The 121,896-nt window shown below is 41.0% G+C and overlaps 7 protein-coding genes across 10 annotated transcripts in view; 5 read left to right on the top strand and 2 right to left on the bottom strand.

Moving 5' to 3' along the window:
- Positions 1–3,023: 3,023 nt before the first annotated feature.
- On the top strand, positions 3,024–32,252 carry LOC106926596 (genetic suppressor element 1-like). The gene is made up of 16 exons (XM_015001622.2): positions 3,024–6,159; positions 16,561–16,740; positions 17,542–17,741; positions 20,944–21,110; positions 21,190–21,393; positions 22,500–22,658; positions 23,501–23,775; positions 24,602–24,914; positions 25,341–25,918; positions 26,011–26,123; positions 26,817–27,096; positions 28,085–28,198; positions 28,291–28,647; positions 29,594–29,875; positions 30,596–30,699; positions 30,811–32,252. Exons 2-16 carry the CDS (start codon positions 16,563–16,565, stop codon positions 30,946–30,948), a joined length of 3,462 nt encoding a protein of 1,153 aa, XP_014857108.2. The 5' UTR covers positions 3,024–6,159; positions 16,561–16,562; the 3' UTR covers positions 30,949–32,252.
- Positions 32,253–32,337: 85 nt separating this feature from the next.
- On the bottom strand, positions 32,338–33,531 carry LOC106926599 (dynein light chain roadblock-type 2). Its single transcript, XM_015001628.2, has 4 exons — positions 33,467–33,531; positions 33,192–33,267; positions 32,937–33,104; positions 32,338–32,842 (listed from the first exon to the last, which is right to left on the bottom strand). The coding sequence occupies exons 1-4, from the start codon at positions 33,467–33,469 to the stop codon at positions 32,799–32,801; spliced, it is 291 nt and encodes a 96-aa protein (XP_014857114.1). The 5' UTR covers positions 33,470–33,531; the 3' UTR covers positions 32,338–32,798.
- Positions 33,532–33,538: 7 nt separating this feature from the next.
- Positions 33,539–37,970, top strand: psmd7 (proteasome 26S subunit, non-ATPase 7). Its single transcript, XM_015001625.2, has 8 exons — positions 33,539–33,677; positions 34,999–35,090; positions 35,503–35,595; positions 35,690–35,787; positions 35,872–35,952; positions 36,044–36,135; positions 36,302–36,500; positions 37,309–37,970. The coding sequence occupies exons 1-8, from the start codon at positions 33,604–33,606 to the stop codon at positions 37,570–37,572; spliced, it is 993 nt and encodes a 330-aa protein (XP_014857111.1). The 5' UTR covers positions 33,539–33,603; the 3' UTR covers positions 37,573–37,970.
- Positions 37,971–38,114: 144 nt separating this feature from the next.
- On the top strand, positions 38,115–45,566 carry hprt1l (hypoxanthine phosphoribosyltransferase 1, like). Of its 2 annotated transcripts, none has more exons than XM_015001627.2 (9): positions 38,115–39,650; positions 39,977–40,033; positions 41,103–41,286; positions 41,504–41,569; positions 41,661–41,678; positions 41,979–42,061; positions 42,621–42,667; positions 43,143–43,219; positions 44,944–45,566. In XM_015001627.2, exons 2-9 carry the CDS (start codon positions 40,026–40,028, stop codon positions 44,989–44,991), a joined length of 531 nt encoding a protein of 176 aa, XP_014857113.1. In that variant the 5' UTR covers positions 38,115–39,650; positions 39,977–40,025; the 3' UTR covers positions 44,992–45,566. The 2 variants fall into 2 exon arrangements, with proteins under 2 accessions (XP_014857113.1, XP_014857112.1); XM_015001626.2 differs by having other exon boundaries at positions 39,927–40,033.
- A 1,504-nt stretch (positions 45,567–47,070) lies between these two features.
- nudt7 (nudix (nucleoside diphosphate linked moiety X)-type motif 7) lies at positions 47,071–48,407 on the top strand. Of its 3 annotated transcripts, none has more exons than XM_015001590.2 (4): positions 47,071–47,268; positions 47,350–47,556; positions 47,640–47,798; positions 47,883–48,407. In XM_015001590.2, the coding sequence occupies exons 2-4, from the start codon at positions 47,386–47,388 to the stop codon at positions 48,234–48,236; spliced, it is 684 nt and encodes a 227-aa protein (XP_014857076.2). In that variant the 5' UTR covers positions 47,071–47,268; positions 47,350–47,385; the 3' UTR covers positions 48,237–48,407. The 3 variants fall into 3 exon arrangements, with proteins under 3 accessions (XP_014857076.2, XP_087862441.1, XP_014857075.2); XM_088006315.1 differs by having other exon boundaries at positions 47,330–47,556; XM_015001589.2 differs by having other exon boundaries at positions 47,071–47,556.
- Positions 48,408–50,078: 1,671 nt separating this feature from the next.
- On the bottom strand, positions 50,079–77,526 carry nfat5a (nuclear factor of activated T cells 5a). Its single transcript, XM_015001629.2, has 12 exons — positions 77,143–77,526; positions 67,890–68,018; positions 63,039–63,657; positions 62,717–62,900; positions 62,027–62,217; positions 61,761–61,933; positions 61,507–61,641; positions 61,341–61,393; positions 61,012–61,144; positions 58,935–59,119; positions 56,758–58,849; positions 50,079–55,794 (listed from the first exon to the last, which is right to left on the bottom strand). Exons 1-12 carry the CDS (start codon positions 77,213–77,215, stop codon positions 55,472–55,474), a joined length of 4,290 nt encoding a protein of 1,429 aa, XP_014857115.2. The 5' UTR covers positions 77,216–77,526; the 3' UTR covers positions 50,079–55,471.
- A 1,576-nt stretch (positions 77,527–79,102) lies between these two features.
- wwox (WW domain containing oxidoreductase) overlaps positions 79,103–121,896 on the top strand; it is a 153,000-nt gene continuing 110,206 nt past the window's right edge. Inside the window, exons 1-6 of the mRNA XM_015010830.2 lie at positions 79,103–79,414; positions 80,631–80,695; positions 81,111–81,168; positions 81,373–81,542; positions 93,718–93,824; positions 120,361–120,449. Of these exons, the coding sequence (XP_014866316.2) occupies positions 79,308–79,414; positions 80,631–80,695; positions 81,111–81,168; positions 81,373–81,542; positions 93,718–93,824; positions 120,361–120,449 (596 nt within the window). The 5' untranslated portion in view covers positions 79,103–79,307. The remainder of the gene's footprint in view (positions 79,415–80,630; positions 80,696–81,110; positions 81,169–81,372; positions 81,543–93,717; positions 93,825–120,360; positions 120,450–121,896) is intronic.

Raw genomic sequence — 121,896 nt, 5'->3', positions numbered from 1 at the left:
CAAGTGTTGTCAAAATATTTGCTCTCTTACAGATTTCTGCTGTTTCACCATTTTGTCACACTTAAATGTTTCAGATAACGACACATGCTGTTATTAGGACATATTACCTGGATAAATACAAAAGGTAGAATATGACGACTGGATTTATTAAATAAAAAGTTACCCAAACCAACTTTGCATCTATGTGGATAAGAATATTTGAGAGACAAAGTCTCTGACTTCTCTCAGTCTGGAACGAGTTACAAACTTATTTCTGTGGGTTTTGGACTCCTGTGACCCTCAGTTGGAATCAATATCTAGAGAAAAGATGGACGAGTAGAAAACCATTCCAAGAGCGACTGTCCAACCAAGATTACTCTGAGATTCAGAATCCAGACCAAGCAATGGAGACCTCACTGGTCCAAAGTCTGTGTTTATGATTCAACAATAAGAAACAGACAAAAAGGCAAAAATGGCCTCCATGGGACAGATCTAAAGAAAAAAATACGACTTACTGAAAAAGAACAACATTGGCCAAAAAGTTAACCATCTGAATGATCTGTAATCCTTTTGGGAGGATTTTCTGTGGACTGAAGAGACTCCTGCTGCATCTAGTGATGAAATAACACAGCATGTCATTCCAACAGTAAAGCACGGTGGTGACAGTACGATGCAAGGGGCCTCCTTAATCGAAGGGAGAAAGTTCAGTCAACAGGTGTTACCTTAATGTCAAATTAAGTTGTTTTCTCAGCAGATCAGTGAAAGTTCACCTCTGAATTTCTCCCAAAAAATGAAAGAACAAATGAATAATAAAGTCTTGAAGTGACCTAGTTAAAGTCTGAACATAAACAAGTAACCAAACAGGTCTTTCATTATTAAAACCATCTAATGTGGCCGAATTAAAAAGTTCTGCAGTGAAGAATGTATCAAAAAAATCCCTGCACATTGATGTAAAAAAACTAATGGCCATTTTAATCAAACTTTACGTCAGCTGACGCCAGCAGGGGTGACACACCAAGATGGCTTCCGCCCCCTCACACCCCCCCCCCCCCCAAGAATCACAACTTGTGTGTCTTCAGGATATTGAAATTTGTCCAGTGGTCCAAAACATGGCACTGTAACAAAAAAATCCAAAAGATTTCTGTAAGGGCACAAAATATTTTTTCCACACTGCTTTGTCTTTCATGGGTAAGATACTGACTGCTCGTAAACATTTACCAGAACCTGGCTGTAAAACTCCTGAGCCATCCGTTTAAATCACAGCACAGACGAGGTGTGTCTGCAGACTGGGACTGGAAGCTCAGAGGATGGATTTGGTTTCTCTTACGTTACTTGTCCGGCCACGCAGCAGCAGCAGCAGCAGCAGCAGCAGCAGCAGCAGCAGCAGCAATGTATGTGACAGCGTCTCTGTTTGTGATCTCCTACCTGACCACAGCTAACAGGCGGCTTCAGCGTCTCCCCGGCTCGACACCGGGGGTGGGGGGAGGAGGAATATATTTAAATAATCAGGGGTTTGGGTTCATGGCTGATATTTTGCTTCACTGCTTTTGTAAATGAGCATCTGTGTCTGTGAGAGTGCGTGTGTGTGTGTGTGTGTGTGTGTGTGTGTGTGTGTGTGTGTGTGTGTGTGTGTGTGCGTGCGTGCGTGTGTGTGCGTGTGTGTGTTTACGTGCATCCCCTTTTTCCAAAGACATCTGTGGATGTCTTGGTGGATTGTTCTTATATCTGCTGCATTATTCCCTCCTTCGGCAGAGATGAATAAGAAGTGGATGTGCTTTGCTTGTGTGTTTGGTGTGTCTGGCTGCGTCTGCATACAAATGTATGTGTGTGTGTGTGTGTGTGTGTGTGTGTGTGTGTGTGTGTGTGCGTGTGTGTGTGTGTGTGTGTGTGTGTGCGTGTGTGTGTGTGTGCGCGTGTGTGTGTGTGTGTGATAGATAGAGGGCTTTATGAGAGAGGAGCAGGCTAATGACCGGGTCTCCAGAGGCGGTGAGATTCCTGAAGCTATTACTGCTGGAGTTCATAACGGCCTCTGTGCTTGGCCTCTTTTACGCGCTGCTTAATGGGGGATCCTACAGTCACCTCGCCGAGCATAACCCACACCTCTGCGAGCTTTGACCCTTCTCTCCACCCGCCACCCTCCCACAGCCTCTCACCTCCAACTCTGCATACAAACAGAGAGGCACATTTTCAGTCGAGAGGTTCCTGCACCTGCACTCGCACATATTACACTTTATCTTCCTCTCCTCCCCCCCCCTGGCAAACACACTTACTCAGAGAGATGTACAACCTGTATGGGTCACAAAGGATGGAGGTGAGACACCCACCTCAGAGAAAACCGAGAGTGTCTGCCTGCAGTGCACAGCCGAACCATAAATCATGTCAGACTGCACAAGTCTCTGCAGACACAAACACACGCGCTCACTCCCCCTCTTCTCTCCTGTGTGGGTCCGGGCACAAGACACACACAGAGAGAGAGAGAGAGAGATTTGAGGATTATAGAGGTGCCTTGCTTATTTCTTTTCTTCGCCAGCGCTTCCTCCTGAACCTGCTGCTTCCAAAGCGAGGGCTGTTAATCCGTGTGAATTATTGACTAATTTGAGGCTTGTAGTCATGCTAGCGTGGGATTTCTTCATTAGTGTTGAGCAAGTCTGCGTGGAAGGTCTGGAAGAAGAACATCAAGGCTGTTTATTTCAGGAAAGCAAGTGGGGAAACAGGAGGGAACGAGAGAGTGAGGGAAATCGAAAACTAGAAGGATGGACAAGGTAGAAATCTACACTCGGAAGCGCAAATTGATGCAAAACAGCTGTTAAGTAGCTGCAAAGTGAAGCAGCAGCTGCTTGGGAGACGTGAAGAGAGGGATGAGGAGATGAAGGGATGAACAATCAGGAAAGAAACAGGCAGAGAAGACCCGGGGGAGATGTTGAAATATTAGAGTAAATGAAGCGGGCTGAGAGAACTTACTGCACACAATGACAGGGAGACGCTCCTGAACATGTCCATTTCTTTATCCTTCTGATAGTTTGTTTGTATTTTCACCAGCTATCCAGGGACAGTCTTGTATAATGAAGCCAAACTTATTCAAATGTGATTATTTTCCCTTAACGGAGTGAAAACATTTTAATAGTCATGATTATATTTAACATCAGCAGTTTAATTTTACCATGTGGGATGAGTATCGTATTAGTTTGGGGCTTTCGACATTTTTCCACTTATGCACATTTTGATGTATCGCAGAAGAAAAGGTTGATGGAAACATCAATATTCAAAATAACTTCTTCAATTCTGCAAGTACATGTTTATGCTTGCTTGAAGTGGTATTTAGCTTTTCCAAAATAGACTTAATAATTTCAAATTTACTCAACCGTCCTCCACTGCGAAGAGAGAAGTGCCCGGTTGAAGTTGTGCCAGAGAAATCGAGTTCAATGGGAGAAAGCCCCGATGGTGCACTGAAGGGAGATGAGAACTGAACAGAATTGTGAAGGACTGTATCTTCAGATTCTTCGCCTTATTTCAACAGCTGTCCCAACAGGACAACGACCCAAAATAAAAACTAGAACAGATTTTAGCTTCTATAAAGCAAAGTTACTTTGAGCAACAGAAATGGCACTGACAAAACAATGTGTGCTGCTATTTTGGTTGTTTTGGTTGTTTTGGTTTCTCTGCTCCAGCTCCAAGAACCAGGTATTATTTTTCCCAGTTTTTTTTTTTTTTTTTGGCTTTAATTGGCAGTTGGTGTTGAGATACAGATAATGAACACAACAAAGAGTGCAAATGTTGCAGTTATACAGCATTTAACCAACAATGTGCCTAGGAAACCCTGCAAGCAGCTGGCTTGAGACCTGAAGCTCAGATGTGATAGCTGCATGCCAGCTGCACCACACAGACAGCAATTTTACTGTTTTTGAAACTCATAAGTCTATTTAAGGTGAATCATTTGGTAGGAATAAATTATAAAATCTCTTATTTAGTAACCATGTAGCTCAAAGCTGTGTCCCTTAAAGGTGACGTTGTGATATTGTGCCTGCAAACTTTAATGATTCCAATGCATGCTTCAGTAGCAGAATTTAGTTTTTCAAGATTATTTTGCCAACACTCGCAACATACAACAAAATATCAACCACCGTTGGATTATTTTTATGCTTTTTCTTTGTGATTAGGCTACATTTTTACTGGCAGCTCATGTTTCTTTCTGACCATATATAGCTCAGTCTTTATGTAGTAACCTGCAGCCTTCCTCCTATCTGCTGCTTTTTAACCACTTCTTTGTCTTTTTGTTTAGTTTTTTTTATGTGTTCTTTACATCATGCTCAAGATAAAGTTTGGACTGGATAATATATAATAATAACATATATAATATATAATAATTGTTTTTTCACATCTCTTGGATCAGAGTATGCTGTTTCTGATAACTGCACAGTATTTTTATGTTGTAATCTTGTTCTTACTGTACAGTATACTATTATTAATCTAGTTTCTCTTTATATACTTCACAATTCTTACAATACTTTTTGAACTTTTTAATGTGAACCTACATACTTGATGCTGCTGTTACACCTGAATTTCCCCAATCAAGGATATTTCTATTCTATTCTATTGTATTCTGTCTAAATATTCTCTTTTTCTCCTTTCTTTTTAGCGCGTGTATTTGTTGTGTTGTACCAAAAGCACTAAGTAGTCCAACGTGATATGAAACTCTAAAAAGGACAGAAAGAGGGAGTAATTGATGTACTAAAGTTGTGTGGTTTGGGGTTGGGAACCCTGGTGATTTTATTGAGACCAACAGCCTCTGCTATGCCACATGTTGCCCCTGACTACCATGGACATAAAATGTGGACAAGCTGACAGTTTTAATTTTCAAAAAGCTGTTTCGGTTTCAGCCGTAATGATGGATGGTCAGTACTTATGAAGCACCTTTTTTATTACTTTTTTTTTTTTTAAATACACAAACTGCTTTACTAGGTGTTTTACCCAAACGTCTTTCCCAGCGGCTCTTCTGTAAACGGGTGTGCACAGAAACTGCCAACCTTGCAATTAATGGACAACCTGCTCCATTACCTGAACCATACTCACATTACTCTTTTTTTTTTTTTGCACTGTTCCTTTAATTGTGCAATCCTCCTTGATTTAGTATCTACTTTTAGAAAAGGGTAAAATCCCCTCTGCAGATCAGTCTTGATCAGCCAGAGGCTTTTTAGGTTTTCTTATTCTTATAATCATCATCATCAAAATTCATCAGTTGTTTTGAATGTATGTATTATTTACAGTATGTAGTAAAAGATTAGTATTGTTGTTTCTAAATGAATATGAACTTGTTTTTTTTTGTTTTTGTATCATTTGAGGTCTAAAAGCACAGCATCTTTGATCATTTCTCATTTTCTGCAAACAAAAACTAAATTTTTGCTCGGAATTTCAGAGATATGTTGTCAGTAGTTCATAGAATAAAAGAACAATGTTCATTTTACTCAAACACCTATAAAAAGTAAAATCAGAGAATTGATCATTTTGCAGTGGTTTATTTTTTTTTCCAGAGCTGTAATCCAGGCATATGCGAATATCCGAAGACGTTACTTTCACATATAGTTAGGTCAATATGCCAAGATGCCCACGGGACGAGGATCTTGCCACCTAGTGGAGAAAGAAAAATCTATAGCCATAGATTTTTAACATTTCAGCAGAATCCAATAATTAATAGTTCTACTGTTGGTAAGGACGGTTATTAGCAGCTGCAGCGGCCTGTTACTGGTATTATTGCTAATTAGTTAAATATGGCTGTTAGTAGCTCTCTGAAGCAGCGGTAACAGCAGGAGGAGCTGCCTGGAACAGACCTGATTGTCTCCAGTGGACAGTAAACATGTCCAGGCTGTGAGGGATCTGCAGTCTGGGCTCACATCTTCCTTCCCCACATCCCTCCATCTCTCCAGGGAGCATCAGTGGAGCAGGTGCTCACTCCCCTCCTCCTCCTTACTCCCATCTCTCTCTCTCTCTCTCTCTCTCTCTCTCTCTCTCTCTCTCTCTCAGAGAGGACAGTTAATGAGTTCTCCTCTCCTCCCCACATCTCCACACCGTGTGTGCTGCACAGTATTTCGTCCCCGGGATCAAATTGTACATCGCAGCGCACAGAGCCGTCATTTGTTTAAGCGATATGCGCAAAAAATTGCGTGCTATCCTTCCGGTGAGGTGGTGAGTTTTGTGTTTTCTGTTGTTTCAACACAAATGTTTGTTAATTATCAGTGTCTGAGAAGGTGCTTCATCGACATGCGGCTTTTTCCTGACATCCTACTGATTAATTAAGCTGGTCAAACTTTCTCACTCCTTTTGCTGTTTCTTTCGTTTATACTTTTGATGATTCTGCGGTGTTATCTTCAGTTCATAATCTCTTTTCGCTAGCGTTGGACGGACTGTTTGAAGTGAAGCTTGTTTTCAGTCCATGAAGTCTGAAAGTGAGTGTGATTGAATCAGTCAGCAGTATGTCATCAAACTGGTTCGTCTTGATGGAAAGAGTGAAGGCAGCAGGAATAAAGCAGCTTCTGGTGTCTGCTTTTTTCAAATAAAACTACGTTGGGCTGCTCAAGCATAGGCTGGGGATAGTAGACGTTGCACGAGCGCTCCGATCATACGTCAACGGCGGCGCCATGTTGTGCGTGGCTTTTTTGTTGAAAGAAAACAGTAATGGGCTCAATTTCACAATAGATAATTAATAAGTAACTTGTATATATTTTTTAAAGTTAACGACTATAGTTAGAATTGTAATTCCGCCGTTTTCTATTATATTTTAAACTAGTTTGAGACTAAGGTGGATTAAAGTGCATTTTAAGCTAATTTTGTCACATACATTTTTCAGTTTTGATGTTCAGATGTTTAATATTATATCTCACACAATAACTTTTATTGTAGTGAAATGAACACATAGTTTTATACTCCAACCCAACTCATCCAATATTAATTGAGCGTAAACTTAGAATGTCTCTTTATGAGGAAATCCCAGTTAGCAGCTGCACATCAACCTCGTTTTAAGGCGATCTTGCCACTCACAAAATGGCGACCATTCTGAGGCATTATTTTCTACTAAACAAGCAAGACAACTGCAATCTTTTAAATCTATGTGAAAGTACACAGAGAGCACTCATGCTCTTATTTTTAAGTCTGATTGATCCACTTCCTGTAAGGGACAGTTAATTGTGTGTCTTGGCACAGCAGCGAGATTTGGGATCATAAAGGTGTTTGAGCTCCTTCCTTGTTGTGTGGCTTCTTGTTCTAGTCAAACTTGTCAGTGATTAAACACCGCACCTGTTTGCTCATATAACTCAGGAGTATACAAATACATGCTATGTGTGTGTGTGGGGGTGTGTGTGTGTGTGTGTGTGTGTGTGTGTGGGTACGTGTGCATGTGTGTGTCAGCCTGCAGTTTCCTCCTGATGGTTGTCTCCCAGCACCCCTGGGAGACAGAGGAGTTGCTCTTTAATCCGGGACCTTTAACAGCAACTGTATTGTTTGGCTGAGATAGATGCCGGCGGGCGCATCAGCAGCAGTCAAGCGGATCCCGTCGCTTTTGTGTGTGTACACAGCCTGCAGGTGGAGCTCAACACACGCACACACACACACACACACACGCACGCACTCACACGCAGACACACACCATGCACCATGTGCTGCTCCTGACCTACCATAGACCAGCTGCTCAGCAGGGGTTACTGTGTAAACCTCCAATCTCTTTAATTACCTCCTTCTCATATAGTGGCTGTAAACTGATGGCTTCAGATTCACCTCACCATCTTTATTTCCTCACCTTACAAAATATGAGCTAAATATTGAAATATGTTTTTTTTTTCTTAATTCATGTCAGTCCTTTTCACTGTAGAAGTTATGAACATATGCTTGATCACTGCTTTTTGTTGTGATCAGTGGACATGCAGCAATTTCATTTTAAAGAATATTTAAGCACATTCAAAATGACACACAGAAAAACGTGACCGAACCAGGACTTTTAAACATTCTACTTATCCTCATGAAAATCTATCATGTTTTTATGTGACCAAGAGTTTTACGTGTTTTTACTCCTTTTTTTAGAGGAGTAAAATAATAGTTAATTATATATATTATTTATTTTACCTTTTCCACTGAATTTCTTAAACTTCACCCCACAATAGAAAATGAAAATCCATTTTGAAGCGGCCAGCAGAGTCATTTGAGTGTTTTACAAAAATATTCTTTACCAAATAATTTTTTTCATGTCTTGTCTGAAACTTCAGTGTATTTTTCTGGATTTTTTAAAAATATAATAAAGCAACAAAAATGTGCATAATTATGAAGTGGGGAAAAAATAATACTTTTTTTTTAAGTCTTGCCGTAAATTAACTGATTTTAGATTTGGACTTTAACTATTCCATTTACACACATAATTATTCTACGTTCTGAATCATTCCTTTATATCTCTGGTTGTCTGTTTGGGGTTATTGTCCTACTGGAAGCCTCTAACATGTTTTCTTCCGGGATTGACGTTTTTACCGTCAACCGTTTTCTCCTCAGACTTCACTAGCTTCACTGTCCTTTACTGTCCCCATGTTGTCACAGCATGATGCTGCCAACATCGTGCTGCAGAGTTAGTTTTCTGTTAAAAAAAAGCAGCTTATTTAAAGTTTCATCTATCTTCCGGTTTTGTTTGTTGCTCCTTCGTTGCTTGTGGCAAACTACAAACAGGACTTCTTTGAAGGATTTTTTTAACAGTAATTTTCTTTTTGTCACTTTTCCACAAAGGCCAAATTTGTGGAGCGTGTTAATAATCATTGTCCTCTCCTACCTGAGCACAAATTTGTGCAGCTTCTCCGTGAACCTTTCGGCTTCTTTTCTGACTTATGGATCTCGTTGTCCGGCCTTTCAGTTTTGTTTTTCAGCGATGTCTTGGTAAATTTTCGGTTTTGCCACACCTTTTCTGTTTCAGGATTACAAATTAAACTCGTATAATTTTCCTCCCTCTTATGTTGGACTATCCCCAAAAACCCCAGAATAACAAACATAAAAGTTTTTGAGTGTAGCAGAACGAAATGTGGAAAAACAAAATTTGCAAAACTTTCTTATTAGTCTTTCATTATATTCCGATGATTAATCAAGAAGATAGATTCTTAATCCTGGAAGCTATCTGAGTACTTAATCTGATTTAAAGGCCATCTGGGATTGTTCTGCAGCTTATACAACAAGCAGTCAGAGTCAAGTATAAAAGAGAGGTGGTGAATGGAACAGCTGCTAAAACCGCACTTCTTTGGCCTAATCTGTAGTCTGATACAGATTAGGTAATCCTTTAATCTCTGAACTATCCCTCCAGTTATTCTTTTTTCTTTATTGTAGCACACATCTCAGTTACACACTGTACTTCACACTTACCCAGCACCTGCTACGATGGTAAAGGTTGCGTGCATCTGCTATCTGTGTGTCAGCACACATCGCTCGTGTTTGTTCAGATGGTCGGGGTCTAGCCGCAGCGATGTCAACACCTGGTGAGCCGAGGCTGTTTAACTGTCTGACATCACCCCACCACCACCACTACCCACCCCTCCCGTAAACACTCCTCCAGTTTCAAATTCAAAAAAATAAAAAGAAAAACCTCCATAGGCTGAAGTCAGAGCGACAGAGAGAGGCTGGCTTGCCTCAGACTCTTATCTTTTTGCATCACCTTCGTATCAGAGAGTCGAGACTGAGTCACAGATTGCACAGGAGATTGATGACAGAAAAAAAAAAAAAGAAAAGAAGAAGGGGGCAAATGCCTGCTAGAGACTGAGTGGTTTCACAGGCGGGAGGGGAGGAAATGACGAGGCACAAGAAACGATGACACTGACAGATACAGAAAAATGTGTGCCGTCCCAGAGCTGCTGCTATTTATGTCCTGGTTCTACATCTGATGTCCAGTGACAAGATGCTTGAAGACAAGTACACTGATTAGAGAAACCAAGATGGAGAAGGGAGAGGGGGGTCACTGAAAGAGGAACAATGCCCTGCAGCCAGGAGGAGGTGAAAGGGAGGGGAAAAAAGAAGAGAAGAGAAAAAAATAAGGAGGCTTTTTTTGTTTACTGATAGCCTGCATTTATTCCCTACTGAGAGATCCTTCGGTTACAGTTTGATTCCTCTGCTGCTGCTCCTGCTGCCTCTTTCTTACTGGGAGTGTTGGTTATTACAGTATGTGGTTTTTCTGCTCCATTTATCCCAGAACTATAAATGCACGCTGGCTGTTTGGTCCCGAGGGGTCACATGCATACGTTTTCTGACGCACAAAAAAAAAAAAAAAAAAAAAGAAAAGAAAAGAAAAGCCTGAATCCTGAGTCAGCTAATTGTTTCTGTGCAGACAGCGCATGCATTAATATATGTGTGTGTGTGTGTGTGTGTGTGTGTGTGTGTGTGTGTGTGTGTGTGTGTGTGTGCGTCTTCAGCTGCGTTGTTTTTTTTGTTTTGTTTTTTTTCCCCTGAATTTCTAAGTAGACTCGATCCTTCGGGTGTGTGAGAATCTCAGTGTGTGTGTGTCGGTTGTTTATGGGTTGTAAGGATGTGTTAAGTGTTTCTGTGCGAGCTGCAGAGTGACTGCAGCTACTAAAGCCATTTAGCAGCCCCCGGAGGAACCCCAGAGACCGCTGTGTTGACGCCACTCTGACTGCTATTACAGACAAGTTTAAGAGGCCGTAAAACATTTGGCTATTTTTCCTTACTCTCTTTCTCTCCCCCGTGTGTGTGTGTGTGTTGGGGAATTTGAAAAAGTCTGCCAGCTATTGTAGCAGTAGCCATTATTGTGATTAGCATTAACTCCAGAAACACATGTTTTAAAGTTTAAATGGAGCATATTTTCACTGTGTGTGTGTGTGTGTGTGTGTGTGTGTGTGTGTGTGTGTGTGTGTGTGTGTGTGTGTGTGCGTGCGTGTGTGTGTGTGTGTGTGTGTTTGCAGGCTCATTACTGGTCTTTACACCAGGTAACTGTTCATAAACACAACTGAGGATAATCAATTTAATGTCAAAGTGTTGACATAGACAGAAACACACACACACACATTCAGGCATGGCAGTAAGGTCAATTTGGTGTTACAACCTCTTCTTCCACACTAATGCCCCCTACTTTCCTCCACGCACACACACACGCACACCTACACGCGTACACACACGCGCGCACACACACACACACACACACACACACACGCACACACACACACACACACACACACACACACACTCTCTCTCTTTTTCTTTAATGAGCTGACGAGGCAGAGCAGGTCTTCCCCCTGCTGTCCGTGCCGTACCCTGGAGTCCAGCCTGTTTTTTGTGAGGTAGCAGGAGTAGGAGAAGAGAAAGTGAGCGATGCGGAAAGAGAGGCGCTAAACACACAGGCCCTGACATGTCCTGCATCGCTTACGTCAAGCTGAGCTGAATTTGATTGCGTAGGCGGGTGTGTGTCTGTGTTTGGATGCGTTGTGGCCCACCCTGATGTGATTTCCATTTTGCCAAAGGTGAGGGACGTTTTACTGGGTTGCAGCGGAGGGATAATTTTAGCAACACCAGTGGCTTTATTGTCTCTTGGAAGACAGATAAACATCCCAAAGGTAAATATTGAGAAGACGGTTGTGACATCGTGCCACCAACAGTTGGTATATTTGCTGGCGCTCACACCCACAGAGCTTTTCTACATTCACTAATTAGGTGACTTCTGAAGATAATTAGATGCACTGCATTTTATTTATGGGTGTGCGAGTAAAGAGGGGGAATACAAATGCATGCCACGCTTTTCCAATTTTCATTTGTAGTCAAACTAGAAAACCATCTATCATTTTATCCCACACACGATTATCTGTCACATAGAAGCTCAGCGAAATGCATAGCAATTTGTGAGATAAAGTGAATTGATTTAAAGAATTTGAATACTTTTGCACGGCACTGAAGTTTACAGGGGGAATTAAAAATAACAACTAAAACCAAACCACCGATGCTTCACTTCTGCGTGGCAGCTGTGTATCATGAAACCCAGTGACACAGATACTGTAACTGTGCAAAAAGTCGTTTTCATTTTCAGATTCAGCCAAACACCTGGAGTCAAGAAAAACTGCAGCAGACAAATACACTGTGGGAATAATTCAGTCTAACCTTGCTGAAAAGCTTTGTTTTTTTTTCTTTGCAAACGTCAAAGCAATTTTACTTCCTTCAATTGCCAGTGATTTAATGTTGTGGCTGATCGAAGTGCACGGACGCCTGAGCTTTGGTGCCTCTCTAGATGATAGGACACAGAAAGGCATGGCTCATGTCTTCTTTCCTGTTTTGATTAATGATTTTTGACTCAGAAGTTGAAACTCGTGTTTCAGATTCACTTTATGCCAAAGTAACTGTGTTCCAGTTGGAAAACCAGTGGGATTTCATCGCTGTTGTGCTCACGGTGACCAGGCTAACGTCTGATAGCAACATGAGCAAGTATCATTAAGTATGCTTTTGCATTTTATACACATAAGCAGAAGTTGCGAGGTTCTTTCTGAACAAGTGATTTAGCGAGATCCAATTATTCAGTAGGTCAACTAAACAGTTTGTCACTGCAGCTACCAGTTGGCTGACATTTTCCAGTTAATATTTGTACTTTTCTAACCTTGAAAAGTCTTTGAAGTCCTAAAATGCATCCCAATCAGGCTCCTGTCTAGAGCAACCCTTATGTATTTTGCTGAACGCGTTCTTTTCCTCCTAATTTTGAGGTTTTCAGCAATGTTTTCCAAAGTAGACTTTTCTTATATGTTCACATGGGCAGGTTATTCAGAGTAATTAAAATTATTACAGAGGGTTAGGGTAGGGAGGCCTACTTTATTCATGTACATGTTGGTTCCTGTGCAGCAAAATACAATAATAGAACTTGTTTATGGCATTTCCACCTCCTCCTGATGTCTGTCTTGCTTGGTACTGAGTCTACCAAACTTTGACTATAACATGAGGAAAACATATATGGTGTCAAAATAAAACATGAGCTAAATCTGTTTTTGAGAAACCAGTCAAGTCTTTGCATGAACTGCTTTAAAGTGCATGTTCTTTCTAGTCGGGAAGTCATTTTTTTCCCAAGGTTCCAAACCTTATAAGAACAACAACGCTTAATGAAGCTGGAACTTCTCAGAGGCCGACAAGCAACCCTGGGTTCAGAACCCACATAATTGTAAAATGTTAAATTCATAGATATAAATGATTTATTAACACTTCTGATGGCTTGCATCTCATTAAACTGTCATCACACGCAGCAGCTTACATCCTCTGTATGTGAACGTGTTCCTTCGGTGTTTGGATACATAAAAAGAGACTCACATATTGTTGTTTGTCTTGTATCAGTATTAGTAGCTGATACCAAGATAATTAACCTATTCCTGGATTTCTGACCTGCAACCAGACTGTTTACAACTTAGCATCGTCATTTCCAACCCAGTTCTTCAACTTCCCAGTCAAATCAAATTTTGTTTCACTTTTCACTCTCCAGAAAGATGAATTTGGCAGAAATATCCCTGGAAACAGAGAAAAAAAATCTAAGTTTAGCATTTGTAAAGTTATAGATCATTATAATAGGAATCAATATTTTATATAACTTTAGCAAGTAGGAACAGTTGTTGCTTTTCTATGTTAAATTAAAAAATAAGGGTTGAAATCTCTAACTTCTATAAAGAAAAAGTTTTTGACATATTTGTTAAAATTATCACTATGCCGTGACAATATAATCTAAGACAGATAATCTACGTTTTTCTGTACAAACTGCAGAAATATGTCAATCAATCAGAAACAACCAATCAGAGGCAGTAGGAGGGTTTCAGCGCCGTCAATCACTTTCATGCTCATCCCTCCCCTTGCTATCTGCTAGGCTACAGCTTTTAGCCCGCCTTGAATGCTAGGGCTAGTTAGCATAGCCACCGATGACACCACTGATAAAAGCTTTTCCTGGAATGGTAAGATGTTTCTCTGCCATCAGCACATTGAGCAGCGTTGATTGACAGCAGACGCTCCTCCTGGTTCTGATTGGCTGGCTTTGGTCGGGAGCTGTGAACATCTTCAGGTGGCGGCAGGAAGGAGATGGAGCAGCTTGATGATTTTTGTCAGAGTTTCTGTCTCGTACGGTCACAACGTGGTGACAGTTTTAACAACTATGGAAAAACACTTTAGTACTGGGGAAACTCTTAATAGTTTTACTGAGATACGTAGCGATTCATTTGATGATGCAACCACGTCTGTTTACAACAACAACAACAACAACAACAACAACAAACTAATTTAGGTAGAAAACCCAGGTCAAAATTTCTAAGGAGATTCCAGTAAACATCTTAATTTCCACTCGGGTTTTTGCACCTCCTCCTCTTCCTCTCTCTCTCCTGCTGAGGGGTCAGTGGTCAGAGGTGAGGGGTGAAAGGTTTCTGTAAACCCCTTCTATTTACTCACCCCAGATCCCCACATAACTCCCCCCCACCCCGGAGTCCCAAAGCAGATAGCTGACTAAAACAGAGAGACAGAGTGATGGATGGAGGGTTAGCACTACCACACACACTCACACACACACACGCACACACACACAGAGCTCAAATCACACACCCTCCCTCTCCGTCATCACCCTCCACCCTCCACCTCCTCCTTCTACTCATCCTCTCTCCGCCCCCCAAGCCACCACCAACGCCGCCGCCGCCACTCTACCCCCCTTGGAGTGGGAGCCAAAAGGGAAGAAGGCAAAAGACGGAAGAAGAGAAAGCGTAAACATCAGCTTGAGTGGAGAAAATGGAAAGATAGGTGAACTGTCAGAAAAGCGAGGAGTTAGAGGCTGGATGGAGTGGATGGGGTGAGAGATTGAGAGGGAAGCAGGGAGGGCAGAAGGAGGAGGAGGAGAGGTTAGATAGAAAAGGGATCACGTGACCACGTAGCAGCTGCAAGGCTGAGAGGGGGGGAGAGTGAAAGAGTCTCACACAGGAGCAGAAAGACGACGAGCAGGAGGAGATCAGTGAGCGGCAGGCAGGGGTGAGTGTTTGCATGTCTGAATTACGTGCATGTGGACACTTTTAGCGCGAGCGCTGGTGAAAAACGGCTGGAACGTCAGAGGGAGCAGCCTCTGAGGAAAAAGATTGTTTTAAAAGGGGAGCAGGACAGGGAGAGGAGATCTTGTGCACTGGCTTTTGTTGAACAAGCTCAAGTATGCTGAGATAAACACGAAAGAGGAGGAGAGGAGACAAAGGAGGAAAAGAGTGAGAGTGTGGAGAGGAGAGGAGGGAGGGAGGAAGAGAAGGAGTCGATAGAAAGTGTCTTATCATCTCTCCCTTGACTGCTGGGCTCAGCAGAGACAGAGATGCACACACACACACACACGCACGCACGCACACGCGCGCACACGCAACCACACACACTCAGCTTATCAGGATCTGAGCTTTTACTCTCTTTGCCTCTTCCTCTTTTCTTTTTAACATATTATTACCAGAGAAGAAACACATAGATTACAGAGAGTGATCCTTTCTGTTTGGGCAACATGAAAGAATGCATCAATACCAAAATATATCCTGATTAGTTTTGCTGAAATCTCAGGTTTCTTCCCCACTTCATGCCCACTTTATTCAAGACTCCATCCTCTTCCTCCGTCTATTAGTTTCCTGTGAGTGATTTGCTCACGCGTGTCACACGGTGGAGTCCAGGATCCGTCCAGGCGCCTGTAAATATGAAAGTCTCTGCTACTTTGAGGCCCTGACACCTGCCTGTCCTCCATGCTCACCAGCATTGTCAGTGGGATTGAGCAGAGCACTCAATAATCATGTTCAGTGTGCACATATGAATATTTCATGAGCGTGTTTGCTGCTTTTGGTCTTCGTTTGTTCTTCTTGTGGTTTTCTGTGTGTGTGTATGTGTGTGTGTGCGTGCTTTAAAGGTGTGTGTGTGTGTGTGTGTGTGTGTTAGTAATGAGGTCATGGTTGAAGCCGGCAGAGGGACAGGATGGGGTGGGGGGGGTGCTGAGGGGAGGTGGGGGGCAAGGGAGGGGTTGTGAGGGAGTAATTCCAGCTGTAATTAACATTAGTGGGTCAGTGTGGGGATAGATGAAGAAAACAAGGGAAGCTCCAACCATGCTGGCCCCTCGCTGCGCCCACTGTCCGGCGTATCGATGTGGGGTTGTGTGTGTGTGTGTGCGTGCGTGTGTGTGTGTGTGTCTGTGGAGGTTTGTGTGTTGTGTCAGGGTGTAAAAATGCAGTCGTACTTAATAAGACTCTTGTGTGTGTGTGGATGCTCCCGGGTCTTAAGATGTGTCGGCTGGCTCCCTTGAGGAAACGGACATGTGTGCGCTCATGTGTGTGATTTGCTATTAGGGTCAGCGCTCTATTTGACACAGCTCTACTCCCTCCACTCTATCTATGCTGAAGCTGCACTCTCTATCATGATCACAGACAGTAAAACACACACACACACACACACTTCTACACACTTGTCAGCCGCAGCTAAAGTCATTCAGTTTGAATAAGACACCAGCTTGGATCAGGAAAACAATCATTTTTTCCAATAAAGAGAAATCTCGCTTCGTCACGTTTTTCAGTGATTTTCAACATTTTAAAGCTTCTTGTCTCTCTTTCTTTCCCTCAGGTATGAACCATGAGTCCAATAAATCGGCATCATTAGGAATGATCTCCACAGCAACTCGCACCACGGCCACAGTCAGTCCCCTCAGCCCACTAACCAATGGGAACGCAGCTGCCCAGTCTGCAAACTCCGGATTTGCTGCCGCCCTGCGTAAACTGGCCAAGCAGGCCGAAGATCCCCGAGGTGAGAGGTGGTCCGGTCCCCCAACAAGCCAGAACCGGCCCCAAACCGGATGGGGCCCTAAGCAGAATTTTATACAGGACTTGCCCCTTTTTGGCTGATTATAGTTTCCTTTAAAGAGCCGTAATATAAGAAGGAACAGCAATCACAATACTTCTTTCTGAGTCAGTGTGTATATTAGGAGTTGCAGAGACAAAATAATTAGCATCCTTTAAACACTTGTTTCTATGTTTCCCTATTATGTCAGCATTTCCAAATCTAGTATGTTGCACGGAGAGACACTTTGATAAAATACACTCAGCCTTCCTGTTTTCTGCCAAAAGTCTTGATCTCTCTCCAACTCTGTCAGCCGGAATGATTTTCTAAAGCTGCACAGTGTATCCCAGAGTTTTCAGAACGTCGTCCTAATGAAGGTGTTGAATTAGAGCTGACCTACTCTGACCTCTTCCTCTCTGTCTCCTCCTTCATTTGTTTCCATTCATCTCCTAATTATGACAATCTAATTACAGCCAATTATAGGAAGTCAGTGCTCAACTTCCTCTCCATCCTCTGTCTCCCTCCGCCTCAGAACGTGTGTGTGTGTGTGTGTGTGTGTGTGGTGCTTCATGAACAGAGTAATACCAGTGACTGTTACACTCTCTCTTTATCACATTTAACACCTCCCTTCGCAGCGTCACACCCCAGCCTTTTCAACAAGCTTCTTCTTCCTTCATATTAGACACACGTGTGTCGAATACAAACACAAAATTATTTAGTTTCATTGTGCAATGATTTGATTTTGATCCCTCCCTCTCTGTCTCCCAGTCTCTGCCCTCAGCGGCGAATCGTCTCCGGTGTCTTCACCAGGCACCAGCCACCCCTCGCCGGTCGCCACCCCGAAGCGGGGCTCTTTAGGGCCCTTCCTGGGCCAGAGCAGGGGCCACAGTGTGCCGAGTAACCCACCCGTGGTCACCATCGCTCCCACCAAGACCAGCAACGGCCAGTGGAGGGCTGACGGCCGGCAGGTGAGCTGTTCGCCAAACGCCTGCTGGCGTTGTAGCCGAGTCTGAGATGAGACATCTGTTTTTATCTGCTGTTCGTTTTGTTTCTTCTCACTTTATCCTTCATTGAAAAAAAAACAAAAAAAACAGACCAAGCGCTTGTCAACATCCAGCTGTCGAAAACAGCCGTCCCACCGCTCCCTTCTTCGTTTTTCCCGTTGTGTATCACTTCGTTTTTGTCTCACTGCTTCGTTTTGATGCTTTCCTACCTCACTGCCTCTTCAAACCACCTTCTCCTCTCGCTAATCAGCCCATGTCTTCTTCAGGAACACAAGAGCTTTGTAAAGAAACAGAGAAATGCTGCAGAGCCCAGCACCTATTGTGCTCTGCTTCCTGCAAGGTGTGTGTGTGTATGCGTGGGTGTGCGTGTGTGTGTGTACTTGACCCTTCACCACAAAAGACTCAGGGCATGAAGAGAGGTCTGTGTGTGTGTGAGTGTATTTAAGCTGGGGCAGGGAACCAGGCCCCCTCACACAATGCCGAGGTTAGCCCCCACAGTAGCCACTTCCCCCTGGATCAGAGCGTTCTTTTTTTCCCCCCTCCACAAAGAGCACTCTGTGGCTCTGCCTGCCTGGGGCTCCCTTTCAGAATTTCGGAGAGCAAAGGAAGGAGGGAGGCAGCAAAACAGAGAGCTGAGAAAGACGGGGAGGGGAGGAAGCGCGAGTTACTTTGCTGCGCGCATGCAAAACAATCTAAAGAAACAGATTGTGTTTGTTGCGCTGCTGCATTTACGAAGCCCGCCGACCGTCTCTGAGATCAGAGGTCAAGGAGCGCTCAGGATGCTGTCCAGGCCAGCTCGTCTCCGTTTGTCCCGGAGCGAACTCGACCCTCTCAAGATGTGACATTTACCCATTTTGTTTTCCAGGGTCATGCGCAGAACGTTACCTCCAGTATTCCAGTTTGTAGGGAATAATTTCACTCAGTGCACGACGTAAACCTGCAGACATTGGAAGTCTAGATAAGCCTCCTGCACACAGAATTAGTTTTTCCTGATATAGCTTGACAGCTTAAATCATTTTATGATTAGTTCTAGTCATAATTGGTCATGTGAATCTGTCGCTTGAATCTGCATGACCAGTGACATCGTCATGACCAGAAGCTCCTGAGAGAGCGAGACACCTTTTCTGGCTGGGAAATTAGTGACTCATCAACAGAGACAGAGACCCAACCAAGGTAATCATCCCACCTTTGAACCTCGGATTGGTCGCCTGGGCAGAAATGACCGTTTGCTTTGTTTCTGTCAACATCAGCTGCTTGTCTGCCTGCATATTTATTTATTTATTTCTTGCTCTTCTTATGGCTGAGTACTCTAACAATCGACAAAGAGTGATCTGAGCACCCTTTGGTTCCTGGACGCCTGCTATGAAAGCAAGCGAAGCAGAAGAGACGCGTCTGATTGGACGCTAGGAGGGTAATGCCCACAGTGTTGCCTGCTGTGCCAGCAGGCATTAACAAGTGTTGGAACAGAGACCCTAAAAACAGCGTCCCCCTCTTCCTTAGAATCAGATTACTGCAAAGATCTTTTCACACAAGGATTTTCAAAATCTGATAGTCTGAATAACCAGCAGAGCTTAAGTCGTTGAGTAATGACTTCAGATCATTTATCTTTTGCATTTCCATTCGATTTGATTCTATTAGTATCTCACGGTGATTTTCTTATGATGCTTAGCTGACGTCCACGTTGTGTCTGATTTGAAAATAAGTTGTTGCATGAAGAAATTAAAAAATATAAAGTGTGTGGTAGGAATTGTTCAATGGGAATGTTAAAAAAAAATCACTCAGATTACAAGCCATGCTTATTGATTGATTAACATTTGAGCCTGACTGATTCAATTGTACAGTAGTATAATTTCATAATTATACTTTTTTCAGTGGCCCCCTCTTTAACTTGGTCCAGTGGAGATTTCAAGAAAGATGTTTTGCAAGAGATGGTTTGAATCTGCTTTCCATGAATGACATATCCAAAACGATTCAAAAATATTCAAAGTGGAGGTATTTCACTCCAAATCATGTGTTGTAGAAAACGCAGGTAGCAGACCAGGCGCTATGCACAGAGGTCATTTGTTTGTGGTTTGGCCACGGTCAGCCCCACACCTGTGTGGCAGGGTGCTGCCGTGGAAACGAGATATGACACGTCAGAGGATGTGTTTGCCTTGCACTCATTCATGTGCTTAAAGTTCCCGGGCCAGTTTATCGTTTAGCGCGCCCAAAACCTAATTGTCCGAGAAAATCTCTGTTGTTTTGATCAAATAAATTAAGATAACGGACCCTTAATTGAGACCATCTCTTGGACAGCCTCTACAAAGCAGAGGGTCACAATTAGGCAGAACAGCGAGCCTAAACATACAGCAAGAACTACAGGGGTTATAATTTATGTTAAAGTATGGAATAGCCTAGTCAAAGTCCAGACCTACATTTAGCTGAGAATTTTTAGCAAGACTTGATTGCAAGTCAGAAACTCTTTCCATCCAAAGTGACTGACAGGGTCTTATTTCTCTGTAAGCATGATGATGGGAAACATTTGGACTGTCATGGTGGCTGAACTTTACAAGCACAAACTGAGCCTCAGGAAAAGGCAATTAAAGAAATCAAATGCAATTTATAAAACAAGGAAAAAGTACATCAATGCCAGAGAGCTTTGCTCAACATAAAAAAAATTTTACTAACTGAGGTATCGGGACGTACACAACAGGGATAAACACTGGATATAGTAAAGAACAATGGGAATTGTAGTGAAGAAGATGACTGAAGTGATGCAGAGTCTAGGAATTGACCAAGAAAAAAAACAGTAACTCAATCAATTATTAACAAACAAAGAGCATACATTACAAAATCCCAACACAGCTCTGGGCGGCTGGGCAAATATTAGGATCACTTTTCTGCTTTGATTTTGATTCATCCTGACTTATCAGACCCAGCTCTGGGCTGTGCTGAGGCCTCTGGCTGCAGCTCTGAGCTTTTTCCTCAGCATCTCCAACTCAGTTCTTGTCCCCCTTTTCTGCTCACTTTAGACACATCACACACACACACACACACACACACACACACACACACACACACACACACACACACACACACACACACGCACACACACACACACACACGCACTCATCTCCTGGACACCCACAGTAATTCCCGCTCGCACACTCCTCTGTCTCCTTGTCAGGTTGAGTCGAGCGTTCAGGGACTAAGCAGGGAGCGGGTGGGAGCCGAGAGCGCCCCGCTGCAGCAGGACAAGAGGACGCCGCCCGTCCCCCAACCTCATTCGCTGGCTCAGTCCTTTGGCCGCACACACAGCAGTATCATGCAAGACCCCCGCTTGCAGAGCATAAGGTAAGAGTGGCTCATGCACGTAAGTGAACTGAAGGTTTGTTAATTTCCCTACAGCACGCTTTAAAAGCTTATTCTGCAGTTTACCGGGGCAGATGCACGCCGTGGTTCCCTCGGGGGCTGTTCCAGAGGAATACCTGCGAGCTCTCCGGCCCTTCGCCACCTCGGATGACCTCAGACTGACCTCTCTGCCCCTCAGTCTTGACCCCGCCGCAGCGGCCCATGCGGCGGCGGCAGCTGCTTACTATCACCCTGCCTACCTGCACCACCCTCTATCTTTACAAAGGTATCTATGCACTTTAATTTGTGGAAGACGTGCAATGACGGCACATGGAGCGTAAAGTTAGCAATCACAGCAGTAAGAGAGCCTGTCCATTTTGCATCACATTTGCAGTTTAGCACAAGCCGAGACGGCAAACATGTGGAGGAGGGCGCAGAATACTGAGAGGTGATAAAACCGATGCCACGCGTCGCTCCAAGCACACCGCTGTCAAATGGTGGTGGCAGCATCATTCTGTAGGAGACTATTTTCTACAACAGTGAAAAGGAAGCTGCCAGAAACAAATAATAGATTGAATAATAGAAGGCGAGGCTGTGAGATCCACACATTCAAATCGAGAAATCTTTCATCATCGCACAGGTTTTTACATCAGCGAGGCATAAATATAGTCTAATCAGTCAAACTGTAAGCAAACATCCATATACCCGTCTAATCAGTCTTTCAAGATGTTCTGAATGGTTAATAATCTATTAAAATATATTAGAAAAACAGGCAACAAAACAGTGATTTAAGACTATTGTTTTAATTGTTTTGAGGACTGACTAAATTTGATAGATTTTTGCTAAAACTCAAACTCTAGCTGGTGGACTTATTGCTCTCAGTAACTGGTTTGTTCTTAATAACAAACCCTAATACAATTCACATTTGCAATTTGGATGATTTGGTCAAAAGAAGATTTTAACTAGTAATCTCTGCTTGCTGAAAACCAGTATTAAAACGCAGAGGTTTCCAGAGCCTCCTGCAGCGATGCATTACACACAGACCTGGTGCTGTGGGGGAAATAACCACACAAGCGTGCTAACGCTTCTAAAAGGGTTCGCTTAAAAACATGGTTTTATCAGTGTGCACGTAATGTTTAAAACTCTCAATGCAATGGAACAATGAAAAAGACAATCAGAAAATCAGCCGAAATTGTGAACGCGTCCTAATTTAATAACTGTTCTATGCTCCAGAAGAAAATCTAAATGTTAAACTGCATTTTGCATAAGGAGGGATGTCAGCCATGTTGAAAGTCAATGTCTGAGATGCTAAACAGCGCATTAATGTTTTTGTGTGTGTGTTTGTGTGTGTGTGTTTGTGTGTGTGTGTGTGTGTGTGTGTGTGTATCTTAGCAGGATGGAGGAGTCCCTTTGTCTTTCTGCACTGCGATCGCAGTTCTACTCTATGCCTGCAGGTGGCGCCTTCCCTCCCCTTCACCCCTCGGCCCTGCAGCTGCACCTACCTGGAGGCCGCTACCCAGGAGAAATTAACCACACAGCTTTCTCTGAGAGGTAACTTCTTTCTTTCTTTTTTCTCTCTCTCTTTCTTTGTTTCTCTTTCCCCTTCTTTCTCTCTCTCTGTCTCTCTCTTTTTCTCTCTCTCCCTCTCCCTCTCTCCCTGTCTGCAGGGCTTTGTAATCTCTCTCTGCAGGGTAAGCACAGGTTGCTGAGTGTGTGATATTTTTAGCACACACCCCACGGTGCCTCCTATACACTCATCACACACACACACACTGCCCTTCAAACACACACTCTGTACTCCTATATAAATGCATATGTACGCCCGTGCATGCATAAAATCCCATGCTTACACACGCAGAAGTACATTTTACTCCCTCTGTACCATTTTTACTTGTGAGCTCTGAGCTCCTTTTCCAGGATGACATTGCTTCCCTGCAGCATCATCCATCGGGGGGCCAGGGGGGGATGTTTGTGTTTGAAATGGATGGTATTTATCGTCTGGCTGTGTAATAGCTCCTGCATTCCTCGCAGGTTTCTTTGCCTGCTATTGATTGTTGCTGAATGTGTTCTCTTGTGTGTTTGTGTGTGTTTTTTGTCATATTCCTGTGGATACCTATTAAGCGTTCATCTGCTCCTGCTCAGTCATGCTGTGCATGGATTATTTTCCTTGTGGTAAATGGAAAGCGCGCGCTCACATCCGTGTGGGTTTCTGTGGATGCTTTGTCACAAATGTTTGTGCGAGGTTCAGCAGTGTGTGGTTAATATCTGCCTCATGTTGGGTGTTGCATCTCTCACCTTCTACTCGTGTGCGTGTGTGTGTGTGTGTGTGTGTGTGTGTGTGTGTGTGTGTGCGTGTGTGTGTATGTGTGTGTCATTGTCAACCTCCCTCTCAGGCTACAGATGGAGAACGAGCTCCGCCAGCGTGAAAGAGAGCAGGAGCGAGAACGAGAGAAAGAGAGGGAGCGCGAGGCCGGGCTGGAGCGAGAGCGAGAGCGGGAAGAGGAGCGGGAGAGAGAGCTGGACAGACAGAAGGAGAGACAGAGGGACAGACAGCACCAGATGGTCCGGACGGCCGAGAGTCAGTACCTGGCTGAGATGCAGGCTCGAAGGGCAGCACCGCCGGAGGACAGGGCCCGACCCGGAGAGAGACTCACTCCTACCAGGCTGGGTACACACACACCAACACACACCCCATAATGTGACCGTACATGATTAATTGCTCAGACGTTTCCGTTGTGCATAAGATTTTGCTAATTTTTTTTTTCTCCTCTTCAACAACAAACTTCATTAGAGAAAATCAAAACGTGTGCAGCCATTACCAGAGGGGATTATAAGAGCCGATACAGAAGAAAAACAAACTTTTGAGCGTGTGCACATCCCTTGTTGGACTGCTAATTGTCACTGAAGTGATAATAAAGCAGTTCATTCATTAAATATACAAATCAGTGGCTGATAATTGGCTCACAAAGATGTTAAGTAGTAGTGGTTTTTCTTGCCAAATATTTGGGGTTGCTTCCAGAAAAGCAGGTGTTGTTGTAGTCTGTTCTTCTAATAAGGGTCAATTGTGGTGGCTGTGGCTCAGTGGGTAAATTGGTTGTCTTACAATTGGAAGGTTGAAGATTCGATTCTAGCATCTTTAACCCCAAGTTGCCCATCAATCTTCGCATCAGTGTATAAATGTGTGTGTTTCAGAGTGTGATTGAAAAAGCGCTTTGGGTAGTAAAATTGACTGGAAAAGCGCTATATAAGTTCAGTCCATTTACCGTTGGAAACCTATTCCATGAAATTCTTGAGAAAATCCGCATAATGTTTGGAGGTCTGAAGGTTTTTACTGTGTATTTATTTATTTTTTTATTTTTTTATTTTTATTTTTTACATCTGAGGGCAGGGAAGTAGTTAAAACACCTACATTCTGAGATGTGGGTGAGTGAATTAATGCTTTTGGCAAAACGGTGCATACAATCTAAAGATCCGTCTCTCCTTTATTTGTCCAGATAAAACCAAAGACCCAGACCAGCTGAATTTCCCAGGAACAAAAGCTGTGCCCCTGCAACCTGGACTGTCGTCCTCCAGGGCGTCCGTCCCGCTCCCGGTGCCCAGCCTGCTGCCGGCTCACCTGGGGAAGCATCGTGCCGTTGCCTCTGGGGGGATCCATGAAGCTCTGGCAGCCGCCATGATGACTCAGAGGGCGAGTGAAGAGGTGTGGTTGGCACGGCAACGGGCACAGGGACAGGAGAGGGAGGGCCCACTGGAGGTGGGCCTCAGGTCACCTGGGAAAGGCGCGGAGACGAGAAGAGACAGCCACAGGTGAAAATCTCACAGGAATTTTGCAGCACTCTAAATGTGCTGTTGTCACAACACTTTGTGTAGACAGACAGTCAGGGGACGACTCATAAAAAGGTCTCCATACAAGGCTTGCTTCTCTTAACTCAAGATCTTTCATAAATGGATTTTTGTAACCAAAATACATCAGAAGGGAAAAATATATTACTACTACATTACACTCGGTCATCTTTCTGCAAATGCAATATGACAAAGATTATTTGTAACACAGATGTCAAACTTCAAACCCAGAAATGTTTACTCATCATGAGCCATGATTCAATTTAGTCACACAATTTGCTAACTAGGAACTCAACTAGTGATGTAACTTATTTCCACTATAAGCTAATTTACAGTATTTGACCAAATGGGATGACACTAAACGTCTTTCCTCTTCTTGATAACAAACAGAACCAGTTCAGTCTATCAGAACCCAGGCAGCAAAGACATACCCCTTGGCGCTCCACCGCCGCTCATCTCCCCTAAAGGTCCACACCATCCCGCTGCTCCTCCGACAAGCCTGTGGAACCCAGCCTCCCTCGTCGACACGCCCGCAGACTCCCGCAGAAAATTCAACGCCCCTACACCGCCGACCCGACCGCCGCCGGGACTGACCCGGACCGACAGGCCTCCAACGAGCTGGGGAGACGATGCAAAAAGCAGGAGGACTTCTAAAAGCCCAGAGAGGTGTCCCCCTCTGAGGGGAGCGGCTTCACAAGAGCCGTGGAGCAGGACCGAGCCGGACCGAGCCCCGTACGGCTCGTACCCGCGGCATCACATCAACAATCACCACAGACCGACCGCGCCTCCGTCTGCCCCGACCGAACAGGGGCTTCAGTACCAGGCAGGCCCTCCGTCCCTGATCCGGGAGCGGCAGACGCAAGCGGTGGACAGCATGCTGATTTATGACGAGGTTCTGCAGCAGCACCGGCGGCTGCTCAGTAAGCTGGACCTGGAGGAGAAGAGGAGGAAGGAGGCCAGAGAAGGAGGTGAGAGAGGCAGGGACTCTGGGTTGTGTCTATACAACGGCTCTTCTGCCCACTAATGAATAACAACACCTTCCCTGTTCTGCTTCTGTCAGGTTATTACTACGACCTGGATGAGTCGTATGACGAGAGCGATGAAGAGGAGGTGAAGGCTCATCTGAGGAGGGTGACAGAACAGCCGCCTCTCAAACTGGACACATCCTCTGAGGTGCGTAAACATCTGGATTTTACGCTCCCATTTTTTGTTTTCACAGTTCTTTTGAAATCTACAACCCTTCATCTTTTTCGCATTTGTCACGTCGCAACAACAAACTTCAGTGTATTTTACTTTTATTCTTTTACAATAAAGGATGTGATGGAAAACAATGATAGGGAAGCTGCAAACCGTTTCACAAATAAAAGTGGGGTTTGGAGTTTTAGCCACATTTATATTTCCATCAACTCTGTTCATCTTCCATATCCCTGCTGAAGATAAGCAGCCCACAGCATGATGCTTCCACCGCCATGGTTTATGATCATTTCATGATGATGTGCAATCACACAGCATTCTGCATGTTGGTGAAGAAGTAAAATCTTGGTCTTATCTCACAAGAGGTCACGTACAACTTAATGCTGTTTATTCTCTAATGTTCTCTGTGGCCTTCAGATTAAATTACAGACGGACTTCATTTACTACTCAACTTGTCACGCAGAAATCATACTTTTTTTTAAACCCTATGTTTCTGATTTTTATTTGTTAGCTATTTTGAAACGATGTCGCTTATAACATGGTCTAAAATCCATGTTATGCTCTAAGCTTAGAGGTTTGTCATGTGACAAAATGTGAAACGGTTCAAGACGTGTGAATGCTTTTCTAAGGAGCAGCGCAAATATTCACCTGTTCACATTTCTCTCTTCAAAGAAAGTGGACTTTTTGCGTTTGTGCGGCCTCACCACGCTGACCCACCGGGATGAACTGCTGGCTGAGAAGAGGAGGAAGAGGAGGAGGAGGATGAGAGAGCGTAGTCTCTCCCCACCAGCAGTGCAGAGCAAAAGAAAGATTTGTTCACTTTCAACGCCCACAGCTTCCCTAACCACCCAGTACTCTGCTGAGCAGATGGACAGCACTCCTGAGCTGGAGGAGAAAAAAGACTTCCTCCTTATGTTCAACCTCAGCCATGTCAGCCCTCAGCAGAGGAGAGGTAATAACCTGTTTAGTAGCTGCACACGTCCTACGTGATACTCCGCCGTTTGTTCTGATGAGTCCTCTCTGGGAAAAAAAAAAAAGAAAAAAGACACATTTACTTTTTCTCGGTTTTTGTGTTTGCTCTGAAGATGTAGGCGGGGTGAGAAGAAAATAAAGTTGGGAGGAATCAGAACATGAGTTTGTAACGAGATTTTCCTCCTCTGCCAACAAAAGTCGGCTTTAATCCACATCTTGATAACATATGGTGTCCTGTAAACAGGTCATACTGGGGCCTGGGGAAAAACATGAGCCCGGTGCCCTCCACTTCTCTCCCTTTGTCATTATTTTTCTCACTACTACTTGAAACAAATTGTTCTGCAAAATGATATACAGAGGAACCTTTCCTATATTTACTTCTAGCTTGTATCAAGAATAACAAGACCCTGTGTTTATTGATTTTTCTTTTTCCTGGGAGTCTGGTGATTGATGCTGATGGTTTGACTTTCCTATTTAAAGACAGCTGTCCTTAAAGCTATTTTATTTACTGCCTGTTTTGATTTTAAATCAGTTTACTGAGGAACTCAGCTGCTTTACATGAAATGTTAGCTGTAAGCCCATGCAGGAATCTTACGTAGAGACACATAAAAGCAGGGACTATGTTGACGGTCACAAAGCCAGATGTAGATTACTTATTTAGCCAATCAAATTCTGGATATCAAAGCATATCTCAAAGACGATAAGGTAATTGCATTTAAACGATGTTTTACTAGTGGAAACATATATACACTGAACAGTTATCCTGGGAACTGTAATTTGGACACAGCTAGCAATTTTTTTTAAAAAGCCTGAGTTAAATTTGACTTTTAATGGGGACTCTGCTGCACTGACTCAGATAATCCATTCAGTGACATTTTTCCATCACTTTGGGCCAGTCTGTCCTTTAAGTCTCGTACTTTTTGAACGAATGAATGATGGGTGTTCTCATTCTGTCTCTTTCTCTGTAGATAAGGAGAAGACAGAGGAGCTGCTGAGGGCTATTCAGAGGAAGACTGTGACATTAGACACACTCAGATATAATCCTCTGCCGCTGTGTAGAAGTCCTGCTTCTCTTTTAACTGGTGAGTCACAGACGGATACACCAAAAGTCTGGTCGAAACAGAACTTTAAGCTCGGAAAACATTCAACAAACCCTTCGTCTTGTTGCTTTTAGGGAACTCCTCCGCAGCTCCTCAGTCAAATGGACACCAGTACCCAGAGTCTCCCAGTCCCTCTCCTCCCGACTCACACAAACACAGGCAGAATGACACTCCCAAAGCCTCCATGGACTCCCAGGTTCCCCGCATCCCTCCGCCGTTAGCCCCCCATCATGACAAATGTGAAACAGCAGAGGCTCAGTCAAACAGGAAGCTCCAGGTGCTTCAGAACGGCACCGCCCTTCAGAAAAAGGAGCCCGGTCCTCTAGCGAACGGCCGGAGCCGGCCCTGGGAGAGGTTCACACCTGAGGCTTTCGCCCAGCGCTTCCACCAGGCGGTGCTGCAGTCCACACACAGCACGCTGAACAGCAAAGGTGAGCTCTCGTTCATGCTTAATTTTAAACTTGCAGCGTTTTGCCATCTAGTGGTCGCTATGTGAATAACCTAATATTCAAAATTAAATTGTGGTGCGTCTGTTGTAAACATGATTCAAGCCCTTGGGGAAAAAAATAGAAAAGAAAATACTTCTGAAAGTGTTTTTTTTTTTTCTTAGAAAATTTGTGTTGCTTGGAAACATTTCAAGGCTCTCATAAATTCAGAGCTGTCAACGGCTCTTAATTTACGTTGGCCATTGACTTTAAGTTTTAGCGCCCCCAGGTGTTCAAGCAGCTCTGATATCAACTCAAAAGGATATAAAGCCTTGTAAGCAAGTCCTGACACTGTAACATCTTGTGATGGTTCTTTTCGTCATTTTATTCTTTTATCATTTTACATTTTTCATATATTCTTGTACAGCACTTTGGTGCAGTTCTAAGCTGTTTTCAAAAGTGCTTTATAAATGCACTTGACATTGACTAAGGAGCAGGATCAATAGTAAACCAGCACCAGTTTGAATGAAGGTGTGTCTAAGAAGTCTGGAAAAATAGTGATCAAAAGAGATTCATATATTCAAGCGCTTTCAAAACTTATGAACTTCTAAAAAAATTTAGTGAAGGTCTGTGAATGAAAGCAAGAGTTAGAATATCACTTTATCTTGAAATTTTTGGATCATTGAGACAAACTGGTGGTTTTTGTCGTTGTTTGTTAATGGTCAAATGTAAAATCATGGTTTTCTTCAATAATTCTTAAAAGCGACAATATAATCTTTACCCAATCTATCCCCTCCCTAATTTTTTTTGATGATTTTGTTCTGGAAAATGTACGTTATGGTGTCTGAGATGTGTGCAGTTAATGTTTCAGACAGTCTGCAATGAAACGTTACAAATAAATAAATAAAGTCGTTCTGAAGCCGACGACTGACGCTCGCTCTTCGCTCCTCAGGCGTCTCAAACTGTGCCGCAGACGTCGGTGGAAAACCTGAACGCTCGCTGCCTCCACATAACCGTCATCTGAAAACGATGCACATCAACCACGGCGCTCAGCACGCACACGTCAACGGCCACCATTTCCACTTGCCAGCAGCAAGCCAAGACGCTCCGGCTCTGCGGGAGCACCTGTCCAACGAGGAAGAGGAAGAGTCGGATGATGAGGAAGAGGAGGAAGCGCCGAGGAAGTGGCAGGGCATTGAAGCCGTTTTTGAGGCCTACCAGGAGTATGTGGACGGTGAGTACGAATGAGATGTAGTTATTAGTCTAGCGATAAACAGATTTCATCATATGGATGCCTTTTAGATTTGAAGAAATATTTTCTGAGATAATACAAGAACACATTTAAAACAAGTGTTTTAAAAGAAAGATCTTAAGGGAAAAAGCAGTTAAGTACCAAATTATGGTGTCTTTTAACTCTTTATCACCAGATGGATACTGTAAAATCAAATTTACAATTATTGTCTTGTTAAGATGTTTGCAAAGTAAAATTAGATTTTCATTATGCTCTGATCCCAGCAAGGTCCAGCTTCCCTTTTCTGAAATATAACAGACTCCATCCTTAGACAACTCCATGGATGTATTACTTTTTGATGACTCCAGATTTGCTCATTCTCAGTGACTTTGGTTATTGGCTAGTCTAAGAAGAGCAAAAACTACACTGGACTTTTCTTGTCCTAAAAGAACAGAGAGAACTCAGAAATGAGTTTGCCTATGAAATAGTGATTTTTCTCTATAAAATACCTGCTCATTTCAAATGTGATGATACGGTATAGGTCTCTTTGGCCTTTCGGTTCCTCTCCAAGTATCTGTTCGCTTCAGCTAATCTGGATTTTTGCTAAATGAAGATTTAGCATAAAATGTCACTGCTGATCGACCTTCTAACGCAACTTCATGAACATTTTAAAGCCTTTAAAGTCGAGGTTCTACAGATGACGCTTTGCTTTTCTCTGTGCAGAGTGGAGCATAGAGCGGCAGGTTCTCCACAGTCAGTGTAAAAGACTTGAAGCTCAGAATTACAATCTGACCAGAACTGCTGAGCAGCTTTCTCTCACTATGGGGGTAAGAACGTGCAGCTCACCATGCATTCATGCACCTTTGTGTGGTATTATGAGTCTGCTCAGAGAGTTGCTTCTCTGTAACGAGATCCGTGTTTTGTCCTTCGTTTGCTAGGAGCTGGTGAGTCAGAGGCAGAAAGTGAGGGAGGAGCGGGACAGGCTACAGGCCCAGCTCGAGCACTTCAGGAGATGTTTGACACTGCCGAATGTCCACTGGGGCAGGAGCCAAAGCAGCGGGCAAGCACAGAGGTGACCTTCGAAAGAGGCCGCGTCACACTGAAGGACTGCCGGGCTGCTCGCCTCACTTCAGGAGCTGGACATCTTGTTTCCTCTCTGACCTGTCCAGTTGTTACCTGACCCCTCCCTGGGTTTCCTTTTTATTTGCCTGCCGTGTTGCAAAGCCAGTGGAATCCAGAGAGTCTGATCATGGATAGTGAAAACAGTTGGCCCACAGTTGCCACCCATAATTGAGCTCGTATCTTCATTGTGTTAGTCAACGCACACTAGGAGTCTCTCTGGGCGGCGTCAAGAAGAGTCGAGTTCTTCAGTGAGGTTTAGGTCAAGGAATCAAAGCTCACCTCAGGCCTTAAAATTGACAGGATGCACTTGAAATGGAATTAGAGTAAATACTTGACAGTCTTCTGTGTTGTTAAATGTAATGTATTCTGAATTCAGAGCAGTTTGCATGCTCACAAAATGACCTACAGGACAAATGAAGCTTCTAAAGTATATTTAATAGCAAAAGGGTTTCAGTTGAGGGTGTGTTTTTTTTTGTTTGTTTGTTTTTTATGGTTCTTGTGATAGACGAGGGGTTTTGTAAGTTTTACTGCTTTAACTTGTGAGAAAGCCATATGCTTTGGGGCAACTGCTGCTGGTCAGAATAAAAGTGTTTAGTAAATTATGGAGAGTAGAACAGTTGTGTTTTGACGAAAAGAAATGCTATGTGATGTCAAAACGTTTGGGATTCAAGAGAAGCACTGCTGTCAGAACGTGATAAATGTTGGTCTCTGATATTGTCCATATGATTTTATCTGAGGATCAATGTCCACAGTAACTATCGCATGTCCATAAAAGTAGTTTTCTGATGGGCCTTTTGAGTTTTTTATGTGGCACTGAAGTACTTTTGGACAGATCCCGGTTTAATTATGTTGAGAGAGTATTTCCAACACAGTGTCTCTTGAGACTTGATGGGCTATGTGTGACATGAACATAAAAGTCGTACATTTTTTTTATGACAAAGTAATGCCTCTGTTCTCTTTTTATAAGATTTATTTTTGCTCAAGCCACACAAATTAATGTCACAAAGGGAAATTATTTTATTTTATTTTTTTCATCTCCTAGAATCTCTTTGAGCACAAGACACAGTAGCATTTCATCCCAGTTCACCTGACAGCTTGGCTCAGTCACCTCTTCAAACCTGCTGAGAAATCTTGAATAGTTGCTTCAATCAGTTTTTATGTGATGTATTATTTGGGCTGTATAATTGCAATGAACTATTTATTACCACATATTGGTGTACATTCCGATGGAAATTTACATTAAAATATTTGAAAAATGTTTTTGACTGATTATTGTGTTTCTCTGTGAGTTTTCAGTTCCTATTTATTGCTACCACAAATTCAAGACATATTTCCACAATCTGCTTTAAATTTCTTCACAACTTTATTGCTGACTTATCTGTTGTGGTACTTGAAAACAACTATGTAAAACTATACCCTCTTATTTGTACCAAAATTTAAAAGCCATGTATAATTTTCCTTCCACCTCATGACTACATGCTGATTTATCACATATAGTCTCAGTAAAATACATCGATTTGTATTTGGAACTTCTAAAATACAAAAATAGTTGAAGGTGTGTAAAAAATTTTGCAGTTTGCTCTAAAATACAACTTTAAGAAAACCGCAATCTTAGATGAAATTACTTTTATTCCGCATCCATTTTCTGTCAATAAGAATAAAATGAAAGAGAATAATTTCAGGAGGCAAAACACATGACATGTTTTAAAAAGCAACAGACGCAGAACAAAAAAGAGGGATCATGTGACGTAAAATATCTCCTTGAAAATAACCCATCATGTGACGAAAGCTTGATATCTGGCAGCTATTCAGATGGGTTTTGGATAACTATCAATAGAAAGTTGTTCTCTGTAAAGACAGAAAAAAAAACATATACAACTGTGGTAAGAACTGTAGAACAATTTAGCTAGGAAGAGCAATAGAATAAACACTGATATCTCACCAGGAGCAACCAAGATCTCTTGTTTCTTGGAGCGGATGCGCACAAAGGTGAGGTCATTTTGGGGGTCAACATCTCTGACTGCACTCCTAGCCAAAGTAGTGAAGCTGCGAAGAAGTCTTGCATAAAGAGACGTTGTGGAGTTATCCAAAGTTGTTCTGATGGGAAGACCTTCAAAAAAGATGGTAGAGTCACATTCAGATCCGTTCAGATTGTAAGAGAGTAAGACTTATTTATTTCATTCTTGACTTTATCTACCTTCTGAGTTTACAATAATTGTTCCAATTACACCTTTATGGCCTTCAATTCTCTTCAGAGTCTCTTCAGCATCAGCCTGTAAAAACACAAAGAAACATCAAAAACAGAGAAATAACGTTTAATCACTTGAATTTAAGCATTTATATCAGTTAAATACAAAGGAGATAATTTTTTTTACAACATATTGAGACCTTTCTGCTAATTCAAAATAGAAGACATATCATTTTTATCAGAAAGTAACGACATTAATAAAGTTAACCGTGTTTCTTTCTTACCATTTTCTCTGAGAGCTGTCCTAACGGCTTGAGTTTCTCTGTTGCCTAGGGAAACGGAAGAAACGTCACACGCAGTCGGAAGTGAAAGCGAGTGAGCGTTCTGTTTAGCTGGTGTGTGGTTCGGCTTCGTAGCAAAAATGCCAGAATTAGCAGTAGAAAATGTGGTGGTTCATCCGCTTGTGTTACTCAGCGTGGTCGATCATTTTAACAGGTGAGTGAGATTTGTATTTATGTTCGTCTTAACACTAATATTTGTTGCGAAATTGTCCATTTAACCGCTCACTGTAGCATAGCTAAGCTAAGGTTAGCCTTGCTGAGTCAGAGCCCCATTGAAAATGAATGGAGAGACATGACAAGGCTAAATAGCTTAGCTAGCTAGTTGGAAGTGTTTGATAAATAATTATATACATTAAATTGATCAACAACTTAACTCTTTTTAGTTATGATTCATGATTTCAATTATTGATACTTATACAGTAGTGACAATTCATGTTTTGTTAAGGCCTCTCAAAGTGAAAACTTTGTTTAGCTCACGGCCGCGTTTATATACATTTGGTTACATTTTGACTTCGTACATATATATTTACATACGTAATCTAATGCAGAATGCACCAGATTTTACACTTTACAGTTATATTCACATGCCCATATTCCAAGATGCTAGTTATTCTCTATCTTTGAAATTAAGTAGGAAGCAAAATACTTAGCATTTCCTATCCCGTAAGCTAAATTCTGTCTTCATAAACATAAGCGCACACTCTACATATCTATTTATACATGCTATAATTACCCATGCATCCTACAACAAATGTAAAGAGTATCCATACAGACGCATACCCATGGTCACGTCTGTAATATTAAATAAATTGTTTGGATGTTGTTTGTCAGATTAAAGATTAAACCTTTTAAAAATAACATTTAAGTAGGTATTAAACAGGCCTTCTTTTCTGAATGTCAGTGTTTTTTATTATGTAATTTTGAAACCTTAGATATTATATTTTCATTCGCTGCAGATGGAGCAGCATCACAATGAACAGAAATAAAAACTTATAATCATCAGTCTGTGTAGTTAATCTGTGCTTTATTTTGTAAGTTGAGTTACTGAAATAAATAAACTTTTCAATAAACAAAACTATTGAATGGGTCTGTATGTAGACTTACATTCATGCCAATACATAGAAGAAAACCTATATACACAAATATCAAGTATGCAAACCACACTCTGAGCTAGCTTTGTTTAGCTGCTGGTAAATTTGTCTATGAAATAATACCATTTTTTAATATTCTTTTGGATTCTTTTTTTTTTGTCCTCGCGCTAAAGATTTGAAAAACATAATTCTCCTTTATTCGCTTTTTCTGTTCAGGAATAAATTTTGCATGTTAAGGGGCAGCATGTTGTGTCTGGATTTGCAAACTATTTGTGTAGTTTTGTATTGGATCAGATGACATCTAAAGCAGCATGTTGGTATATTACAAAAGTTAATCAAGTTTAATTTACCCACACTTAACTCTGGTTTATTTTTTAACTGTAGGATAGGAAAAATTGGAAATCAGAAGCGAGTGGTGGGTGTTCTCCTCGGATCATGGCACAAAAAGGTTCTTGATGTCTCCAATAGTTTTGCAGGTAAGTATTAGCATAAAATGATACAGTGAAAAATAAAGGATTGTCATTGGTAAATTATATTTACAAACCATCTCAAAATCAAGAAGACTGACTAAAGTACTGTACAGTAAAGGCTTCCAAGTCTCTCCTGATAACTACATGCATAAAATTGTTGCCAATTAGTGAACGGAACTAATTTGTGCTTTGGTTATCTGTAAAAATGACAACTGATATCCCTAAACATTAGGAGGTGGGCCAAAGTAAAACAAACCCAAGAATCCTTTTTGCAATATTTCAAAAGAAAATGGTTTTACATGTCATGCAAGTTTTGTCATGAACTTAAAAAAGGTCTTAAGACTCCAGAAAGCAACATAATTCAATGCTTAAATTTAAACATGTTTGTGTGACAAATAATTGTGTTGTATCTTTTTAGTGCCATTTGATGAAGATGATAAGGACGACTCTGTATGGTTCCTGGATCATGACTACCTTGAGAACATGTATGGCATGTTTAAGAAAGTTAACGGTAAGAGAGTGAACATGCGTTGGTGTTGGATCATTTTTGGGCCGTTTTTTTTACTTTGTGTTCACCTGTTTTTAACTGTGTTCTTCATTTTTAGCCCGAGAAAGGATAGTTGGGTGGTACCACACAGGACCCAAGCTCCATAAAAATGACATTGCCATCAATGAGCTCATCAAGCGGTACTGTACCAACTCGGTGAGCATCGCTGTCACCTCTTAGGACATGTCTTTGTTCGTTCTGGTGATGAACGCCTTCCATATCCCCTACTTTCCCCACCAGGTTTTAGTCATCATCGATGTGAAGCCCAAAGATCTTGGACTTCCCACAGAAGCATACATTTCAGTGGAGGAAATCCATGATGTAAGTAGTGCGTTAAGTCTAGTTTGAACATATATTTTTGTTTAGATTGCATATAAAAAAAATTTATTGACCAACGTGTATTTTTTCCTAGGATGGCACTCCAACATCTAAGACATTTGAACACGTCACCAGTGAAATTGGAGCTGAAGAAGCAGAAGAAGTGGGAGTGGAGCATCTGCTGAGGTATAACACAAACTCGCCACCTGCTTCATCACCCTGAGTGATTACTCTTCATCGTTAATGCTTGTGTTGCTTTAGGACAGAGGCTTGAGACATGTTTCAGTCTGCTTGATTAAGACAAAACACTCAGCTTCTTCCTGATTTCTCCTCCGCTGTATCCTGACTCCAGAGACATCAAGGACACCACAGTGGGAACTCTGTCACAACGCATCACAAACCAAGTTCACGGCCTGAAGGGACTCAACTCAAAGCTGTTGGACATCCGCTCCTACCTCGAGAGAGTGGCTGCAGGAAAACTTCCCATTAACCATCAGATCATCTACCAGCTGCAGGATGTCTTCAACCTGCTTCCAGATGTAAACCTACTGGTAAGATGTGGCAACTGACTGACATTTACTTACTGTAACTGTATTGTACGTTGTGTCCGCTCCTTGAGCATGTGGCTAAACAGCTCGTTGTTGATCTCGTCGTTTCAACATGAAACCCTGTTCCAGAAGGCATTTTGCTTTCACAGGTTCTGGATAGTGGCTTCAACATACTTGCAATTTGGTAGAGGTTAATACTTAGGTCTTGCAATATCGCAAAAACACCCACTGCTAGCTAAAAGATAGAATCTGAATTTTCAAAACCTTACAGCACTCTGGGTTTCAGTTTAAAACCATTTTCCTTATATTTTGTGGTTTTAGTTGTTTAATTCTTTAATTCTGGGTCTTAGAGTTATTTGAATTAATTAAAACTGGGTAAAATGAGTTATGTAAAAGAAAAATACAGAATGTGAACAAATAAAATGTGTTTTCTGTGCCCACAGTTTTCAGCTATTGAGTGAGAGAGCACAGAGATTCATATAAAAAATTAAAAACAAAAGCTTCGTTGTATCTGGTTTTGACACAAAAGCAAATAAAGTCTTTTTTTCCCCCTTATTTGACATGTTATAACTAGATTTTAAAAAATCCAATACAGTAGCGTTTTTTTTACTCTGCTGGATCAAAGTCAGCGTCTGCATTGAGGTTTTGTATGATTTATTGTCCATACAGATAAGACCCAACTAGAGAAGAAATAAATTTTAAATGTATATGTTATGTGAAATAAATATATTTAATTTCAGAATATATTGGTATTGATGAGCTGATTTTTAATTACTTTATTTTCTGTTATTGAATACGTGTTTTGCTGCAGGAGTTCACCAAAGCCTTTTACCTGAAGACCAACGACCAGATGCTGGTGGTCTACCTGGCCTCGCTCATTCGCTCTGTGGTGGCCCTGCACAACCTGATCAACAACAAGATTTCCAACAGAGACGCAGAAAAGAAGGAAGGGCAGGAAAAGGAGGAAGGGAAGAAAGAGAAGAAGGATGACAAAGAGAAAAAAGATGAAAAAGACAAAGACAAGGAGAAGGAAAAGGCCGACGGTGCCAAAAAAGATGAGAAGAAGAAGAAATGAGTGCTCTTCCTCCATGGTCTCTCAAATCACACCATCTTCAGCAGGATGGCGTTCTACTTTCTGCCCCTCTGTATGTGGGTCTGAGACTAAAAGTAGGACTCTAAATGGGGAATTGTGTCATTTGAGATTTGGCCTCCTGGTAACAACTTGCCACTCAAAGACTGCTATTAACGTAACGAGATGATGACTTTTGCTCTCCAGTGTTCTGAGCTGTGAGAACATGTTTATGCTGTTTTCATAGTTGCCATCCTTTGGTGTTTTGTAAAATGGAGTAAAAAGGATATTGTTTCTGTATCACTCATTAAATCCGGAGCAAAGTAAAAGTTTGTTTTTGTAGATTTGTTCGCCTTTTGTCATAAAAAAAAAGTCAATAAAAAACATGTTTTTTTTTTCTTTGATATATTTGTTGGCATATATAATTTCAAACTATGAAAATTTTTGCAAAATTGTTTAATTGCATTATTTTTAGATGGCCAATGGGACTGAAGTGAAAAGGAAAAAGTCAATGATGCATGTTGTATTTATTTTAATGTGGTTTGTGGATTAGGATTGCCTAGAAGCTGCATTGATAACTGGCTCGGATTCACTTTAAACAACTTTTTAAAAAATGTCCATTATCAGTATTATCATTCTGATAATACTGATAATGAATAAACTAATCTGTCAAGATTCTGAGGTGAATTGTTTACTGACCCAGTGAACAATCTGGATCATAAACCACAATAAGATGCTGTTTATTTCACAGGTTGGATTCATATATCAATTGATTTCATGTAATGTGATAGATGGCAAATGTTTATTATTAATCACACTTTGTTACCTAATCAAAAGCAGAAATGCTGACATTACTTCTAATAACTACTGCAGGGAAAAGGGAAAGTTTTCAGAAAGAAATGATCAGACATTCACTCTAATTGACTCTAGTGAAGAATACGACTTAAAATTTGCAACACAGGAAGGAAAAACACCTAATTATGTAATTTGTGTGATCTTATAGATGTTTGCTTTTTGCAAACATCACATAAAAAGCAGCAGGTACTATGTAAAATGTCATACTGATAAAAATCCCAGATGTATTCCATCTCAATGTTATTGAATTTCTAGTTATAAGAGAACCAAATGACAGCGCTTAACACACAGATAAAAGGTTTATCCACTAGCAGCAGGAGAATCCCCTCTTATCACTACCCCAGCTAATTAAAACATAAGAAATCATCTAAATTCTTGAGGTGGAACAAAATATAAAGCACAAATCCCACCATACTTTCATCATAATCAACAATGGTGGCCTATTGAGACTTGTTGATAGGTTAAATTTATTTCAATCTTGCATTTGTGTGCTCCCCTGACCGATATTGCTCTGGGCGAGTGCCCATATGACCCTAGTCAAAAGGCTGTGCACTTTTAAAAATAAATAATTTCTTTTTTACACTTTTGGAAATAATTGCAGGCATGTTGATGAAAATGTTAGATAAAATTAAATATTGGTTTAAAAACTCAAATGTCTTATTTTTTTAGGTGTTTTACATTTGAACGCTTTTTAAATAGCAGAAGTTTACAAAAAAAAAAAACTTCGTAAATTATTTCATAGGCATATATATTTTTTCCTTTCTGCTGTAAAAAGATACTACAATAATCTGAGATCTGTTATAAATCCAGACCAACGGCGCGGTTACTTCGGAATAGAAACGTCTTCAATTTTGTTTTGTGCCTTTCTTTTTCTTTTTTTTTCTTTTTTACTGCGTCATCTCGCCTCTTCGGCTCAAAACTCGCCTTTCATCTGCAGCAGTTTCCTAAAACGCCGGCAGCGCCACCAGCGCCAATATAGTGCATTTAATCCGTGGTTGTGTCGCAGAAATCAGATTATTGGGCAGGTAAACTGGATTCTGACGTAGAGGGCTTAAACCCCGACGGGGAAGCGGAGGAGCGCCGCGGCCGGAAGCAGCGGTTCAGGAGGTGTGCAGCTCAGCCAGGCTCCTCCTTTTCTCCTCTTTTTAAGAGCTGGACATGACTCCGGGATAAATCTCTGCGGCTGAGCGGAACGGAGGACCGGCTGGAACATGGCTTCGTGTCTGCAGGTGAGGCTGTCGGCTCCCAGCTGGTGGGGCTGAGCGGCGCTCTGATAACTTGTTCACTTGTCATGGTGTGGTTTATGAGCTGCATCGGCTACCGGCTGTAGGCCCTTTCCAGAGAAGACTCCTGCTCAGATCCTTCTCGTCTTGATTTTGCTCTCCAACTGTCACGCACGCCTTAATCCATTTTCTCTTCAGGGGGGGGATAAACAGGTGGTTGGGTGGGCTTTTGCATTCCCCTAAAGGACTGACCAGACAAACGTTTGCTTGTTGCTGTCTCAGATCGCAGATGATGAGAAAGGACATGATCTAGACCTGTTCTGTGTGCCCAGACATTATGAGAGCGATCTGGACAAGGTGATCATCCCCCACGGACTCATCATGGACAGGTGAGGCACCCTCAATGGGGAAACGCCTTTTGTACATTTGAGTCAGCTTCAAGGCATCTCACTCTGGGGGTGTTCACTGCATATGTCCTGAATTATAACGCCAGTTATATCCACGTACTGTACAGAATTTGCACTCAATACTGGGTTAGGGCTTCTTTTTAAATGAATTACTGCATCAGTAGTGCACGTGTGGCATGCATGTTAATTACCAACTTGATAAAACACTGAGGCGCTATCACCTGCAGATGACATAACTTCCCAAATCAACCCCGATTGTGGAAAGTTCTTGCTGGACCTCAAGCAGCTTGTATTCTGAACCTCTTGACTGTTCCTCTAGTCTCTGAGTTTTTGATTTCCAAATTACGTGCACATCTTTTTTCTAAAGACTGGCTTTGGTCAACAATTTGGTCCTTTTTTTCCCCTCTTTAGTCCACTGAAGATGCGTCTGATGCTGTCTGTAGTTCAGGAGTGGCTCTAAGTATTGTGTGATGGCTCTTGCAGCAGGACTCCAGCTGGAGTTCATTGCCTTGTTCCAAACTCTTAAATGTTCTTCTCCTCACAATCCTGTAAAGGCTAACTCTGTTGGCAGTGCAACTTTTTATACCACTCCTTTCCCCCCCCCCCACCTTTTTTTTTATTTCCTTTCCTGAACTTTCCAATACCATATTTGGATCAATGAACTCCCAGCTCCTTTAGCAAGAATTTAGTGGCTTCATCTATGTTTAAGTTGATCAAAGTACAATTTGTAAAGAAAAAAAAAAATTTATTATTGGCCTCATGTAATTTTCTGTTCCTGAATTTTGGTTTTTCATTAGTTGCGTACTTGACCTTTATCAGTCAACGTATGCAAACCCAAAACTGAAAAAGGGGCAAAAAAATAGTTTCGTATTCGAACTGCTGTATATTATTTACAGAAAATTATGAAAGTTATGTCACAAACTAATATGAAAAAAGTAAAAGTAACAATATGATGCATTAATTGAAAGGTGGGGCTGCTAAAAAGCGTTTCCTGATTCACCGAGTTAATTTTGCTCCGTGCTACTGCAGCGTCTGAACCTCTTTCCTGCAGGACGGAGCGTCTGGCGCGTGACATAATCCAGGACATGGGGGGACACCACATCGTGGCCCTGTGTGTGCTGAAGGGGGGCTACAAGTTCTTTGCAGACCTCCTGGACTACATTAAAGTGCTCAACCACAACAGCGATAAATCAGTCCCGCTGACGGTGGATTTCATTAGAGTGAAGAGCTACTGTGTAAGCCGCCTTACTCATTACATTTCCTGGGGCCGCTTGTGCACCGCATTTGGCAAAATACCAGTGAGAGTGATCTATAAATGATAAATCTTCTGCATTGCGCATAATGTGGAGATTTAGTAGGCCGTGCAGAGTGAGTTTGGACATTTGAATCCCAATCTGGAGTTGCTGAAGTGAGTCATTATGTTTTTTGTTTTTTTTTGTGTGTGTCACCTAGAATGATAAGTCAACAAACAGTGTTAAAGTGATAGGAGGAGATGAGCTTTCCAACCTATCAGGGAAGGTGAGTCTTCTCCAATGCATCAGCTCACACATTCTCTGCAGTAAATCTGGATATTTACTACTTCTTTTGCTTTCCCCCCCTCTCTCTGCAGAACGTTTTAATTGTTGAGGTAAGTGTGGTGGATGTGCAGGTCTAATGTTGTTTTAACTTGGCATCTATCACCTGGCTAGAGCAAAAAAAAAAAAAAGCCTCGATAATTGATTTACATGTGTTTTGCAAAGCAAATTTGTAGAGTTTACCAGACTAGAGCTTGTGGTTGTCACTGTTCACTCAGTTTTCTTGCTTCTATTAAGCGTTCTCACACACAGTCATCTGTAGTTCCTATTTTCACAAATGTTACATTTAAGAAGTGCATCTCTCTGTTTTTTGTTGTTGTTTTTTTTGTGACCACTTCCTGCTGCTTCGCAAGGACATCGTAGAGACTGGAAGGACGATGCAGACGTTACTTTCCCTGCTGAGTGAATGCAATCCCAAAATGGTTAAAGTTGTGAGGTAGGCGCCGCCCTGACGCAGCACAGGGCGCAGACAGCTGAATTACACACCACAACTTTGACGTCGCGCAGAGTGTGTCAACAGTGCTCTTAGCTAATGGATACCTGAATTAGAGATGTAATGTGACAGAGGGAGGGAGGGAGGAGCTTAGGAGTTAATCTGCTGCTCTATAAACTGCACTGCGGAGGCAGAGGATATTTCTTCCTCTTATGTTTTCCTGAGGTCTTTAAATATATATATATATATATATATATATATATATATATATATATATATATATATATATATATATATATATATATATATATATATATATATATATATATATATATATATATATATATATATATATATTTTACATTTTTCCCACACAGGCTATATGCTAACCAAAATAGTACAAGGCAAAACACTTCATAAAAAGTATTAAGATGTTACAGGATATTTCTACTTCAATTATTAGTCAATTGGTGTGTTGAAAAGGCTGCCTGGATTTTTTTTTTCTATTTTTTTTTATGGTTTTTGCTTAATTTCTCCAATATTTTCTAAATTATCTTTCCAGCCTTCTGGTGAAGAGGACTCCGAGGAGTTCGGGTTACAGACCAGACTGTGAGCATCTCTTCTACTCACTAGTGTGCTGCAGTTCAGAATGATGGTTTTCGTTTCATGCCCGTCACTCAGCTGTGCCTCTTGTTCTTTGGTAAAAGCAGGATTAGTGTTGGTTTAATGAAAATCTACAACATTTATTTATTTATTTATTTACTTTTGTGCTAATTCATGCCTGCTTGCACCCAGTGCACCCAGTCTGTGGTTATGTAAGGCTTTTAGGTTTGAGTGGGATAATCTCTTCAAGATTGCCCCTCAAGGACAGCTGTTACTGTAAGTGTTGTTTTTTTTTTGACTTTCCGCTAATGCCCGACTGACACCTTAATCATAGCTTTGCAGAAATGGTAGGCGACCAATGATGATTTCTTCGCTACAGAGTCAATTAGAGTGAATGTCTGATCATTTTACCCCTGCTGCACCTAAGAATAGCCAGGGTTCTTTAAATAACTTCCAGTGAGGGTTTCTATATTTGTTTCAGACATTGGTTTTGAAGTACCGGATGCCTTCCTGGTGGGGTACGCTCTGGACTACAATGAATACTTCAGAGATCTCAGTGTAAGTGATGCAAAAAAAAAAAAAAGAACTGATTTAACTGTGTTCCACTTTGGTGTATTTTAGCTGTATAACTCCAATCACTACAGATATGGAAACATTCAAAGTAGTCTCTGGCTACTTTGAATGTAGTCAAAAAAAACACAGACTTCAGACTTGACTTCCAACTTGAATCAGCAAAAGTACAACAAAGACTAAACATACCAGTCACTGGCTGCTCTGTCAGCTCAGTCTCACCGTTGTTGATGCTCATGCATGTACAGCTGCACCCTTCATTTATCCTGACAATGATACTGGTGTTGTTGTCATTAATCTGTCTGTAATTTTCTTTCCCATTGGCTTTATGGCAGCAAACCGTAAACTGACCTCTCCCCTCAGTGTGCTGCCCCCTGTTGATCACTTGAAGTATTTGCTCACAAGTACTTTTCAAAATTGTAGTCTAATGTCTGAAATGCACATCATTACAAAAAGGTCTTTTTATTTTAGAAATTAAACCATCATGCACCGCATGGTGGTAATGCAGACCTTCATCACCGCCATGTAATCAAATCGCCAAAAAAACAGCAGAAGACAAAAGTAAAAAAAGAAAAGGTCTTGAAATTTTCAAAAACATTTACTGTATATGATTTCAATTTAATATTTATCAAGTGATGAAAACATTTCCTTCAGTCATTAGAGACTAGAGGCTGGACTTGGATGGGAAACTGTAATTTTTCAGTCCAATTGTTGAATGATTTATTTTGTGTGTGTGTTGCCTTAAATTAAAAAAACAAAACTGTATGCTAATTGCACAAAGTACATTATGCTAGTGTAACATGGTCCGCTTGTTTGCAAACTATCAGCCACTTGAAAATTCTCAGGGTTTTTGCACTTATTGCACCCGAGATCCTCAAATGATTCGAGAGAAGGCTGGAACAAATTAAAAATGACTTTCCAACAGCCAACTGGTCCTGGTATAAGTCCGTCCTTTTGGCCTTCAAATGGTTCCCACATTTTTTTGTTCACATGTAAACTTAGCAGATAAGTGAGGATTTTTATCTTGATGTACTATACATTATTCTGCAAAGAAAATTACTTAAACACCCTTTCATACAAGAGTTTTTGGTCTGAATTTGAGCTGTTTTTAAGGTGAATGTCTCATGAAGTCAGACTCCTCTTTGTAAGACTGAAGGGGCTAAAGTCCTTGTGCTGTTTAGGAAATCAACTTCTAGTCGGAGAGCTGTTGCTGTCTCCTATTTCAGTGAGGCTGCAGTCTAAAATGGTGAAGTTGTGTAATATTAGCAGGAGAAGAAATTCACAGGTCAGACAGCTGAATGACATTGAAGGCTGCCTTGACTGTTGGAGGGGAAATGCAAGGCACAGCTGGCTAATTAGTGTCAACTGAGCTGTTCGAGTAAAAAGTTTCCATGTGTCGACCGGCTTCATCGTTTTAGTTTTCAGGTTCTGACATGGAAACATACTGCCTAGTCATCGTGCATGTAGGATGCCTTTTTTTGTTTGTTTTTGTTTTATGCAAATTTTATGAATAGATGCAGCAGGAAATGTTTGACAGAGATGGTGTTTATCAAAAGCTTTGTTTTTGTGCGTAACTGAATCTTTAGGAGCTGTTGTTACTCCACTGACTGGGTTACAGACTTGGAACTGTTCATTCTTTAAAATGTCAAATTTAAACAGGAAATGTCTGCACAGTGATTCACTTTGTCCTCATGGATTTCACTCTTTTGCAGCACATCTGTATACTGAACGATCAAGCCAAGGAGAAGTACAAAGTATAAGTTCAAAGTGTTGCAGATGTGACTCCCTGAAGACTTGGACCACTGTGATGGACCCTGCTTAGCTTTATTGTGTTCTTGAATCTTATTTATTTATTTATATATATATATATATATATATATATATATATATATATATATATATATATATATATATATATATATATATATATATATATGACAATCCACAAAACGTATGACCTGTGGTATGTTATGGACCTTAAGAACATTTCTTTTCATCCTTATTAAAAAGTGGGATTAATTATGTATATTAGATATATTTTTGTTGTTGAATTTTATTTTTCCCATATTTATGTTTATAGACTTTAGCTGTAAAGCTATGAAGTTGTTTTGGACACTGAGAAGAAAAAATGTCTTTAATTTATTCTGGTTTATTAATCAGGTCTCGTCTGTATACTTGAGCTGAGTGTTATGCTTTCGATTCTAAATGCTGAAAAAACTCCTCATTGTTCTATAAATTTGTTTGTAATACAATATATGCTTTATTTAATATATTTCATGTTTTCATTAAGGAACAGTTTACAGCAATACAAGTCCCATTAAAACCATGAATCCTTCCTCTGGCGTAGTTTCTTAGTTACTTATGGTTCCCATTTTAAGAGCTAATGTGTGTGAATCTGAAACTGTCTATGGGTTGAAATTCCTTTGTTTCATCATTTCACCTTAAGTGTATCTTTATTTGTTCATGTTTATTTCTTTTGGCACATTTTCACTATCAAATGTGGTATAACGGAGTTGTGTTTACAGCCTGCCTTTCTCACACATCTGAAAAGTCCTGTCAACGCATTTTCATAAACGGAGATTGGACATTTGTGATTGTCATTCCAAAACATTACCGTTGTTTGACTTATGCCTAATACTTTTCATTTTGCATACGAGCATTTACTTCACTCTCTCATGACTCATCACTCAGTTTGATAAGTCATGATTTCAGAGGCATCCAGATGGTATGGTCAGAAGTTGGAGTAAACGCTATGAAAGTATGAATGCACCTTGTGTTGAATGGTTGGTGGTGAGTCTCTCTAGTACCAGTTTAACATAATTTAAATGCAAAAGTCAATCTAAGTGTTGCTGCTGGTCATATCCAATCTTTTATGGACATCAAGTGCACATTTTGTTTGTAAAATCAAGCCTAAAAGTGAAGGTGACAGTCTTTGTGGACTCAATGGACTTCTTGAAATACCTGAAGACCCATCTGTTTAGACTGGCTTTGGGAAAGCATTGTATGTTTATTTTATTTTTTTATGCATTTAATTGCTTATGTGGCATTTTGTTGTTTCATTGTAACCTGATACAAAAAGTACTTCTGGTAGCCACACTCAACATAATAATGCAACATCTTGCAATCCCCAAAATGTTCCTTTTAAAGCTGGTTTAAAGTATTCCTTAAACCAGCTTCCTAAATATATTTATTCCTAGTTTATTGTTTCCTCAGCTGCTTCTTCAACATATTTTGTTATAAATTGAAGTACTACTAGTACTAATACTTCTATTCCTACTCTCAATAATGCCTATAATACATACCACTATTTCATATGAAGAATAGATAATATAATTCTGCCACACCAGAAAGACATCCATTCAATATTTTTTCTGACAAACAGAACAGATCAATTAATTACAGTTTAATAGTTTAACTAAGATAACAAAAATGCATGAATTTAAGTTATGTTTTATGTACAGGTAAATGTCAGTTTAAGTGCATTGTAGACATGGTTAATATGTCTAAGTGGTCACAATCAGTACTGCTATAACATGACTATTATATTACAGCTGAGCATATACAACTGGATATCAAATATAAATAATTAAAATCAATTATGTGTAAACATTTAGTTTTATATCTAAAAATCAGTCTTTTATTACAGTTTTAGGAACTTTTGCCACTCACAGTATGGCAACCGCGTTGACGTATCGTTTCTTCCGGGAAGCGTCGACAAATCACGACCGTACTCTAATATCATTGGTTGTCATTCTTCCGTCAGGTTAGGTGGTTTGTTGTTTGGAAAAAAATGAGGCGGGTCTTTCGGAGAAAGCACCAATCCGCGTTAGCTACGCACACCAACAAGGTGAACAGACTTCCGGAAGTAGAGTGTATCGTCAATTCGCGTTGTACGTTTATTCAAAGTGTTAATTTTTAATATTTTCCTAATTGGAAATAAGGTATTTACCTTAATACGTTAGCACATATTCAAATGTAATACAATTCAATTTGTTCGAAGCAGCTGTCAACTATTATGGACCCTAGTAGCTTGTGAGGTAAATCTTTGCTAGCTTCACTCCTTTGATCTAAATGAAAACTTTTTAAACCCATAAAAAGGCATGTTTGTTGTTTTACAGAAATTAAGATATTTCGTCGCAGGTCGAAAAGCATTAATGTATGGTACCACTATGAATCTAAAAGAGGAGACAGTAGCCACTTTAAAGCGGTTTGACATTGGAGAAAAGTTCTCCTATCTTCCCGTCCTGCCTAAAGCGTCAGTGTTGATCCCCCTGTTTGTGAGAGGTGGACAGCTGCACACCTTGCTGACTCTACGCTCAAAGGAGGTAACCTGCGACGATGTCTCTGTGGAGGATAAATGCTGTCTTTCAGTTTCAGCTTTATGTGAGATCTTCTTTCATCTGTGTAGCTGAGGACCGGTGCTGGTGAGGTGTGTTTTCCTGGTGGAAAGAGAGACCCCAGTGACCGGGATGATGTTGATACGGCCCTAAGAGAGGCACAGGAGGAGATAGGTTTACCGCCTGATCAGGTCGAGGTGGTCTGCACATTGTTTCCAGTCTTCAGCAAGGTAGTGGAGTACTGGTCCCTAATGCACTTTGTGTCAGAGCACTAGATCCATCATTTTCTCTGATTTCTTCATCTTCTTCAACAGAGAGGCTTGTTGGTGAGCCCTGTTGTTGGTTTTATAGAGGAAACATTTACTCCAACCCCAAACCCATCAGAGGTTAGTGCCGTGTTCGCTGTCCCGCTGGACTTCTTCACCAGAGAGAAGGACCACTACGTTACCCATGGTGTTGCTGGGATGACTGGACCGCTGCACTCATTTTACTTTAGAGACCCTGCTTCAGGAAACCAGTATCACATATTTGGACTGACGGCTATGTTGGCAACATTGGTTGCTGTTCTCTCTCTAAAGAAAAAACCTCAATTTGATGTTGGTTTTGATCTTTTGGATCCTTTAGCCTTTTTCAAAGACATTCTGCATAAAAGACTGAGTAAGCTATAATTGCACTTGATGCCCCTGTGACTCTTCTAAACTCCTGCAGCCAGAGTACAATACGATTCTCAATTTTTAAACGCCAGATGTTTAAAAAAAAATAATAAAATGATGCACTTTTGTTTCCACTAGTAAACATCTCAATGCTTCCTAATTAAAACAATAAAAATAAAAATTCCAGTGCTGTATTTCGTTTCATTAACAAACCCTGCTTACACATGCATTTCACCTGAGAATTTTTAAGTTTTTAAAAGCTTTTTGAAGAAACAAACCAACTCTGCTTTGCGTGTAAGTGGATTGATGACATCACAAGAGGCACAAGAATCCAGGTGATCGACTAGGATTTGGAAATACTGAAACAGGTGAACAATTTGAGATTTTGACAACAACTTTGAAGCATTTGAGTTGCACTTGAGTTAGATGGGTTCATCCTGAAGCGTTTGATGCCAGAGTCGCTCTGCTCACAATGAGTACTAATTTGGATGGCAACGCTGATGCTAATTGTGATATAGACATAATGGTCTTTACAATTTCAAATTGAACAGAACTGTTGTGTTGTTTGTCCCTTTTACACAGGCATGTGCCCTCCCAAAGTTTCCCCATCAAATTTCAACACACTCTTGCCACTCCCAAATAACACCTCATTAGCAAGTTGCAAGAAAGTCTGCCGCCTGGAAGAAAAATGTAAAGGATAAAATAAAGTACCATGCACAGTTGCCTGTTGATTTTGCAAATGAATCGTCATAGTGAAGCCAGTTGTAGCAACAAAAGCAGTAGAAATGTTAACATTTAGTAGATATTACACAAACATGTTGAAACTTGAATACCAAAAGTTTTTCTTTTGAAGTGTTTTCATGTACCATTTCATCAATAAGCTAAGAGCACACTCAGAAAAACACCAGACAGCCAAAGAACATGTATGATTATAGCCATGTTCAAAATGTTTTTACTTCAAAGTGCTTATAGTTGGGCTGCACAGTGGCACAGCTGATGCCTTGCAGCAAGAAGGTCCTGGGTTGAATTCCCGGCCCGGGGTCTTTCTGCATGGAGTTTACATGTTCTCCCTGTGCATGCCTGGGTTCTCTCTGGGTACTCCAGCCACAGTCCAAAAAACATGACTGTTGGATTAATTGGTCTCTCTAAATTCTCCCTTGGTTTGTGTGTGTGTGTGCATGGCTGTTTGTCCTGTTTCTTTTGTTGCCCTGCCTCTCGGCTGGAACGTTAGCTGGAGATAGGCACCAGCAACCCTCCCAACTCCACTGAGGGACAAGCGCAAGAGGTACATAGCACACGGATGGAGCTTATAGTTTCAATAAATGCTAATGAAATGAGAACCCTGCACATTATTCCAAACCAAAACATGAATATAGATTTCAAATTCATCATACAACAAGATCCAACATTCTTTAAAAACTCAATCATGTATTGCATCAACACCAAAATACTGAACCAACCTTTGCTGGTCAGTTTTATATCCGTGTTGTGAATTAGTATTTTAGTCCAGGATAACCAAGCTACAGTTCCTCTGCATTTCTTGGTTTTGCATCAGAAACGTCATGTCGTCACCCAAACAAGTTTTCTTTTGGAATAAATCAAAGGATTGGGTCGTGCTGTAATGTTAACATCTTGTTGCTGTTCTCTTACTGGTGTGTTTTAGGTTGTTTACTTGCAATTTCTTCTTCGGGATAAGGCAACATGACCTCTTTAAGCATCTTGATGTATTGCATGAAATAATTTACAACAAAACAAATAGAAAAACTGACTACAGTACCTTACCTTTTAGGTGGTGAACTGCATCTTACACGAGTTTGACTTGACAGAAAAGTGTGTCTAGTAGCTACAAATTCAGACTTGGACGTTTAAATTTTTATTAATTCATTTAATGTAGCAGCAGGATTACAGATATAAACAGAAGAGTATACAAATGTCCAGACAAAGGCAAAGTACATGTTAATAATAGTTCAAATGTATAACACGCTGGGGTTGACCTTTATCCTTACTGCAGGGTCTTAAGGCTAAGATACTAAAGCTCAAGCTACACAAAACCGATACAACAGAACCGTCGAAGGATGTGAAGTCGAAAGCAAACTAGGAAAAGTGAGCAAACTGATTATGCACAAGGTACAGCTCACACTATTGGCAAACAGTTAACTTATCATTGCTGCCCCTTTTGATCGAGCGTTTCACATCAACGAATGTTGACAAGCACACCAACACCAGGAAGTTTTCTACAAAAACAATCGCCACCGTCTTGTCCCTTTTACCTCACACTTACAAATCTCATGAGGCGTGAAAAAAACCCCCAAAAAAAACAAGACAACAAAAAAAAAAAAAAACTAAAAATCACACATCTCGACTAAATTACAAGAAAAATATATCAGTATTAACTATGTTTATGACTGCTGAAATGATTACGGGTCAGAGAGGATAAAAAGGACAAGGAGCAGGGACGCCAGTAAACACAGCAGAGCAATGGTTAAGTTGTCAAGGCACACAAAGTTCTGTTGAAAGCATCACAACTGAAATTCAAGATACCCCTGCAGTATATTTCACATTTAAATATACATGGATATTCACAGACATGACCGAAGGGACAAACCTCCCTCCGCCCCAGGACATAACACAAAGATGTGTGTGTGCTCTCTTCGCCACAGTTGAATCAATATTTAACAAGGTTCTATCTCTTTTTTTTTTTTTAGGCCTAAATATACCGGCTCACTGGACAATGTGAAGGGCTGGACATGAAACCAAATCACCATCCGACAGAAAAATGAATGGAAACACGAATGACAGCTGGTGCCACACCCACTTATATTCCCTTTGCCTCAGAAGAAAACAAAAAGCAAAAGAAAAAAAAAAAAAATCTCTAAAATGGTAATTGGTCCGATGTCAGATGTAGACCAAGCCAGGTGTCCACACCATGAGGTAAAATTTACATTCATGAAAGCGAAGTCACAGGTTGGCTTTCTGTGTTGGTATGGCTTTAAGAGGCATTAACCTTTCCACGGTTCTTCCACAACATCGTGTGCTCTTTTGAAAAATCTCCCCTAACCGAGAGGAACGGAATGCTTGGAGACGGCGTGGCTGCGCTCTCACCTGATCTACAGTAAAATGGATGAGTCAAAGTGCCATTTGAGATGCATGACATGAAAACTAAATAAAAGATAATAATAAATGGGAGAAAAAAAATGAAAATGACAACTTGCCCACACGTCGTTAGGTTTGCACAGTTCGGGTAAAATCAATAACGATGTCCACTTGATTATATTTCTTAACTTCAAACAGTTCACAGTAAACCTGTGCTTCATCTCAACAAAAGCACAATCTCAATGATATTCTCCTGTGCCATGAGCATAAACCAAAAAAAAAAAGCTTCGTTTTTACAAAAATACTCTACACTCTGATACATGGATACAAAATTTTAAAAAAGATAAGTTACTTTAAAATGGATCACCAACAGCTGCAGGACAAGAATATGACTATGACAATGTAAACAAAATGCATTTATGACCAATGCTATAAAGAACATCTGAATATTTATCAAAAATTGGCTTTTTGATGACGCCAAATTGGCTACTTTTGAATATGGAAAGCAAAGCAGTGTCAACTGCATGGGAAAATAAAAACCGCCGGGGTTCCCACAAAATGTTTGTAAAAAAAAAAAAAAATTCAGATTTTTCCAGACAAATTTTTAAACACAAATGTTCGCTATGTGATTGGATTTAAAACAAAAAACGGTTGGAACGATGGAGGAAGAACAGAAGGATCGTTTTGAGCAAGGAAGTAAGTACTGAAGGAAGGGCAGAGGAACAAGGTGACAAAGGAGGACACAAGGAAGAAAGCCACCAAGGATTTTAACTAGGAAGACAGAATTAAAGAAAAAGAAGGAAGGCGAAAGAAGAGCAAGGAGAGAAGGAAATAACGAGAGAAGGAAACAAGGAGAGAATGGAGAAAGGGATCAAGGGAAGAAGAATTTTGACTAAGGAAGGATCTGAGATGGGAAGAATATCAGATAAAAAAACATGAAGGAAGGACACAAGTTATCAAAACATGTGCAATGGGACAAGGAATGAAGTCCAGAAATATCTCAATTTTTCATGCAGATCTGGAAAATACAGAAATCGGATTTCAATCTTTTCCAGACTGCGTAGGAACCCCGAGTTATGCACTGTATCAGATTGGTGGAAAGTACCTTTTCTTTTCTTTCTTTGTTTTTTGTCTTTTGTAAATCTGCTGAATTGCTTTCCACGGGAGAGCTGCATTCATCTGTAGAAATGAGTAAACATCATGAGGGCGTCCGCGAGGACGAGCCGGAGACGGGATGGCGACGAATCACAACGGGAGCTTTGGTACGCCTGGCTGCGCTCCAGTCCGAACCCACAACAAACAGCCGGCGCTGTGGACTCAACTTTGCAGACACAGTTAAAAAAACAAAAAAAAAAACAAAGCCAGTGCTATTAGAAATGGTTAACATCACAGCAGAGGTGCGCCTGTACATAGCACCATAAATAACGTCAGAAACTTCGGCCTGTAAGTAACAGCGAGCCCTCGCTCAATATGAAAGAGACGAGCCGTAAAACTTCATCCGGTGCCACTCTGTACGCTCTACAAACACTGACAAAAAACCAAAATAAAAAAAACAAAACATCGCAAACAAGACAAACGGCAAAACAGTCTGCAGTGAATCGGTACAAAAAAAAAAAAAAAAAGAACTGAATGTAAATCCTTCATTTCAGAGTAAAAGATGAAAGAATATTTTATATGGCTAGTCGATGTGTAAAACACAAAAGGTCCACTGAACCACTCAAACAGTGAAAAATCACAATGTTCTAGTGGGAATGGCTGCTTCTGGACAGGCTTTGACTGGACCACCGAGACTTAAACAGTAAGTTGACATTCTATACAAACGCTATAGCTAAAAAAAAAAAAAAAAAAAAAAGATAAAATGTGAAAATGTTTGATTAAAACTTATTCATCGTTACAAAGACAACTGCTTTCTTTTTTTTTTTTTCTCGCGTACAAATTCAGCTTGTTCCTTACAGAGCTGTGGACGGACGGATAATCAGGAGGAGCGTGTTACACAAAAAGGTTATAAAGTGCTTGAGATAAAATGTTTATAAAACCACTCAACACTCTTGTTTTCACTAGTGGAAAGCTGCTTTCTGTCCACAATTAATTGGTAGAAACTACAAACGCATTGAAATGAAAAACTGAACACAACACATACATGAATGATGTTTAAAAATTCATCCGGAAAGCTTTCACAAACCTACTGATGAGGCCGAAACATGAAAACACTGCATGGCGCCCACAAAAAGTCACATTATTCAACAGGCTGAACCTGATTTGTGATTGTGTAATGTTCCCCTCTCACCCGATTAATTTCACGCTACATTTTAATGAGAAGTTTTATTTCCATTTTCTTTTTTTTTTTTTCATAAGCATGGGTCAGTTAGAGGCATCAGGGTAAACCAAAACAAAAAACTCCACATTCAAAAAGGAAAAGAAAAAACAGTTTTCAGCCACCCATCACCTTTATTATGGCAATTCTGCTTTAAACCGTCAGTGGACAAAGTATGACTAGCATGTCTGGTAAGCAGCTAACAGCAGGCTAGCTAACTGAGCTTGACGTAGCTGGACCGGCTGAGAGAAGCCCCCCAATACCTCATTCCTCTCTCTTACAAATAAAAAACTATTTCAGGCTGCTTGGACAGATTTCCAGTCATAGTGTAGAAACTAGAGACGCACCACCCATCACTTTCAATAAGCTAAGGCTCTTTTTAAATTACAGCCTGAATGGTCCGAGTAACTAATATCAACTCGTTATACTGTTGGCGCTCAGAATGACGCCAACAGTAGCAGTAATATTCTGCTGCTACTAAATTTAGAAGGTGGCTGGACTATGTTGTTGCTTAAGACTAGATAATATGTAATTTTACTATTAACTTAATTTAGAAGCAGTTTGAATATTTGTCCATCCATCCATCTTCTTTACACCCTTGTCCCTTAGTGGGGTCGGGAGGGTTGCTGGTGCCCATCTCCAGCTAACGTTCCGAGCGAGAGGCGGGTTACACCCTGGACAGGTCGCCAGTATGTCGCAGGGCAACAGAGACACACAACCATGCACACACACACTTAGAGAAACATTTAGAGAAACCAATTGACCTGACAGTCATGTTTTTGGACTGTGGGAGGAAACCGGAGGACCCGGAGAAAACCCACGCATGCACAGGGAGAACATGCAAACTCCATGCAGAAAGACCGGGGCCGGTCTTGCTGCAAGGCAACAGCTCTACCAACTGTGCAGCCCTTTGACTATTTGTTTTTAAAGAAATTAATTTTTTGTATAAATATTGTAAAAAATGTGACATTCAAGGTTGTACCGTGAGAATCTCATCCCTTCCCATGCCTAGTTCAAGTAAAACCACTGGTAGCTTTGTGCTTCTGTCCTCCTCTTCAGAGACACTTCAAATGCAGAACAAATGCATACTAGCAAATATAAAAAATAATAATAAAAAAAACACGTCCTTATTCTCAAAGAAACGAGCTTTTCAACTTAAATGGATTTGTAGGCGTGCAAATCCGAGGTTTGAGGAAAATTGTGAGAATTCTTCAAAGCCAAAAACTAAAACCAAAGATGTCTTCAATCATGTGCCGTTTTAGCAACATTACATTTAATCCTAAAGTTTCCCGATTGACAGACCGAAACCCTGAAGTGAAATGAAACCTCAGAGTTCACACATTCACAAAATGAGATTCAGCCTTTATCCAGAGCATCCGACATTCCACCCCTATTCCGCATGATGTTTCCAAGTGGCCGACATTCTTTATCCCATCCCAGTTTTTTTCTCCTCCCACACCTGGCGGGTTTGTTGCATCATCTCTGAGTCTTACATCATCTAAACACAGAACAAAAACACTGCAGTTCTTTTTCTTTTTTAACATTAATGCATCGAGCAGTTACTCCGGGCCTCGTTAACTTGCAGGATGGGTAATTACAAAGGTGGATTCAACAATTCAAGAGTAATGAGCGATAGCTAAAATGAATAGTGAATTAATAATGACCTTTTAAAAATCATGTCAAACCTCATAATTTGGGTTTTTAGTAAAAGGGCATATTGTTATTAAGCATTAAGATTTTTTGTTTGTTTTGTTTTGTTTCATGGCATTGGCGCAAAAACCAACACGCCACCTTTGCCAATTTGATGAAATGTAACTTTAAGCCACACGTGTCCCGACCCGTCTCATTGCTTCTGCAGACTTTCCAGGATGTCCTCGATTTTATCCATGCCAGACGTTGCAGAAATGGTCGCCTGCATCTGATTCTGCAAGCTGCTCTGTATCTGAGTCTGCAGGCTGGTCTGCATTGGAGTTTGGGTGTTTGACTGCAGTGCATTTTCTAGGCTGGTCTGCATTTGTGCCTGCAGAGTGTTTTGCAGATTGCTGTGCATGCCGGGCGCGGCCTGCGGCATGGGCTGATCCAGTAGAGGCTGCATGTGACCGGAGTTCTGGGCTTGGGTCTGAGCGGGCAGGTTCGGTCCAGAAGAACTCAGCAACTGGGATGAGTCTGAGAGGAAGAGAGAACAGGGTCATTTACTGTGAATGAAGCGGTTTTAATGCCACAGCTCCAACTGTGGCATTAAAACTCCAACGATCTTAAAAGCGTCATGAAGTTCAGGTAATTCTGGTTTACAGGGCGGTGATTTTGTAACGCAAGGCGTTTGATGCAATGTGTCCTTCTGACCATCTGGGTGTGTCAAACGTTTCTGTCTCAAAGGATGTTCAGCATTTCACTTCTCGAGTGAAGAAGATCCATTTTGCTGCTAAGATGCAAGGCAATAATGATTCTGTTCATTTATGAGGGGAAATCAGTTGACGATTTGTTTGTCGAAAAGTTCTTTCATATTTTGTTTAATGAAGATTACATTTATGTTTCGGACATAATTTTCATGGCAGAAAAACATTTCCTGTGTTGCACGCAGCGTGAGTGGGCAGGGTAACACTCCTACAGACTGGTCTTAACCAATCAGACGCTAGGGTTTATTTAAAGAGCCAGAATGACTAAATAAAGACAGGAAATATGCAATACTTCAATATAGCACTAGGTATTGCGAATATTGTTAATTATTATTTCTATTAATAGTTTTGCCATGTAGTCATGTCATATTTTAATTAATAATACAACCAAATTGTTTTAAGCTATGTTGCATTTCTCGATATTTATTTACTGGATGCTCACAAAAATAAAAAAAAAATACATAAATTCCAGGTGGCTTTGCTCTCTTCAGTAATTGCAGCCCAGTTGATTTTATGGAAAAGAAAAATTTAAATGCTTTTTACATGTGACCGAATAATGCACTAATTATAGTAAAATATTTAGTGTAAGATATTATTGAAATTAAAAGGTGAAGCTATTTAAAAGTTTTTTTTACACATCTTCACCACGGACGCCGACTACTCCACTCTAAAGAACCAAAGTCTGTTGGTAAGATGATAAAAAATAAATAAATAAAGATTAAAACTGTCTCACCATTCTGGATGCCAAAGACAAATAGGTTGGGCTGCCCCTGCGGCGCTACGGTGCCGCCCACTGCGGTCTGGAACAGCTGCTCTGGCGGCTGCTGGCCCGGGTTGGCGACCACACCGACGCCACCCTGCACCACAAAGATGGTTGTAGTCGGAGCTGCCGCCTCGGTGTTGAGCTCCTGGGAGCCAATGGTCCCCTGCAGCCCTGACAGGGATGTCTGCGGGATGAACAGCTTCACCGGCTGACTGTTGGGGACCTGACCGGAGCTCGGGGTCACCTGCATGGGCTGCTGCTCCTGGAACAGGCTCTGTTGTTGGTTCGCGGCGGGCGCGGCGCTGCTGCCGGAGGAGCTCTGGACCTGGAACGACATGGGCTCGGCTGCGTCCGGTTGGGGGATTCCGACGCTGATGCTTGCGATGGGGGGCGCGGCTTGAGCCGGGGTGGTGAACAGTAGATCCGAAGTACAGAGGAGCAGGCCCGTCTGCTGGGGCTGAGCGATCTGGTTCTGGGGGACGGCGTTGGCCTGCGAGTGGTTTGGGATGCTCTGGAACAAGGTGCCCTGCTGGCCCAGCGGGAGCTGCTGCGGCGGCTGCTGGTTCTGCTGCGGGGATTGCTGTTGCTCCATTGGCTGGGAGAGCTGGGTCGGAGGCTGGTTCTGGAACATGGAAACGGGCTGGGGCTGGCTGGACGACGTCTCCATGGAAGAGATGAAGGCCAGCTGGGGCTGCTGCTGTGACTGCTGCGGCTGAGGGTTGGTGGACAGGAATATGGTCGACCCCGTGGGCTGCTGCTCGGATCCGAGACCGCCGCCGGAGAGGACGGTCAGCGTGTTCTGGAGCAGGGCGGCCTGCACCTGCTGCTGGGAGCTCTGGGTCTCGGCCAGCGGCTGCGGCGACTGGAAGAGTTGCTGCGGCGGGGACGTGTGGGACGGCGGCGGCGTCGGGAAGCTGGTCTGGATGGTGAGCAGCTCTCCCGCCTGCTGCAGCAGGGAGACGGGCTGCTGCGCCTGGGGGGAGGAGTGAATCTGTGGCTGCAGCAGCTCGGCTTGCAGCTGCTGCTGCAGCTTCTCCAGGACCTGCTGCTCCTGCTGCTGCTGCTGCAGATTGCTCAGGATCTGGTTCTGCTGCTGATCCTGGAGCTGGATGTTGTTCAGGACCTGCTGTTGCTGATTCTGCTGCAGCTGCTGCTGGATATTCTCCATCATCTGCTGCTGCTGCTGCTGCAGCTGCTGTTGGTCTTGAGGCTGCAGCATGAGCTGCTGCTGGATCTGCATGTTGCTGAGGACCTGCTGCTGCAGCTGCTGCTGTTGTTGCTGCTGCTGTTGCTGCAGGTTTTCAAGGATTTGTTGCTGTTGCTGGTACTGCTGCTGCATTTGTATCTGTTGCTGCTGCTGTTGTTGCTGCTGCATTTGTATCTGTTGCTGCTGCTGCTGTTGTTGCTGCTGCATTTGTATCTGTTGCTGCTGCTGCTGTTGCTGCATTTGTATCTGTTGTCGCGCCGACAGGGAGCCATCGGAGTTGCCCAACCGCAGGCTGTTCATGTTCTCCTGGACATGCTGCTGTAAGGACTCTGCCGACGGCGCCGGGCTGTAGAGCACGGAGTTGAGCTGCTGCTGCGCCACCGCCACCTCCAGCACCTGCTCCAGGGTGGTGGTGCCTCCAGCCTGCAGCTCCCTCACCGCCCGCTCCAACTGGGCCACGCCCTCATGGGGAAACGGGTCTACCTGGGTCTGCTGAGGCGGCGGCTGAGCGGGAGCCGCCATCTGAGGCATGGCTACGACCACGATGGTCCCGCCGTTATCGGAGCTCTCCGGAGAAAGGCTTTCTTGAGGGTCTCTGAGGAACTGTTGGGGGACTTCCGGTGTCACCGGGGGGATGGTGGTGTCTCCCGACACGGGAAAGGATGTGGTGGAAGAGATCTCTTGCTTTTGAATGGTGCTGAGAGACTCCAGGCTGGGAAAGACGGGCGGCGCCTGGGGAAGCTCGACGTCTTCAGGCTGCAGGGGCATCGGGCTCTCGAAAGCCTCTCCTCCTGGATGCGGGCTCGAGTTGAGCTCCAGAGTCTGCTGCACTGAGATCAGAGGGTCCGGGGACGGCTAGGTGAGAGAGCGCGGGGAAAGTTAGCACCAACCGTGAGCCTGATTGAGATAAGATAAATGTTCAAACAGGACAACGTCTTACTTTGAAAACATCTGTGGGTTGAGGGTTGCTGGAGACCTCCATGGGCGTGTCCTCCTGCCGCTTGGAAGGCTGACCAGAGCAGTCGCTCTGCTCCGAGGACACGGATTTGATCTGACCGTCGAAGATGCAGGTGTTGACCAGCGATGCTCCTTCTGTTTTGACCGTCTGGCCGCTTGAACCATCGGCTGAGGAGTGAAAACAGAGCTTAGAGGAAGTTTTCAATCTCTTGACACCATCACACATTTCAGTTCATTGTTTTGTTGATTTTATGTGACAGGCATAACTGAAAAGTGGGGAAAAAAATGACAAGTTTTTCTGTAATTTAAAAAAATAAATAAGTAAAAAATTGAAAAGTGTGGCTTGAATTTTTTTCAGTCGGATACTTCTAAATAAAATTGTAGTGAATTGTGAGTGTTAGTTAATCTCAGCATAAATGCAGCTGTTCTGTGAAGGGATTAAAAAAAAAGAAAGAAAAAAAAAGCACACCACACTTTTTAGATTTTTAATTGTGAAATACTGCGTGTAGTTCAGCTTCCCCTTCATACTGCTCCATCAGACACATGCGTGACGGTAGACAACCATAGAAAGCACCTGGCTAGCTTCTGACCAGTTCATATAAAATGCTGTTTAATCACTTGCATCATTAATAGCTCATTGTAAACTAATTTAAAATGATTTGTAGAACCAAATTAAGAGTTTGTCCTTTTATTTTTGTTGTAAAGCATCTGAACAGATTCTGCTCTGCAGCAATATGAAAACCGCCGGACCTGTGGTGGTGAGAACAGCTCGCTAACATCTAACACATTGTACCTTCACCCTCCCCCTCCCACCTTCACATATGCTTCTCTTTATCATTGCCATTTAGTCTCTTCTCCGTCTCTCCATCTCCGTTCCCCTGCAGCTGCTCCATAACCTCAAGCCAAAAGCTGTATTATCATTTATCCCAGAAGGAAGGTTTAAATCTAGGCTAAGAGAATAAGCCTCAGCGATCCAACTTATAAAATATACATGATCTAATTTAATCTCGGGTAAACGACTCAGGTCTTGCTGCAGCTGTTTTTCCACCAGGCGCTCTGAGGAAGAGTTGAAACAGCTCTCATTTCTTTTACGTTACTCAGGATATCAGACTGCCTTTTTGTTTTTTTTTTTTGTTTTTTTAAAGCAAACTTCTTGAAGGCAATTCTTCTGCCCGTTGCAAATTATTGTACCCGACTTCGCTTGTTATGCTAAAGAATGACACAGACTCTTAAACTTACTGAATTACTACTGTGTGCAGACACTACAGATAAGTCATCAATGCATGAACTCTAAATGGCATCTTTATGCACTTTGCTTCTGTAAGAACATTCCCCCCCCCTCCATTTCTCCAGCTCCACTGGAGATAAAACGATCAATGATATTAATTCAGACAACCACAGAACCACATCTTTGGACCAAACACGACTATTTTATACTCTTATGCAAGACACTCCTAGTCTCCTGACTTAACTAGATTCATGCTTTGTAATGTGTGCATCACTAATTCATGTTTTTCCTTTCCATTTTTAAATAACACACACACTCACTGTGCCAGCGTTCATTTAGCTTTTGGCTTGTAGCCTGTGTCGAATGTTGTTGATACTACTCATTCTTGTCAAATGATCATCATTGATATTTTTCATGGCTGCATTGAAAAGAAGTGGGAGAAAAAGTATGTCCTTGTTAAAGCCTGATAGTAAAAAAAAAAAAAATCTGCCTATAAACTGCTCACAATGTGTTTTGTAAGATTTTACGGACATAATTCTGGCACATCCCGAGGGTTTAGGTGCCAATTCATATTTGAAGGCGTAATTAAACTACTCCCATGGCTATTATTAGATACAAGCACTGAACAGAAACGGAGGGAAAAACACAGCAACATGGCCCCTGACCGTTAATTTTCCTTTTTTCGCTTAGTGGCATTTACATAGTTTTGATCATATTTAGATTGATTTCATGCCACACATCTTACAAAAATAATTCAATAGAATAGAGACACATAGACGATGAACTATATGAGCACGCCGAAGGCGACTGCATGGCTTTGCAGCTGTTCTACCTGATTCTGGAGTGTAGGTGAAAGCCTGGGCCTCGTGTGATCGACCGGCATTGGTCATCACAAAAATCCCCACGGACACAGGAGAGGTGATGGACTGGCTGTGGAACGGAGGGACGGTCACCACCAAATGGTTCTGGAATACAAGGTCAGCTGCGTTAGAGACAGGCGGACACGAGTGGTGCAAACATTTAAACATACCGAGTCCTGCACGGTTTTCATGCCCCATGCATTTTTTCCGATTGTGGTACGTTCAATCACAAACTTCAAAGTTGGGATTTCATGTTGCAGACAAACACGCACTGTATCTAGGATTATTAGTTTGCACGTACCTGATGAAAAAGGTCCGTATCAATCTTCGCCTCGGCTTGCCAGGAATTGTCGTCTACGGAGTCGAGAGGAAATACATGCCGTTTTTCATTTTTCGTCATTCGTTTAAAATGCAAACAGAAAAGCTCAGAAATGGGGAAACGAGACCCATTAAACTGTCCTTAGTACCTGCGATGTTCTCCTGAAATATGACTTTAGTTCCTTTGAGGAAGTTCTTTCCAATTATAAAAACCTCCTCGCCTCCTTTCACCGAGCCGCTGTGGAGACTCTTCTTCAGGATCTCTGGGAGTCCAGCTGGCTGGGCTGGATGGAGATGGAGTCCAGGAATAAGATTTTTAGGATGATATTCATAACTTACTCATGAGTATCATGATTAAGTTAAAAACAACAACAACAACAACAAAAAAAGCCTAGAAACTCACTGCAGAGGATGGGTGATGAGGGGACCTGCAAGGTGAGCACCGAGCCGTCGGGTTGGGGGATGTTGACCCTGAAGGCCAGCCTGGCTCGTGTGCTTTTCTTCTTGGATCCCGCCACGCCGATTCGTGCCTCCACGTCCGCGTTACGCAGCTTCAAAATCCCCACGCAGTCCACGCTGCAGACGCAGCACAGAGGAGGAGAAATAAGCCCTGCGTACTTTGCATGAACATCACGAGCCTCCGTGTGAAACAAAACCGTCTTTTCTTACGCTAGCGTCATGTCGTTGCTGGGTTCCAGAGGGATCTCTATCACCGTTGTGCCGTCTATGTCCACCTCCTTACAGGCGGTGGTGTTGCGTCCCGTTACTCGACACGCCTGATAGAAACCGTGAGGCTTCACTCTGCCCGCGTCGTTGGCAACAAACACCTGGAGAACCACTGGTTCGCTGATGCCTTCCAACTGTGGACAGAGCGTTAAAAAAATAAAAAGAAGAGAAAATAAGTGAGAGGAAACGCCAAGCTTCAGAAGGTTCCTACATATTCCATGATGTTTTATTTAGATTTAAACATGTAAAAGAAAAAAATAAACTGAATAAGAAAAGTCTGAGGACTTTATTCTTTAAGCCATTTTTTTTTTTGTTAAATGATGCCATCCATATTTGACCAACTCGATTATTTTGGCATTGGAGTCGCTTACAGAACCCAAAGATAAATGTAAACCTTTAAAAACACGCTAAAGAGACAATTTCACTGTTTTTTTGTTGTTGTTTTTTTTTATTTGAGGGCAACATTTTACATTTTTCCTGTGGTTCCTAACCATCATTATAAACATAAACAGATGGCCGAAATACAGAATTACCATCAGGACGGTCACTAGTAGTGATTCAGGATAACAGTTTGAGCATTTTTCAAATCCGTTCTGGTCTAAGACTTCGCTGAGGATGTTTGTGGAGTCAAACCTTGACAGTGGGGAATCCTTGCTGTGTGCGATCTTTAACTGAACCTCTGCTGCCCTCCGTCAGGTACCGGGCTCGGTGCTGGGTCTCTGGCTGCACCAGGATCTTCAGCTCCTTCCCGTCACTCCTCTGAGGAAACTGGGCAGACAGCGAGCCACCTTTCACCGCAGTTCCTGAATCGAGAGAGCTGCACGACAAAAGGACAGATTCAATCACTGCAGAACAGAAAGAAAAATGAATAGCTTCTACTGTACTGCTACAAATAATCGAAGCCAACGTCGTCGTCACAAATGAAGAAATAATGAGGTTTGAAGACGGTCCACACCTCGCAATTGAGCTGGTCTTGTCTGTGCTCAGCTGGGAGAGGACAAAGTGAGGACCCTTGGCGCTGTCCGCGTCAAACACGTCCATGCTGTCCTCCGGAGGGGTCGGCTTGGGGCCCGGTCGCTGGCGGGGCGTCCGTTTCCTGGATTTGCGTGGCACCTCCGTGTTGTCGTTGTACGAGGCGGAGCTGATGATGCTGAAGTTGGACACGGAGTCGTCGGCCCACATGCTGCTGCTGTGCTCCGAGTCCGGACACGCCGCAGCGGAGACGGCGGGCTCCTCTTGGCACGACATTTGGCTGTCGTCAAACAGATCTTCGGGCGGCGGCGATATGCTCAACACGGGCCTCCGCTTTGACGGCGTGTTCTGCAGCTGCTGCACGCCCAGCCCCGACAGCACGCCGGTCCCTCCGTCCCCGCCTGTGGCGCTCGCTCCGCCGCCGCCGCCTCTGCTGGGCGCCGATCCGGCCGCCTCCATGCCTTGCATCTCTGACGCTCCGGGCCCGTCCGCTCCCGTGGAGTGGAGGTGCTGAGAGACCGTGAGGTGGTCTGAGGAAGAGGTAGAGAGGCCCATGGCCAGGGAGGAAGAGGCAGAGGGGCTGGAGGTGGAAGAGGTGGCATCTGCAGTAGCACACACAGATCGAGTTAGCACAGATGTTCGGCACAGAGCAGGCTAGCAGTCCCATTCAAGCAGCTGAATTTGTGCATGATTTGTTCTGATTTCCCCTCTTCCCAACTCTAATTTCAACAGACCGTTTGTCAGTTTTACACTCTCACTGTGCATGCGAGAGCTGCCAAGCATTGATCAAATAATCTGAAGTTAAAGTTGAGAAGGGTACTATTGGTCCCACAATGTTTTTCTTTTTTGTATGTTTGTTTGATTGATTCCTATAAAAAAAACCAAAAAAACCCCATCCCAATTAAAAAAAAAAAAAAAAAAAATCAATGTGACAAAACTGACATGCTTTGTTTACAAAAACAAAAGCAAGCTACAAATTGTTACATACACATTGCCAGAAAGAAACAGAACAAAACCTGGTCAAACTTTCTTGTACAGCCAAATTTTGCAAGCTGGATAAATGTGGCGCCAAATTAAAAAATACATTAAAAAATAAATAAAAGAATTGCCAGGGTTACATCACAGTTTGTGCAATGTGCATTCAAGTAGAAAAAACAGTAGAGTTTGTGCATGCCAATTGGAAGATTTGGTTGGGACTGAGCGTAGCCATGGAGACAGAATAAACAAGCCTCTGACCTATGGAGCAGTGAACTGCAGACCATTTTATATGCAGACACTCCCTGCCTCAGAGGGAACTTCCTGCAATAAAAACGAGACAGCCAATGAGCAACAAGAGAGCTGATCATTCAAGACTCAACTTCTGTCAATCACTAAATTGGATGAGTGAATACACTGAAGGAAGGAGTAGCTTTGGAAGTCGACCATTTATAGACACCTAAAAGCATGTGCGCTTTGTTAATGATGATCTGTGAGGCGTTACAGTAGTCATGCTTTTGATCAGCGCTGCTTAGGGCCAGCTAGGCCAGTGATAAGGTAGCATTAAAACAAAAAGCGCTCCCTCCGACACGACTGCCGGCCAAGTTAGTTTGCTCTTTACGTCAGACTCTGTTAGAAGATCCCTCACAGCTGCAGGTGATGTTGGCAGCCCTAAAACCATGATCTAAGTTTTTATTCTGGTTCGCTAAAACCTTGTAAAAAAAAAAAAATTAAAATATACAAACGAGTGACTGCCAAGGGGCAACTTGACTGTTTCGCCCAAAGTAAAAACTTTTATGTTTTATTCAAAAAGTTGGGAGGAAAAATGGATAATTTAAAAGAAAGGGTATAGTTTCATTCAAATAAAATAAAATGAAAATATACAGGAGCAGAGGATTTCCTTTTATGAACTGCTAAGCCATCTAATGTACACTAAGCACAAAAAGCTCTTATGATCCTTGGGGAAAAAAATAAAATAAAATAAAAAATCTTACACCGCTGGAAAACCTGTTTATGTCCCTTTAAATGGCTCCATATCTGTAAGGATTGAGCAGTAGAGTTAAGTATGTCAGTAAAATTTTGAAAAAATTTCTCAATCCCTCTTTGATAAAGTCAAACTGCTTATTCCGCTTTAACTGTTTGATGTAAAAAAAAACAAAAAAAAAAAAAACAAGACACAATGGAAATTTAACAAGTTATTCCTTTAACAAACAGTCAATGGGTGACTGTTTGTTATCCATTGCCAGGCTGTTGGTGCCAGCCCAACAACCTGGCACCACGTTTACATTCTGGTCACACACTGATGTTGGACAACATCCCATTCCTTAGCCAGCATATGGTTTAAAAACAAAACAGCTAATGTGGTTGTGTTGGTCACTCTGGCAGAACCAGTTCACCCCAAGTAGATCCAACAGGTGTTCAATAGATGGTTGACCAGCAAACAGGTCATCCCAAGTGTCATCATTGTGGAGGGCAAGAGTTTGGCACTTATTAGTGGACATGTGGGATGACCAAATCTCACCTGGCTAACCCTGTATAGCATTAGCCCGACAATGACAAGTTTTGTTTTATTAGTGACAGATGCTGCCCCTCGCCTCCAAAAAGTCATTTTGTAATTCTCAGACATAAACAGGCTTCCAGTGGTTATCATGTATTGCCAAGAAGCATTTTTACAACAAAGAAATCATAAACTAAACACACATTTCACTACCATTTGTGCTAAGTTTATGTCTTTCAACTGTCAATAGACCTTTGAGCAAAAAAAAAAAAAAAAAAAATAGAAGCATTAAAATGTAGATGAAAAAAAAAAAATCAGGGAAACGGTAAAGAACATCTCATTCCAATGTTACCACGCTTTTGAAGTAAGCACCAACTGGAACGATTCACAGGAGGACAGGTTATGATTTATTCTTAACAGCAGTCACAGTAAATTAGTCACTGAGACTTGCATTTTATAGCTGATGTAAAAAAGAATACATTTGATGTCTGTCTAAAAGGAAACTCAAAGATCTTTATCTATTCTTCAGGTTCCGTTTTAAACAGAGGAGAACTTGCGACATACATCTTAAGGAAGCCCAAAAATATCATTGCCATAGACTATTGCGCTCGATTTTTGAAAGGGCCAAGCACTCAGGTGACTTGATAAGAAATTTCTGTGAAAATCTCAAATTGTGAAGTTTAACCAATTAGAGGTATTACATTGGATATAACCAGTAATAAATAAAAGCAGTCAGGAATCATATAAAACAAAACCCAAATAACATGGTTGCATGACCGTGCACATCCTCTTAAAACCAAATATGTGTCTCTGCCTACAATTAACCAATGTATCCCTTTTTCTGACCATTTCTGACAAGCCCTGGCCTGTAGCAGTATTACTACTACATCTCCTGTATTCATGCGTTTGGGCTTTGTGGTGGCAAGCTGGAAGTTTTTTTTTTCTAAACAAAGCCCATCAACTTCTGGCCAAAATGTGAAAACACAAATTATGAAGTCTCCCAAAAGAACACTACACAAACAGTGTCTCTTCGGGATTGCTGGCACAAAAACCTTTTGGTTTCTGTTAGAAGGCTTAGGATGAAGAGAAACGTCGTCTTTTAATGTATCGACGAAAGCAAACATCCGAAACCATCGAAAGAAAGGATTCAAAGGAGTTAGAGCAAAGTTTTGGAAAGGCTCTGCCCCTAAGGAGACTCTGGATCTGCAATCCGGCAGAACTGAACACTGTTTGCAAAGAGGACGTCAGGATGTACCACGCTGATCCACTCCCACCCAAATACAGTGTAATAAAATCAAAAGAGGCTTTGAAAAAAGTATTAGAGGGTGTGCACACTTATACAAACATTTTATTTTACTTCCCAAAAAAACAAAATGATTTCAATTGAGTGGAACAGGTTACAAATGACCTTAAAGGTGGAAAAAAAGATATGAAATGATCTCTTAGTCTCACTTCTTGCATCACAAAACCCGAATCGTGTTAACCCAGTTGCGTAGATTTTTTTCCCCCCTATCCACTGGAAAGGAAAGTGTTGATTGTTAAAACCCCCTGTAGGCACCAGTTCGTGACTCCTCTGGGCTCAAGCCTTTGAGTTTCAGGAACAAATGTAAAAGACCTCTGAGTCTGGCAAGATGGATTATTTTTGTTGTATTACGATCTGGTAAATCTAAAGCAAATCCAGCTGCTTCGAAAGCTAAGTATTTCCCATGCTGCTGCTAAGGCAGTGCCATGCATCAACTCTATTCAAGACGAATGCAGCCATAGATCTGAAATGTAAACCAATCAAGGAAAGCAGCTTTCATAGGAGAAATAACTTCCCAACGGTGTAAATGGCGGGCATCATGGAATAAGCATCGACTTGGTTTTAAATATCATAACGGCTTCATCATCTAACGAAAATACCAAAATTCTGACTTTAAACAGCAGCTCAAAAACTAATTCATGACATTCTGTCTTTTGCTAGAAAACCTAGAATGTCACAGTTTAGTTACAGTAATAGGCTTTTGGAGCAGCAACAACAACAACAAAAAAAACCCCAACAGGCCCAAGTGATGAATTGAAAAGACAATCGTTCAAGATATTTTCTAATTTAACTGGATATCAATAAGAATTAATCTTAAGTACCACCTTAGTAGCCTTGTGATGCTACATCACCACCAAACATGTTAAAAATACGAATACTTCACTAAAATTTAGAGGTTTATTCATAACTAATTTGGCCTCAGATGAAAGGGTGAAGTTGCCCCCCAGACAATCACAAGGCCATAATTGCTGCTTCGCCCCTGCTAACTTGGGGAGTAGATTGGAACAGGAAAACTGATCCCAGATCAGAGTTTTTTCTTGGCTGGGCAGATATCTCACCTGAGGCCAACGTTGCAGAGGGAGGAGGTCCCGCCTCTCCCCCGCTCTTCTGGCTCATGGTGGGTGGGTCTGTCTGGGTGGACGACGGCTGAAGCTGGAGCTCTTTGGGGAGGAGGTCATATACTGACTCTGCCATAAAGGGTGAGCAGGAGAACATGCATTAGTTCAGTGGAAAGAAAAAAGATGCATCAGATTGTCCATCATAGATCTGTGTGACTGGAGATGAGAAGGCTGCACTGCAGGCCTGGGTTAAGACCGTTTAAGATCAACAAGACAATTGAAAACTATTTTCACAGAAAATATGTTTCCAGATTAAACAACAAAAAAACATTCAAACAAAAATTTTATTGCGTCTACCTTTTCTGGCAGTTAATCCAAACTCAGTTTAGCATCAGTACAACACCAAGGTTTCCCCCAGAAAACTTGCTAAGCCCAGTGGTTGGTTGCTAGTGCAGTCATTCATCCAGCAGCCCTTTGGGTTTTTTGAATTTAAACATTTTTTAAAATTGACAGGGAATTTGAAAATATCACATGATAATTATGTGTTATTGAAAGATTGGAAGATTAATTCCTGAACACCAACTACAAAATCTTAAAAAAAAAAGCAAACATTTTAAAAAGACTTAAATAAGTAATGCTTAGCCTGGTGGGGGGACAAGAAAAAGCCTAGTGGCCTGCCAGGCTTATAATACACTGGGGAAAACCCTGAATAAAAAACCTAGAGGGTTCCTACATATTTCATAATATGTCAAAATGCCATACTTTTTGCAGACCAAAACCTTCAGAGTTCACACATAAAACATTTTTTTTTTTTTTACAAAAACCAAATATTTAGAATAATTTGTGGGATGAATTTCAAATGCGTTACTTTCTTTAAATATGGAACCTGCTATATTGGGATAGACAGATGACTGGATGGACGAGTGGACAAACCGAGGGACGGAGACAGATGGAAAAACAAATGGACATAAGACTGGACGGACAGACCTATGGGGAATAAGTCTGGAAAGGCAAACATTTTTCCCTACTCTCTATCCATACATGAAAACACTTGAATCATTCGCCACATTTTTCTGTAGCGCAAACTGATTGAACCCTGTGGATCCATTACTGAAATAGAAAACCTACAGATAACACTAACGCAACACTGATAAACTGAGCTAGCCTCCTGCAGTGCACCAACAGCAGAAGAGACGCAATGATATTTGATTCGAGCATAATTCCTAGTCGAAATGTCCAACCTCTGCAATAACATAGGATTAAACTACATTTGCTGGCTGATAAACACATCAGTCGGCAATTCGGTTGCTAAGAAACAGGCGCCTATCAACACTATGACACGGATATTTCAGCCGCGCGCTGGGAGCGGGCAGCATGTGTAGTAGTCATCCGACACTTGGCACCGGCAGCGTCTTAACGCTGACAGGAGACTTGATCTCACACTTCTGTGACGTGAACGACGGACACATCACCAGTCACGTTCACACAAAGATCCGCACAGTTCAGACGCAGGAAAATGTGAATGTTTCAAAAACGAAAGCCGACGCCATGTTTTGTCAAGCTCGTTCATAGCGCGCCTGCTAATGTTTGGGCTCTAATAGGCAGGCCCCATTATTACAGAGCAGCAAGGGGATCGTGAGAGCACCACTTGGCTTGAAAGCCAGAAATCAAGATCAGGTTTGTGTTAATGTTTATTGAGGATAATTAAGAAATCTTGACAAGTCTGCTACCACTACAAATAAATGAATTTTAATGGGTGAAACTAGTCGAAATATGTTATGAATATCGAAAATAATTTTTTTAATTGCTAAAAGCTTTATTTGTGTAAAGAAAGTGGATCTTTGTTTCTGCATTCATTGCAGATTAACTGCCAATCCGACATGACCTCAGTCTAAACTATAATCATTGGCACAGAGGAGCTGAAGCCTATTGCATGTGTGTTCAAACGTGCACAGAAGCTATTTGTCTGCTGCAGCAGCAGACAGAGGAACAAAAATCTTCATTGTAACGCAGAACATGTGCAGTAGCAGGAACTCGATATACTTCTGTGGAACAACAGAGGGACATCACATGAGAGGGACCAGAATGGCCGCTTATCCTGTGATCCGTCGTAGGAGGAGGTTCACGGAGATTAGGTGACTTGGATTGACCTGATCAAAATGACTCCACGCTGGGTTAAAGCCGGTCCTCTGCTCACTTAGTGCATCACCATTTTGATTTCATTTTCAGACGTGTGCGATTAGGACACAAAACAGGCTTATTAATTTATTCCAGTTGGGATTAATGTAGGTAAAGAGTTACGTATAATAAAGAAACGTCACACCAAACGTGCTCAAAATCAGTTAAACACAAAATTTATTATTCAAAGAGTGAATAAACTAGTGGATCTAATCATTTAGTTCAGACATACTTTAACCATCGTGCAGCACATTATGGAATTTATTGTTCAAGCATTAGATGTTTCGAGGGGACATGATAGCATCATTGTGGTAGTTCCTGCTGGTTTGGGGGACGTTTTGCATGCAAACCAATATCTAAGTTTATGATCGAAAAAGCTCAATTGAAAAACCCCAAATCTCATCACTTTTCTAATCCAACCATCTCTATTTGAACAGGAAAGTCTTGGCACCACTGACACACATGCACAGCTTGTATTAAATACAGAACAGATATAGAGCAATATGCAAAATTCCACTTGCAGACGCCGACAAACTGCAAAGAGAGGTTTACCATCACAGATTAGGTTGCTTATATCCATAAATAGCAATACTTAAGTCAGGTGACCAGTGGTAGCATCTGCAAACGTTGTTTAATCCATACAAAAGTCTGTAAAACGTTGAACCATAACAGCTTTACAGTGATGGAGAGCACAGATACTGGATGTAATTGGTTTAAAAAATTCAATCTAATCCTCTTTTGACCTAATCTCTGAACCTCATATTATTAAGACTTTATTTACATTAAAACAATGGATTTAAATGTCACATTGAGGCGACGACTCAAAGTGCTAAAAATCAGTTATCCTTACAATATTTCTAATAAGACCAAAACAAAGGCGATGCTACTCAAACGAATTTGCAGTCGTGCCCAATCTGCAACAGAGAAAATAAAAACGCCGACTCGTAAAGTTTAAATTGAGATCAGTCATAACAGTACTCTGCAACAGAAAAGTCACCCAGGCGGAGGTTTGACTTCAACCTACACCGAGAACAATTAAATTATGTCATCTCATAGTTATGTGCTGCTCACATTACGCATGCCTCAGAGGTCCTGCCAAGGGCATCGGTCGGTTTCTATTCTTTGCAGCAGGGTTGCGGCTACGTTAGGGAGAACTTAGATGAAAGGGCGAACCAAAAGGATATGTTTCAGTTGCAAATTAAAAAATAAAAATAAAAACACGAATAGCAAGAATTTACTTTGGTGCAGAGTTATAGCTGCAAAACAAAAGTGTTAGTCAGGGTGCAAAAAAAAACAATGCACTAAAATAAAAAAAAAAAACTACAAAGAATGCATTTTTTAAACTATTCACCATGTCCTTTTTTTGCTTTTAAAAATTTAAACAAAAAAATAAAGTACAGCTATCAACCCCATTTTTATCTACAAATAATATTAACCAACTATATAGGCTGAGCTGTAACCAAAAGATTCAATGAAAACAAACCAGCTGTACTCTTGTGACAACAGGAACCAATTTAATCTCCAATTACTTCACATACTTCCTTCTATTCACTCTGCAGTTTTAGTTTTAATCCTCTGTTGTTTGAAATTGTAATCTCTTAGAGTTCTACAAAAAAGGGATTCACAAACACATCTGACAAACGCTTTATTTTCTCTGTAAATAAACTACCACCAAGATGGACAAGTAATAATACTTAAAAAAAAAAAAAAAGTGCAAATGATTTTACCTGAACACTTCTGTGTCTTGTTGGAGCTGAGAGAAAAGAACACTGGTGCCTAACTGCTGCAAACATCCAGTTGTGGATGGGTGCTCAGACTGATGGCCTCCACGTTTAGAAACCGATTATTACTGCCAATGTGGACATTACGTTGAGTGGACAGTCCACCGTATCATTGTGTTGGTAAACAAAACTGGAAAGAAAAATGGAGATAAACTCCATGAAGATCTTTTTTCAAATCTAATGGTGAAGAAAACTTCACTTAGTAGTCGGCCAACTTGGACCGAAGACTTTTTATATACAATATTAAAAAAATAAAAAATAGACCAGGTGATCATTTGTTGCCTTGACATAATAGTGTTGATGCTGTGCTAAAAATCTGAGCGCAAAGTTGGGTCAGAACACATCAATCTTTGAATCTAGACGTACCACTAAAGAAAATACATCATCATTGGGTCGACTGCTGGGAAATCTGTAGAGATGTTTACTGACAATCTGGTATTGGCTGGTTTCTAAACTGAATGTGAAACAATCACTTTATAAATGTAGGCCGCTATGATATTTATAGGTCCATGTTATTTCACTATTTTGTACCCACTGTAATTTTGGCCATCTTTTACCTCATTTTTTTAGCCACAAAATGGTCCCGACCCAGTATGGGACCTAATGGGACATTTTGCATCCCCTTTCACAAACAGGAACTTAAAGTAGTTTCTATACGTTATACTTGGGTCTACTGTGGGGAAATTGGTTTATGTGACTACAATATGCAATACGGACACATGCTTTGCTTTGATCAGCGTCTAGAACCTCTCATTTCTCAGTCAACTGGGCCAAACAGAGATCAGAATCACTGCCAGTGAAAATAGTCTTAAAATAAAATGTGAGATTTAAGCATTTTCAGGAGTATTTATCTCCATAATTTATAAAAGTAAAGCCACACATCAGCTTAAGTGCACTGGTTTGGTTTACATGTGCCTAAACCAGTATGGAGCCACATTGATTTGTGAGGTAGGTATTGTATAAATGGAAAAGTGAAACAGCTTTATAGGCAGGAAAAACTGCACTCCACAGATTGGAGAGAATTTCAATCATGTTTCACTGGTTTTGAATGTGATCTGTTTTTTCATCTGTCTCACTTTGAGCCAGGAGAAATATATAAAACAAATAATGGGGAAAAAAAAAAAAAAAAAAAAAAAAAAATCAAAAGTTAATACCAAGCAGACCCAGAGTTACCCAGGACTAAGCGGACTGCGTAGCCAGCTGTCTTCCCTACACATACACCAAGGCTCTCTCTAGATATTTCGGATAAGCACTCCTGCTACCTAGATTCCAACACGTACTCCCACTCTGATACTCACCCAGTTACTGAGATATAAATAAACAGTTATGTTGTCGAGTGTGACCATATGGCGGTCTCACCTAAACATTTCAGGGTCACAGAGCTTTCTGTTGGCTCGTGGAAGCCAGGACAGATGTGGCACCAGCAGGCAGGTTCAAGTTTTGTTGGGTAGCAACACCAAGGTTTTAAGTGATGACAAAATCTGGGACAAGCTTAAGACAGCAGTTCTTAACCCTCGCAGGGGGGGTTTACGAAAGCAGGTTTATTTTATAAGGGACAAAAACGTTGACTGCTTTCTGAAATATCGGTAAATGTTTTCTAAAAAAAAAAAAAACAAGACAATAGAATTACTTGACTTTTTTTTTTGGAAGCAGCAGTTTTACAAAGAGGCATCCCATGGCAGAGAGATGAGCTGTGAGGAGACGGTTTGTGGAAGCTGTAATCCTCTAATGGTTTTATGGTGTGAGAGAACATTCACTGTGATGCTGAATGTTTAACGTTGAATGAATAAATCCAACAAATCAGCAAAGAGATGTGCAGGGAAATATGGAAACGGATTGAAATCCAGCAGTTTTCAGTCTGAAAACAACACGAAGAACATATACAAGCAAAGCATTGTGCAAGAACACACAAATGTTAAAAACTAAACAGCATCATGTGTAAGTAATGATTTTATCTTGCAGAAGATACACTGAAGATACTTTTTTGTGGCTTTTTTTTTTAAACATTGAGTAAGAAAGTCTCCCATTCAGTCTGAAAGTGGAGATTTTGTGCACGCGAGAAAAACCGCAACCCCAACATTACTGAATCAGTAAAAGAACAAAGCATTACTGTGATCAGGCCTCGTGATTTAACAATCTAATATTACACATGAGACAAAAAAGCTAATTTGAAAGTCTTGCTGAAACACACACCATTTGGTCTCTAAAATATATTTGTACTAGCTCATTTTAAGGTTTTATTAAATTATTGTCGCTTGCACATGCCCAAATCTTACTTTGATTGAGTCATTAATTAGCTTTTGTTAAATGAATTTAAAATGTTAAACTATTATATAAATGTAGCTATTTTAAGTCATTCAATGTGTGGAATTGCAAAAACAATATTTAAGAACTAGAGTCCACAGGGCTAAACCAGTTGCTAAAAACCACAAATTGTGACTGACTCAACAGACAACTCTTTGCAAATATACTGCTCAAAAAAATAAAGGGAACATTTCACTTTAATTTTGTGTGTGGCTCCAAATCCAGGCCTCCATTGGTTAATACATTTGATTTCCATTGATGATTTTTGTGTGATTTTGTTGTCAGCACATTCAACTTTGTACAGAACAAAGTATTCAATGAGAATATTTCATTCATTCAGATCTAGGATGTGTTATTTGAGTGTTCCCTTTATTTTTTGAGCAGTGTACATCACACTGTAAGCATAGACTTTATATATAGATTGTCCCTGCAAATCAGTTTTGTCATTTTTTTGTGCGACACCATTGCCTACATTCACATCCTGGCTCTTTGTTCCCCCTTTATGATCAACCAATACCTCGGCTTATTTGTCAAACCAATTTGTTCAATTCAAAAACTAATTGCGGTGCAGGTGCAGAGAAAACAGTTGCCAATCTCTTCATTGCTTTTATAGTTGCAAGTCATGATGCTGTAAAGCAGTGGTCCTGCTTTAATAATCAACAGACAGAAAAGGCAGTAGTGTGGTAAGCTTTAGATAATAAATTAACATCAAAACCTCTCAAGAAAAACAGTCTGACAACCTTCACTAATATCTAACTGGGATTAAAGTGTAATAGAAACTCATAAAAATCACAGTGTGATTCAAAAGCAGATACGTCATCTCAACCATGTGGTTATAAAGATATACTTCTGTTTAAGCTGCCTTTGACTGATTATAAATCACCAAGTATGTTGATTAAATACTACGGATATGTTCATTTTTTATAAATAAAGGCATCACACAAGCCGAAGGAGACAGGGAGAGGTTTATGTAAGGCACTATGCTTTCAATTTTGTGTCAAACATCTTCCGATCTTAATAATAGGCCATGACCCATGCCAAAAAACACTCGTTACTTTTATTTTAACAGTTCACATCCCACCCAATAAGCTTTAATGTAGAGAAGCATTTCTCCTCAGATGTTACACCAGAGTGATTCTGGTGTGTTTTTGATCCCTTGTGCCCAATACATGTCATCCACTACTCCACAGTCTCGAGCTGCCAAGCCAACTTTTCCTTAGGTATAACTCGACTATTGTGGCAAGCCACTCTACCTTGGTTGCAACAGCAACGGGTTGACTTCAACTCTTTCCCATTGAACAGAGAGCGAGAGACTCCCAGACTTTGCTTTAAAAAGCAAACTCAAGTTATATATACAATTCCCCCTCTATAAAACAAAACGCCAGAGTCAGAGTCTCAACCATTTTTTTGTTTTAGATCGTTATTTAACTGGATAAAATGTACACTTATGAACAACCAACGTCGGCATTCTGTGAACATCTCTCAATGATGTCAGACAAGATGCTTTTACAGAATGGAGTACTGTTTATTTCAGCCTCGGGATCCATGTTAGCGTCCATTATAGTCTAAGTAGATCTTGCTCAAACATATAAGGTCGAAACCCTTTTAGCTAGAAGGGGTCTGACCATTGTCTTATTGGACTCCATCCGAGTTGTATTACTCAGATGTTAAAAAAAAAAAGTATCTGACAAATAATGGCTCAGAACACAACTCAGAATCTGACAAACGCTGCTTATCCAGTATGGCATTTAGTAAAGCCTTGAAATTTGCATCCTTGATTTGAGCCCAGTTGTTTAGTACTATTCTCACTATCTAGCGTCTTTACTTATGACCTTAGATTTTTTTTAAACCACAAAGTTAAAAAAATTCTGACATTTTAATATGTCCTGTGCTGAAAAACCCCCCAAACATTTTTAAATTTCCCTGTGCGTTTGTTGAAAAGGAAAGTTACCTTTAGTTATTGCTTTAAAAATCTATCAGATTAGCAAGTTAAAATATGAGAACAAGACTTTCAATCATCTCTGGATCAAAATATGCTAATTTCAATAAAATTCCCCTCCTGTTAACGAAAATAATCCAGGTCTTTATTTTAAACATGCTACAGCACAAGAGTAGCCATTTTCCAGAAACTTATTCGTATAATTTCTCTTGATACAAGTTTTGAGATGACTGACACAACATAAAGACCTGGAAATAAAACTTGAGCCAAATGCCGACACTGAGCTACATACCAAGCTAATCACACAAAGACATGACGAAGAGCGTTGGTCTTCATCGTCCAGCTACGCCCTCCTAATAATAACAGAGCAGTTGGCTGACACGTGTTCACCAGTATTAAGAGGCAGATTACATTTCAACTCCAGCGGGCAGCTTTATACGCACCCTGGAGGGGCCATCAACTTCATACTTTCATTGAAACTAGAGAATGTGGAGGAGGATAACTCTGGGTCGGCTCCACTGAGCAAACCAAAACAAAAGAGGGGCTGTCTGTTACGTTAAACAGAAATTATAGGAATACACAGGAGTACATTAATGCGATGCACACCATTCAGTGTTGAATGTACATACCAGCACACACACACACACACACTGTGTGCAGAATCTGAGCAGGACTTAAGTACCTTAAACCGCTGAACAATGTAGTAACAGCAAATCGACCTCACGTAGCTTTACGTTAGCTCTTAAATGAGTCCATCATGATGCGAACAACCAGCTGGCACCTAAATGTTAGCATGACGATAATATCTTATGATTTCAATCGGTCCCAGCGGAGAAAGGTGTATTTCCACGCATGTGGCAAACAGGTTGTTGCTCTCCAGCCCACCAACCTGATAACTGAGTTAGCTCGTCTTGCTAAGAGCAGAAAAGAAGCTAACCACAGCTAGCTAGCAGCTTAACATGAGCCGTTAAGACATTCATTTTGGCTGCCGATCACATACACACAATCGGAGCCGAGACTCCACAGAAGCCTTTCTCTACTGAAAGCTTACCTTTAGAGTATAGAGATTTAGGGGAATTTAGGTCAATATCCGAGCTAAGGAGGGATATAAAATCAGAGGGCATCGCAGCGCTTCATCGAGGGGGAGGAGGAGCGGAGAGTCTTCAGTGGAAACGGAGTCGGATAAATCCTGCGCTTCAAAGGCCAAACTCCGTGCCGTACATAGTATAGCATCGAAACTATTTCAAAGAAACCAACATAAAACTTCAAATTCCTGAAAAAAATCCCGTTATCTACAAGGTCTCACGCTTATGAATGTGTGTGTCTTTGCTGATAGACACGTTTCGCCCAACGAACACACACAAACACACACACACTTGACTACTGTTGGTCAGCCCATCTAGCAGCCCCGCCTACCAAAATGTGGGGCGCATGCGCTCTAGCTACAATAAGAGAACTACGGTTTCCCATCAAAGGCCATATTTACTAAATTGAACATCTACATTAAATAAGTTATTGTATAAAATCCAGGTAAATAAATGAAAGTTCATAATTCTTTGAATGCGTTAAATTAGCAAATACATAAAAATCAAATTAAGAGTAAAAATCTTAATTATTTCCTTACCTTTTTATATAGTTGCTGAGCTGCAGCACACCATGAAATCATTCAAGCTGCCACTGGTTTCTGTCAAATAAACCGCAACATCTGATTGGTTGACCTGTTTAAACCAGTCAGCTTCTGACCATTCATTTAAACAAGGATCAGTTTTAGCCCGCCCACTGCCTCAGTGCATCACTGCCTTAAACTGAAAAGCTCATAATATCTTATTCATAAATCATACAATCAACAGCACGGATTAATTTAATCTGTCAAGTATATATGAATTAAACTCGATGGTGCAGGACTGACTTTGATCAGGCAAAACAATTTGTTTGAAGGTCAGGTTAGCCAATCAAATGCTAGTATTTATTTCAAAAAGTATGAAACAGCAGTTTGTAACCCCCTGCTTTCTTTTAGAGATAAGCAATAAATTACATTAAAGTGTTTTTGGGTACGCTATTAAGGCTAAAATAGCACATACTTAGAATCAGGACCTATAAAATGTACCCAAATAATATGTTATTTCATAGATTATCATGTAAATAATTCGGAATGTCCTTTTCCCTTTTTTTGTAAAGATGATGTTCAATAAATGAACTTGCAAGTCCATTTTTTGAACATTCAAGTTCAATAAATGTTCAATTCACATTGTAAACTTCCCAGTCAGGCAGGCCACCTGTAACAGAAGAATAGGGTGGTTAACAGGCAGGTAAAGCAGCAGAAACAGGTGGATGCAGCTGGTTTTGCATACAGAGGAACTGAAGAGGTCCTGTTCAGATTGAGGCCATCAGACAATAACCAGGCTCAAAGCTGTAAATTCTGTCTAACATGTTACTTACATATGACATTAATTTGCACGTCTTATTTCAGTTTTATTTTGATTGGATTCCAACCTGGTGATATTAGCTTTACTGCTTCATTTTTATTTGCTTACCATTCATGATTCTTGTTGAAAGTTAAATTTTTTGTAGTATGATCCAATGCAGTTTTAAAAAAACAACAAACAAACAAACAAACAAACAAATATTTTATTTGTTTAATCTGTCATCAATATCTGCTTATCCTTGCATGGTTACAAGCTACATCCAGCTGTCATCGGACGAAAGGTATGGAGTTAAATTTCTTTCACAATTATTCAATCAAAAAAATCTAATGTCAATAAAATAAAATAAAATAAAATCTTGATCAAAACTTTAACTTTTTTTTAAATCACCAATTTTTATTTCATAAAGTGAAAAAGTTATTTGCAAAGATTTTAATTTTAATTAAATTTTTTTGACGTTAAAAATTTTGATCACAATTTTATTTTTTTTTAATTTCATATAAGGTTTTTTTTTTATTGAATAATTGTGAAACAAATTTAACACCATACACTTCTGACACCTTTGTGTCCGCATTAAATTGTTTTTTTTTTTTTGTTTTTTTTACAACGCATACGGCACAGATTAATTTCCTCAATATCCCAGAAGGCACTTCGGCTGTCGTCAACGTGTTGTTGCGGAAGTGCCGGGTGAGCATTTTTCTGATAGCGTTTTTAATCTCCCAGAGCAGCTATCTTTGTAGCTGTTATTGTGCTTGTCCGCGAAACAGCGCCGTGTCTGTGGAAAGCTTGAGCAATGGCAGCTCTGAAATACGCTGGTATGGACGATACGGACAGTGAAGATGAGTTACCGCCTGGATGGGAAGAGAGGTCCACCAAAGACGGTTGGGTTTACTATGCAAAGTGAGTGGGAACCTCTGGATGTGCGCTGTCAGACTATCCCTGCAGGACTCAGACGTCAGTGTTATGTGTTAAAATAAACTACTGGCTTTAGCTGCAGATATTCAAGCTTAAATAAAACAAAGGGAGCTCACATAGTTTGGGGGTGGCCTTAATGTCTGGATGTAAATCTGTGTGGACAACTTTTTCACTTAATAAGTAATCATCGTTTAAAAAACTGTTTTTTTGTTTTTTTTTGTATTCACTCAGGTTGTCCTTGTCAGAGATTATGATTTGTTTTATGTGCTCTTATAAAACATATAGAGTATCTTCCCCCAAAAAAGATACAAATGGGATGATACAAATTTTTACTGCATTGTAAATCTGCCAGAAAATCTGTGATGTCATCATCAGGGGACTATAGATAAGAAAGCCTAATCAGGGTTTGATTTGAGAACTACAACACCTTTCCTGTGTCTATAAGAAAGACAAATTCAGTTGTTTAGAGATATTTCGAGTCAATTGAGACAAAAGGATCCAATTGTATTACCTTTATTAATAGAATAATGATGCAAGAAGAGGGATTTTCTCTTAAATCTATAAAAGTATAAATTTATGTGTTCGGCTTACTGAGGGCATTTTGTTGGGTAACAGTCACATGTCTAAAATGTCAATGTAAGGTAAAAAAAAAACGTAGCAAGTACATTCAGTTTAGAATATTATTCTAAATTATTTGTATAGATCTCAAACTATGTATAGATATGTGTGGAGATCTTTGGAGGCCAGGAATGTTTCAGAGAGAAGATGCTGTAGATTCCTACTGGAAAAGATTGACGATGAGGTGTTGGTGTAGACAACATTACGACCAGGTTGCAAAGACGCTGACACTTTGCAACCTAACATTGACATTTTTTGTGTTTCTAACAAATCATTTGTTTATTCGTTGAATTTAGGTCACAGCTCTCATTAAAGGTGTGAAGCCTCATTTGTCCTACACCACAATAACCTTGCATTTCTTAACAGTTTCAGAATCACTTTTTTTTTTCTTAAACTAACAGTACTTTTTAAATATTGAGTTAACGTTCAACATTTCATCTTAAGAAGTCTGTAGATTAAATTCCTTCTTTTAGCTCAGTTTAATTCATTAACACTTGATGTGATATATTATCACACTAAATACTGTCGAGAGAGGTGGCATGCTGGGTTATGTGGTCCTTATTGTTTCCCCTTGTGCCAACAGCCATGAAGAAATGAAGACACAGTGGGAGCATCCTAAGACAGGAAAGAAAAAACGTTGTGCTGGAGGTTTGTCTGGAGTGATATATTTAATACTGAGATTTCCAAATTGTTCACCTTCTTACTCAAGCTACAAGTTAATAATAATAATGCAAACTGAATTGCTTTTATGTTAATAGAAATATTGTTCATTATTTACTTTGATGTCTAAAGATGACCTCACCCATTGATGTGTGACCCCCGGTGGTTTCCCAACCCATATTTTACAAGTCATCTAGCATGTTCCACAGATTTATAGCACATAGCGTAAGACAATTATTTTTGTGAACATGTATGAGATCAAATAAAGTTGCGTCAGTGCTCACATTTGCTGTCATTGTGTTGAATTCTTATACATTTGCGTGTAGGAAGCTTGCTAAGAAGGTGTACAGATGTTGATATTTATTATCCTGTAACCAAACACACATGTATTTTTCTTTTGCAGATTTACCATATGGCTGGGAACAGGAGACTGATGAAAAAGGACAGAAAATTTATGTTGAGTAAGTAAACAAGTTGGGGGAAAAAAAACCTTTTTGTCGAAATAGAACCTATGTGTCACTTTCCTTCAATTGTATCTAATATCCCCAATGGAATAGGATAAAGTTTGCATTGTACAGTGACTTAGTGAGTATGAACACTTTTCCATACTCACTGTGGATTCATTGCATGTTCCAATGAATCCTGTGAATTTCTGTCTCTTTCAGTCACATCAACAAGCGAACCACCTATTTTGACCCCCGGCAGGCGTTTACAGTGGAGGACGTGATGATGAAGCCGAAGCGTTACGATGGAAACACTGCTGCGTTGGAAATTCTTCAGGGTCGTGACCTTTCTGACAAAGTGGTCCTCATCACTGGAGGCAACTCTGGTATTGGTAAGTCCCAGTATCTGTTTTATTTCTTTAATAACAATTTTTATATGCTGGCAGTTGTTTCTGAAACTAAAAAAAACAACAAAAAAACAGCTGCGTTACCACAATATTTCCACCAGGTGGCGACAGTGCACCTCAATAAGAGGATGCTCTAACACAGTGACTCTTCTCCCCTTTATGTCCCCATCCTTCCGCAAGCAGACATTCATCAACATTAGCCTTCAAAATGATACACTTAGACTCAACAAATCACTCCTTAATACCGAACATGACTGCATTGAAGTTCATTAGTAGGGCTGAATTGGATGTCATTGTTAACTGTAATAAATGGTATCCATTTGTACCCAGCGAATGCACGGCTCACCATATAATGGCCTGGAAACAAATGTATTTCCCTTTTGCTTTAGTTTAGATTAGCACAAGCTCTGGCCATTTGTTCACACTTGCAGCTTTGTGCGAGCTAGATAATGACAGCGTGAGGGAGATCAAATAAACATAAAATCGTTAATTGTCTTTATATTCAAATTCGTTGTCCATAGGAAAATCACAGCAGTGTAATTGCTGTGCGTGTCTATTATGCGCTGCTGCAGGGCAGAGATATAATATATAGATTTACAGCTGCTCAGGGGCCTTCGCTGAACAAAGACTTCATCGACTCGATGCTCCTGTTTTAATCTTTGCATAGAGTCTTTAGTAATTTCATGGAAAACAGATGATCCACATTGGGATATATTCATCTGTTGTTTTAAAGAAAATCACTTAAGACTTATTTGGAAAAAAGGTCAATTTTATATTTACTCATCCAGAAACTGCATTTGTAGGTGTGGTTCCTGATTTGAACCAAATACGTCCATTTGGGACAAGCGTTTATCACAGAAGGATGGACTTAGTAGTGTTTTTTTTTTTTTTAGGTGTAAAATATTCTGAAAAATCTTCTTTGGAAGAGATAAAATGACTTCCTATGGTAAGAGAGTGGTGCCCTTGGAGTTTGTTCCACCTTCAGACACAGTGTCTGTACACGGTACTAAAAATACTTTTTTAAAGCAGTGAAGTTTGCTTACTCTCACTCTCGGCTCTGCTGTATCCTGCCACAGTGCCGACCTCTCAAAATTAGACACTCGCACTCTTTAAACATTTTCAAACTTCACAGCACAGGCTCAATTCTCTGTGTATTTTACTGGGATTTCATGTGCTAGATCATGATAAGGTAGAGCAGAATTGTTTTCAATTCCCTTTACATATCTAAATCTAAAAAGTGCAATATGCAGTTGAAATGAAGCACTCTTACTTTGATAAGTAGAAATCCAGTCCAACCAGTTACCATCACTTACTTAGTAAATGGAGGCCAGTTGTGTGTACCGGTAATATAATCTCAACAGACATAACGTGTCTATTGAGTTGGGTGGAACTTAAACAGTAGATCTATTTATTTATTTATTGTTAAAATGTCTGTTTTCTTTTTTTTGTCTGTGGAGCTCATTATTCATAACAAAATGTTTTCTTCAGTTTTTTTGGAAGAAAAATTGTAAGACTAGGTGTGACAAACCCGACCTTAGGATGGTGCAATAACCGGGCTGGTGTTAAATAGAAAAAAAATCAGCGTTTTTGTCTTATTTAATCCTTTTTTTTTAAATTTTGTATTATTTAATCCTTATTTTATAGACAGAATTTACTAAGATTTATTGCACTATTCTTATAAACTGTAGTACAGCCTGAAATTAAATGGAAATGTTTATCTCAAGTGTGTTGTGTTTCCGTTTAGTCAGTCTGTTAACTTAATATTTGTTGTATAATTTAGTTAAGAAGTGTATTTAGTCAACATTCAGTTAATAAAATTTTGTAAGGGTTGACTAAACTTGACGTAACGTATATGATTAATTTTTTTTTTAAAAATCCAACCTTGCAAACATGAAAAAAGGTATTGTCCTTGATGGACAGCTAACTATCCAGCACATCTGTTATTGGTATAATCATTTGTTTTTTTTAAATTATTATTAGTTTTTATTATTCACGGTAACATTTTTATTTTTTTGCTAAAATAAAAGATGACTTTAGAATCAGTCATTTCATACTAGTTTTCACTTTGTGGTGCCAAAATCAATATGTGTTTTTACAAAATATAATTTTGACAGTGATACTTTTTCATATTTCATCTAAATAGTATGGATAATGAAGAAACCAGAAGCATTGATGAGATATTAAAACATATAAAATATACATATTCCTTTTAAAACAGTGGCACTCCTAAAATAACTTTTTTAAGACGGCTGCATGCATGCAAGCTGAACCCCACCATTCAGGAAATATTTAGTGGAACTGTAGAGGGTGTGAAGCTAACCGCCATATACTTTCAATACCAATATCATCTACAACTAACTGCAAAAGGTCCAACATTCCCACCTGTAATTATCTTTTGCTGGAACTGCATAGAAAGAAAGAGGATGGATGTTCACAGTTTTACCACAAGAGGGCACAGGAGGACTGCTGTTCGGCTTTTAAACCATTATCACGAGAAATTCCTTCTCATGTGTTTCTTTCATTACTTTGTCATGATTAAAAACATAATAATGAAACATAGAACCCACATTTAGCATTTACTGTGAAGCATTTGGTAAAAATAAAGGTGTTTATGTGGGGTAAAAAAACAAAAAAAAAACAGATTTCCTCCAGACTGTCTCAGGTAGCTACACCCCACAGACATTTTCATAGTGTATGAATTCTTAATAAACTCATATTAACATAACCTTTGTTTTACTCTGCCCCTTATTAAAAATGCAGCGGCCGTAATTAACAATATTCTTGTAGTAATTGCTTCTTGTTGCGTCGTCCTTTGACGTTCCTAAAGTGAAATGTGGTTATGCCAATTGCTTGGACCCACTTAGCATTTTAATAGCATCAATAGTGTTTTAAAGCACGTGTCAAAGCTATTTCCACGTTCCCCAGTGCTCACGTCTTCCACAGGAAGGGTGACATTTTTATTATTAGTAATGGTAGGATATTATTTAATTAGAAAAATTTACATTTGAGCTCCTTAATTTTACTCTTAATGCATGCGAACATGAAAAGTGCACACATTAATTTATTTATGCGTGAAATACCACGGGTTGGTGAGAAGCCTGGAAGCTCCGGCGTGCCCGTCGGTGGGAGGCGAGACGATAATGCATCTCGTCTTGGCGGTGTTTGCAACATTAGTCTTCCTCTCTCTTGCTTTCTGTTGCAAATTAAAAACCTGTAGCGACCTGAGTGGTGATTTTTAATTGTGATAATGGGAATGAATGATCGTAGTTTGTCCCCCATCCCTCCTCTCTCTCTCTCTCTCTCTCTCCCTGTCCTTCCCAAAGGTTTTCTCTCTCGCATAGACCTGTGGTGGTTCACCTGTACCTCTGCATTGATTCCTAAACGGCTGTGACCCAAGCCTGAGCCTCCTATCCATCCCCATTACGCACTCCTGCTCTGGCTCTAATTCCCTGCTATCAGCTAACTCAGGTTATTTACTGGCCAGAGGTCCATGGAGCATTTATACTTAAAGGACCTTTCTCATGAAATCTCCAGGCCCCTCCGGTTTCAGAGACAAAATACTTCTTTTTGTGAAAAATATAGAATGAATACCATGTATGAAGCAGCGGATTTATTATGATCTATACCCTAAAATATGATCTCCGTTAAAGCGAGACTGTATTTGTATTGTCATCTGTTAGCACATGCAGTCAGTCACATGTGCCCCCTGACAGCTCTTTTGGGAAATATATGTGGGTTTACGTATCCCACAACCTGAGGTACATCATCAGTCAGCCAGTTGCCATGTTGTCAACACAATGTATGTTTAATAGTGGTCAGAAATAACACGTTGACCCCTGTCTCACCCAGACAGATTATTCAGACAGGCACAACTGCCTTGAATGTGCTTTTTTTTTTTTTTTTAGCTCCTGATCCAGCACAATAGATACAGAAAACAAATATATAGCTATTTGTTTATTTATCCTAAAACAAACAACAACAAAAAAGTTTTTTTTGGCCTTTGAATAAACTTTTCACATTCTTATTAGTGGTAAGAATGTGAACAACTTTGTTTTAGCTGTCACTGATTGTAATATTGTTTCAACTTATGTGTCCTTGTTAGCAATTCACAAGTGAGGCTTTTCCAACCCCCCAAGAAAATGACTGTTATTTTTTAAAGTCTGACCTGACAAGTTAAATTAAAAAAAAAAAAAGTTTTATTTGCGGCTCTAGCTTCCTTTATTCATTAGTAGATGGACAGGAAGAAAAGTGGGGAGAGAGAACCAGGAGACATGCAGCAAATGGTCCGAGGGTGGAAGCTGAGCAGGGGACAACTGCGTTGAGGTCTGTAGCCTCAGTACATGGTGATCTCCCACTGAGCTATGTGATGCCCCAACAATTTAAATTTGATTAGGGATTATGTGACATAACAGAAAACAAACAAACAAACAAACAAAAAAAAAACCACTGCAGGGTTCTGCAGAGCTCCTAACTTTAAGAAAATGTAGAAAACATAACAAGGGATGAGACGATCCCTTGTTATGTATCAAAGAATATACCCCATAAATGTATCAATTTTTTTTTATTAAACTGAGATAAAAATGTTTTTTTTTGTTTTATCTAAATAATGAAATACATCTTTTTTAGTGTTATAACTGCTAATCAGTGACTAGATTTCACCAAAGAAAATTCGGAAAATTCCAATTTTCTGTTTTCCTTTAAGATCTGAAATGCAAATTTCCATTTATTTCAACTTTAAAAAAAGAAAAAAACATATATATTGATGTATATAATGCCAAACGTAAAAAAAAGAAAAAAAAAAGAACTATAGTTTCCTTGACGATTAGCTTGGAATCTAACTGAAATTGAACGAATAACAAGATTATCTCAGTTTATACAGCAAAACATTTTCCCCAAACCTTTACCTGATTTTCAGTGCACTCCAAAAAGTGTGTTAAATTGCATGGTGTTGTCTGTTGCATTTACTGCCACAAAATAGTGGTTGTTCATTAATGGGTTCATTTACTGAATAAAAAAAAAAAGAGTAAATCTCTCAGCATTTGACCTGCTGATTCCCAATCAGAGTAAATGAAGGCAAATCTGTCTGATTCCTATTTTTATTTTAGTGTCTTTTTGCTTCTTATGATCCTAACCTGACTCTCTACTAAAGCTACTTTCTTACAGAATTACCTTCTGCTGCAAAAGCTCTACTCGGTACGAATGTATACATTGAAATCCTCTTGTTATTCTTTCAAAGGTGTGTGGTCAGTGCTGGAATAACAGGCAGAAAACACCCCGACGGAGGGGGATTTGCAGAAAGAGCACCTCATGATGTTTTATGTATCTTAATGCATCGCCTCCGCAGTGTTTTAGGACTTTATTTTTATTCATGAAAGACTAACGTTGTTCATGTATTTGCGCTGATCCCACTGTTGTGCCGTGTGGATTAAGTGTCAGGGCCGGCGCTCTCCGCTCTCTGGATGGAGAGATCCCTAAGCGTATTCAGTGAGTCGCGGAGCTGTGGGAGCCTCCGCTCGCAGATTAAACCCGCAGCCGAGCTTTGTGGCTGATCATTAGATTGAGGCAGATTTGTTAGGCATAACTGCCATTAAATTGGCTGCAAAGCTCTGGTATTTACTGCACTGCTGTTTATGAATAAGTACCCCCTTAAAGAGGCGCGCAGCGACGCGTTAAACCCGAGCCTCGGTAAGGAGGGAACTGCATTATTCATAGTGGGAGGAATTAGATGGATAAAAAGATGTTCCTGGAGAAGATGTCTGGGCCTCCGAGTGGCTCTTTTTAGTTCAGATGACATCCAGACTGACTTGAGTGATTTTGTGTGTGGGCACCCACTGAGACATGCAGTCTCTTGCTGAAGTATTCGTACCCCCTGAACTTTTTCACAGTTTGTCACGTTACAGTCGCAGATTTGAATGGATTTCAAGTGATAAGTCAACTCAAAATGCAGCACTACTCTTCAGCCTCTTTTTTTCTGATACCCATAAGTAAAATCAGTCCAACCAATGACCTACACATGTTAATTAATAACAATCTACTTGTTGGGATTATTATTTTTTTTTTAGTTCTGTGAGAACGTTAGAGAAACACTTCAGCATGAGGACCTTGGAACGCAGGACAAGTCAGGTAGAAAGTTCTGGAGAAGCTAAAAGCTGAGTGACGTAGTTAAATAATAGCTTAAGCTTTAAATATTTCACTCAGTTTAATCCATTATCTTGAAATTGAAAGATTATGAGAAAACTGCAAACTGTGGAGAGCGTTGGCTGATGGTAACTCTGGAGGAGCTGCAAAGCTCCACACCTCGAGTGGCAGGATTTGTCGGCAGAACTCTTTGTTGTACTATTTACAGATCTGACCTTCATTTAACATTGGGAAGTAGCAATGCAATGCTCACAAAAAGGCCTTAAGAAATCCTCTTGAGTTTGTAAAAAGCCAGGAAATAGACTTTGCAAACATGTGAAAGACCATAGCCAAACTTTCAGGGTTACTTGTAAAATGATCTGGAAGAGCAATACTGCATGATGAAATAGGTTTTCTTCAGCAGAGATGGGGAAAATCATCATTATGTTGATGGGAACACTGAGGGAACCAGGTACAGGACAATTCTGGTAAAATCCCAGCCTGTTATATTGGCTGTAAAAGACTTGAGACTGGGGCAGAAGTTTCCCTTCAAGTAGTGGGAATTCACTAAAAATACACCCAGAGCTACTCTAAAACGGCTTCACTCAAACCGTATGCATGTGTTCAAATGGCCCAATCAGGATCCTTAGCAAGAACTGACAGATCTTTCTGACATAGACTCTATGTCCAATCTGACCTTTAGCTATTTTGGGTAACAATTTCAGTCACCCAGTCTTCAGTCTATTGATGTGGGAAGCTGGAAAAAAGATAAGACCTGCAACTGGAGCAGAAGGTGATTCTCCAATGCATTGACTCAGGTCACTCAGACATTTTTCAGATTAATAACAAAACATCTTGAAATCCATGTATCATTTCCGCTCTACTTCAATTATTCACCACTTTGTGTTAATCCGTGTTGTGAAATCCAAATAGAATACACTGTTTTGTCATTGTAAAACAACAAAACTTGGAAAAATGTAAAAGGGTGTAAATACTTAAGTAATGCTTGACACTGACCAGCTGTGTCTTTTCAGAATCACCAGCAAATCAGTGCTCGTATTTTATTCTATTTTATTTTTTTCATGGCCTTTTTGACGAATGTGTTTATTGGCAGCATAATGAAAACAGGTTTGGTTAGTCAAATTGTTCAACTTAATTAGATTTAGATCAAATTTGCTATGAAGACCAACGTGGAAAACACATCATGCTGCTGGCACAGAGCTCCTCAATAGTAATAATAATTAAAGCTCTAATATAGCAGAAGGGAAGTGGTTAGTAGGAGAGGATAGAATACATATATGTGATTAAAGGCTGTAGGTAAAATAAAACGGAGTGTGAAGTTATTGTGTGTAGTCAAGTAGTTTATAGATCTACTGGGTTTATAGTCTGTACATGATGAGGGGATGAAAGTTACATGATTGGGGGGATTTTTGATGACGGTGCTCAACAGATCTAGGTGCTTGAATAGCCTTCGAGGGGCTGCACAGGTGGGATCCAGTTTGCTTTCGTCTAACTTTGCCACCGTCACTTTCTCTCTATTTGAGACCCGCGGACCGACGGTGTCCAGTGTGGTGTGCAAGGCCATGATGAGAGACTTTGTGGGGAGCTAGAGGTTGACACAGAGGGTCAGAGAAAGAGGAGGGAGGAGGATGGGTCCCCAGTCAGATGACAACATAGGAGAGAAGGGGGGTGCAGGAAGGAGGCAGGAGGGGACAAGGAGGGGTAATGGAAGCACTCCAGTGCTCTCGCCTGGAACAGCTCAACCTTGGGCTGTAATTACCAACCATACATTCCACTTTTGGGGTGACATCTTCCTCCTCTTGGACCAGTGGAGGGGAATTAGAGGGGATCTTAAAAGTCAGAAAGAGTCAGAGAGTTGGGTTTTTCTGTGCTTCTTGGGTAAAAAACCCCCAAAAGAACTCACAACAGCCAATGGAACAGGTGCAAATATCACTCAATCAGCTGTTGGGAGTCGTATTTGGAGTTACTTGGTTGTTTGAAAATTCAACCTCTTAATACAACTTCAGAACGTTGTATTACTTTCCCCATGTAGTTCAATTACATTAAGCAAAGAAAGACATTTAAAAAAAAAAGCAACAAAACAAAACAAAACAAGGTGTCTACAGCCTGCATGTGCATGACTTGGAGCTGATCTGCAGGAAATAAATACACCACTGTTCTCTAACACCAGTGTTTACACACTCGGTAACCGGGTTGATTGTTTACATCTGCAAGTACACACTCGTCTCATCCGCCTCAAGAGCCTTCTGTGATTTTATTTTTGATTGTCTCCAGATCATCTTTTCTGAATCCAGCTGAAGGTTCTAGCCGTGGTGAAAGTTAAAATCCTTCTCTCTACACTACAAAACAATGGGTCTTGTTAAGAACGTACATTTTATTTGTTTTTATTTATGATGTCCTACCAGCAAGTAGTGTGTTTCAAATAAATCAGCAGGTGTGCCTGCATTTAACTCAGCTGTTGTGGAATAACCCACCAGAAGCAAACCACATGGGCAGCAAACCATATTTAAATGTTATGTACAATTTCATTAAATATTTTTGGGCTTCTCTAATGTTTTTCATCAGTTTTATGTTCACCCCCCACCCCCCTTACTTCAGTCTTTCCATTGTGACCCAACATTTCTGCACAGTCCTGCAGTCAGTTCATTAACTGCGCTGCTCCTGTGTTTTCCCAAGCACAACTTCAGCTCTGGCGGAGGAGGATTGTAGGAACTCGACGTGTTTGCCCCTCAGGCCTTGTAATGATTTGAATTGACTTCTGATTGCCCAATTGTACTGCAGAGCTTATTTTAGTTAAATGCCTCTTTGGTTGCAGATCAGGAGAGAGAAGGAGCCGGCTGCTCCGTTTGCCAAATAAACACGTTCGCCGACGATGCTGGTAATGATCTCATTACATGGAGCCAATACACCTGTGTACGAGTGGAGGGTGGGGGGCAGGGGATCCGGAGGGGGGCGGCGGGCCAGGGAGGACAAACAAAGCGTGAAATCACTAAATCACACTCATTATTGTGGGATATCAGTGGGGCCAGGATCCTAATGTACCATGAAGAGCATTCACTGCTTAATGGACATTTTACACATTTTTATGCTTTTTATATATTACAGTAAAACACAATTTCAACAACAGCCGAGCCATTGACTGTATTTCTGTTACCTCGTGAAGCCCCACAGCGAGCAAGCACACAATCAGAGGCTCTCCATTTGGTCTCCTTGGCTTCTTAAGGCCACGTGTTTGGGGTTGCTCCGTTTGTGTCTAATTAGACAAAAACAAATCTGGACCGGCGCCGGCATTCCGGGAGGCCTGCCGCGTGTCGCAAAAACGGCTCACGGCGTCTGTCGATCCACGAGCGTGGGAGAAACCCGGCGCCTGACCTCTTGTCATGTAGCACCATGAGCGTACAATGCCTGAACAGGATCCTTTCGTTGTACACCTGACCAAGAACTAATTTCACTGCGAGCCCTCTCCACCGGTAACATGGGCAAAGGGGCGGAGAGTCCCTGTTACAGCAACGCCGCTCTCGTTATTTCACAATTAATGTCGAGCCCTTGTTATTTGTCATCGCAAATACATGGCTCCGGTGCGGCTGGCGTTGTCGCTGCCATATTCTAATTTGTCCTCCATTATGGAAAACACTGGTGTCGATTAATTTCACTTTCATGGTTTGTACACACAACAAGTGAGTGTGAACGGTTGTTGTTTACCAGAAGCAACTACTCTTGTCCAATTTATACAGGCTAAAAAAATCATGCCGTGTTTTTAAAATTTGTTCTATAAAATGTTGCGTAAAGACTACTAAACAAGACCAGACATATCCTTCAACTGGTACGTGATATATCCTATTAATCTCCAGCTTTCTGCTTTAAAACAAATTATTTATAGGGCTCTATGGTGATCTCTCATTTTTTTAATTTAAGAAATAATCTAATTCTGTATTTCTGAAAAGAAAGTAGAAGTTTTAGAACTTTTAAGATAATTGATGTAAATTGAGCTAAATTAATAATTTTTTTCCCCCTGTGGATGTTCAGCGCTCTTGAGTTGAAGGTAGATGTGATCATAAAAAAAACAAACAACAAACCAACATCTGTTTTGTTTATGGCTGTGTTTGAGAAATAGCCTGATAAAGTAAATTTTGTAGATATGAATGCATACAATCTATAATTTTGAAGAAAACAAAGCTTTCCCCTTCTGAAAAATACTCTTTATACCTGAATCGAAAATTTTAAATGTAGTATTTTAGGTCAAGCTATTACATCAGACCAATAATAATAAAATAAATAAATAACACAGAAAATGTATTTACCCATCCAGGTCTGAGAGATTTAATTGGTTCTATCCACGTGTTATAATGCTGGAATGTTTTAATGTTATTTTTCCAATGGAAAGATGATTAGCAGGAAAAAGTATTGTTGTTTTTCCAGGTGGTTGGCTCCACGTTTGGCCAGGATAAAAGCATTTGTATGTCCTCCCTCTGTCTCCAGATATGTCTGAATGTTTTCAAACATATCGCTCAAAAGTTGTCCAAAATTTCAAAAATAATACGTTGGAAGGTTGTGTATCTTTACGAAGTGTATTTCTGTTAGAGAGGGTAATAGTTGTTCCTTTACTAATGCCTGAAAAGCTGAAGCATGTCTGCCTAATTGCTATTGTTTGGTGCTTCTGAACATTGAGAGCTTCTGTGGCTGAAGACGTAAGAATTTGCTCTTATTTTACTTGAACTGAGCCTGGTTGGAAATGAGTAAAATAAAAATTCTGAGAATAAAGCTTCTTGGTGCTACTCCTACAAATATAAAGCCACATTTTACCCTGTCTGCATTTTTTTTTTTTAAATATTTTTTGGCCACATTGTTTTTATTTTTATTTCCATTTCTTACCGCTGAAGCGATCTCTGTTCTCAGTCACAGTCCCCTCCATTACACCTAATAAGGTGTCACATAATTTCATTTCCATGCTTCACTTGTCAGAGAGGGATTCCAGTCCTATTCCAATTTTGAGTTTTAATAGATATTAGTCCTTAACACTCTTCTAACAATTAGGCCTCCCAGTTTTGCTCTTAATGAAAATCAGATTAAGACATATAATCTAATTACAGTTCATATTAATTCACCCTCTGATGCACTCTGGCTCCTGCGCTGGCCCTCAGTTTGTCAGTCAGGAGCCTCACCCTTATTAAGCATACATAAATGTGTAGCAGTTTGTGTTTAGACTGACTTAGTGCTGCCAAAACTTCTCCTCGATGTCGTGAGAGATAGTAAATGTCAAAAGGAAATAAAAATATGGCGAGGGGAAAAAGTTGATCTCATAAATTAATTCAACCTACGGGATGAAATGACCCATTTAGACTTGTAATTTAGAAATGAACTTCTCTCTCTCTATCTCCAGTTTTTGTCAGTTTTATCATGGCTACATGATTTGGATGGAGCCATGAAGCGGAGTCGGACTGATAAATTCTGCGGGTATCTGCAGACCCTCGTTTCATGGGAGAAACGCACTTATCAGAGCCCCGTTTGATGTGCTGGAATATCACACTGTGATTTAGTTTGAACGGCATGTCTGTTTTCATTTGCCTTCTCTCATTATAAACCATTTTTTTCTTAATTACTGCCATCACTGCGTAATTATTAACATAATTAACAGCTGATTTACCCCCCCCCCTCCCTCCCACCCCCTCGTATCCCGGTGCGAGCAGCGACGGGTTCCCGGGGCCAGAATCAAAACCTGATCTGAGATGAGAGGGAGAAGTCTTGAGCCACAATGATTCAATCAGTTTCATCACTTCAGAGAGAAATGATTAACTCCCACTGCTAGACCACTGAGCTACTCAATAAAATAAATTATATGGAAAATTGATGAAGACTTTAGTTTGCACCCACACACCCCTCCACCACCTCATTAGATTCAGCCGCGTAGAATCAAAGATATTTTCAAAATGAAACTAATCTTTGAAGAAATGCTCGCTTTTCAAATCTTTTTTTTTTTTTTTTCTTACTACCTCCTACTTTTGTCTCCTCTCTTCTGTCTCAGGCTTTGAGACGGCCAGGTCTTTTGCCCTTCACGGAGCTCATGTGATCCTGGCGTGTCGAAACCTGTCCCGGGCCAGCAAGGCCGTTACCCTCATACAGCAGGAGTGGGTGAGTAGGACAGCATCTGTCAACGAGTCTTGTGATTTGACTATATTACCTTTATAGAAACCTTTAAGCAGACATGAGCTGTGAGATGGGGACCAGTTTATTTAACTATTTTAATATTTTTGAATGACCGGAAATGCTTCACAATGAAGGCTTAGTTATCGGCTTAGTAAACACTTCTGATCTGGAGCAAAATCAGGCAAATCGGAAAACTGACCTAAAGTTTAGAAATCTGACAGCGTTTGCTGACTAAAGCTCTTGAGATGTTAACAGAATTCTTCTTTCTGCAAAAATAATCATTTAGAGTTATATAAATTGCTTGAATGAGAAAATAAATTTGGAATGAATGAAAAAAAACTTACTAAAGGTTAAGTTCAGACAAACACAGCTCTCTGGAGCAATGCTGATTCCTCTGTGTCTCCGCAGCGCAAGAGTTAAAGGGATGGAGGGAGGCGGAGGGAGGGAGGGAGTAAATGTGAAAGGGCATCTGATAATTACCTGAGATTATTGCTCTAATATCGCTGCACTTGTGACATGTGCCCAGATTTACGAGTTTGGGAAAATAAACAAGCGAAATGTGGGTGCTGGAGCAGAAAGAATAAGCTATTAGTGCAGGGTTGATTACAGAGAGCAGGACTTGAAGATGGAGGAGAGTGAGTGCTTGGCACAGATATGAGAAGAAAGGCTGAGAAGGAGGAGAAAAAAAGGGTAGTGGGGGGGGAGGGGGCGGGGTTGTAGAGCGGGAGACAAACGCCTTTAAGCGTGAGTAGATCTACAGTGTTTAAACTCGCCAAAGTCTCTAATTGAAGTATGCCCCTGGGGCTGTCAGTGCTGCTCCGCAGTGTGAAATCCACTGCTTTGTTTAAATGAGTGAGGAAAGGCTCTCGGTACCAGATTCTGTGCTACAATTGATTTTCAAGCTTTGCACCTGCCACAGATTCATCCCAGATACTTAATGTGGCTAAATTAACAAATGGAAGCAGCTTTTAAGGCATAAGTAAGTGTGACCTCTTGAGCGTAAATGATAATCTCCCATTTTGTGGTAAATTGGCATGTTGCGCGTGCAGATTTCTCACAAATTTTAACAATCGAATTAAGAGTCTGGCTCTCAGAGCATTAAATTAGCATTTCTGAAGCTGCCTTCGCTCTTCCTTCTCAGGAATCCCCCCTGTTAGAGGCTAATGAATTAAAGTCACAATATCAGAATAAATCTTGGCCACAAATTCTGCCCCTTTGGCGACATTATTAATAGATTCAGGAGAAGAATAGAGAGGAGGATTAATCTTTAAGGTGATGGATGGCCTGTGCTTACCTTCCCATGCTCCTATGTTAAGGTCATTTTGATAAGTGAGTATATTTTAGGGGTCCTCTGCAGAAAAGGTCATCATATCTACTTCCAGGTCCCTCGCAGAGTTCCACTCTGGCTGCCAGAAGTGAAGCCGGCGTCCCGATTGCGGGCGACCTTTGACCTCTAACTGCCTGCTTACTATTACGTGAAGCTCTCCTCTTATTCTGTGTCTGACTGTCGCTTGCGTCGCTTCTTGGAGGCGACTGTGATTGCTTACTCGAAGTTTAGGGCGGCGTGGCACAGCGCCGCCCCCGTGTTCTGACAGTGTGGTATGTTAGTGGGTTTCGTGACGGATAACGGGCAGGTCAGAACGGCTAGGAAGAGCGGGTCAGAGGGCTCATTCTTCCCAGCAAACAGCGCTGTGTTCAGTACAGCACAAGACAATAACAGCTAACGGAACGTCCGGGAATATTTAAAGCAATTGTTGCACCTCTTTGACTAGTTTCTAAATGAGAAGTTTTTCTTTTATTTGACACATTTAAATGTTTATATTTTTGACAACTTCTTTTATAATTGTGTTTTGCAAAAATATTCATATTTTGTCTTGTAACAGCCACTAACTTCAGAAATTTTTTTTTTTTTTTGCACGTTCCATGTGGTAGAACAACACAAAATAGTGCATTAAGGGAAAATGATGCATAGTTTTTACAAAAACAAAAGTCTGAAAAAGTGAAGCGTGCACATATCTTCTGCTGTTGTTACCGCTGTAAGGCCCTAGGGATATCTCTGTATTGGCTTTGCAAATTCTAAATTCAAATCTTTGCCCTTTTCTCATCTTAAAATTTATCACGGTCAGTCAGACGGAATAAACACTGTCTGCAAACATCAGTCCTAAACTCTAGTAACTGAATCTCAATTAGATTTAGGTTTGGATTTGACTGGGCCCTTCCAACACATGAAAAGCCTTTGAGCTAAATTGTTCTTATGTAGCAGGGTTTGGCCTGTATTTCCCATCAGCTCCAACCAGCATCCCTACATCCTGAAGAAAAGCATCCCGACCCCATATTGCTGCCACCACTGCGCTTGTTCTTCCGCTAACAGCCCTTTTGATTTCAAGTGATAAAGTTTATTTCTGGTTTCCTCAGACCAGAGGACATTCTTTTAGGTTTGACGCTTCCCCTGTGTGGCCTGTGGCAAACCGTAAACCGGTGGAGTGGACTACTTAAGTTGTAGTTGGTCGTTCTACAAATTCTCCCACCTGAGCTGTATGTCCCCCTCCTTTTTCCACGGTTTTTATGAGTTATCCTTGCTGCTCTTCAGATTAAAACTAATTAATTCTGCATAGAATTAACAGAGATAACATTGTATTTGATCTCCGTCGCTGTCTCATTGCAGCTGTCAGGTCAGACCTTTCCTGCAGGATGTTGGGGAATTCGAAAAGACAGAGAAGGGGTCTGATTCTCACTGCCTTCATGAGGTTAAAAAGTTTCTGTGTGTGTGTGTGTGTGTGTGTGTATATATATATATATTAATTGAAGTAACATGAAAACCACAGTGTGAAGCAGTGAAACCAAAACTAAAGCCAAAACATACATATGTTTGTATAGCCTGAAACACTGATTAACTACATTAATCATAACATGTTTTACATCCCGGCGTCTCTCTCTTTATATTAGCTTTAACTAGGATTCAAGCCTTTCATCTCTGCAGCTCTTGGCCTTTGCTGTAACTGCCTACTTTCTCTCGTGGCCCCTAACCTTTCCATCTCCCATTCCACTCACAGCACTAGCAGGTTAAGTTGCTGGTTAACAACTAAAGCGTTGCCTGCGTGCCGGAGATTAGTTTTTTTACCGATTGCTTTTAAAATTATGCTTATCTTCCCTCCAATGTCTTCCTCAGAGAGCTGTAATGGATTCCCCAGAGAATCAGGGTGCTGCTTTGTGGGCCAACCAAAGCCCTTGGCCCCCTGAGTGGAATACAACGCGCACAGATTCACTGTTGTTCCACTGTCTTATTTTGTAATTTCTTCCCTTTTTGCTAATCCAAAATGCTCATTTCCCCCACTGCCCCATTGTACAGCACATGCTAATGAGATGCTTTGTAAGGGCGTTAATTAGCGAGTTAGTCGCTGATTGCTGTGCTTGTTTTTGTTGTTTGTGTGTGCGTCTGTGTTTGTGGCGGGGGGTATTAATGTGGCTGCATGCCGCTGAGGAGGGTTCTGTCAGGGTCTGCTCTGGAACCAATTAGGCTAAAGCTCGGCGTCCACCGAGGCTGCTGGGAGGGGAGAAAAGAGCCTGCTGCTTGCAATGTCAAACAGCAGCATTAACACAGGGCATAGAGGCAGAGCAAGACGGAGCTGATAGGCGGCAGCCATTTATCCTGAGAAAAATACTTGCTGTTCTTTATCAGACATGTTTATGGTATTGCGTATCTGTTTATATTTTGGGATGTTATACTTTATAAGATAATACCACTTGTTTATTGATCTTGGCCAACATGGGAAAGTGACTAAGTTCAAGAATTTTATTTTTTTTACCTTTGCACATGATTATGTCTATTATCATTCTGTTATCTTTCATGCCTCATTTGAGCTGATTTTTTTTTTTTCATTCTTGAAATTTGCACAGCCATCTGAAAACTCTGCCTAAAATTTATAATCGACATTAGTATTTATATGTTGAAAATGTATAAAAAACTGCATGGAATAAATCTGGACAATTATATTTTGACATGAAAAGTCGAATAGTAATACCGGGAGAGCAGAGCGTCACTCGTGTCCGTGCCTTTGTCCATTTGCCTGCTGTGTAACCTCATGTGTCAGTCGGACAGGCCCTCTTCCCCACCGGCCACCATGCCACGCCGCACCACAGCCACGCTCCTCTCGCTGAGGCCGACAGGAAGTGACATGTATGAAATGCTGACCTGGTTAGTTGTGACCCCTCCAGGCTTCAGGATGCTGCTCTTTTTTTTTTTTTTTGCCACCATTCCTGTAACTTCCCTTGCACAATGACTTGCGTCCTCTCCACTCACCTTTTGGTTCTGACATTTTTTATTCTTTTTTTTCCCCCTAAAATCATCAAGAAAAAGGAAACCTATTTCCCAGGTCACTGAGCAGGCCCATAGTGCCACTAGATCATTGTTAATCCCTGTTATGTCTTACAGTATTGTAACTTAAACTTTTCTTATTTTTTGCCAATGTTATTTTACTGCCAATTTAAATGTTTTGACATCTTTAATAAGATTTTCTTTCACTTTTGTCATATGAACAAGGCTTCAAGTGTGGCTTCCTCGCCACCTTCCTCCCTTCTGCCAGTCTGCTTCCAAATCGCATCCTGTAAATCACCAAAGGAGCACCGGTTCTCCCCTTATTTGCAGAATAAGGTACTTTTAAAATCTGCCTCTTTCCTCGCATATTGGTGTCATGAGTCTGCCTCTCCAGGGAGACCTTCCCATCTCTCTTTATTTGCTTGTTTGTTTTCTACGCGCAGTCTGTCGTTGAACTGGGAATAAAAAGGCTCCTATGTCCTCAACTGTTTCCTATCTAATCTTGATACTGAGAGAGGGGGAAAGATGGATTGAAAGTGGGTGCAATTGCGATTTCAATTTGAGGAGGAAATCCCCCCACCCCGTTTTTCTTTTTTTTACACCTGATTTACCTGACTGTGATATTCTTCAAAACGCAACCACACAAGGATGAGGAATTCTTTACAGAGTGACTCTGATACTTTCCTAAACATTTCTTTACATTACAGGGGGCGGCTGCTTCAATGCCGCTTGTGGGAATACTGAACGAGGCTAAGTGTAGCACAGAGCGTTTGTCCAAAAGTGTAAGTCTTGAACACCTTGAAGTTTTCCAGTAGTAAGCATTTTTAGCATGCACGTCATTGTGCAACAAAAGTCCGCGTGCACGCCCGGGTGCACACACATACGCACGTGCACGGTGCCCACACCCATCCACATGGCGTTTATTTAAATGCTTGATTATGCATTTTGCATAGCTTTGGGACATGTATCACTCTTCCCAGACTGCTAATAAAGTGACCAGGGAGATGGGGAACCTAAATGAATCCTAAAGTGCCTTGCTTGCATTCCTCACTCTCTCCCTCTCCCTCGCTCCTCTGCTTAGTTATTCCAGCCCTTCGTGGAAAACCGCTCGCCGCTCGCCTCCGCTCCTCCTTATGTCTGTCTGCTACAGCCAGGTGCTTTGTCTCCTGTAGAGGTGTGGCCTGCTCCTAATTGCCTGGACCACGATGAACTATGGGCGAACGCTCTGAGTGAAGGAGCACCGTGGAGGAATAATTTTGAATAAATCACACAGTTAGTCCGTTGATATTTTCTGCTAAATAAGCAGTTCAGCAGCTGTCTCACAAGGAGGTGCGAGCGTTGGCATGATGGGTCACTCGCCATGGGTCATGTTTGGGAAGGATTTAAATGATTTAAATGATGTCACTGGTACTGAAGGGGACAGGCCGAGGAAGGATGTGTGAGGCGGCACCTCTTTGTTGTTTGAATCTGACAGATCCTCATCCCTCTCTCTTTCGCTTCTCCTTGTGAAAGGAGTACATGTAGCCCTGGGACCAGGGGCTTCTTATGATGGGAGAGGTGAGAGGTTGCCTGGATCTCTTTGGCTCGTTCTCTCCTCTTCCCTCTGCCAGCAGAGAATGTTTTTATTGAAGTCTGAGAAGTGCTGACCACAGAGAGACAAGTCCAGCATGCACTCTAATGTTTCAAATCAAGAGATGAGCCACTTGTAATAAGCTGCAGCCAAATAGACTGAGGCTACTTGCTGTCTGCCAAACACGAAAACACAGTCATGTTGATTGCAAAAACCATCTGGCAACAAGGCTATAACATTTATCTGCAATTATACCATTCTCTCCTTGCACAAGTACTCAGAGCCTCGGACTAAGTTCATATGAGCTTAGACTTAACTCTCTCTTTGGTGTCTCTGGGAAAAATAAAATGTCTAATGTCCTTTGTATTGTTTTATAATGGGTGATGCACTTACTGACAAACAGTCTGCATAGTGATGTGTTTGTAAGCAGTGCAGTTTGCAAGCAACTAATGTGTCTAGAAGGATGACAGAGTATTCAGATGGGATGAGTGTAGCGATGTTGACACCAGGTAGTTGCTGAAGCATCTGACAGACAAAGAGGACGGCACAGAGCATTAAATGTTATTACCAACACTTAGCAAGAGTTTGTTAGGGGTCACATTCTAAAAGGTGAAGAGACGCATATGACGACTGCGCACAGAAAACCTTTTGAAAGCTGCAGGAACATCCCATTTTTAGTACTTTGCTACAGTACAGTTTGTGTCACATTAAACCAAGGGCACAACCTCTATTCAATCTTTGTTCCTGTTTGAATGCATAAAATGGAAAGAAATGCACTGTTATTCTGGTGTACCAGTACCTTGGTATGATGTAAATTCCAGATTTGTTTGTTACAGATATTCTGCTATAAATTGTTACTTCTGGAACGTTGTGGAGGCGGAGTCAAATGTTTGATCCTGCCCATAACTGCTTACCGCTGTAGTTTTTGAACACCTTAAAGAGTAACTAAACCCAAGATCAACTTTTGTTTGCAGATAAACGATAAATTGGTGCTTTAAAATCCTATCTGTATCTTACTGTCCAAACTGTAATATTTTCATGGAAATTTGTGTGGCAACATCTGGCCTACAACTGCCTTAGTGCTGCCCTCCTGTGGTTGGAGGGTTTCACAGGCGGGATAGTTACACTTTAACTGCATCTTTTGGACACACCTAAATGTGTCAATGTCTGACCCTTATCTTCCGTTTACCAGCTCTTTTGTCAGGGATTTCATGAGATTGATTCTTGTTGAAGTGCCTCAGGCTTTCGAACAGTCGTGCACCGGGCGAAGCTGCGATGAGCGTCTGGGGAGTTGTGTTCATGTTTTTTTTTGTGAATTTCACATCCATGTTTGCATATCTGTGTGTTTTGTAACTGTGGTTTACAGCTTAATCGGCCTGCATAACCAAATGCATATTTATCACAGAGAAAATTCATGTTCACAGAATCAGACTTCAGCCCATATATAATTATCAAACACACACACACATACACACAGGCACGCACGCACACACACATGGACGCGTGTAAACATGCCACACGTTCACATCCACATTTCATTAGTGAGGCAGATTCAGGCAGCAGTAGATTAAAAACAACGTGTGTTTTTACAGGTCCATAAATCAGGCGGAGGACGAGAAGGATTCATTTAGCGAACACCAGGCTTGTGGCGTATAGTTGCCCTCACGTGACTAATGCTTAACTGTGATACGTTGATACAGTGGCTTTTTATTAGTTTCATTCTCTTTCAACCCATTTCGAGGATCATCCTTCACCTGGTGATTGGCTCGCCGAGGAGGCTGCATGTTGTTTATTTTTGCAGAAGATTTATTTATTTTTTTTGATTAAAAAGCTTGCCCCATTTTAACTATGATTAAGCCTGCTCACTTGCAAATGCTCAGACCTACAGTACAGAAATAATGCGTCCTAATCCTACACAGCTTCATTGATCTTGTGTCAACAGTATAAATAAGCCACTGTGTCAAGTTATTTTTACCCCGCACCTGCTATTTGGACGGAAAAAGCCAGGTCAGATCCGTTTCTCTTTTTATCCTGTGTGCCAGCCCTCCTGCAGGACTCCTAGATGTAGAAGAGGAATGTTAATCTGTTTGTTCTGCTCATATTTTCCAAGCGGAGCCTGTGTTTTAATGGTGTGTGAAGCACAAACCCATAAAGTGTTTTGTTCATCGGCGTTGCTCTGAAATAAACGCGCACGACTCGCTGACAAACCGTCCCCAGCTCCACCTTTAATACCGAATTGTCTGCGCTCCTTTGCAGGCCTAGAGGCCTGCTTATGTGTTTGTGTTTATAGTTGCGCAGCCCCTGGTTTCAGCCTGAGACGCGCATCGACACACAGGGAGCAGGTGTAATTTCCCCTGCACTAAAACCCCAACAAGTGGCATCTGGGGAGAGAGGAGCATATTACAGGTTCAAGCGGCTATGCTCCCTTTACCACAGAGAGCTACAAGCTCTCCTGACCTGTGACCAGGCTTAGCTCTGAATGTATTCGCTGGGGGAGGCTCAGAGGTGTCGGAACTACCTCACTGTTTCTTTCAGTGTGAAGCATTTATTAGGGTTCATGCCTGTTTGGGGGGCCGCAGGGCAATATTATTTCCTGTCCTCCAGCTGAGAAGTGTGTGTCAGTGTGTGTGTGCTACTGTAGAGGTTTTAGATAACCAGCTCCATATCGGAGCGAGTTTCGGGATTGGTAAATATATCAAATAACTGTGTAATAAAGTGTGCCGTAAGCCAGTGAACACAGTTTAACCTCTGACCACTAATTCCCTAAGTCACAGCGCTATATATATGTAGACCAGCGCAGCCGCACTGATTAATTCTGCGGTGGACCGTGACGTGGAAGAGTGTCGTCTCAAACTTTCAGGGGCTCCAACAGTGATGTCCTCTCATGGATCTGGTTAGAGAACCCAAGAGTAAGAATAGTTACAGCAGAAGTTTGAAACCACTTTTAATTTCTTTAGATTCATTCTAAAGATTTTTTTTTTCTTTTTTGCAATTTTTTATTTAGGTTTTCAGCCTTTATGATGCACTTTTAATGTTTTTCTTTGGATTTTGCCCATTTTCTCTCATTTTTCTATCCAGTTCTAATACAGCTTTCTACCTTAGATAAACTGAATGTGAAGATCCTGTTTTCTAGAATAAGTTGAGCAAAAATAAAAACAGAACTTGATGGTGCTGTGGTGGCGCAGGGGCAAAGCACGACCCACGTATTGAGGCCTTGGTCCTCGTGGCGGTGGTGGCAGGTTTGATTCCCGGCCTGGCGACATTTGCCGCATGTCTTCCCCCTCTCTTGTTGCCCAGTTTCCTGTCGAACTACTTTCAAATAAAGACCGCTAGAGTCAACCAAAAAACAAACAAAAAAAACAAAACTTGATCCTCTGTCATCAAATTGATAATTTACTACATAGCAGATTTTAAGTTAATATCTCTTTAAAAATTCCTTTGTTGACACTAAAATGGTATTTTGCACACTGGCCAACTCACCCTTTGGGTTTATGATAGAAAAAAACAAGAATCACACTATTTTCAACTTTCAACAAAGGGACTGAAAATCAATTCTTTTTTTTCCAAAGTCAGAAAAAATTGTCTATGAAAAACTTAATTTTATATTATATGTAACATAAAACTTCTACAAAAAAAAATAAACGCTCACACTCCCTGATTGCTTCTCATAAACAATATCTGACTTATCATATTATAATAGTAGTTTGTAGCATAATTAAACCTTTCCCAGACTGTTATGCTTCAATTCAAACTCCAAATACATTGTTTGATTTAACACCTTTTATTTCACTTTCTTAATTTGATAGTGAAAAACACCGGAGAAGTAAAAAGTGTTTGGCTGTTCTGAAATTAGTGGACTCAACCATAAATTAAAATCTGTCTTAAATGCTTTGTTAATGTTAATATTTTTGTCAAACAATAACATTTGCTTTCAGAACTTGGAATTTATAAATTCTCATTGTATTTGGAGGATATAGAAAGTTTTATTTTAGCTGCTCCTTTTGTGAAATTCTTAGCCATTCTCTGTGGCAGCTTGTAAAATATTCTGAACTCTTATTTAGATTTTTATTTCCTTTTTCTGTTTTGATTTTTTTTTTTTCGATTATACCTAATGACTCATTTGGAAATCAATAAATCTTGATCAGATATATAGCACATTTTCAGCAACAAGGCAACACAAAGTGCTTTCCAGGAATCAAAAGGAAATAGAAACAAAATATTTTAGATTTGTTTTTGTTTGATCTTAACTGCGAACTCTTTTTATTTTTACTAAAAACAATAAAAGGTAAAGCACAGCACAATCCTTTGGGAAGGTAAAAGATATTATGAATGGTTGTTGAAAAGCGGTATCTGGCTTTAGTGCTCCTTTTTGTTCTATAATGAGTTGCCTTTAACTTTAACATCTAGAGGTCATTTGGGGTTAAAAACATTCTTGGGCAGTCCTCTTCCTTGTGGAGCCCAGGTGGGGCAATTTTTTTTGCTTTAGTTTCTTTCATGGGGTCCGTTTCAGTCGCTTGATGAATTTCTTTTTTGTTACTTGTCGAGCATTTCCGGGGCCCTATGTGCTTGGCAAATGCAGTGCCAAACGTTACAATAAATTAGGCTACTTGGAGCGCTGCCAGCTTAGCATGAGCGTGATTAGGATGTAGCCTTGGCATGAGGCCAGCAGCTCCTTCCAGCTCTCCGATGACCAATCCATGCAGGTGCAAGTGAGCCCTATGTAACGGAGAAGCTACTACTGCTGCTACCAGCTTTCTCCATGGAGGACTCATGCTGCCACTGCAACAATGAATCACAGCAATTTTACTATTGCGGTTTTGAACATGCTAACTACAGCTGGGGGAACTGTCACCCTCCATCACAACTAATGGGGAGTACACTGTGATCCTGTTGCACCCCAGAAGAACTTTACAAACCGTATTCTGGCTAATTCTAGAAAGTCTAGAAAAGTTTACAGTCAACAATAAACAACTAGTTCAATTTAAGTAAATTTAATACCCTTACATCTTTTTGCTCTTGTCATCTTTATGTGAATTTAAAGGTTGCTAGTATCTACTTGTACTTGGAGAGTTAATACAGCGGCATTAACTTTTTCCTGAACACATGTACGTCTATGTGATTTTGTTAACCTGCCCCAATAGTCCTTGAAAAGAAATCTCCTTTTGGTTCCAGTGATTGACAAGGTGGAAGACTTGCCAGGAGGATAAAGGCGGGAACCGAGTATGAGTGAAGAGAGGGCTTGAAGCGGGAGGGAGGCTGGGTTATGTGGGGGCGAGGGGCTAAGATGCTCATGTATTAAATCACACGGCGGCCCAGGGGTCGGATTCATCAGGACTGATTCAGAGCTATTGAGTTTGGACTCCATCTCCCATAAATCCTGGCATGTGACGCTGATGGATGTGGGCCATAAAGCCTCCCGCTCTGACATGTGGAGAGTAACATGGGGAACCATGGGAAAATGTGAGTGCTCCAGGTTAATGTCAACGAGGCCTGGGAGTGAAGAGGGGATGATGGAAAGGAGGACAGTCAGGTACAGCGAGGGATGAGAGGTGTGGAGAAAAGGGATTGAAAAGATTGAGTGGGCCGAGAGCAGAATGTGAAAAAGCAGAGTATTTGTGGAAACTCTGAGAAAGTGTTTGCTGCGACATTAGCTGTAATTCAGCTGTCATCATGCTAGTTTAAGGCCAGGCTGCTTGAAGTATTAAAGCATTAATAAGCCACATTAAACTATTAATCTGCATGAATATATCAATCTTATAATCGATCAGAAGTCAGCCTGAGGGCGGGATTCTTTCTTTTCTGTCTCAAATTTAGAGAAGCAATGGAATTTCTGAATGTTTCTCAGATTAAGATTTCTTTACTATCACTCAAAGATAATTAGATTTTGCCTAAGGATGTTAGGAAAAAAAAACTAGGAGCAAGTAATTAATGTAACTGATCACACTAAAGTCTTCTTACAAGAGATTCACAAATAAATAATGAAAAAAGCACAAGTTAAAACGTTGCTTCTTCAGGCTAATAGTTGGATGATGTGACTAAAGAAATTTACATTTAGGATACTAAATAAATTAGTTAAAAATCTAACTTTCATTTACCACGTCCACGACATAGAGGGTAATCAAAACAAAGACCGGCAGGAATTTTACAGGAAAAGCAGAAGAACAAAGAAAAGCCCCTTAACTGAATCTTGGATGGTTTCTCAGGACTTTTGTTGACTCATCTGGGCAGAGTTTCTTTATGAGGTCATGAAAACACTTATATTTTGGTGATTCAGACACACCAATTGTTTGTGATAAGAGATTGTTGTAGCTAAATCAAAAAAAATTCAGCAGAATTTTAGAATAAGATAAGATAAAAGTGGACAGTACAAAATGAAAGCAACAGAAATAAAAAAAAACAATAGAATAAAAACAGTTCAGTGTAAAAATACACCATGCACTCTATCTAAAAATATGAAAACATATATAAGTTTTATATCCACTCAAGAAAAATATTCCACTTAACAAAAAAAAAAAGAGGCTTGGAGAAAAGCAGTTTTGTGTTTAAAATATGTCATCTTGTGAGTGGAGTGAAGTGCAGTGGTGCAGTGCAATGAACAATCTTTTAGGAGATCAAAATATTTTTCCCATTTTCCAAATGTCGATGTTGAGCTGCATCCTGTTTAGCCTCTCTTTGTGGAAGGCTGTGTGTTTCTGATCCTTCTGTGTGTGACTTTGTGGGGTTTGATTTATGATCAAGATAAATATACCTCATTAAAAAAAAAGCCATATTATTATTATAATAGTCCAAGCTATAGAAACTGCAGAAACTGACTAGACAGGAAATGGAGAGACATGTACACTTCCTCATTAACAGAGCCCCACTTGGACCATAAAGTGCCATCCCACTGTGCTTGAGGAAAATACCCCGATTATGGGGGTTAGAGGGGCATTGCTGCCCTAATGAAGCCTTCCACTGCAGTCGTTTATGATATTGGTACGGGTGGTATAGTGACTAGGCCTATGGGATGCACCAACTTACGAATGGACATGAGATAACATTTGCAGTATATTTGTTAGGACAAGAGAGCTGAGGGAATACATGCTCACAACTCATTTGGAGGAGTCAGTTTTACAAAATTGCAGCTAAGGAAAATTAGTTTTTATGAAGAGTCAGGGGAGAAGCTAATTTAACAAAGACCCAAAAGCTGTGAGAGAGGTATGAGGGTATTTGTATGCAGTCTGGCTCTGTTTTTCTTTACCTTGCCATCTTCCCTGTGTAGCTTCTTCTATCCAGCTGAAGAAAAAGAAATGATTGTGAGTAATATCACTTATCATTATCCTGTTTTTGCCTTTAATTTACATTTTAATGAAATGATATATCAATAAAAAGATCTTAGTTTGTTTAATCTTCCAGAGAAAGACTGTAATCGAAATTTGTCGAGATTGGATTCTGAGGGTAATCTGCATATTTTTATGACTTAGCTGCCAAATGCGTAAGTTACCCTATTTTTAGACTTGCATCGACAAAAAATTATTGCCTTTTTCTCCAGAGCTCTTACGGAGTCGTGAAAAGTGTGCTTAAGGATGGAACGAAAAAGTATGAGTATGGAAAAGATTTGCCTTTTCAAACTTCATCTACTGATTTCGTTAGAATATAAACATCAGGTATTTTTAGGGCGAACTATTCCAGCAAACAGAGATCTGTTCTATACTAATTACAAATAAGCCATGAAGCATGTGTAGCATTTTCTGTTTATTTTGAGGGGCAAAAGAATGAGAATCATCTCGTCCAAGTCTGAGGCCATGGTACTCAAAGGATGGATTGGATCAGTCTCTTGCTGGATGAGTGGTACCTTGGCTTCTTTGTCACAAGTGACGGCAGGATGGAACGTGTGATTTATAGATGGATTTAGGTCTTGTATGCAATAATGCAGGTGTTTCTCTGATTTATTGTGTTTCACGTTATTTATTGTCCTTTCTATAGTTAAGCCCTTTCCTATTGTCATGACGTCTGGATAATGACCAAAAGAGTCGCTGAAAGCAAACGACTGAAATTAGATTCCTCTGACAGTAACCAAAGTCGCTTCATCCCTGCCCTGCTGCCAAGCGGGCCAGAGACCGCTCCAAAAATACGAAGCAGACTTTAGCAGGGGTCATTCTGGGTAAATTCAACCAAAACAAACGCGCGAGTCCAATGCTAGCGGGAGAAATGGTCTCCCGCTAGCTCTAGCAATATATAATGCTAGTGGGACTGTATATATATATATATATTATTTGTGGTATTGTACATGCCTTCCAGTTTTGTAGTAACATTCTACTACTTTATTTTGTCTTTCATAAGCAGAATTTAATTCTAAGATAATCTAAAAACACAAGTACTTCTTAAAGTCCTTACAAAAGCATTGGATGGTTCTTACATGCTAATCCCCTTCCCACTCTCTTTTATATCTTCTCTTAGCTTCCTAATTACTCACTTCTTTTGTCCCTCCCCCCAACATCACCACAGGAGCTACCCGAGGCCCTCATGTCCACCTCATTTATCACTTGGGTTTGATTCCTCTGCTCCAAGTAAGCACGAGGATAAAAAAAGAGTTGATGTGGAAGAGTAAAGAGTCCTAACAAACCCTCCTCTGTACACGCTCCTTCTTTTCTGCCTCCCTTTCCTTCATCGTGTGAGGGAGAGATGAATGCAGGCAGTGGAATTAATTGCACTCTGTTACTGAAGATCAGCAAGTTTGCTCAGTTGGCGTGCTGATCTGCCATATGGCTGCCCACTAGGTGAACGCTTTGATTAATGTTGCCCACTCCCTAGTTTTTTTTTTCCTCTCCGCTAATATTTGATTCTGATAACTGGAAGCTCAGCTCCTGTTTCTGGATCTCCACATTCAGTTTTTTTTTTTTTTCTTTGCTCACCTGAGCCATCTGTATTTGCTTGTGAAGTTTGGTTTCCTCCTCTCCTCCTATCTTTGTTGCTTTTGTACGTTTTATTTCCCAAAACCTTTGAGCAATCTGTTATCATTGTAGGCAGTGTTGGGCATCAGTGAGATTAGAGACGAGGAAGAAAGGCCGGAGTGTTTGTGTAAGAGAGGGATTTGGACCTGTGGGTACGACTCCTTCACACTTGATTAGGCCCCTGGTGTGTTCAGTGTTTCTCTATTAGCTTCCTTAGCCTGTTGTCTTCTTCTGTGTACAGTGACTGCGCTGTAGCCCAGAGGTCTTAGACACACAAACACACTAACACAAGCTATGCACACAGTCAGATAGGACACTGTGCTCGGGTTCAGGCAGTAACAAGGAGGTGAACAGATGCCGGAGTCACAATATCAATAGGGCTGACTGTGGGTAATAATACCTTAGCACGGTTCAGCCATAAGACAGCGCTAACTAGAGAGGCAACTCTCAAGTGGAGCATTAGCTATCTGCAAATCACACCATGTAGTGGTGCTAGTGTGTGTGTCGGGTTGTTTCTGGCCTTAGGACTCCCATTACACGTCAGAGAACCAGTTTCTGCTGCAGGGGTGCGCTGGGAGGGTGTCAATGCCACTCTCGCTCTGTGATAAAATGTTCTCACCTGGGGTCACAAGTTCAAGTTTCTCCTTTCCTCCCCTGTCTTAATGAGGCAGCGATGGAGCGCTATGCAGACACCTATGTAGAAAGATCTATTATAATCACATGGGTGCTTTGTTTTCCCTCTGCTTTATGGCCTGTTCCTGCCGCCCGTCTGTCTTGGTCTTCCTCGGTCTTGTTAAGTGCTGCCATTCTCCTGTGTTTGGATGTGGCCCAGAGGGCCCTTAGTGAGACCAGGGGCTCTGAATGAGCTGCAAACCCCAGCCAGCGGGTGCCCACAGTAGGCTGCCAGTCCCCCTAAATCTCCCTGATTACCTAAGGTGGCTTCGGTGTGATGGGGGTGTTACAAAGGTGGTGGGCTCTCTAAAGAGGCTGATTGAGATGCAAATGGAGGCCATAATTCAGAGGTAATGCAGACCTGAGCACCCTTAGCCTCGTCCGTTCCTGCTCACCTCACTCTCTCATCGTTCCCCATTTACTCCAGGATAGGAGGAGGGACTGTTATTGTCTCGAGGTAAAGTTAGATATTTATCATAGCAGAGGAGAATCACAGACTTCAAGGGAGGGCCGAATAGAATAACAAAGTACAAGGGTGCAGAAAGGATTTCGTTTTTAGTAGGGAAACAGACATTGGTAACGCACATGCTGCAATATTTGAGCACAAATGGAAAACACAGCTGCAGACACCAAAATGTGCTTGTGTTTCTTCGGAGGAACAGATGGACACAATAAAGTGTGAGGGACTCTGGGCTTTGCCGGTAGAAAGGTGGAGTGAACCGGCGAGGAGGAGGAGGAGGAGGGGAGGAGTAATTGCGCAGTCCTTTGCTGAATTGTTCTGTGGATGCAAATTTAAATCCCTCCTATTATTTTAATAATCTGCCTTTTACTGCTTGTGCTCGGATCATTTGTTTGCAAACCAGGTTATTTGGAGAGGGAGGCTCGGGGGTAATTTCATGCTTTGGAGCATTTATATCTATAACTTAATGAGGAGAGGGCCTGTTGTTTCCTGGTAATACACTGCTAGAGGGAAGCAAACTTTTTATTCTTCGTTTAGGGTACTGTTAGAGGGCAATAACGTGGGATTACTCTGATGGAATTAAGGAGCAAACTGAGGAGAGACCTATCGCTGCTTTGGGTGATAGACCAATCTAAATACCAGTCTTTTAATTCAGTTTTTTTTAAGGTTATAGGATGGATTGGAGGAAATTGGCTTTTGTGTTTGGCCATTACATTTCAAAAGTAATTGTACCCTTTGAACTTTTTCACAGTTTGTCACATGACAAAAACAAGCTTCTGTGTATTTTATTGGGACCAGTTATTGAGTTATTTTTAGCCTCTGACTTTGACTTGACCAGTAGTAGATGCCAATTACTAATCAGGCAATTGGTAGCGCTGTACTTTATTTAGTGGCATCAGAGAAGGGGGCTGTATAATTATACACCGCTTTGTGTGGGCCCATGACATAAAGTTAAATTAAAATGAATATCTGCAAAAGTTCAAGGGATGTGAAAGTTTTCTAAGGCATTGCACAGTCTTCTGAAATCTCTTCAGCTCTAGGTGCCGGTTTTCACATTTTCATATTAATTCACAACAATTGAAACGTCTCAGGATTTTTAGATTACACAGAATTTCGTTTCCTTATTGACCAGGCTATAATTTCAGCCTGGCGTTCCAATACTAACGGAATTTATCCAAAGTTTAATACGTTTACCTGGAAGACAAAAGGATGACGCTCTTGTGAGATTATCAACATTGTTAATGCAGTTACTTCATTCTTTGGTGCCAGAGCTGTTGTTGGACAAGGTGATGGTAAAGAAAGCTTCCTCTGCCCTCCCTCCTCTCCGCCTTGCCTTCGTTCCTCAGGTTCCCCAGCGAAGGACTTTTCTCCCAGCAAATTTAATCAGACTGCATGAATTAAAGTAATAATTTAATTTGTTTACAAGGCGTCATTTGTTCTCTGTCACTCCTCGGGTCCGTTGACAATCTTCATCTCGCTGACCTCCGGCCTTTGCTGAGGTCACGTGATGCATTTATTATGTTGTTGTACGAGATGCGTTTAGGCTGTTACTAGGCGACGAGACGCTGAACACCATGATGATATTCTTATTATTCAGATTTGTGTAATACTTTAGCAGAATGCATAACTGTGTGACCTTTATCAGCAAGCACAGAAGATGATCTAAACTGTGCTCTAATGAATTTCCTTATGAATCTGAATAATAATAACAATAAATGTATCAGAAGGTGGCCCCTGCTTCATGCGCATTGTAAAACAGGGCCTTTCAAAAGTATTTACAGCCCTTTTGTCACATCTTCTCACATTGCAATCGTAAATTTAAATTTAGTGGAGTTTCATATTCATAGGACAACAATGAACTTTTTTTTAAATTAATAAAGTCTGAAAAGTGTGGCATATGTGTGTACTCTACCCTCTCACTACTTCTTACAGCCAAATTTCAAGTTTTTAGACAGAAATGTCTGCCGATTCTTCTTTACAGAATGTTGCTAAAGTGATCAGTACAATTGGTTGTGCAGAACCTATAAACGTAAAATTTTAAAGATTAATCTCAGGACCTTGAATGAAGGATTCTACAATGCGTGTGCTTTCATCTGAACCTCTCCACTGTGACTGTTTGTTCAGGGTGTTTAGACTGAAGTCTTCTACAGCCTCTAACAGGCTCTTTTTCTAGTATCCAGCCTCCCCTATCACTGCTGAAGAAAAGCATCCCTCCGCATGATGCTGCCACCACCATGGATTGTGTGTTCAAGGTGATATTTAGTGGTAGATTTAATCCACGTGCAGCATTTTGCATGTTTTGCTGAAGAAAGGTCTCATCTAGCCAGAGTATTTTTATTCACATGTTTTCTGTTCCCCGTAAAATGCTTCTGACAAACTTTGATTGAGACTTAAAACTTAAAACGGTGTCTGTCTTCGATGAAGGCCAGATCTGTGGAGTGCCTAACTGATTTGTATCTTGTTAGTGGATTATCCACGTGAGCTGTGGATCTCTGCAGCTCCTCCAGAGCTCCTGAGAGCCTCACAGCTGCTTTCCTGATTTGAGATTAGATTAGTAATGAGTCCCTTTTAGATCAATACACCAATAAATATCCAACCTCAAACCCACTAACTGTTTTTCTCTTAATCATTCCACCTCATGTAAGGTTACATGTGTGGATCAGTGGGCCCTGTGTGCTTTTTAAACATTTGTAATTTTAATATTTCATAGTTGAGTGGGTATGAATACTTTTGGATCCCTCCTAGTCCCTCCTCCATGTATGCCACTCATGACTCAAAACAACACAGGAAAAAAAAAAAGCCTTTAAATTTCCAAGAAAGACATAATTACGCAATTTCTTGTTTCCACTGAAAACATGAAAAACCGTTCGGACTTTAGGATATTTCCAAACAAAAGAGCTTTTAATCAAAGTGCAGACAAGACCCCGAGGAGGGTGAAAACGTCCCTTCATCAAAAGGTCTATTTCACACTTACTCACATCAAAGGTCTCCATGTTTCTTAATTGCAAGATTCTTTTCTTATTCAGTTACGTGACGCTCATGTTTTCATACAGCTGATTTGAGGAAAAAAATAAAATAAAATAAAAGTAGCAAATCAAAGAGGCTCAATTTATTACCTCTGAACAGTGATGTGCTCACCACCGCGCTGTGTGAGGAAATGTGAGCTTCTCTCTCAGAGCTGTGGTGTTGCGTCCGGCCTCGGGACATAGAGATGACGATACAAGTCGGGAATGTTTCAGGAGAAAATTAAACAGTCTCCAACTAGCAGGTTTAGATAAAGCAATCACACTACCGCAGCACTAGAAAAAGAACAAATTATTTTGTAGTCGAGAGAGTGGCGCTTTATTGCTGACGCCTCTAAAGAGAAAGTTGTGTACCAGAAATGCGCGCGGCCTGGGTGTTTTTCCTGCTTCATTGTTATCTAACCTCAATGTAATCAGCCTCTCGGTCTGTTCATGCTGCTCACGCCAGACGCTAAAGTCCCCGCACAGAATTGCAAAATAAGTTGGGTGTATATATGTAATTGCTGGCGCTTTTTCGGAGATCTGAAATATTAGGGAGCAATATGGATCGCATTAAAATCCTGGTTGTTAGGGGGATCGGTTACACTGAAGACATGCGGGGGAAAATGTGCACAGTCTGCGAATCTGGCGGAGATAGAGCGGTCGAGATGAGGGAGGGGGGGAGACGGGAGCAGGAGAGGGTGAGGAAACGGAGGAGAAGAGACAGAGAGGAAAAGGAGAGAAAGATGAAAATCTCTTGATGTCTTTCTGAGAACATAGACACATTATTTAAATCTCCATCTCTTTTTAATGTAAATGCGATCAGGCTCTGCCCTGGGTGAAGGAGTGAGAGAAGCGAAGTTCAGGCAGAACAGGACACACACGCACACACACACACACACACACACTGACAGACATCGAAAACTAAGAACGGTTATATATACATGTTAGCCTTGAACATGGGGTGAAATTAATAGAGGACTTTTACAGAGAAAAAACACTTTTTATTAGATTCATTGTTCTTTTTTTTTTTCCACCACTTTTTTTTTTTCCAACCACTGTGCTTTTTTAAAGCACAGTGGTTGGTGTACAGTGTGTAAGTTTAGGTGTGTGTGTATAAGTTTGCATGTGTGTTTGTGTGGAATCTGATCCCTGCTGCAGGCCCCCTGGCCCTGGTCTGTCTGCATCCGAAAAGCAAACTCTGCAATTATGATGACCGCCCTGTCCTTTTCATTCCCCATCTCTGTCTCTCTCATCTGTCTGTCCTGAGCGCCATCCCTCCCTCCCTCCCTCCTCCTCTCCCCGTCTTCATCTTTGTCTTCACTCTGACCCATCTCTTTTGATAGCTAAGTAAATTAGTCCTAATTGTGAATAGACCAGGAGTTATTTCTTCAAACTTTATTATGCGTGACTGAATTTAAAATGCTTAAGATTTTTGTGCGCTGTTCATACATTTATTGTCTGGTGGGCAAAAGTTTATGTACATCTCTAAATAATTTATTTGTGAAATTTTAAAAGCAACGACATACAAAGATAATTTTGAAAAACAAAATATGACAAGAAATATAAAAAGTCTCGTATTTGGTAATTTAAAGTAGTTTAGCATCTACTTTCTTTGATTTGCATTGAATTTTAATACACACGGTGGGTAATTTTGCTGTGTCCTCTGTGCTCACCATGCTGCAGGAAAATATTGAACATACTTATACTAACATCTCTGTCAACTAAACAGCAGCAGATTTTTTTTTCTCTTGATTTGGCTCTGAAACAGGAAAAGAAACAGGAGAATTAAAAACAGAGACGTTGGAAGCGATACTCTGAAAGTAAGCAAACGCTGCACTACTTGGAAATTATATTTGACAGACATGCTCGCAGTTACAAGGTTTGTATTAAGGTTTCGGATTGTAATATTGGATTCCTGCAAAAACTAATAAAACTAACAATCTCAGTTTTGGGCCTAAATCCTTCTTAAAAATTGTCACATTTTCCGTACTGCAGCTGAAATTGCATTTTATAATGTGTCTAATTTTTGCATGTATTAATTTACTGTTTCCTTGATATTTTTCTGAGCAAGTTTCTTCACCTGGAATTTGTTTACTGAATATTTGGGCAGGTAATATTAAAACAATCTGCTTAAGCCACCCTCTACCTCCTCCGTCATGAGAAAGTTTATATTTGATGACGTTTGAATTCAAATGAATTCATTATTTTAATACACATCCAATACCTGGATGATTATAGTCGGTGTTACTGCTCCATCTTGAAGTATGTCACACTCTAAACTGATTGCAGCAGATTGGTTCTTTGCAAAAATGACCATTTAAAAACGATAGATTGAATATATGTGTGATCTTTATCTGCTGCTTTGTGCTGCTTTCATGCTATTTCACATATTTCTCACCTGGACATTGATTTTATTATTGTGACCAAGAATTTTGGACTCAAAGGAAAAGTTGCAAAAAAAAAAAAAAGATAACACACACACTTTAACTCAGTACAGTTTTAGCTAAACTTGTGCTTTGTTTGCTGTCAGTCTGAAATTTAAATAATAATGGTGTTGAAAAATGTTGAATTTGACTGCAGAAATTTACACAAAGCCAATAAGCATCTGTTCTTATTGATTCAATAAAAGCAGATATAAAATTGCATTTCTTTAATCACTTACTGTAAAACATTACACTAACATTTTCCTTTGCAGTTTTTTAAATGTAAAATCCACGAGTTTCTCCTTTCGTCGAACTGCCTTTCTGTCTGCAGCCTCCGCCTCCTTGTCAGGTTTGACTGATCTGCTCACTAATTGATGTGCTGCATTCATTACAGTTATTAATGCTCTGTTTACCAACATGTCTTGCCCTTTGCACGCCGCTGAATAAGGATGTCAGTGAGCACTTAACCACAAGCTGGCCCTTTTCCTCCCTGTGCGAGTCCTTATGTGTGTGTCAGGCGCACGTTCGGAGTATCGGCACGCCTTTCCCTCATTCTTCATGTTTTTCATCTGGAAAATCATCCCATGTCCTTCCTTCACCTTTCCCCACATCTGCCCCCACACTTGCTTGATTTGTAACTTGATTTCAGGAAAGGGAAAACCTGTAGATTATCCTGCTTTCATTATGGGGGGCAGGGGGGGGGATGAAGCCCAGTCCGTGTCAGAGAAAGAAGAAATCAATTTAATACAGACTTAACTGGAGGAAATTGCATATTCTGCCTCTATGTGCTGAACAGGCACTTTCTCTTGCTCACCAGAGACCTGCCTCCCTATTAATTGCACTGTGTTTGCGCGTCGGAGGGTGAGGAAATGTGTGTGCACGCGAGCATTTGTTTATTTGTGCGCGTTTGTGTCTGCAACGTGCAGAACGTGAGGGTCCTGAGTTTGCGGGCGCGTGTGTTCGGCCTCTTTGTCTGCACGGAGGTCAACTCTCCGGCCTGCTCCGGAGCACCCGGACAGATGTTTCTTCGCTTTTAGCCCGGGAAGCTCTCGCGCACACACACACACACGCATACACACCACACGTGATGTGTATCCATATTTCTTTGTTGTTGTGTGGCGCATGCATAAGCACAAGTGCATGTGACTTAGCCAGGTGGAGAGGAGATTGGTTGGTATTTATGAACAAACGTCATAATTGTGACAGGATGATATACGAGCTGCACGTTCCACAGTTTCTCCCCTCCTTTCTTTTCTCTTTTTCGTTTTGCTAAAAATATATCAAAATCTGTGATACGAGTCTTAAAAGCTGATGGCCAATTTAGCGGGGTGTGTTGCAGACAAGGTCACGCCGATCTGAGTTTCCCTGCGTTCCTCCCTCCGAGGCCTGTTCTAATCTACGGAGCAGCAAGAAGGGCTCAAAGTCATTTCTCTAATTGCTTTTATAAGGTGCCCTTTTCACATGGTCTCTTCCCTGCTCATTCACTTTCATCGCATTTTCCAACACCTTTTCTCTGCACCTGCTGGTTAAGATGCACCCATGTTACATTCCTCTCACTTTAAGGCGACATTAGACGTATTCGCAGGAAGCGAAACTAGTTAAAACCACAAAAACGTTAATTTTTTTTATTTTTTTACTTGATTGTGGCTGAGGAGATTAACAAGGATCAGCGGGGTAAGTGTTTTGTACATACGGAGTACTTTGAAGCCTTTTAAAGATGCCTCTGCTTTGGCGATCCATAAGAGGCAGCGAGGTGGCGAGCGGCACAAGGTGAGGGTAAATGGAACCAGGGGTTAACGTATGAGAGTGAAGCCTGAGAAGGATAAAGGAGAGTGTGGGATGAGATTGAGTCCAGTGCATTAAGACAGTGTATTATTTGGCGGTTCCACTTGCTTGCGTCCATTAGTGGCGGCTGCTGTGCTATTAAAGGGGTCAGCGAAGTGTGTGTACCTGTGCACGTCTGTGTGAGGACGCCCACGTGTGTGTTTCAGGAGTTAGCAGAGTGGCCCAGTGTCTTATTGACCAGGATGAAGCTCCCCCTGCTTTAATACTTCTTCATTTTATTGGATTGGATGGCCTCAGTTATAATTGTATTAGAGCGCTACCTTCCACTCCTTCTCCATCTCTCTCTCCACAACAGAGACCGCAGGCCGTAGGGGAGCACCAGGGGAGGCTCTGAGGATCTCGGCCTTCTCTCTTGCAGGCAGAGGTTAATAAATTGGTGCTGTAGTTCTCATCCTTCCCACAGGTAAAAGTCAAACATTTACAAATTGTTGTACTGAAAGTTTGATGGCTGGAGGTGAGAGATGGGTTCATTCGTCTAAATTCTCTTCTGATCATTTTTTCATGTGCAGCCCATTTGGACAATGTTTGACAGAGACGAGGTGGAAAATTATTTATATTTCCAGACTTGAATTTTCTTTTTTTATTTGTCTAAAAGTTTAATCCATCCATCATAAGTCTATAAATTGATCTTTTCTATTCATAATTTATAAACATTGGCCATGAGGCCCGGAGAACTCTGCACATTAAAATCTCAGAAACCTGCGTGGGAGTTTGTTTTTAGACCAAGCTACAGGATGCGCGCGGCTCCGCAGACTAAAGCCGGTTCCTGTGGCTCCCTGAGGGAGTTACCCAGAGAGGCATCGCTGTACCTCGCTTCTGTCTTTCGTCCTTGAAGGGGAGAGAAGTTGTCAGGGCCCTCATAAAAACCCTGAACGATTGTATCTCTATGATCTGCCTGTCTTTTTCTATCCTTTTTTTTTTTTTTCCTCCTTCTCCTTCCAGAACCTGGCCATCTGTCTAATTGTTCACCTCCATAGCTTTAATGCTTTTTACATGCTCCCCCCTCTTCTTTCCAGGCAATAAACTTTATTTTCTTCGCAAGACTTCAGTCTGCAGGGGGAGGGTAGGCAGGCGGGCAAAGCAGGCTGCTCACCTTCTTCTTCCTGCTGGATTTGCTCCAGTGGACCCCCTAAAATCCTCCCTCTATCCTTCCTTCGCTCTCCCATTTCTTCTTCTTCTCTCTTTCTTTCTTTTTTTTTTTTCTCTACCACATCTCCAGAGGAGAGATGTTCGTCAAGCTGACACCTGCTCTCATCTTCTCTGCTGGCCATGCACTCATGAAGAGCTTTCCTGTTGAGGAGGCCTTCCCAGTGACCTGCTAATTATCAAACAGCGTGCATGTCCTGACCTTGTTCGGAGAACTTTTGCGCGCTCTTATGCCAAAAAGTTTTTTTTTAGTGCGACATAGTCAACGTCACACGGTTAAAATGCACAATTAAAAACAAACAATATTTTCTCTTTTATAAAATAACCCCCTTTCCCTTGAGTTTGTGGACCATGTGAAAGGGACACGAAGTATAAATGCGTATTGCACTTGTAAGTCATTAAATTAGACAGTTGTCTCCTCTCACCTGTGATTACTGCTGTGTGCGGATCATATAAGCAGGTACCCTATAATCATATCTATAATAGTCATAATCAGCCCTTTAATGTTCTGTAATAGCATCCGTATAATGGTATAGAGTGGCATCAAGAGAATAATTCAAGCATAGCTAATGGTGCGATGGCATGGTTTTACCCTTGAGTCACAACATTGCATTTGTTGTGTGCATGTGGGGGTGTGTGCGTGTGCCTGGGTATGCATGTTTGAATACGCCCCGGGGCAGTTAAGGTGTCAGTAAAATGCCTGAAGAATCCCATTTCTTAACCCTTTGTTGTTTTCGTCGTGCTCACTGCTCCGTGGAACGTCCTTGCTGGGAGTGTCATGTATGCTTAGCTTTGCAGGGAGACATTCCCAAGTGATGGTCACATACAGGAGCTCATATCTGTGGGGAAAAAAAAAAAAAAAGAAAGGCTGACAGCAAAGCAGCGGTGATGCCGCTGGTTGGCAGGGCTGGGAGCCGAGTGCTCTTCCGGGTGTTATGCGAGCTGATGCCGTTCCTCGGGGAATTGGAGTGCTGCGCAGGAAAGGGTAGAACTTGGAGAGCAGAGTGCGCGGGATGCTCAGTTTCACTTCATGCTACGTGCTCTAGTGCTAACACATGTCAAGGTCCCATGTGAGCTTCCTTGGACCTCGCCTGGCTTGCACCGATATAAACGAAGGACAAGAGAAAAGAGGATCTCTGTTGACAAAATGACAAACATGGTTTTCTGCTGTTTTTAAAGAGATGTGGCCCTGCAGGCCTGCACGTGTCTCAGCTGAGGCCTCTGGCCTGCAGCGGAGCGCTACACTGTGATAGAGAGGATGATGAATATTTAGCTTGTCTTCTGCAGTGTGTAAATGCAGCTATGCATTCATTTTTTAAGTCATTTATCTTTCTCTTCTCCGCCCCTATCCTCAGCCTGTCTCCCAACATATGGCATAAGACGGGCCACACACACGCACACACGCACGCACACACACACACACACGCACACATAGGCTATACGTACAGAGTTCCTTAAGTCTTTGAGGTTTGCTTAGAAACACTATAGTTTGCTACAGTGGTTTCCAGCAAACAGAAGAAATGGGAAAGTTAAATGACTCACAGCAACTTATGTTTCTGTTTCATTTGACTAGTTCAGTTCACATCATCTCCAAAAAATCCTGACATAAAAGATGAGCGGCAAGAAGAAAAACTCTTGTACAGCCTGTTTGTCTTTCACATACCTGGACTTTTACATGCACTTTTAGATTTTATCAATAAACTAAGCAAACTGTTTTCTGTTTGTAAAATAGCTACTCAGTCATTTCCAAACTACACCTATATTGTGCCATTAAATCTACAGAATATCTAACATTTTAAATAATGTTCTTCTATGTGAAAGGATCATATAAAAGCAGTTGCACCAGACTGTAAGTAGATTTCTCTAACGTGTTTCTTTTTTTTTTTGCCTGAACAGACATAATTGTGATTTATTTTCTTCTTTTAAAAACTGCAGAGGGCACTTTCAGTATTTATGCACTCAGAATGTAGTATATTTTAATTCTCACATTCAGCTGAATTATTTAACAGAATCTTGTTTTATTCCTTTTTAACTTCTAAACTTTTAACTTTTACATTGACAGTGATGAGAAAATGAATCTTTTGAAACATTCTGTTGTATTTTTTTCTTTCTCTTTTCTTATGCAATTATGTATATGTTTTTCTCTCAACAGCACAAAGCAAGAGCAGAGGCCATGATGTGCAACCTGTCTTCTCTGCGCAGCGTCAGGGAGTTTGCAGAATCTTTCAAGGCCAAGAAGCTGTGAGTATAAACGTACTTGTTTGTTTCTGAACTTAGAAAATCTTCATATTCTTGCAAAGTTTTAGATGCTTTGCCTTGCAAAAGTATTTATATCTGTTAAGCTTTTCACATTTTACTACTTTACAGCTATAAATCTGTGTATTTTAAGTGATACCTGAACACAATGAACCATTGTGATTGTGAGGTGGAAGGAAAAGTCTGTGTTTAAGCCTTGAATATTGTTTTTATAAACCAGTCTTGATTGCTTTGAATTGTATTTAGGGGTGTCATGGTGAAAGGGGTTGAATGTAAATTTTATATTTTAATTTAAAAAAAAAAAAAAAACTCGCAAAAACAATGTGACAATTTGATTCAACTTCATGTTTAGGTGCGACACTTTGCTAGTCTATCACAACATCTCAATATAAATAATTAAAGTTCAATTTAAGAAAATATGAGAAAGTTCAAGGAAGTAACAGTACTTGTGTACAAAACTATTCATAATTTCTTTATTCGGTTCTGTTATGTTAGGCTCTGATTTTTGCTGACATTTGGACCCAAATCATTGCAGTAGATCAGAACTGTGGTTCAGACTCCAGCAAATCAGATTTAGAAGTTTTTCCTCAGTAATTCTGGACTTAGAGGAATAACTAATCCATGCTAATGTATTAAGGACGTAAACAGTGTATCTAAATCCGGCGTACTTAAGGGACATCCTGAACTTCACTCATAGACACCATATGAACATAACCCCAAGAGTGAGTGTGTGTATTTGTGTCAAATTACTTGACATTGGTTGAATGCTTCCCATCGCTCATTTTGACATGGTCAGCTTTTACGCCTTGCGTCTCACATCCGGCAAGCAGGCGTTCCGTTGCTATTTTGGGGTTGTGAATACAGTTGTCTGTGCTGCTCATCCACCTGCAGGTCTCAGTAGGACGGAAGAGTGTGTGTGTGTGTGTGTGTTTGCGTGTCGGGGAAGGGCTGTTGGTGTCAAGGGAGCCCCTTGGGGAGAGGCAGGGCAGCCATTGCCTGTAGCAGCCCTGGGGCAGGGTATGGCCGTCCAGGGCACGCGTCCTGGGTCACGGCCAAACTCCACGGTTGTGTTCTTCGATCTGTGTCATATACTTTTATTCCAACTTAAAAAATGTATTTGCACCCCCTGTAACAGCTTAATTCATACATTTACTATCGTCCCTCTTATTTTGCTTTGTACAAATTATCTGTCTGCTGCCCGTTTTCTCTCTTTCTGTTTCTCGTGTTGTCTCTGTCTCTCTTTACCTCAGTATTTTGGCAAGGTTGTATTTCTTCATTAGCCGTGCTGTTGGAGGGGAGGTGGGTAGCGGGGGACTCCCAGGGGACGTCAGAGTACATTAATTCTCATCAGAAGGCGAACAGAGCAGAGTGGAGGCTGGGAGCTCTGAGCTGTGAATGGCACTGGGCAGCTGTCTGACTCCACCAACACTCT

This window comes from Poecilia mexicana, unplaced genomic scaffold, assembly GCF_051168715.1.
Source record: "Poecilia mexicana isolate PSO_F unplaced genomic scaffold, ASM5116871v1 scaffold_6, whole genome shotgun sequence".
In the NCBI taxonomy this organism is placed as follows: Eukaryota; Metazoa; Chordata; class Actinopteri; order Cyprinodontiformes; family Poeciliidae; genus Poecilia; species Poecilia mexicana.
The sequence above is the reverse complement of the archived record's forward strand: the minus strand, read 5'-3'. Positions and strand labels throughout refer to the sequence as shown.

Coding starts and splice junctions, on each gene's coding strand:
- nudt7 (XM_088006315.1), top strand. CDS start 47,332: ATGTTTGTTGTTTTACAGAAATTAAGATATTTCGTCGCAGGTCGAAAA. Junction 47,557..47,639: donor TGACTCTACGCTCAAAGGAG/GTAACCTGCGAC, acceptor TCATCTGTGTAG/CTGAGGACCGGTGCTGGTGA. Junction 47,799..47,882: donor TGTTTCCAGTCTTCAGCAAG/GTAGTGGAGTAC, acceptor CTTCTTCAACAG/AGAGGCTTGTTGGTGAGCCC.
- LOC106926599 (XM_015001628.2), bottom strand. Junction 33,105..33,191: donor AATTATTGTAAACTCAGAAG/GTAGATAAAGTC, acceptor TCTTTTTTGAAG/GTCTTCCCATCAGAACAACT. Junction 32,843..32,936: donor AGAGATCTTGGTTGCTCCTG/GTGAGATATCAG, acceptor CTGTCTTTACAG/AGAACAACTTTCTATTGATA.
- hprt1l (XM_015001626.2), top strand. Junction 41,287..41,503: donor TTAGAGTGAAGAGCTACTGT/GTAAGCCGCCTT, acceptor TGTGTCACCTAG/AATGATAAGTCAACAAACAG. Junction 42,668..43,142: donor TTCGGGTTACAGACCAGACT/GTGAGCATCTCT, acceptor TATTTGTTTCAG/ACATTGGTTTTGAAGTACCG.
- nfat5a (XM_015001629.2), bottom strand. CDS start 77,215: ATGCCCTCTGATTTTATATCCCTCCTTAGCTCGGATATTGACCTAAAT. Junction 68,019..77,142: donor TAAATCTCTATACTCTAAAG/GTAAGCTTTCAG, acceptor CCTTTATGGCAG/AGTCAGTATATGACCTCCTC. Junction 61,394..61,506: donor ATTTCAGGAGAACATCGCAG/GTACTAAGGACA, acceptor TCGACTCCGTAG/ACGACAATTCCTGGCAAGCC.
- psmd7 (XM_015001625.2), top strand. CDS start 33,604: ATGCCAGAATTAGCAGTAGAAAATGTGGTGGTTCATCCGCTTGTGTTA. Junction 35,596..35,689: donor CATGTTTAAGAAAGTTAACG/GTAAGAGAGTGA, acceptor CTTCATTTTTAG/CCCGAGAAAGGATAGTTGGG. Junction 35,788..35,871: donor AGCGGTACTGTACCAACTCG/GTGAGCATCGCT, acceptor TTTCCCCACCAG/GTTTTAGTCATCATCGATGT.
- LOC106926596 (XM_015001622.2), top strand. CDS start 16,563: ATGAACCATGAGTCCAATAAATCGGCATCATTAGGAATGATCTCCACA. Junction 22,659..23,500: donor CACACAGCTTTCTCTGAGAG/GTAACTTCTTTC, acceptor CCTCCCTCTCAG/GCTACAGATGGAGAACGAGC. Junction 28,199..28,290: donor TCCTGCTTCTCTTTTAACTG/GTGAGTCACAGA, acceptor TGTTGCTTTTAG/GGAACTCCTCCGCAGCTCCT.